Raw genomic sequence first — 144,179 nt, 5'->3', positions numbered from 1 at the left:
AATTAAATTTTATAAAAAATTTCATTACTTTCCAAAACTACCCCAATTTAAACGCCACTAAGTATATGATTTAATGCTTAGTTGATTGTGATTTATTGAAAATTATATAAGTACATTAAATTAAAGGGTAAATTTGAAAAACATTATTTAATGTTGTACAAAAATTCTAATGTGACAAGTAAAAAATAACAAAGAAGAGCTTCAAAACTTCACAAGTACAAAAAGGAACCGAGAGAGTATCAATTTAATTTTTATTATAATTCATATATTTAATATATACAATATTGATTTATTTAGTGTCCAAAACCACGTATATATTCATCGAAACTAATGCCAAAGAAAAGTATACATAAATGAAAGGGAAAAAAAAACAACATGATATGGATAAAATTATACATATCATCCCTCTTAATTATATATATATCGACCCTAAAGCCTCATTTTATTTCGATATTATCGTCTTTATTCAAGCACATGCACAAAGAAAAACAATAAGTTAATTAAGAACCATAATATATACTAATAAAAACCTCATAGTTTATTTAGCAAGGTTGCAATGGATAAGCACATACAACCTAAACACAAACATATATAATAATAGTCTATTAATTCATTAATGGCGAGGCTCCTTTTGAGTGTAAATATAATCTGTATGAGCAACTAGAGTCCTCCTCTCCAAACATTCCTCCTCTTCAACTCCTTCACATCCTTTTCCGTATGCCAAGCTCTTCTGCACATCCTCCTATACAAAAACATATATAAACACAAATCAACAAACAAAACCATATAATATATATACATATGCAAACCTTAAGTATTTCTTATTAATTAAAACACACACACATGCAGGCAAGCATATATATATATATATATATACACACACCTTAAGTGAAGGATCATGTCTTATGGCTTGGGAGAAGGAGAAGAAGAGAAGAAGAGCCATGAAAACAATGGTGGTGGTCTTTGACATCTTCAGTGTGGTGCTGTTGATCTTCTTCTTGGGATGAAGATGAAGTGGAAGGGTGGTGGGATTTATATAGAAGACTTGGTGGGTGTGAAAGGGAGTGCAAATTGGTTTGAAGAATTTATTAGTTGCAAGATATTTGAATATTTTGAATTATTTATTTTTATTGGATTGGAGTGAATCTTGAGATATTATATGTTTAGATGCTTCTATACCTTTGCATTAAAGTTTATTTATATTATTTCTTTTTTAAAAGATTGGTGTGAATCTTGGAGATATGTGTTCGGATATTTCTATATCCTTGCATGGTTGTTATTGGAAACACAACCATTTCTAGACGTTTAAATGGCTCATAAATGTGTTGAACTTTCATATTCTGCTTTATATATATTGTTATATTAAAATAAAATCCAAATTCAATACATTTTGGAATGATTCAAATTTGTAACATAATAATAATAATAATAATAATAATAATAATAATAATAATAATTTATTATTATTATTATCATATCCGGACTGGATCGATCAGTTTAGCTGGGTTCACCCAGACCTGGCTTTAAGACGGCTCCGGTCCACCCCAAAACTCGGAATTTAAAAAACCCGAGGTTGAATTGCTGACTCGGCCAATCAGACAGGTGAACTGGCCCTGTCACCAACCTGAATTTACCTTTTTTTTTTGTTTTTTTTAAATAAGTTTTCAAATTTCATATTTTAACTTTTAATATAATATGTCTATATAATTATGGACACCTTATGATTATGATATTTTTACTTTGTCTTATTTTATGAACATTTAATAATATATATGTTTGTCAATTGTGGATATTTTATTTATTTATTTTCTTTTTTTTGCAAGGTTATGGTTTGAACTTTTGATTAGTGAAAATTTGAACAAATTCATGCTTCTATTATTTGGTGTGTTTGAATATGTAGCAGGATTGCTTTAAGTTTTAAATATCTTGTTTTCATTTTTATTCTTCCATATTTGAATTTTAATTGTATATAATTGAAATATAATTTAATTTTTAATAAAATAAATGACCCCGGTTCAATCCTGATTGAACCCATTGAACCTTAACCCTTGATATTTTCAGGGTCAAAGCTCAATCTGGTTTTGAAAACCTTGATTATTATTACTTTTCTAGTATAGAATTTTACTTTTAACAAATGCGATAAGTGCAATTAGTCAGGGGTGTACGTACAGACCAAGAATTAATCATCCAGAGCATACGTCCTTACGCAATAGAGCCAAATTTTGGGCTGCTAGCAAGCCCTTATTCACACTAGGAACCTATCACCACCACATGCTAGCTTCCGATGAGACTGGACCTAAGGACATTTGAAAGTTCTACACTACACCTTTCATAGGGGCACAATACTACTGGACTAGGAACCCAGTATAGAAAATTTTGAAAATTTCCATTTTGGTAACTTAATTTAAGAGGTGTTTATCTCTTGGATAAAATAATGTTTATTTCTATATATTTTTTAAAGAATATAATGTTTCACTTTTTAATATTTCTTTTTTTATTTGATGTTCAATATAATTTATTATGTAATTAAGCTTAAAAAAATTATTTATATAAAATCATTTATTCATTTTTTTTTTTGGGAGATTTTAGATTTTAGATCTTTTACTTTTCTTAAAATAAATTGCTCGAAGTCAGCATAAGACGAGCCATGTCGACGTGGCCCAACGCGTTACATATCTATGTTACAAGATGTAATATTACATCATAGTGATGATACGAATATTTGCATTAAAAGCGCAAATGATGGAACAATGGGAATGAATTGTGGGCATTGACAAATTAGTTGATACCAAAACTAATTTGTGTTCACATTGCGTTTAAATAAATACTCTTTAATCTCTCATTTGACTTGAAATATTAAGTGCATTCCAATTTACATATGGTACAGCAAGTTGGAAGCTGTATAATTATGTTCAAAATGGCAATAAATATTTGAAAAATTAATTTAAGAAGCTCTTTAATGTAAATAAATAAAATTAGTTATTTGGTGATACATAGTTATTGGACTTGACATACCCTTGTAAAATCATAAATTTATTTAAATACCCTCATAAAAATGATATTTACTTGTATACCCCTACAAATCAATTATATTTGTTTATATACTTTTATGGTTAAGTTGATTTTTAATGGTATTAAATCAATGGATGGAATAAAGGTAAATTATCATAATTGGTTTGCTCATATACCCCTCTAGATTTTTTTTCCTTATTTAGTAGACATTACTCATTTCATTCAACAAATGGCCATAATGGGTTGGTTAATATACCCATCAATTTTTTTATTATATTTTATAAACTTTAAATTATTTAAATTATAGATAACTAATGTAATTTTTTTATATACGCTTTAATTATTTTTAAAATTTATTAAAAATCATGAATTTTTCAGTAAATTCATATTTTTAAGGTTTTACAAAAATCTCTAAAAAAATTTACATTATCACATGCTCTTTACAAACACAACCTAAAATTAGGTAAAAATTGCGATATGTAACAATATATAACAAATAATTTCATACACCTACTCAAAATATAATCACACATGAAATTTATAAGAAAGAAGTCCAATAATTTTTTTTGAACATTCATTTAATATCAAGTTTTTTACCATCAAGTTCTATAAAAGGATATCAAAATTTTTGAACAAACAAGTTCTCCATAAAATTCTTTAAAATTGGGAGGTTCTTTGAGTAAGCTCTGGCGATGATGTTGATCACGCTAAGACCTCTGACGGTGAAGGTAACGGCATATGCACAGATGCCACGGTGTCGGGCGTAGCCGGCTTTGAAATGGTCAAGTAGGGTTAGGTTGAAACCTCCGTGGACGGTGTAAATGTTTTTGACGCTAATTTGAAAGAGCCAGCGAGTGAGATAGCGTGATTTGAAGGGATTGGTGAGAAGGGAACTTCAAAAGATGGCGGCTGAATGGTTGAGAATAGTTTGGGAATTTTTCTATGTTGGCTTAGGTTGAATGATGTTAAGGGTAATTGGGTAATTTTGTTAAGTTGGGTTAAGTGGGAAATATGTTTAATTCTATAAACCCTAAATGTGGCTAACGGTAACTAACGGCGGAGATATATAAGTAGAAAAAGTTAGTTTTATGGGGTATGCAAGCAAATAGTATTTTATGGGGGTATTTAAGTAATTTCATTGTTTTACAGGGTATGCAAGTAATTTTCCCAATTTTATTTAAATTTTCAACCTACTGCAATCATCTTTACTATCTTTATCACTATTTCTCCATGTAACAAAAATATAGCTTTGAACAAACCACAATAGAGAATATTAATATTTTTTAATTTTATATAATCAAATAATCATCATTCATATGATCTATATTAATCTTCTAGAATTCAATAATATATATATATATATATATATATATATATATATATATATATATATATATATATATATATATATATATATATATATATATGTAATATAACAAAAGAAAATGATATATTTGACTACAAATGTGTATAGCTAGAAGTTCAAGATGTAGACCCATGTTATGTTTTCTAGTCTTTGAGATATATAATTAGAACAACATGGAAACACAAAGAATAAAGTTTGAGGTTGAGTTCTTTCATATAGCTGTGAGAATATAAGCAAATGATGATAAAATAACTAATTGTCGTTCTTCTAGAATTTAATCACTTTTGATTGACTTCATATCCTTATATTTAATAATGCGTGTCATGCCTTTTATATAATTAGAAAAAAAAAGGAAAGAGAAAAACAAAGTAAGAGCTTGAGATCTTCAAATTGTGTAAACTGTGACCATTTTTTGCATGTTCTTTAATGATATATAACATAAAGGTTTTTCATAAAATAATTAGTCAAAAGATATCACAAAGAGGCATGTGCTATCTAAAGAAAAAAATTCAAGGGCATGCTCTTTTGAGAGTTAATGAGAGCCTAGTGTTTAATTAATATAAGACCACAAATAGGAAAAGAAGAAAGACATGCATGAATCCAATGAATGGGTTCCAACTATAAAATATAGAAAGACATGCTTGTTCATATTCATCTCTATGAGTGTCAATGTTTCATTGGAGCTTGTTGAATGTGAATAGAATAAAGAGAATTAAGATGAATAGTTTGATTCAAGTGGAGATGTTCTCAAAAGAATCGAGTCGTTGAAAAGTTTGAGAATGATACTTTAGAGTGCTTTTATACCAAATATTGAGTAATGGATTGCATTTGAGGGAAAGAGTTCCACCAACCCTTCATCAATATCACTTTATATATATGTTTGTACAATAGTTAGAGTATTTTAAATTAAAAGATAATAAAAAATCAATTATTTTGGATTGGAACAACTATTATTATTAATGATCCAATAAAAAAAAATTATCTCACCAAAAAGATTTCAAGGTAGGTAGGTTTGATTTTTTTTTTTTCTTGTTGTCCATTTTTTACCATGCTATGTGTTTAGAATTGTATATAAATCATAAAAAAAAAAAATTAAAAATTTATTATTTAAAAATAAGCAAACATAACTCAACTCAGAAGGTACCGGCCGGTGACTACTTTAAAAATGCACATACTAAATTTTATTTGGTTTTTAATTAAAAAAAATTAAGGTTTTGCTTTCATCATCAAATTTTGATAAAAAAAAACTCAATGAGACAATTATCCACCTTAATTAGCCTTTAATTTAGGTGAATATTATAACCAAACTCCAGCCCACCTTTAGAAACAAATCATCATTTACTATTTAAGGCAATGACAAGCAAACATTTGTTTAAACAACCTAATTATCTCAATTCCATCCATTCACAAATCACAACTCATGCTTAACTCATACACCTTACAACTCACAACTCATAACCTTAACTATAAAACAAACCATCCCTTCCCTCTCCCTTGAAGTATCCTCCCTTAATTAACCATCCCTTAACCCTCCATTAAACATCTCTTAACCCTCCTTAAGCTAGCTTCTCCTCCTCTCCTCCTCCTTGGCCATACAACATTTGCTCTAATGGCCAATGGAGAAGGAGAGAGAGAGGATGGGCAACATAATAATAACCTTCCTGATAAGGGATCAGTGGAACAAATGTTTGAACGGATGGAAGTGCCCAAATGGACAGAACAACTCACACCAAGGTCATTTGTTGTTAGCCTAGGTTTAGGGTTTTTAGTTACCTACCTGTCCATGAAAATGACCTTGCAACTTGGTGAAAGCCTTTCCTTTAGTTTGTTTTTAGGACCTTTGGCCTTCGTTATGCTTAAGTTCTTGACCACAATCATGGACCATATGGCCATCTTGAAGGTTCCCTTCACACGCCAAGAAAACGCTGTTGTTCATGCATGTCTCCTTGCATGCACAAGTATTACCTTGAATGGTACGTCCAATATTATTCATATTTACTTTTTATCTCTCATTTTTAATCTTTGTTATATGCATATATATATATACACTAATTAGTGTACCTAAAATGCATTTCATCATGCATGTTCACAAAAAGGACATTTAATGGAATAGATAAATCAGAATCTTTGATTAATTAAGGATATGTGATGTATTTCCCATTTTGAAATGATTTAGTAATCCTCTAATAAGTCATTTCATTTCAGTTCCATCTATTGCTTTATTGTAAAAGACCATATTAGCTAGTTTTCACCATAAAAACCTCATATTATGCTCAATAGGAATTTAATACTCAATAGGACTGAGTCAATTATTCTAAAACATTTTTCCCATGCTCACGCATACATACATATAATAAACAATAAAAATTTATATGTATATAAGAATGCATTAATGTAGAAATCTTTTAGTCTGAAGACTTTTAAAATATGTATATGGTGTAACAGGGGGTTTTGGGACTTATTATCTAGCAATGAATCCATACATGGGAGTCAATTTTAATAATCCAGCTGACTCAAAGCAACTTGATCCAAAATGGCTCATTTTGTTCCACTTCATGACTAGCTTCATTGGCATCTTCACTGTTGTTCCTTTATCTAAAGTAAGTAATCATATGTAATTTCTTTTTTCTAAAGTTTTTTAAATTACAAAATAAAACAGAGTTTTGAAGATAAAAAATTTACTATACTTCTCGTAAAAAATAGTGTTTGTTGATCAATGTGTAAATGTTTAATAGGTGTTGTTGATTCGACACAAACTCAAATACCCAACAGGAATGACCATGGCTAATATCATCAACAGTTTCCATGCTAAAAATGTAACCCTAATGGGAAGGTATAACTACTACTACTACTACTATATATATATATATATATATATAACCTTATGCTTTTATTTTCTCAAATAAATGAATGAATGAATAAATAGATGTAATGTAATGTGATGCATTGGTTAATTTGATAGGAAACAGAAAATGGCGCTATTAAAAGCGTTTATAGCTGCCATATCTTGGCGTGAACTTAACTGGCTCTTCAGTGCCAGTGCAATGTGTGGCATCGCATCCATGCCTGTATTGGGTTTCAATGCACTTTTCCTTGGGTAAGTCTATACAGACATACATATATATATATATATATATATATATAATTGATGTTAAATTTAAATAGATATGGTTAAAAAAAATACTAGTAACAATTTTTTAAATACGACTGCCTTGACAATAAGATAGGCAGTTCATTTTTTTTTTTAAGTGGAAGGTTAAGAATTTAATTTTCAATGCAGTTGAGGGAATGTGACTTGCCCATTTTATCAAAACAAAAAAATTGCTTATATGTATACACACCTGTAAATGATATTGTTATTTGTATAATTGTGCAAAACCTCATCTTTTGCATATATAAAATTATGAGATTTATGAGGTATGTACACAAATACATTTCTACCCATGAGGTTGATCTAGGGAGTAGAAGTTTGGATCCTTTAATTAAGTGATTTTGAATATGAATATATATATTAAAAAAATTATTAAAAAATGTTTATCTTTAATAAGGCTATCAGTAATTTACTCTACTAGTTAGTTAGATTGTATGGCTCTAGCGGGTTAAAGACTAAAAGAAATACATCATACAAAAACACTTAATGCTTTTCTATAATTTTTATTTTTATTTTTAATACTTAAATTTAATAATAATGAGTTCAAATATAATTTTGTAAATTAGGTTTCATTTCAACTTTAACACAGCAGCAATGGCAGTGGGAATGTTGAACGAGTTATCAGTAACTATACCAATGTTGTTGGGGGCTATCTTTTCATGGGGATGGTTTTGGCCTTATATTGTTTCAAAGGAAGGGGATTGGTACAAAGCAGGGCAGCCCTTCATTTCCATGACTGGCCAAAGTGGCTATGTTGTCTCTGTAACCATTGCCATTGCATTGGGTGATGGCATTTTCCATATGGGCATTGTTGTTATCCAAGTTTGTTATGAGTTCTACATTCGTCATAAACAAAAGCACTTGATTCTCCCCTTCAGTTTATGGTCCGGTCCGGAGATCCCTAGCATGAGTTACGATGATCGCCGTCGTACTAATCTCTTTGTCCAAGATCGAATCCCCATTCAGGTCTGCATACATTGTTAGATTCAAATCAAACATATATATAGTAATTAACCGAGCTCAAACATATTATTTGGACTCAATTGAATAAAAAATCTTAAACTAATAGACCAATTAACCAAAGTTTATTCTTTGATATAGGTGGCATTGGGAGGTTATGTGCTGTTTGCAACCATCTCTGCCATTGTCATCCCTGTGTTATTCCCTTCATTACACAGCTTCCAAATTGCAGCGGCTTACATTCTAGCTCCACTCCTCTCCTTCTCCAATGCATTTTGCACCGGTCTCACTGATTGGACTTTGGCCTCGGCCTTCACTAAGTTCACAATCTTCTTTTTCGGTGCATGGACAAGCAGTGATAAACCCGGAAGCGTGATCGCCTCCCTCGCCGCTTCCGGCATAGTTACTGCAGTTGTCAACACTGCGTCCGACCTAATGACTGACTTCCAAACCGGTTATATGACAATGACATCACCTCGATCAATGTTTGTTGCCCAAATCATCGGCACGGCAATGGGATGCATAATGGCACCAATTTGCTACATGTTTTTTGCACCATATTCCCCCGGACTTCTTTCAGGTGAATCATTATACCCAGCCGGCTATGCATCGACGTACCGAGTAATGGCTGAATCAAGCATCAAAGGCTTTGACTTCCTCCCTAAAAACTCAGTGGCTTTAGCAACATGTTTCTTTTTTGGCACAATTGCAGTGAACTCATTAAGAGAAGTTGCCAAAGGTATGAAATGGGGCATCTATAGATTCATTCCAAGTTTAATGCCCATGGCAATAAGTTTCTATGGTGGTCCATCATTTTCATTTGACATGGTGTTGGGGAGCATTATTGCATGCATGTGGAAGAGATGTAGCAAAAGCCATGCAAAGTTGTTTGTGGGAGTTGTGGCATCTGGTTTTATTGCAGGAGATGCTTTCTCACAGCTGCTGGATTCAATTTTGTACAGGTTTCGTTTGACAGCTCCTTACTGCATGAGGTTCTTGACTAGAGCAGATGCTGCTTCGGTGGCTGCTTTCTTGGCTGCAGTGCCTTAATTTTTTTTCTTCTCCTTATATATATATATATATATATCACACATACGTGGAGTTATTTTAGTTTATTAATGACAATTTTTATAGTTCTAAACCTTAAGGTTTAATATTGTTGTTGAAGAATTGAGCAGTTTTTTAAAATTCAAGTTTAAACAAAGATGATTTTTATTTAGATGTACTCGAGTTAAATTTAGTCTAGCTAATCAAATTTTTTAACAATATGAGCCTTATTACCACTATTATATATAGTGGGATTTCAACTTGAGTCATTTGAAAGTCTCATATTGTATTTTTCACAGTGAGATGAATATAGTCGGCCATAAATCTTTTGAAGAGAGTGCTTTGTTTTATATATTTCTTGATAATTGATAGTCTATTGCAAGTAAATATGTTGAAATAAGGACATGATTACTTGACTGCAGTGCTTTGATTTTTATATCACACATGTACATGTAAGTTTAGTTTATTGATGACAATATTTTATAAAATATTAAAATTCGGATGCATTATTTGTGTCGAAGAAGTAAATAGTTTTTTAAGAATTCAAGTTTAGAATGGAGATAATCTTCATTTAAGAGGAACTCAAGTTTAAGTCTCACCCAATTGAACTTGGTTCTTTTATACCATATGCCTTTGAATTATTTCCCATGGATAATATAAATGTGAATTTATAGATGTTTCTAGTTATTTAAGAAAAAAAAAAAGGATTTTAGAGAAGTAACAACAGTATTTACTTTCAGCTTCACTTTTTATTTACATAACAAGTATTATAGTTGTAAAATTTCTATTATTGTATTAACCACGTTTCTTTATTTTGCCTCACTACTAGATATCAAAATAATATGTTATATTTGACCAGCAAAAATATTAGAATGCTTTTATATATATATATATATATATATATATATATATATATATATATTTTAAAAAAACATACAATAATAACCGAATCTCTATAATTCTATATGATAACCGGAAAATAATATAACATTTAGTAAACCACAAAATATTTATCAAGCACCAAGTCTTACAACAAACCTTAATTTGGGATAAAGTATATACAAAATATGACTTAAAAAAAAAAAGGGAAGAATTTCATGCTATGATATGAAAAATAAATGACTTATTTAATAATAAATATCAATCAATCATAAATTATAATTTTTGACCTAATGACAAGATAGGCATAAATATAAATATCCATAATTAAATTTTATTACAAAAACTCAAAAACAAATCAACACACTTGACTAGGGAAAGGACAATCCACCAATCTTTAATAAATATATAAAACAAAAATAAGGAAAAGTTAAATCAAGAGGAGGGAACAATCAAAGAACAAAGTGAGATGGCATTTGGCCAAGAACATCATGGAGGCCACCTTCCCACTTTGGGTCTCATCATCGTCCTTTATGTCATTTCTTTACTCTATTTCACATCATTAGGTGTCAAAAATGCCATTATTTCATCAATAAAAATAATATTATCATGTTTATCATATATTTGATAAGTTCACTCCATTTTCCAATAATATCATGCCCTTTTATTAGTTTTCCTATGAACAATTTAGAGGTAGAGTTTAGTGCACATAAAGATGGGGCGTCTTGTTATCATCTTCATGGGTGTTGATGAGATGGTCAAAAGCAATGGCTCTAAATTAAAATGACCAAAAAGCCTCTTATATAGATCTCATAAATTCAAGATATAAATCAAAGTCCGGTCCATGAATATGATTAAATTTGTATACTTTTTGATTTTTTATTCTATAAAAAACTCATAAATTTAATGAGTAATCATGGAAACATATGATAAAGGTTTATAAGAAAAAAGAAAATATATAAATTGAATTTTATTTTTTAATACTTATAGTATTAGGGTTTTATTTTTTATAGAAAAAAATTCATAATATAGGCATTATTTTAATAAAGTTTCTCTTTCATGCATGCCATTGAAAAATCAAGATTTTATAAACATATTTTTTAATTCTACTATTATAAAAAATAAGTGAAATATTATTATTCATGTACCTTTAACGTATATGTTTAAACATTTAATATTTTATATACAACTAATTTTTCACATAAATTTTTTTAACATTTTGAATTATGTCCAATACGTATAACTAATTCATCTCTACCCTACTTAAAATATGTGAGTAAATAAATATAACTACCATGGGCAATTATGGAAAAAGGCATATATTTTTAACTGTAACTACCTGTCCCGCCATAATCATTTATTTTTAATTAAAAAAAAAATAACAAAAGCAAACATCACTCTTTAATACTCCCTTAACACACACATTCCAACATTCCATGTTCCACTCATGCCTACTATTATTCCTATGCCTTCAAAGTGCTTCTCAATCTTCAACATCAAAGGTGGCTCGCCGGAGCACCACCGTGCAAGGAGGCGCAGCTCACCGGCCACCGGCTGTGGCCTTGATAGAGTGGCTTCTTGGGTTGGGAACGGTGTGGCAGCTGCCTTTTTTGCTTCTTTGGAAAGATGTTCTTGTGTGACTATTTCAACTAATGATGATTTTGATGAGGCTAAGGATTTTCCTTTGATATATGATGACGGAAATGCTCGGTCACTTGCCGGAGTTGAAGGTGGCTTGAGGAGGAGGAGGAGAGGGAAGGGCAAGATGAATGGTGACTATTTTTGAGGGTTTTTACATTAAGGATAAGTTTAGATTTTATTTTTCATTATTTTCTTTTGTTTTATGTATGAATTTGCATGAGTTGTGTGAGTGTGTGTGTGTGTGTGTGTGTATGTTTTTGGTTATAAGTTATGTGATTACTTTATATGATGTTGAGAAGAAAAAAGGATTAAGTGCTTAATTTTTTATTTAATTAAAGTTTTCGGTATATTGTTGGTGATTGCTAATTAGTAATGTGTTAGTAATTATAAACTTGATTATGAACTATATTTCATATAAATGCTAAGTTATATGTGAATTTGTATATTAAAAAAAAAAGAACATAGAAAAAAAGGAAAAGTCTATCAAGGGCTTGTTAAGGTTTCTGTTTTGGGGGGAAAAGAAATTTATTTGTATGAAGAGATATATATATATATATATATATATATATATATATATATATATATATATATGTCTTTTCTAAAAATAATTTGAAAAAAAAAAAATTTAAGAGATGACTTGATAACTAATATATAAAACAAAAAGCTTTGAGATTAAAACAATGATTAAATAAACAAATATAGACATACGTACATATATATTATTATAGCATGGCATAATATTGGTGTTCATTTAGAAAAAATTCACAAAAATTGATTGGGCCAAATAGAAAAGATGAGTCTCGCATATATATATATATATATATATATATATATATATATAAAAGAAATTTTTAGGGTCTAATGGACAATGTAAAGGTGATAGGATAGGATAAACTATCTAATATCTTTTGTTTGGTGAGTTTAACATGATGATAGCATGACATAATATTGGTGTTCATTTAGAAAAAATTCACAAAAATTGATTGGGCCAAATAGAAAAGATGAGTTACACACACACACACACACACACACACACACACACACATATATATATATATATATATATATATAATATTTTAAAAGAAATTTTTAGGGTCTAATGGACAATGTAAAATTGATAGGATAGGATAAACTATCTAATATCTTTTGTTTGGTGAGTTTATATGATAGCTTTATTTTATTGATCAATTTTATCCTACCATGATAACGAATCCTATCAGATTATACATCTGGGTTTCAAACCGTTGATTTAAACACTTGATATCCAATTCAATCAAACTCAATTTTTATTTTATTTTATTTTTCAATGTATGAAAATGTGTGAGTTTTTTTTTTGTTATAAATTGCTTGATTAATGTGATTACTTTGTGGTCTGGTGCTGTACAAGAAAAAAAAATAATTAAGTGATTGATTTTTATTAAATTTTATTTTTAATTTAAGTTTTTTGGTATATTCATAATGATTGTAAATTAGTAATGTGTTAGTGATTAAAGTTGATTATGAGCTAAAATTTCATATAAATACTTCTATGTGATTTATATATTAAGAAACAAAGGGGAAAAAGGAAAATTAGTTCATCTAGGGCTTGTTAAGGTTGCTTTGTTTGTTTGTTTTTTATATTATTTTATTTTATTTGCATAAATATTTATTTGCTTTCAAAAATAAACTTTTGAAAATTAAAAACATTACTTGATTTATAAAAGAAAAGCTTTTGAGGTCTAATTAAATAATATATATATCCATTCATATATATATATATATATAATGGTATAATATTGATGTGGATTATTAATATAAATAAAGCATAGTTGTAAGTTTTAGCAATGATTCAATAAAATTTTAAATTTGTATATTAGTTAACTGGAAATTTGTTTCGATAATTAAATTATTAGTTATTTTTATTTATTAGGAAATTTTTAATGTTGTATTCAATAAAAAAACTATACAAAATTTATTCGACCCATAAAACTTTTACATTAACAGTATTTTCTATTAATGATTTGTGTGATTTAGCTAAATTTCTACTTTATATTATTTATCACCATACTACTATAACAATGAGAATGGTACAATATATAGTAAAAATACATAGATTACAAGCTTCTCTGTTGTAGGATTTATCGGCATCACAATTCTCTCATTCAACTATTTGCATTGGTGCTAACCTTAATGGTTGAATTGCAAATTTATAATAGATGAAAAAAACAAGATCTATTTCAGTAATTTGTTATATCTACTAATGTTACCTATAGTAATTTTTTGATAATTATAAAAAATTGAATATATTTATTTATATTTAAAATATAAATCTTGTCAAACCTTGCATTTCCTCTAATATTTCGTTAAATCATTATAAATAGTTGCTATTTTTTAATTTAATTTATAATTGAATATATATAAACTAACATAATTTTTTTTAGTTAGAACCAAAACAAATAAATTTTAAGTGAGAAAAAAAAACATACAATGAGATGAAGCACTAAGTAAGAGAAACTATGAATTAGTGCATGCAATCCTCATTTATATGTCATGAAATTTTGTGTGATCATATATATGAGTAAGTTAAATGAAGTAATAATAATAATAATAATAATAATAATAATAATAATAATAATAATAATAATAATAGATGCAAAGATAAACATTTCATATTATTCAAGTTATCATTGATTAAAAAAATAAATTTAACCACCGGCCTAATGGCACCGGGTCCCCAAGAGTTTCATGGAGGTCGCGTGTTCGAACCTTGCTCCACGCAATGCTTTGTGCTTGGGTAAAGGTGCTGTGGAGTGATGTTCTGGCGCATGTCCTTGACTTCCCTCAGTGGGCGGACCGTGACGTTTATCGTCCCGTGTCAAAAAATAAAATAAAATAAATAAATAAATAAATTTACCAAGCAAACTTTATATTAAAATAATTGAAGTACATAAATGGAGGCATTTTAAACTGGAATCAATAAATTAGTAAATAAGAAGGTAAAAATTAAATAGTTGTTTATATATATATATATATATAATTGTATGTATAGAATTCTAATTTAATGCAGATGGTTTCTCGAAGAAAAACATTTTTATGAATATTAAATCAATTTAAGCTTTTCACGGTCACTATTTAGTCAATTTAATATAAACATTAATAGAAATAATCTTCACCAAAAAATAAAATAAAATTATGGCTCATAATCAAGCTCAATCTCTAACACATGACTGTTGGTATTGAAAACTTTCATACAAAATAAATAAACAAATAATAATAAATAAGCAATTAATTACATCAATAAACAACTTTTAACCAAAAAAAGTCATAATACTCTCATATATAAACTCACTTTGAAATTAATTTTATATAATTTAGAGTTACAAATTTATATATAAAAAAAGGACAATATATATATATATATATATATATATATATATATATATATATATATATATATATATATATATATATATATTAAACGTTGTCAATAAAAAACTTATACAAATTTATATGTACCTTCCTCACATTATATATATATATATATATATATATATATATATATATATATATATATAGGGAAAACATCATCTAGGGACGTCCCTAGATTTCAAATCTAGGGATGTTTTTTAAATCTAAGCCCGTTGGATTATCATCCGATGGTTGATTGATTATATAAACATGTCTGACACCTTTTTACTGGTTCATGATCATCACTGCAACACTGTAGAACGCGGTTTCTACTGTTCATAATGATAAGAGCCGTCAGATTTTCATTCGATAGCCACTATAGACATCCCTAGATTTGAAATCTAGGGACGTCCCTAGATGATGGGTTCTCATATATATATATATATATATATATGTCGCAAGTGAAAAACTTTTCAAATAAAACAAGTAATAATTATATTAGTATTTTGTACAATATTAATGTGTATTAATATAAAAAAAATTTAATAGTAAGTTTATACAATAATTTAAAGTTTTTGACTCCTTAAAATAATCATGTGATAAAAATTTTTGTTTTAACAATCAGATTTATAAAAACATTTTATTTATAAAAAAAGGTTGTTAATTTAAAAAACATTTGAAAAGTTTCTCAGTGATAAATTTCTTTCCATAAAGTTTTTAAAAATATTATTTTCTAATTTAAAATAAAAATAATAAATCTTAATTGTAATTATATTTTTCACAGTCTAAAAATTACAATTATACACTCCCATTCAGCAATTTGAATTTAATAGAAAAATTAAGTCAAAAAATATTAAAATCCTTTGCCACCATTTCAACCAATATGGATATGAAAATTTTCACTAAAGTTTATTTTCAGCGGATATTTTTGCCAGGTTACTAAATTCTTGATCTCCTAATCATATTCAATATTCAATTTCCTCCAATGTTTCAAAAAATCATTAGAAATTATTATTAGATTTGAATTCATTTTCAAGTTCAATATGTATAAATTATCATAGTTTATATAAACTTAAATTAAAATATCTAAAATTAAATATCACTCAGTCTTACTTACCTGTCCCATCTTTTTTGAAAAAATATTTTTATTTTATAATACATATAGCATGAATTAGAGCATGCAATTCTAATTTTCATGTCATGAAATTGCTTGTAAATAGAGATAAGAAAAATTACATCTTATTATTTATATAATTATTGACTAAAAAATCTACATAACATATTTTATACTTAAAATAACTTAAATGTAAAAATAAAAGATAGAAATTTTCAGCTAGACATGATAAATTTGTACATAACAAATAAAAAAGTGTTATTATATAAAAATTTGGTAAAAATTGTTATATTATTTAAAAAATAACACATATAAACATTAAAATTTATTTTTATTATTTATATTTTGTTCTTCTGTTGACTTTAATGGAAAATATCAGCAAAAATAAAATATATATAAAAAACAAACCATATTTCTTCCAATTTAAATGAGATAAAAATGTAAACTGTAAAAATATGGAATTTTTTTTACCAAGGTTATTTTAACAAGCACATCATGTAAAGCAAATATCTCAAGAATCCAGTTTTGGAAAAAAAGTGGATAAGGCAATACGATTAAAATAAAAGTAGACAACAACAACTAGCATCCACTAGATATGGACACCAAACCGACACGACAAACAACATAGACCGAGGAACAAGGGCCTCCCCAAGCCCAACAAAGCTAAAACACTAACTACCCGATGATCTGATCTTGAGTCTCCTCGCCAGCGGAAGCACCGCTAGCCTCCTCCGAGCGAGATCCAAAGAGCTCCAAGCAATGACAATACGCCAAAGAAGAGACTGCTAGATTCACACGCGAACTCTCAAAAGATAGCTCACTCCTCCCAGAAAAAAGATCCAAGCCCACATCATTAACTGAGGGGCCCACAAAGATAACTCGGCCCAATTGATAGCCCAACTGTAGGCCCGTTTCACAGCTCACTTGAGTCAAAAGACAGCCCACTTCGTTGCTCAAAAGTTGGCCCACATTGCAGAGAATGAAAATAACATCTTGGGCCAAACAAACTCCAAATCCTCTCCTTGGGCCGAAAATCAATCCAAACCTTTCAGAAATCAGATCCACCTCTAAAATCCAATCAAGGTCCTGCCCACTCAAAAGCCTGCCCAAGACCTCGGATGTCACATCACAAATCTCCTCTCCTTGCGCGCCAGCAGCCCCATCCCTGTGACTTTCCTCGGTCGACGCGTGAGCCACCTCGTGCTTGACATGCCGGCCTCTCGAGCCTCCCGCCCATAGCCACTGTTGTTCAACGGTCTGAGAAGACTCCCGTCCACCGGTTCTTCCCCGTGATTCCGTCCAACCAGTGGTCACATGTGATGCCCTCGGTGGATGCTCCACCTCTGCCATCCTCTTGCAGGTGTTAGAGCGCAGCTCAACAAACAGCACAAGAGTCTCTCTAACTGGGGGTGTAAATAATACACCAATACTCGCAAGCTACTCGAGCTCGACTCGATCATAGTCGAGTCGAGCTCGAATAGTCGAGCGAGTCGAGTTCGAGTATCTTAATACTTGACTCGAGTTCTCGTGAGCCTAATCGAGTAGTTATATATATATATATATATATATATTATTTTATACTAAAATTACAATTTCATCCTCCACTAATATTTAAAATTTTTAAATACCTTTTTTCATTAAGATTAAATAACTGTAATTTAAATTTTAAATAAAAAATCCTAACTATAATTTAAAAAAATAAAAATAAAAAAAGTAACCCTAATCTCTCTTTCTCATCCTCCTGGACCGCCACCACGCCTCTGTAGTCCTCCCTGAGTCCTCGGACCCCGACTCCGCCTGCATCTTCGCAAGAATCCCATTCCCAGAGGTCATCACCGATTCACCATCCTTCACGAATCACTAGCCCAACTTCCCACCAAGGTAGACCTCTCTCTCTCTCTCGATCTCTCTCCACTTGGCCACCGCACCACCATCCTTCACCACAGGTCCACAGCCCAACTTCCCACCAAGGCCACCATAAATCCCAGATTCTCTTCTCATCTCATTCTTTTTTTTTTATTATTTTTTTATAATTTCTTAACAAGTAACTTGATTTTTGCCAAGTGATTCATCGATGAAGCTAAAACCTTTCTTTATTTGCTTGATTTTCTTTTAGTCATTTGATTGTCAAAGTTCTGTTTCAGGTTTTTCAAGGAATCTAGTGAGGAAGAGGGGGAGCATACAGAGAAGTTGATGAATTACTAGGTATTTTGTTAGCTATGTTTTTCTAATTTTCTTGCTTCCCGTTCTCATGACTTCATGTGCTCTATGTTAGTCTCTTGTTTGCTTTTTTTTCCCCTTTATAAATTTTCTTATATTTTTTGAATATTTGTCAAAACAAATGTGGGGGGAGAGTGAAGGTGCATTCAATTGTAAGGCCTCCCTTTGAATTTGACCACCCTGAGAAAGGAGAGGCGCTGCATGGTAAGCTTTTAACCATGAATGCTGTATATTTTTGAGAATAATTTCATTACAAGTTATGGTTGTGAAATTCCATTTTAGCAAATTATATTGCTTTGATTGATGTTTATTGTGGTGTAGGTCATTTTTGTACCATTTTAGTCTCAATTAGATATGCTTAATATGGCATAACCATGGGTCCATGACAGAGATTTTTTATAGATGTATAAATAGTAATGTTCAGGGATGTATAAATAAATTTGATGTCTACAGACTTACAGTGATTGATTATAATTTAAAAAATTATATTTCTCTAACTGCTGAAGAATAGGAGACTTCCAAATCCAAAAATAACAATCCGGTTTTTCCTTCTAAGAAAGGTACTTTCTTTTACTTGTAGTCCATATGTTGTTTAATGCTTGATTCAAATATTTAATTAACTAATAAAAGTTAAGGCTGATTTGTTTTTTTTTTTTAAGACAACATGTCATCAAATACACCAAATGTCTCCTCTACACCATTTCAGTCAACATGATTTAGTGGATTCTAGATCACATTTGTTTCGTATTTCTCTCCCTTATTTTTAATGTAAATACAAATTAGATGTGTTTTATGTTATTGTATTTGCTCATTCTTGTATGTCACTATTTGTATTTGACTATAATGATTTTTTAATAAAAACCTTTAGCATAAGTTGGAAAAGCAAGTGTTCTATTGGAGTTTCACTGATGTTAGAATGGCATATAAGTAAATAATTTTGATGTTATCAGTATGTGGGGTAAAAAAGCAATATGTGAAATTATAAGAATTCCTCCTATTCTGGCAGTTCTTAAGTTGTTATGATTGTGAATTCATTTCTATTTCATATGTTCTGTTTATCAGGTTTCTAAAATTCTGGAACCAGAAGCTGGTTATCCCAAAGAGGTTGACAAGTCAAGAAACTTGGTGATGAGCAACAGAGCTGTTCTGTCACTATGAATTGTAAAACCATATAATTTTATTGCTATATTGTTCTAACTTCTAAGTGTTCAATGATGTTATCTTTGTTATCCTCACAAAATATTAAATTTAGGTGTGTTGATGTAATATTATAATAATTTTTTGTATTTATTATTGTTATGGCCCATGGGTTTATGATATATGAATATCATGTTTTGAGTATGATATATGAAAAAAAAAAACTTTGAACCGAGCTCAATCGAGCGAGCTCGAGTAGCTCGACTTATGTCTCAAGTCGAGCTCGAGTTTTAAAAAAGAAACTCGATCGAGTTCGAGCCGAGTTTCGAGTACCGAATTTTCAATCGAGCTCAAGCTCGAGCACCATATTGCTCGGCTCGAACTCGATCGATTACACCCCCTATCTCTAACCATCCAGCCATTCTCGTGTCGTCCAAACCAGCAAACGTCGGTGAGGAAGCGAAGCTCCACCCCTGATGTCCGCTTACCTGCGTGGGAGCTCAGCTCAACCAATATCACATGTAACTCTATCTCCTCTTAACTAATCGCCTGTTGCCCAAACCTAAAAACTCTGGCGAGGGAGCCAGGCTCCACCACATCCGTCCTCTAGCCGATGTGGGAGCGCAACTCAACTATCACCACCCGAGTCACGCAATCCTTTCGTCCTATCTCTCGTCGATCAAACCTAGAGCCATCGGCGAGGGAGCTAAGCTTCACCCTTGCCATCTTCTCACCGGCGTAGGAGCTCAGCTCCACCAACACCGCACGAGTCGCTTTCTCCTCTGGACCATTCACTAGCAAGGGAGCTAAGCTCCACCTCTTTTTCTCCTTCTTCATCCGCATCACAGGTGACCTTATGTTATCTAACACCTCCGCCCGGTGTACATCATATCCACTGGGGTGGGAACAAAGCTCAACCTCCCCATGTACACCAAAGCCACTAGGATGGGAGCCAAGCTCCACTGCCCCATGTTCACCCATGCAACTAAGGCGGCAGCCAAGCTCCCCCATGGGCGATATCTCCACTGTGTCTCCAAGCCTCGGGTCAAAGAGCGCCGACAGCATCCCCTCATCTTCCACCTCGATATCAAGGGGCCAAAGAAACTCCCCCTCCTCCTCCACATCCGCCAGAGGATGGAGGTATGAAACTTGCACGTACACCGGCCAGCCTTCTGGATCAAACGTGAGACGAACGTCTCCGTTCATCTCTGATGGAAGATAATTTGTTACTCGCCAAGAATCCAATCTTCATCTGTGAGGAATTGCTAGTCATTTTAACTACTAATTTTTACAAAATTCAATTTCCTACTGTAATTTCTATTATATTGTATATGTGTATATATATAATAATAATAATCTCTAAAATTGTAAAATTTCCGATGTTGAATGAAAAAATTTATGTAAGTATATTATTAGCCATTTCCTTTCATAAATTTTTACCAAAAGAATATTTTATTATATTTAGAGGAATTGCTCAAAAGGTCCAAGAAACACTACTACATGGCCAAAAAATCCCTTGATTTTGCCAAATCCCTTAAAAGTCCTTCCTTTTTCATTTAATTTCTATAAAGCCCAACGGATGGATAACACCGTTATCTTTCAAGGGAAATTACCTGATTGCCCATTCAGTTTTAACTGATTTGAAAGCTTTGAAAAATGAGAAACTAACTTCTCATAAAATATAATAACTGTCACATCATTCCCCACCTTTTCTTCTTCTTCTTCTCCCGAGACAACCAAAAGCTTTTCATCTTCCATTTGAGTTACAAGGGCATCCTCGCCGGAGTTGCACCGATTGCCGCCGGAGATCGGAGAAAAGAAGAAAGCCACTTGACTGGACCATCTCGCTGCTCCCGTGCCATCGTTACAAGCAGGTATGAAAGCCCTATGATTTCCATGGCCAAAATCGTTTGTGTTCTTGGGTAATGTTAGGTTAGTTAATTTTATTGTGCATTCTATGATGAATGAAGCATGGAATCATTTGGTGAATGATCTATATTTCTTCGAGAACATGTGATCTTGTAATTTCCATCTAATGATTGGTTAGTGTGATTACTTTGTGCCCTAATTTGCGATGAAATGAACAAAATTGTATATAGTTGTGTAAGAGAGTTGATTCTCGTCCAAAAATCCTTGCGATTGTTTGTTATAAATCACCCGAATTCCAATCTTATTATGATGTGTGTACTGCAATTTTGTCAAGATTACGTGTTTGTAGAATTTTTGTCGAGTATGTTACGCATGTAGATTGTTAGTTATAAATCAACGATATCAAAAACCGATTGTATATTTGTGGTCCAGTATCTCATAATGATGAGTTATTGGAATTGTTTTTATGTATGACGATGATTTTTTTAGCATTTAGTGTTTATTTTTTTGTTCTTTGTTGTTCATTCAAATATAATACTTAATATATGGAATGGATATGGTTGTTTTTATGTATCCGAGTTTTGTACAAACATGTTTAGTGTCATTCAAAAATAATCACCCGAATGTGTATGTATTGTTTGTGCAATCGTAAACGCTTATGGCTAGCCGATTGGGAAATTTGGTGAATGGAGCGTTGTTACTTAGCACCACTCATAGACAAGTATCGCCAGTTGAAAGAGAAGATGACACGAAGACACCGGAGTTACTCCGAGGGACGCCATTTAGTCATCTGATGGATATTGAGCCAATAGCACAAGAGCGTACTGTATTGGATGCATTGATGCAGGTTTTCGATACACGGACCAAAACCTTCAATTCGGGAGACAGTCACTTGCAATTCCGTCCTGAAGATGTTTCAATGATACTTGGACTAAAATGTGACGGTATCGCAATAGATTTCTCAAGGAAGAAGGAACGTTGTACACTCGAGGAAGATTTCTTAACGAAAGGAGTAGACCGAACAAGGGAGTGTTTGTTGAGGACTTTAATGAGTCTGGTTGGCAAGAAAAAGACAAGAAGAAAGAAGAAAGTTTTGTAAAAACTTTTGCTAGTATACATCATGGGATCCTTCCTTTTTCCCCACCACTTCGTGTACATCTCCGAGCATGGTTAGCCTACTATGTGGAAGACACATCAGCTGGATCAATATGCATGGGCCCAAGCAACCTACAAGTGGATTATGGATGATTTGCCCAATGCAGCTGCTCGTGTGAAGGACAGATGTTCCGGGAAGCAACCGTGCATAGGGTATTTGAGAGGATGTACAGTTGCACTGACAATTTGGTTTTATGAAGTAACTGGGACTGGGAAGAAGATCCATTTTAGAAGAACACCACACATTCTCTGTTATGGTGAAGCCAGTATCAAGAAACAAGTAGGTGTGAGTGCCTTGATCGAGTTATTAGATGGAAAAGAGGTATGCAAATTAGAATCCATTGAGTATTTCCTTTTACTATTCTCCTTTTGTGTCATTTTTATTGCTTTTACTCATAGGTCGTTAGTATCCATATTTACCAATATGTATCACATTTAACTGTTACATATTCACGGTTCTTGTTTTTATATCGATTCCAGTTTAGTATCTTACACATGTATTCAGTTTTTTTTATTAGATGTTCCTTTTTGAGAATAATGTGTATACGTCCATATTAATGTTTATTGTTGTATTTGCTAGTTTTCCCCGCTTATGCCAGAGAGACAATCTGAAGTTGGCCTCATTGGTTCGGGAAGGATTGAGCTCAGCTTTGCAAGGACAAGTTTGGTTCTATCCGGTGCAACGAAAGCACCAAAATTCATCGAGGCATTGAAACAAAAAGGTAAGAGAAACAAGTTGGAGAGGCATCCCGGACAACAGATCATGAAAGTGAGAAGTCAGTAAGCCCACCAAGAGAGTCCAAAAAATCATCAGGTTCGAGTCCAGCGAGGAAACAGATGGAAGATAACAAATACGAAACATTGATGGCTGAAGTGATAGCTCTTCGTGCGAAGCTTGCTATTCTTGAAGAAAGGAAGAACACAAGCAACGAGAAAGAAGATGTTGTACCACCTCCATTAACAGATGACATTGGCCCAACTCCACCATCGAGGAGATCCAAGAGAGTGGCATCGAAGCCAAGAGCAACCAAACCTCCAACATCGCAAGAAGCCTCAGGCTCAGGGATTGCTCAGCCAGAGAAACGTGTCACTCGTGCCTCAAAAACTGCACAACCAACAAAAGTTGCCCAAGTAAAAGGTGCACCAGCACCCAGAGGTAGGAAACGAGCTGCACCAACTCCATCCCAATTAAGTGAAGTGGACAAGCAAACAATAGAGGACATCGACAATGCGATAGAATCGCTAGCACAGCTAAAATCCGGGGACTCTATATGCATACCCAAGGAAGGAGATACAGAAGGTGAAGCAGAGAAATTGATAGAACAACCTGCCCCATGAACCGATTTCAATCCAACCAATAAAAGGCCTACCGGATTTGGCCGGCTGCAAAAGATACGCCAATTGTCACTAAGTGTTTTCCTTAATCGACAAATTGACGAGTAAGCACATCGTTCAAATGTTCTATATTAGAATTTTAAATATGCAATTCAGAGTTGTAATCCACTTTTCTGCTAGAGTAATCAATATTTGTATTTACTGTTGTTTATTGATACATAATATTTACTTTAAGCATTAAGCGCATAGTATTCTGAATAAATGCTCATTATTTGGAATACGACATTAGTTTTCAATCATATATGTGCACTATCATGAACATGCATCACATTGTCAGCTACCTAATTAATTGATTGTTGTATATTACATTAGCACAATGGTCTGGACCAGTGAGAAGGGTCACACATCCCGTTCTCATATGTATGCATTGATTAATGGCAAACAGATGGTGCCAGACGATGTAGTTGACGTCTTTGTTCTCATGTTACTTGATACTTTGAAGAAATCTCCTAATGTGTATAAGATGACCGCTACAATCACCCGCCCAATGGCCCTTGCTTTATCTAGGCAAGAACATTCGCCCGCTGGAATGGAAAGAATGATGAGCCCTGCGGTAGAAGATTTCCCCGCCATAGAATTAATCCTCATGCCAATCGTGTGGAACAAACATTATAACTTACTTGTTCATTACAAAGTTAAGAAGGAGTACTTGCACTATGACTCAATCGGTGGACATGTTCATGATCGAGATGCAGTAGCCATGGTAATAACAAGATTTGATCAATTTGGTTTTTAATTTCATTTTTAAATGTGTGTGTAATATCTTTCCTTCTTCCAGCATGCAATGTTTGAAGAGCATTTGCAGAAGCAGCTTGGTATTAGTGAAACTGTGGCATACACACTAACTCATGTGTAAGGATGTCCAAAACAAAGGATGGATAGTGTGGATTGCTCAGTTTATTTAATGCGGTTTATGGAGCAAGTGTTGAATGATGAAGAGCTGCATCTCCCCCAATCAGATGTCCCGTACGTGCGCCTAGAGTATGCTGCACGTATCGTGGAGGATGGTATTATGCGAAACCCTCAAAAGATGGAGGTAATAGCCGAAGAGGTGCCTGAAATTGACTCAGAAGTTGTGCTTGCAAATGAGCCAATACACAAAGATGGTAGTGCAGATATTTCAAAGATTATGATTGGAACTGCGCCAACAACTAAAGATGCTAGCAATGACCCAGCAGAACCCCTGCTCAAAGATACAGTTACTGCTCCACATATGCAAATAGATCCACATAGCCAGCCGAGTGAAGAGGCACCTGCACCTATTGATTTAGCCCCAGCTTCAGACAATGGTTAATATAGGACATTTTGATTTACCTTGAACATTGTATGGAACTTCTTCAGATTTGACTTTTTTATTTACTGTTTTGTGCTAATTGACAGCGGATATACTATTTCAGTATTTAGTGGACTTACTTTATCTTTTAATACAGCTAAATGTATCCAGTTTTTAGTTGTGGTAGCTGATTTTGATACTTTACATTTACTATTCATAGATCGCCTTCAGTACACAATTTTAATCTTCAGGTTTGATACTTTGAATTTACTATTCTTAGGAAACCTTCAATGGCCCTTGCGTTACCCGTTCAGTTTTTGTACTTTGAATTCACTATTCATAGATCACATTCAGTTTTTAATTTTGTTTTTTGGTTTTTCAAGTATCCGCTTATTATTTGAGGAACCTGATCAAATTCATGTACTGTCAAACAAACTTCGAGAATTTTATATGCAATATATATAAGTATCAATCATTCAACATACGATGACAGTGGTCAAAAAACAAAAGAGACGGGTATAAAGGATACAGTTAGTTTGCGATTACTTCATTACATGTGGCCCTGTTATGCCCAACTTCGTGGCATTGACTAAAATGTAAATCACGAACACCAAATGCTTGTGATTCAATCCTCCTTTTTCTTGGTCGTCCGGGTCTCTTCTTTGAGATAGGTGGACGAATACGGAGATGTCGACCCGCATCCATCGGTTTGTCGTGATCTGGTACAGGGAATATTGGACTCTCATATGCTTCTTTGTACACTGCGACTGTGTAGTAGCCTTCCACGTAACGATGAATGTTTACATCAGTTTGTAAGATTGCGCAGCAGGCATGGTTACAAGGAAGACCGTACACCTCCCACCGATGACAAGAACAAGTTCTATTACGTAAATCGACATGGTTGCCCTGCTTGTCAACGACTTCAAAAATATCACCATCAGATCGGCCTATGACTAAGCATCTCTTTCTTCAATAGTCTTTTCAATCTTCTTGTGAATCTCCGGGCAAAGATGGGTTTCCCATTTCATGCTATTCTCGCGCCGCTTGTACATTAGGTTCATCATCTTGAACCTACATTGGTGGGAAGTACACATGAGAGAAAAAAACACTACTACTGCGAATATAATAAAAAACCATGGCAAAGCCACAATATTAAACACCACGCATAAATAAGGAACACTAAATACATATTGTATGCAAGAAATACAAAAAAGGAACAACAACCATAAAAACTATACACCAAAAACAAAAACGAAATAACAAAAGCGTAAAGTACTTATTACGGTTTAAAACCACATGGTAAAGCCAAAACTCAAACATTTAATATAGATACTACATTAGAATGTTTGAAAGTAAATACATTCAGCTGAAATAGAATGACAACTACGCACAGTAATCTAATTAAATTATTTATACGCATACCTTATCGCGTCAACCATGTTACAGACAGGTAGATGTCGTGCCTCCTTAATCCATGAATTGAAAAACTCTGCCACATTCGAATACATCTCGCCCCAACGTTGTCCTCTAAACAAGTAATTGCGCCAATGCATCATGTCCGACTTTTGAAATAACCAATTATGGGCCTGTGTTGATGCCGTTAACAACGCACCCACAGTTGCATCATACTCTGAAGATGTGCATGCATATGCAATCTTAACAACCAACCTCCAACACTCATCTTTTAATCCTTTCCCTAGGTGACCATTAGCCTTCAAAAAGTTTGCTTGGAGACGTCGCAAACAGTAGCCATGTGGGGCAGAGGGGAAGACTTTGGCAATAGCATTAACAAGTCCCTTAGAACGGTCTGAAATGAATGTAATGATTTTGTGGTAGTCATCTTCACCATATACTGCATCACCCAGAGTGGAAATGAACCACGTCTAGTTATCGTCAGTTTCATTATCAACAATAGCAAAAGCTAGATGAAATAGACCTTCATTACCATCCTTTGCAGTTGCGCCTAGTAGGATGCCACCATATTTACCTAGCAAATGGGTGCCATCGAGGAATAGCATGGGTCTACAACCACGCTTAAAACCTTGAAGACATGCATGAAAGCAAAAAAAAACCACGCTTAAAGCGTTCTCCATCCTTCTCAATGATAACGATGCTACCTGGGTTGGTTTCGGAAACCTTACTTGCATACCATATCAACAGATCATAACTTGCAACGTCGTTTCCATGGAGAATTCCTTTTGCCACCTCTTTACCTATCCATGCTTGTTTGTATGGTAGCCGGACACCATGGTCACACAATATATCATGTTGTATGTCTACAACCCGGTATAGAAGACGATCTTGCAATTTCCTCATTACTTGCTTGCTAACCCATTTTTTAGAAGCCCTCGGATGAGATGTTGTGCCGATACCCCCACCACATGTATGACTATTTTGGGTTGTTTTGATTCTAAATGTTGGGAGGTTGCTATCTCTTGAGGCGTGGACACGCCATTGACATAACTCAGCAGCACATGTGACAGTAACTCTATCTTTATCATTTTTTATGAACCTGAAGTTGAAATTGCGGTTGATGGCTAAGTCGCACAATGAATCCTTGAATTCTTGTGCATTTTTGAAGCGTTAGCCAACTATGAAAATTTCAGCTTCTGTATCTTGTAAAGAATTGCTTATAGTTATGCCTCCTCCATGTGTCACTACCAGTGTATTTTGCAATGTTGGTACCCTTGTTATATACATTCGGTAAACAGTTAGTAAAATAAATAAACAACAACACTTTAAAACTGAATAGTTATGACAAATAAGCTTCAGAAATAACAAAAACTAATGGCTAAAAAATAAAACTAATACCAAACAAACGATACTATACCCAAACACATATTAATGACCACATATGCGAAACATAATGCAAATCCTTGCCACATTATACAAAAATGAGTGCAAAACCAAATAGAATAAGATATTTACAGTGACATTGGTGAAGTACGGATGACCTCCGTTGTTTCGTTCACAGTATCTATGATCATGTTCACCACGGTCTTTTTGAATATACGATGAACATTACACATGTTCTGAAAGTCATCCTCTGAGCTAATGGAGCATATTGTCTTGTGCTCGTCTGACATTATATACTTTACTCGCACTGTAGGAGGTTCGAGAGCCCAATATGTGCATATCTCCTCAAATAATGTTAGCCATCCAGTCAAGACAGTGAAATCTAACACATAACCATCCCCTTTTTACTTCGCAACACCGTAAAACATGTCCATGAAGACCCTGCATTAAGAAAAACCACTATAGATGAAGGACCGATGAACATGATACCATGAACCCTACATTAAGACCAAGATATGCATCTTGATGGGGATCAAAGAAATACCTTCACACATTCTTTGGGATAGAGCTTTGTGAAGTTAGCTCGCCGCCGAAGAATAGAGATGGTGAGTAGAGATGGGTGATAAAAGAGGAGAATCACTCCAAAACCAAGGCCAAGGAAGAAGAAAAGAAAATGAAATGAAAAAAGATGCAAGCTTCTCCAGCAAGACAAAAGGTAAGGATGAAGACTTTTGAGTGATGTCAAAGTATAAGCACCATGCTGCCTTGACATGACATGGCGCCAGATTTCTCTCCCAAAAGCAAAGGGTAAAGTGGGGTTTTTCAAAATAATAAACAGGCAAAGATGAAGGTAGGGACGAAATAGAAATGATTCTAAAAAGGAGGGACTGCAGGGTATACTATTTGGTCAGAGGGACTTATTGGTATAAATGAAAAGTTTCAGGGACTTATAAGTAATTTTTCTTTATATTTAAGCCTTTGTTTACATTGAATGTGGGTATGCTTATAATTTGCATTGTAATGACTTATTAATCTACCATTAAATCTAGAAGTATGCTAATAGTTTGCATCCTAAGGAATTATATATTTCAGCATAGACATTAGAGTTTGTGGACCTAATACTTTGATTGATCATGATATAAAGTATCTCAAATTTTATAAAAAATAAAGAGGGTTATATACATAAAAGTACACATTTTTGCTTGAGTCATGTCAGCAAAAACAAGAGAGCTAAATTTTTTTTTTATTCTCTCTACTATTCATATAATGTTTTTTTAATTGGTCAATTTACAAATTATAATTGAAACTGGCCTAGATGTACCAAGGTGGCTTACAGAGATAACAATTGAAGTTTGTTTTCTTTTTTTTTTATTGTATTTTGAATCCTGCAGTGGTAACTACTGTATAATCTTAAGTTGTAAAAAAAACTGTAAATTATAATTAAAAGCGAGCTTTTATATTAGTTTTTGTTAGAACAATGAAAAATTGAAGAGATCCAGAATTGAATGGGTTTTTAAAAAAATGTAGTTAAGCTTAATTATGAGCTATAATTTTCTATAAATTCTAGGTTACAAATTTATGTATAAAAAGGACAAAAATAAATAAATTTTAATAAAATTATTTTCAATTAAAAATATATATTTTCATATTTTTCTGCAATTAAATTATATAAATTTTCAAGTCAAAATAGCAATTAAATATAATATATATATATATATATATATATATATATATATATATATATATATATATATATATATATATGAGGATGCATCCTCTGTCAACGTTCACAGAAACGTAATCTGTGAACGTTGATATGGGCCGTTGGATTTCAATCCAGCGGTCCGCATATCGCTCGTGAGCGATAGCGTTGTCACTATTCATAAACACAATAAAAAGTGGGATGCACAGTGTTTTGATCTGAACCATCCAATCAATCTCGAAAGACAAGAATCGAATCAATCACAGCCATCCAACCCTATGAAAAGTATTGTACATCATCTGCGGACGACTCTACGAACGTCCGCAAATGATGTTTAGCCTATATATATATATATATATATATATATATATATATATATATATATATATATATATTAGTATTGTAGAAGATTGGTGTGTATTATTTATAAAATCTGAAAAGTAGGTTTTTGCAATAATTCAATGAAAATTTTGATTTGTTTAAGAATTAGATAATAATTTTTTTTTTTTTTAACTATCAGATTTATAAAATATTTTATTTATGATAAAAGATTGTTAATTTTTCAAAAGGAATGAAAATTTTGTCAAACTATCCCAAAAGTTTTTGAAGAAACATTTTTTTAAAATATTATTTTTTATTTCAAATAAAATGTATATATATACAATAAAAATAATAAATCTTAATTTTTTATTTTTGTCCCTGTCTAACCTAAACTTACAATTTTACATTACCGATTAGCCTTGATGAAAAATATTAAAAAACATTTGTCTTAATTTTTGATTTCATAGAAATTAAACAACACAAATATCTAAATTGTTTGTCCAACTTTAATTTTAACAAATATATTAGGAAAAATTATTTATAAATTCCTACAAAGTTTTATTTTTCCTTTGCAGTCCCTCTGACATTTTCACTTCCTATATAGTCTTTTTTTTTACACAATGTCCTTTCAATCCTTGTTGTAACATCCGTTACAAGGTTTTTCTTTGTAAGGCAGAAATGCCTATCTTTTCCTCCAGCCCAGTCACATCAACTTTTTGGTAGCGTATCTTAAGAAGCTTCACTTGCCACCTCTTTTACTGTACTTCATCTTCATCCTTTATTTCCTCTTCTTCATCTCCTTCTCCTTGTCATTATTGTTCTTCTTTGCACAAAGAATATTTTACACTAGAAGAAACGTATGTTACACAGAAAACCCAAAAGGCTAAATAATACACAGGAAAGCCTGAAACCCATTATCATTCTAAACGCCGCCGAAAGTCAAATTCTACACAGGAAATCTAATAAAATACACACGAAAAGTACACAATAACAATCTGCAGAAACTCGGGTGGCTTCTTCTTACATTTTCGCTTGGTTTTTGGCTTGCAAGAAGGCTTACGAGTTTGTGAAAACTTCGGTCGAAAGCCGAGAGTGTGAAGAGAACTACTGTTGACAACGTCTCTCGAAGAAAGTCATCAGCAAAAGAAGAAGGAGAACAAGAATGATTTCCACTGCCATGAGGCCTATAAGAAAAAGACCAAGAGCCGCCTAAGCAGTTTTGAGCGGTGCGGTTTCCAACCTTTGGGCGGTTTCTAATGCCATTTGAGGGTATTTTCGCCATTTCCTAGCCTTCGAATTTTGGAAGTTGAACAAAGGGCAGAGAGGTCATTTCCACGGCCACTTAATTGTACAACAACCTTCATTACTGGCATTTGGACTTGATGGGGATTTTATTGAAAAGGAGGGACCTCTGAGGGATAAGAAAACTTCAAGGGTTTTTTAGGGCATGTGCAAACTATAGAGGGACTTATAAGTAATTACCTGATATATCTATGGAGTAATAAGTTCCTTATGTATAAACTATCATAGTTTTTTTAAAGTAAAATTAAATTATTTAAAACTAACAGCTTGTTTGGTTGAGGGTTTTTGGAGGGGTGAAGAGTTAGGAAGGGGTGAAGTGTATTTGGTTGGGGAGTTAGAAATAGAAGTTTGGAGAGGTGCGCACCTCTCGGGACCCCTCATATCTCATTTCTCCAAATTTCAGTTTTTTTGGAAAAGTGAAATTATTTTATTAAAATGCCATGAGGTTTTGACTAAATTATCCCACTCCTCCAAATTTTTTTAATGAAAATGTTTTTGGTGGAATTAATTGTTAATTTACTTTGCAACAAAAATTCATTTCTAAATTTAAAAAAATTAGCGACAGAATTAAATCTATTTTTAAATTCAAAGCCAAATAAACCCATTTTTGAAAATAAAAATAAATTAGAATTTTATACAAATTAATTTGTTCTTAATCTAATTTTAAACCCTAAGCACAAAATAAAATGAAAGAAAATAGATAACAATGCTTTTATTTTATTCACCCATATTATAAATAACACTTATTTTACAAATAAACAAAAACCCCTACTACAGTTTGTGAAGACTAACCACGTAAATCACTATACACAGACATGTTTTTGAACAATAATGAACATTGGAGTTTGATCAAGAGACCCTACATGAAGGGAATTTTCCAAAAAACAACATAACAATTAAGTCTCAGAATGATGGCCAGAGGACTACCAAACTCATTCATGCTCTTCCAAGTTATGGCTCTGACAACATAATATGCTCCAGTCCCTGCCACAAGTGATGCTGCTGAAGTAACTCCATTTGCAAAGATTCTGGCCATCCTTTTCACTTGGGTTTCATCCAGCTCTTTCTCATCAGAACCAATGTCAATGCTGAAAATTATCATTCATATTAAAACATTTTACTGATTGTCAAACTTCAGAAACTAAGATTCAAATAAGCTTATTACCGCCACAATAATTGCCAAATACATCATTGTGTCCCCTCGCAATACAGTGGCATTGGCATTTCAGAGCTAGAAGCCATCTACAATCAACACAATTCCTTTTTTCTTCTTCCTTTTTCCCATCTAATTAAACATCAACAAGGAGTAAAGGAAAGGTTTAAGGTCTTTTGGTATTTTAATCCAATCACCTTTAATACTTCATCCAAACAAACCTCTCACGAACAATAACATAATATTAATAACTCCAAATATGCAAATAAGCGATACTGAATAAAGGAAGAAAAAAATGTAAAATTAATGACAAGAAGAAACAAACCAGGTCAAAGAATTCGATCACTTACAGTGATAAAACACAAACGTAATGCCATATAATCCGACTTAGAGCCCTTGAATTGATGGATGAAACAAAGCTGAACAAAACATAGTGCCCTGTGTAAAATTTAAAAAAAAATTACAAACTCGGATTAAATAATTCACGCTGTTCGCTATATATCCTCGCAGTGGTTCTCACCTCTCATGAATTCATTAAGAAAAGACATACAAGATAGTTACAAGAGTTTACTCATCAAACTAAAAGAACACATTCACACAGACTTCTCACCTGAATCGAAAATCTACAATTTAAATAACTTGCTCATCATTTTAAGCATTAGGAAAACCCTTAATAGATATGACATGTGAAAGCGATTAATTCATCAAAACACTTAAATTTCAAAAACCATCATCATACAATCATGTAATTCCAATCAAAGGCCTCTCAATTGCAAGAATTCAATTTCAAATATTTGTTGGAACCCTGATCTATCAACAAACAACTTTGCAAAAGAAATCACACTTTGAAATCTCATGTATTAGAAGAAAAAATTACAAAAGTTGGAGAAAAACACAAAATGCTTTCATTCTAACTTAATTACCAAAAAACACAAAATGCAACCGATGAGTCACACCCAAAAGTGTCAATCTTTGGTGTCTTGAACTGCTTAATCCAAACTTGCCTTGAGCATACACTAACTTAGCTGATCCTCTAATTAATCTCCATCGTCCATTATTCTCCTTCATCTAGCCTTGCCTCGAACTTGATCCACACTTACAGATGATCATCACCTCCACCGTTCATTTATTCTTCTCTAGACCAGCAATGAACTTAACTAACTTTCAAACACTTGAAGTTACATCTTTACCCTCTATTTACAAAACACTTCAACATTAATAGAATACTTCACAACTTCTTAGAACCTTCTTTGATCTTCATTCAGCTTCTACTCTCTTCTCTTCAATCATAAACCAACAATCTCCACCTTAATTGAAGCTTACAAACTCCCGAGCGTTCTCTGAATTGCAAATGTTTTTGAACACTCAAACACTTAGTGAAAACATCAGCTACTTGTGTATCTGTACTATAGTAATTCATATTGACTTCTCTACTTGCCACCAAATCCTAGATATAATGCAACTTAACGTCCAAATGCTTGGTTCTGCCATGGAGAGTTGGATCCTTAGCTATTGCTATGCATGATTTATTATCACACCACATCTGAATTGGCTCTTCATAATTCAAACCACAATCAACCAAAATTTTCCTCATCCAAACTCTATGACAACAAGCTGTACACAAAGCACCATATTCAGCTTCAGCAGTTGATAATGGTATTGTAGGGTTAGTCATAAACCTTAAAAGCAAATTAACCGCGAACACAATATCTGGCCTGGTGTGGGTTAAATACAACAACTTTCAAATTAGACTTCTATAAACTATTGCATTTGTGGCTTCAAAAACCTCATTTACTTGTAATTTGGTGCCTTGACTCATAGGAATTGATACTGATTTATATCCCTGCATGTTAAACTGCTTCAAAACATCTTCTACATTTTTTTCTGTGACAAGTGAATCCCCAATTCACTTTGCTTTATTTCAAAACCCAGGAAATGGGACATAAACCCAAATCATTTATTTCAAGCTCATGTTTCATATCTTCTCTGAATTTATTCACTACTTGCAATGATGATCCCATATAAATTTGATCATCCACATAAACACAAACCAGTAAGATGTCTTCATTCTTCTCAAGATTCTTCTACAATGTATATTTAGTAATACTCCTCTGAAAGCCTTGTACTAAGAACCATATATATCTAATCTCCCATACCAAGCTCTTGGAGCTTGTTGAAGTCCACATAATGCTTTCCTTAGCATGTACACCATTTCTTCCTGTCCTAGCACTTCAAAACCTCTTGGAGTAAGGTTGTCTCATGTTTGTTTAGGCTTTCCTTTTGTGCTTTGCTTGCTTGCATATGTAAAACAGTTTCCAATACATGCTGATCATGAGCTACTTATCAAGTGATCTTGATTGGGTTCTTTCAAAGCTAAAGAAAGATGGGGAGATTCAAATAAAGAACTGGTTTTAATTAAACATACTTTCTAATAAACCTCTGTATATATATATATAATAACTAAAATAAAATATAACATAAATTGTCACTAACTCAAGGCTAAACCAATCTACTTGATTACTCCATGAGCTTACAAGATCAAATTAAAGTTTTTAATATATCCAAGTAACATTTATACAGCTATCTTCTGTTTCTAATTATATATGCCAGCTCATATGTGATCATGAAAATCTTCCCACTCTTCAAAATCCATCATCTGCTGTTCTGGGGTCTGAAAGATTTAAAAAAAAAAACTCAATATGTGGGTCATCTCTACACTTGGCATTTTTAGCAAGGAAAATATGTTGAGGCCTGTCAAATGATTCAAATGAATTAATACAATTGCATGATGCAAAATATGCCTTTTCTCCCTCTATGCCGACAATTTGCTTTTTCTACAACTGAAGAGTTGTGGGAGCTTAGGATTGAACAAAAACTCAATCACTATCAGAAGAACCTTCAAGCACGCACAACATTTCTATTATACCGAATTCCAAAATCTGATGTACCATCTAAATACCTCAATACTTACTTAGCAACTCAAAAATGAATTTTGTTGGGTTTTGCCATAAACCTGGACAACAAATTCACAGTATACACCACATTAGGCCTTGTAGTTAAATATAACAACTTACCGATCAAACTCCTATAAATTGTTGCATTAGCATTTTCTGCCTTTTCATTTAACTACAACTTTGTACTCTGAGTCATTGGAACAGCTACTGACTTATATCCTTGCATATTGTATTACCTTAACACATCTTTTGTATACTTCTTTTGAGATACATGTACAATCATTTATCTTGGTTCACTTCAAGGCCTAAAAAATCTTTCATCAACCCCAACTCATATCATGTCAAATTCTTTTTTCATAGCCTCTTTAAATTTATCAACAATCTTCAATGATGATCCCATATAGATTAGATCATCCACATACACACAAGCCACCAACAATTCAGTTTGATCTTCAATTTTCTTGTACAATATATATTCTATCAAGCTTCTTTGAAATTCTTGCAAACCAAACCAAGCATCTAATTTTCCATACCAAGCTCTTGGAGCTTGTTTAAGACCATACGAAGCCTTGATTAATTTATATACCATTGCTTTTTTTCCTTGTACGTCAAATCCCTTTGGTTGACATACATACACCTCTTCTTCAAGATTTTCATTCAAAAATGTAGATTTGACATCCAATTGAAAAATTGGCCAATTCTTTTGAGCTCCAAGTGCTAAGATCATCCTCATAGTATCCATCCTTGTTACTGGAACAAACACTTCATCATAATCAATTTCATACTCTTGAGAATACCCTTTTGCTACAAGCCTTGCTTTATACTTTTCAACTTCTCCATTTGGTTTCAACTTAGTTTTATATATCCACTTTACACCTATTTCCTTCTTTGTTGATTGCAATTCACATAATACCCATGTCCCATTTTTCTGAATTGAACTGATTTCATCTACCATTGCTTGTCTCCTATGATTTGATTTTTATTCTTCTTCTTCAAAGGTTTTAGGATTTGACACATTTAATGCAAATGCACAACTCTTATATATTTCCCTCAAGGACCTTACTCTCTGAGTTGGAGACTCATCCACAGATAAACTTCCTCCTTGAACAGCTTGCGACATAGGTGAAGTATCATCACCAGAACTCTCTTTCTTTTATTGTATCACTAATTGTTCTACTCTCTAAATTCCCTTAATTTCTTGAATTTCTTGATTTTGTTAACTGGATCACAACATTCTGCCTTGAAGAATATGTAGAAGCCTAATTCCAACATTTCCCTTCATCAAAATGCACATCTCTACTTATAAATATCTTCTCTGTCACAGGATTATAAATCCTATAGGCTTTTGCATCTGAACAGTAGTCAATAAAAATCCCTTTCATTGCCTTATTGTCTAATTTCTATAAATTTTGTGCAGGAATTAAAAGATAAGCCAAACACCCAAAAACTCTCAAGTGAACTACCCTTGTTTTAACTCCAAACCTGCATGCTTCATGTGGAGTCTTATTCCAAACAGCTTTAGTGTGGGAAATATAAGGTAGATACACTGCTACTAAAATAGCTTCATCCCAAAATTTAATGGGTAATTTCATAGCATTCAACATACTTCTTGCTCTTTCTACCAAAGTTCTATTTTCCTTTCAACAATCCCATTCTAATGAGGGGAATAAGGTTCTGTTAGCTCATGTTTCATACCCAATTGCTTACAAAATAGTTGAAAGCTTCTTGACATAAACTCTCATCCTCTATCTGTTCTGATTATTTTCAACTTGCAATTAGACTGTCTTTCAACGAATGCAACAAACCTCTCGAAATTCTGCAACACTTCATGCTTTTGTTTAATAAAATACAGCCAGCACATTGTAGTACACTCATCAACAAACAGTAAAAAATATTTATTATCTCTAAGAGACTCCACCTACATTGGTCAACATACATCAACATGAACCAAATGCAGTTTTGTTCTAGCTCTCCAAGATCTTCTTTAAGAAAATGATGTTCTTGACAATTTACTATACACACAAGCTTCACACCCATCAAACTGTTTTACTCTTGGCAATCCTTTAACTAATTTCTTCTAATTCAATAGATTCAAACTTTGACAATTCAAATGCCCAAACCTCTTGTACCACAACAAAGACTCTTCATCACTACTCATCACAACTTTGTTTACTGAATTTGACTGTAATCCTTCAACAAACTCAATAGGAAACAAATTATTGTTGTTTTTGCATACCTTCACCAACACATCTCCTGATTTAGCATCTTGAATTAAGCAACTCTTCTCATAATACTTGATAGACATTCTCAATCAACTGTTGTACACTTAACAAATTATGTGCTAAGTTAGAGACATACTTTACACCATGAATCAATTTCCTTTGATCACCTTGAACTTGAACTGCCACAGATCCTTTGCCAAGAACCTCCAATTCTTTATTGTCTCCTAATCTCACTTTGTGAACAACTAAATCACCCAAGTGCTGAAACAACTTCTTCCTCCCAATCATATGACTTGAACTTCTACTGTCAGTCAACCAAATAGATGATTTTTATTCATCCAAACTATCAGAAACCATAAATAAACTTCCAGAGTCACTCCCATCTTTCCCTGAATGAGAAGTTGAACCTTTCTCATACTATGAACCATCTTTACTATCTTTAGACCAACAATGGGACTTCATATACCCATATCTGCCATAATTGAAACATTGAATGTGCTAGAAACCTCCTCTATTATATCTCTGACCTTCATATGGTCTCTGACCTCTCACAAACCTTTCAAACTGTCTTAGACTTCCTCTTCCTTGATGCCATGAACTACCATCACCATTGTATTGCTGCCTTTGAGGAAATTGTCTATGATCAACAGCACCATAACCAACATCTCTCGGGTTGTTACCTCTTCCTCTCATAAATTTCCTGCCACCACTTGATTCTTCTCTCACAACAATGACTTTATCTTCATGCTTCTCATTAAATTGGTTAAACCTATCCTTATTTTTGCAAGAAACTACTCAAATCATCCAAAGATAACTTAGAAATATCTCCGGCTTCTTCAATTGAAGTCACGACATGGTCAAACCTTGAAGATAAACTTCTCATCACCTTTGAGACTACCTCTTTATTAGCTAAATCAGTCCCCATACCTCTGATTTGATTGACAATAGCAAGCACTCGAGTAATATAACCCTGAATTGTTTCTTCTTCTTTCATTTGCAACAAATCAAATTTCTGTCTCAAAGTTTGTTGTCTAACAAAAAACATCTTTGATATACCTCGATTCTCATTTTTAATATGCTCCCATGCTTCTTTAGCTGTGTCAAACCTCACAATCCTGTATAAGATTGTTTCATCAACAGCTTGTTGAAGCAAGAACAAAGCTTTTGCATCATCTTTCTCATTCTCCAACTTCTTTGCTTCTTTACCTTCCTTGCTTACACCCTCTTTTATGATTTTCCATAAATTCTGAGAACGAAAGAAGGTCATCATCTTATAACTCCAATGCTCATAACCTTTCTCTCTTGAACACAGGTAAGGTTGTATGAGAAATCTCAGGTGTTGAAGAGGAACTAGAAGCCATCTATCACAATTTTAAATTCACCTTGCACTTTCATTTCACTTCTGCAATTTACTGAATAATAATTAACACTTCTACCACACCACCAAACCATTTCAACTACACCACAACACCTTGTTTGCACAACAGCAACTATCACTTATCAGCAAACAACATAGAGCTTCAAAAACCTCACAACCTCACACCAAAACCTGTCAAACTCACTACAAATTACCTTCTCTTGCAGCTTTGATAATACAGTTGGAAACCTGATCACATAACAAACGACATTACAGAAGAAATCATCCACTAAAACACATATATTCGACCGGAAAAATCACTAAAGCTAGATGGGAAGCTGGAAAAACATTTAGGAAAAACTTAACTTAAGGGTTGTTTGGTTGTCTATAAGTGAAATCACATGTTAGTGAAATTACAGTATAAGTGAAAATGTTGTATTTCATCTTATATCATTGTTGTTTGATTTGTTGTAATGGAAAATACTGCATTTACTTTTTTTCTGTTTGGTTTGATGCAAGTTTAAACCTATAGTTACCAGGTAAGGGGATGGCGAGAATACCCCAATTATCTATTATTATTGTTAATTATTTAATAGTCTTCCTAAAAATTAGTTTAAAAAAATAATTAATTAAATTAATAAAATATTTATTAAATTTAAAATACTTAATATTTCTTTAATTTTATTACTTGAAAAAATATAAATAAATTTTACAAAACTGACTCTATTAATTATTTTCATAATATTTTCAATTATAAAATATTTTATGATAAAATTAATTAATTATATAAATATTTACATTATAAAAATATAATATTTATTTAATTTTATTACTTTAAAGAGATTTATAATTACTATTTAAAAACAATAAAATATTTTCAATTAAAAAATATTTTTGCCGTAAAAATATTTAATTACATAAATATTACTTTATAAAAATATTTAATATTTTAAATTTTATTACATAAAAATATTTTTATAATTAAATTTAGAAACGATTTACTTTATTATATATTTTTATAATTAATTATGAGATAAATATGACAGTGAGTAGATACCACTTATATTGTTGTACTTTAACTTACTACAAATTTTACTGTATTTTGAAATGCTACAAAAGTATACTAAAGTGTAAAACATTTAACATGTAGAACTCATTTTATAGCAACCCAAACAACATTTTATATAAAACCAATTACATTACAGTTATTTACAAGTAACCAAATAGTCCCTTAACTGCAAAATAATATGAAAGCAAAAGCGTAATGCTATATAGAGTGAAGAAACCACACGAACTTGCCACACGACTGATGTGGCTGGTGATGTGGAAAATATTTTTTATTTAATTAAAAAAAATTGATAAAGTAAAACTAGGGCACATGTCGGCCATAGTTTGTCTCTCTCTCTCTCTCTCTCTCTCTCGTGTGGCCGCCACTTCCCTCCCCTTCGACCGGCCGCCGTCTCTCTCTCGGTTGACTTTGAAGAGAAACTAGGGCACAGGTCGATGGTGGACAAGAGAGAGAGTGCGGCAGGATCGGTGGTGCACGAGAAGCCAGGGCACGAGATTGGTAGTGTACGAGAAGCTTTCATTAAGATACGTGATACGAGAAGCGGCGGCCGGGATGAGGGCCGGGAGCGGGGGAAAGAAGCGGCGGCTGGGAGCGGGGGAGGGAAGCAAAGGCCGGGAGTGGGGGAGGAAGCGGCACGAGAGAGAGAGAGAGAGAGAGAGAGAGAGAGAGAGAGAGCCACACGAGAGAGAGACAGACAGACAGACAGACAGATTCACGTGGTTACTTTATCAAAATTTCTTTTTAATTAAATAAAAAAAATATTTTCCATGTCACCAGCCACATCAGTCGTGTGTGGCCACTTCGTGTGGTTTCTTCGCTCTATATAGCATTACTCGAAAACAAAAACGTAATCAACTCATCAGTTGAGTCACTCCATCTTTGGTTCATCAAACTGCTTAACTCCACTTTGCCTCGAACTTATAACACTCCAGCCAATCCTTTAATCTCCACCATTTCTTACTAAGACAACCCTTGCCTTGCCTTGAACTTGATCCAATTTCATCGATGCTCTTCATCTCAAACCTTCATTCATTCCTCTCTTACACTTCAACGACTTTACCAGACGTTTAAATACTTGCAATTACCATCTTACCCTTCAAAATCAGCATAACAATATAACACATAACTCTGCCCAGCTTCTCATTCAATCACTCCTTTCTTCAATCAGAACCAACACGCAAAAACAAGAAAGATCTTTACCATTGCCAAAGAACTAAAAGGCAACAAGTAGAGCTAAGATATAATCGTTAAGTGAGAAGAAGACGAGGGTTTTACTTAATACCCGTAAACCAACTGTTAAGTCTGATGACGTGGATTGGCATTATATGACAAGCTAAGGTGTGACATGACAAGATGTGGCATGTGATGACTCATCAAAGGAAAATGTGACTATGATGATGATGATGTAGCGAAATATTAATGAAGCTTCAAGGATTATGAAGATCAAGGTGGAGAATTTATTTAGTAGATATTTCTCTCAATGGAATCATGTGATGTTCAACTATTTTAGGAAAGTGCATCAAGACTAAAGGATCTCTTCAAGAAAGGTAAGTTTTATTTTAGGTATGATTGTCTATCCTTGGTAAAATCCGGGATGACAATTCATATCTTTGATAGAACTCCTTTTTAGAAAGATCTATTTGAAATGAGAGGAATATTCTATCATTGGCAAGTATTCAAGATCATGAAGATTGTATGAAGCTATTAGACACAAGTTAAACTTGATATGAAGCTATTAAAAGACACAAGATTTAGTTTGGTGTGAAGCTATTTGAAGACACAAACTAAATAAGGTAAGAAGACATGCCAAGGAGATTATCAAGACCATATTTAGCAAACTCAATTTCAAGGAAGATCCAAGAGCTATCTATGGGCAGAACTATTCATGGAGACTAGTCATGTGAGAAGATTGATCGAAGATTGCATGAGATATGATTAGAGATTTGGAGATCCAAGCATAGATTATTGAAGATCATGCTTGAAGATATTAAAGACTAAACTTGGATGAAGATGAGATCAAGTTTAGTAACAATATTTCCATGAGTCAAACGAAGATCATTTGGGAAGACCAAACTTGGGCCAAGTTTGAAAAGAAGATCGGGAGATCTTCAGTGGCTATCTTTGGTGAGATGGTCACGTGTGCCTTGGTGGGCACGTCCCTCGAGAGAGGGAGATCTGCTGAAGTGACGTGAGAAAAGAAGCAGCTACAGGCAGGAGGAGCTCGGGTCGAGTCAACTGCTACGAGGCGGACTGAAGGAACCGGGAGGTTGAAGGTCGCATATTCGGGTGCATCTGGCTAGAACTCAGTCATGTTTAGTAAGGTGGGCCATGTTGCAACTGGGTATTGCAACATCTAACTTTGGAAGTTGAGGAGAATTCTAAAAGAGGTAACTTTATTAGACGTCGGTGCGTCTATATAAGAGATCATGCTTGAAAATTAAGGATGAGCCAACCAGTCAGAGACTCTTCCATGAGAGTTGAGTGTGTGGCCGTCGGGCAATCTTGAGAGGATATTCTTTGTATTGAGAAAGTGAGAGAGTGTTGTCCTCTTGTTCTTATACCTCTTTTAGTGGATTGTTTCTCCGGGTCTGACCCCCTATATGTAGGCAAGATTGTGCCGAACTGCGTTACCAATTTGCTTGTCTCCTTTCTCTTGTTTTGATTGTGTGTGTGGGTTTAATCTTTGAGTGAGTTTTTGAGTGAACTTAGCACATCACACCCCCACCAGAACCATCAACAACAACCAAGGAAATTGACCTGGGAGACGGCAATGAGGGCATGAAATCAAGCAAGAGATATAAATAGAAATGAAAAGGGATTGAGATGATACCATGGCCGCTGATGCTAAACAACCACAACAACGATCTTAATGCAGAATGCGCTATACGAGAGCTTTGAAGGAGATGAGGAGAAGAGTGGCGACTGTAATGGTGGCAATGAAAGAGAAAGTTACGTTATATATATACAAATTATTTTTTATGAATATAAATAGATAAATAAAATACGAGAAACGGATTTAAAAAAATTTTGTTTCTAAATTAAAAAATAGATTTTTTTAATTCATTTCTAATTATTTTTTCAAATAATTATTTTTTATAATATAAGTAACTTTGAAACGGATTATAATTAAAAACGGATTTAGTCAATTTTTTATAATATAAATGAATATATTTAGAATCGGATGTAGTATTCCTTTGCAATTATTTGTTATATATAAATATATTATTTTTTTATGAAACGGATTATAATTAAAAACGGATTTAGTCATTTTTTTTATAATATAAATGAATATATTTAGAATCGGATTTAGTATTCCTTTGCAGTTATTTGTTATATATAAATATATTATTTTTTTATGAAAAAATAATCAAAGCATAAAATAAATTAACAAATGAAACACGATTTGGTTTCTGATTATCAATTATGAAAACTAATTAAAAATGATTTATAACAAATTTATATATTTATAAAATCTTATATAATGCCAATATCATAAATATTTAGAATATATTTATAAGATATATTTAGAAATATGACAATAAATAAAAATATTTTTGTATTTTCATATTAATTTTATTATAAATATTATTGATTTTACATTATTTATAATGTTCTAAACAACTAACAATAAAAAGTTGTTGTTTTGAAAAAAATTTAAATAAATTATTTATTTTTATTGATTGAAAAATTAGGAATGGAATCAAATTCATAGAAACAGATTAACATTCCATTTATCATTTGGAAATGGTAATTTTGAAATGGATTAAAATTTCGTTTTTAATTTAGAAACATTAATTTCAGAAAAGAATCAGAAATCGATTAAAATTCCATTTTAAGTTTTGCAACAGAATTGAATTTTCTTATTAATTAAAAAAATATTTCAATTAATTTTCCAATCCATATCTAAATAAAAAACGTAATAATTCCTAATCTAACTAGTGGTCAGATAATTTTAATTTATGTAAATTAGGAGAAAGTTTATGTACTTATTTAAGTTTTAAAATTTTAATTTTTTCATACCTTCAATTTCCTCCAATGTTTCATTAAATCATTATAAACAGTTGCTATATTTGAATTCAATTCCTATTTAGATATGTAAAACTATCATAATTGTTCTTAGTTAGAACCAAAAATATATAAAATTAAAGTGGGAAAGGAAAAAGATATAATACCCAAATTAGTCCCTCTACTTTTCTCTCTCTTTCTTTTTAGTCCTTTTATTGAGAAATGCGCCCCACTAATCTCTTTACTTTTGAAAATGACTCAATTTAGTCTCACTACTCTTAATCTCTTCCCATCTAGTCCCTCCACTCTTAAAAAATACGTCAATAATTGGCCTATTTTAGAGTAGAAGGAACTAAGTAGAACCATTTTCAAGAGTAGATGGACTACTTGGGAGCATTTCTGAGTATAGGGACCAAAAGAGAAGAGAGAAAAATAGAATGACCAATTCTGGTATTATACCAAGGAAAAACATACAATGGAATAAAGCTCTTAGATAATATCATGTAATTTAATTTAAATTGTTTATGTTAGTTTCATTTTTTTATTTTAGGACAAAAAAAGGAAAACCATGACTTGGGGCATGCAACCCTCATTTTCATATCATTAGATTTTGTGTGTACATATATGAGATATTTAAATGAAATAAAAATAATGTTAGATATAAAAATAAACATATCATATTATTCAAGTAATTATTTATTACAAAATGAATCTAATAAACGTACTTTATATTAAAAATTAATGTAAATACATAAACAAAGGTATTGTAAACTGCATGGGTAAATTTGTAAATAATAAATAAATAAATTCATTAATAAAAAAAGGTAAAAATTTAGTTTTGTAGTTATGTTCTTTGTAAAATTATTATGAGTAGAGCGTTTTAATTTAAAGTAAAACATTTGTATGAATATTACATCAATTTAAACGTTTTTTGGAAATCATTTTAAATATTCTGCATCATAAATATGCCCGAATACTTCTGAAAACACCTTTAATTATTTATTCAACTTTCGAAATATAGTGATAATTAATGTCTCAAAAAATTCAAAATTTTATTCCTAGTTTTTAAGTCCCCCCAGTAGACAATTTAATATAAAATTAACAAACGTAATTACATTTTCTCATTAAAATGAGAAAAAAAATAATGTGAATTTAAGTTCCAAAACTTTTTATTAAAAATATAAACGCATATTGATATTACCTTGAAAAAACATACACAGACGGTGTTTCAGTAATTTTAATATTTTTATTAATTTTGCATTAAAATAATAAACTCAATTGGATAGAAAATCACATTTTTTTTAGATTGACTAAATATAAAAACAACTTAGTCTTTTTTTTAAAAAAATTGTTGATTAATGTCAGACATTGATAATTTTTTATTTTTTATTTTTGTTTTAAAGTTTTTTATATTAATAGAAGTATGTTAGATATTAAGCTTGATTATGAGCTATAATTTTATCTAAATTTTGGGTTACAAATTTATGTAAAAAAAGGATAAATAGAAAAATTAATTTTCACAGAAAAACACTTTCAATAATAAAAAAATTTATATCATGTTTGTTCCCAATTTAAAAGTTATACAAATTTTAAAGTCTATATATATATATATATATATATATATATATATCAGCATTGTACAATATTGATGTATTATTTATAAAAAATGAATAATAGGTTTATAGAATAATTCAATGAAATTTTAATTTGTTAAAGAATTAAACAATAAAATTTTTTGTTTTAACAATCAGATTTATGAAGGATTTTTATTGAATATAGAAGGTTGTTAAATTCCTTTTCAAAGAAATGAAAATTTTCTCAAATTGTTGTGAATTTTTTTAAGACAAGTACATTATTTTCTTATTTCAAATAAACTGTAATGTGTAAATATATAATAATAATAATAATAATAATAATAATAATAATAATAATAAATTTTAATTTTCTTTTTATTCTTGTCTGACTTGAATTTACAATCATACACTATCAGTTAGCAGGTCGAATTTAGTAAAAAAAAATTTATTAAAATATATTAAAAATCATGTAAGATAATTTTTAAGTTCATAAAAATCTAGATAACAAAAATATCTGTATTGTTTAACAACATTTCTTTTCACTAAATATATTTACGGAATAATTAAATTTTTGGACTACAATTTATTTCCAATTTTCAATTTTCTCCAATATTTCAAAAATATATTATAAAACATTGTTAGGTTTGAATTCCATTTCAAGTTCAGTATTTATAAACAATTGTACTTTTCATAAGCAAAAATTGAATGTTATGCTGTGTTATTAAAGTGTCCCTTTTTTTTAAAAAAAAATATTTTTATTTTATAATACATATAGCATGAATTAGTGAATGTAATTCTCTTGTAAAATTTTTCATATAATGGAATTGTCCGCATATAGAGGTAAAAATAAAGTTATATATATAAATAATCAAATCTTATTATTCAAATAATCATTGATTAAAAACTCTACATAACATATATTTAAAATAATTTAACTACATATACAAAAAAAAATATAAAATTTAAACTAGAAATAGTAGAAAGTTTGAATATGTAAACAACAAATAAAAAAAGTTTCATTATATAAAAATTTGGTAAAAATTTAGATTGATTTCACTTTGACCAACTTAATATAAAAAATAGAAATAATTATATTTTATTAAAAAATGAAAAAAAAAAACATTATAACTCCCCTAAACTATTGTCAAAAACTTAAAAACTACATTGATTTTAATTATAATATTTTTTTATTAAATACTTATAAAAAAAAAATGTGAGTGCATAAAACTTTGTTTTTAACCATTAAAAAAAAACAACAACAAACACAAACATAACTCTTTTATACTCAATAAATACACATACTTTCCAAAGGTGACTCATCAGAGCATCAACATCCATGCCGGCACACCTCACCTCAAAATAATATACAGTCATTTTCACATATAGATTTATAATGATATCTATTTATATATATATCACTCTTTTATATTCAACAAATACACACACTTTCCAAAGGTGACTCATCAGAGCATCAACGTCCATGGCGGCACACCTCACCTCAAAATAATATATGGTCATTTTTGCATATAGATTTATATATATGGCCATTTTTCTCATGTAGGAAAGTAAGATTCTGAGTAGGATTAATTACTCAATCCTACTTACAATCTATATAGAGATAGAGATTGTACTTGAGATGCTCATTATTTGTTAATAAAAATCAATGAAATTGAAGTTATAAGATTGTAAGTAGTTTACAATCTATATATATATTATACTTGAGATGCTCATTATTTGTTAATAAAAATCAATGAAATTGAAGTTAGGAAACTTCAATTTGCTAACCATGGTAGTTTGTACCCAGTGAACTTGAAATTGAATTCTAACCAACCAACCAACATTTTATAATAAATTTTTGAAATATTGGAGAAAATTGAATATTGAAAATAATTAGTAGTTTAAAAATTTAATTATTACGCAAATATATTTGTTGAAAATAAACTTACTTAAACAATTTAGACATTTTATTGTTTAAATTTTTATAAAATTAAAAATTTAGCCACATGATTTTTAATATTTTTCAATTAATCTTTCTACTGGATTGGTAACATTGTAGCATACAATTGTAAATTCAGTATAGATTCCCAACCGTCACTGCACCATAAAAATGTTTTTGAGGCGGTTTTAAAGCCATATAGAGGCGGTTATAACCGTCTCTATAGGTATAGTGTTGGTTTTTTTACCCGCCTTTAAACCGCCTCGTATCAAGCCGGCTCTACATTTTAGAGCCAGTTTGTACAAACCGTGGGGGTAAGTTTTATTTACGGAAGCGGTTTTTAAGAAAACGAAAAAGTAATAAAACGAAAAAGAAGGGCTTACTAGGGATAAAAAAAACTTTTTTTTTAAATTAACCAAAATATATTGTATATATATATTGTTGAAAAAATTTTCTTTTAACATTTTTTTTTTCTTTGTCCTTTTTCTTATACATGAATTTGTAACCCATAATTAATTATAAATATGGCTCATAATCAAGCTTAATCTCTAACATGCTACGATTAATATCAAAAGCTTTATAATAAAAAAAATAAACAAATTAAGCCATCAATCACATTAATCAACAACTTATAACAACTTAAAAAAAATCCTGATCATAATACTCACATTAATAATGCATTAAAAAAAAAATCAACACTTATCCTTCATAAAATCATCAACAATATCATAATTATTTTTATATTTAGCCAATCTAAAAAAATTGTGATTCTATACTCAATTTTGTTTATACTCAATATTCTAATTATATAGTTTACATTTTTAATAATAGTTTAGAAACTTAATGTCACTTTTTTCACTTTAATTATAAAATGTAATTATTTAATAAAAGCCACAAACATTTAAATTTTTATCAATTTTTTTTACAAGGGAAAACTTATATTTATTATTTACAAACTATCACATGGCAGGTTAAAATGCCTTTATTTATGTCCTTATTATTATTTTTTTAATATAAATTATGTTATATAGATATACTTTTTAAAAAATAATTACTTGAATAATATGATATGTTTATCTTTATATATAACATTATTTTTATTACATTTAACTATCTCATATATGTGTACAAACGAAATGTCATGACATAAAATTAAATGAGGATTGCATGCACTAATTCATGGTTTTTTGGTTGTAAAATAAAAAAAATTAAAACTAACATAAAAAATTTAAATTAAATCACATGACATTATCTATGAGCTTCAACCCATTGTATGTTTTTTTCTCACTTTAATTTTATATATTTTGGCTCTAACTTAAGTAAAATTACGATGCTCTTACGTGGTTTTTATAATTATTTGCTAAAATAGGTATTTTTATAATTATTTACTAAAATAAGTATTTTTATTTTTTTAATATTAAATTTTAGTTTTTTTTAATAGTTGTGAGTTCCACTAGTTTTTTAATATTAAAATTTAATTTTTGAAAATTGTTATAGTTCTTATTAGTTTTTTAAATTAAAAATAATTTTACACTAAAATTTTTATTTCTCGCCAACGGCCTTTGGGTCAATTGGCATGGGGTCCCTTGCGTAAGGTGTTCGTTTCGGAGAGGACCCGGGATCGAACCTCATAGCCTACGCAAGGTGAGGGCACGTGGGTTGGCGTTGAGCTTTGTTCCCCACACGTGCACGTCCCTGGGTTCTGGTGCTTGTCGTCTTTCTCAAAAAACTAGTTCTATTCTCACTTCTACTCTAAATTTTTATAATAATTTTACACTAAAGCTTTTATAATTTTATAAGAGAGTTTCAACTAAAGTCAAATAAGAGATACTGGAATCTTTATAATAGTTCACGTTTATGTGCTGATCTTATCATAAGAAGACCATCTTTAAAGTGCCAAAATTCACCAAAATTTATAATAAACTTGTAGATTAGATGGCTACAAAAAGCTCTTTACATTATGATGCGTGCCGAGGGGAAATCAGTGATGCAGCAAGAGAAGATATAGAGAAGGGAGAGAAAAAGAAGAAAAGAGAAGAAGAGGGAGAGAAAAGAAGATAGAGATTTGAGAACATTCACGATGCTCTCCCCTTGATTTTCATTGAATATATATTATTGGCTCATACATCTAGGCCACTAGGGTTCTGCGACTATGGCCTATTTGTAATTTTTTCTGCATGCCATACAACCGCTTTTTATAGTTAACTTACTACATGCTAAATACGTAAGCCATGCTACCATTATAATAATCATTGCTTAAAAACTCTACATAGCATATATTTAAAATAATTTAAGTACGAAAACAAAATATATAATTTTAAATTAGAAAGGGTAAATATGAAAATAGTAAATAAACAAATTTTATTATATAAAATTTTGGTAACAATTTAGATTGATTTCACTTTGACAAACTTAATATGAAACCATATTATGGTTTCATATTAAGTTTGTCAAAGTGAAATCAATCAAATGGTAGCTATTTTGCATTCTAGTAAAAGTTTATCGCTAATTTTATGTCATTTTCAATTTCTTTCACTTGTCCTCACTTGCCCACTCTCACTTTTAGAGGTAAATTTCAACCCTTTTGTTTTTAATTTTATTTTACTACTCATTCCTTGATATATAAAAGAGGTTAGATTAGGAGTGACCAAAATCTGGGTCTAGATAAAATCGGGTGTGGAAAATTACTCTTATAAGTAACTAAATTAGATGCTAGGACCCAGTTCGATTTTAAATCTGAACAAGTGTGATTTGTCTAGACCCAGTTTCTTTCAAAACCGGGTTGTCTAAATATCCGAATTTTATTTGAATTATGTAATATACATGTAAAATACATTCAAACTAAACTATATAAAAATAATTTAATTCATTTCAAATGAAAAAAATAATGTCCAACAATTCAAATTAATTTATACAATAATCCAATTTTCAATAAGTATTAAATGAAAATACATGTTTTTGATGATAAAAAAAAAATGCCAAAATGCCAATTGTGAAGAAAGAAATTCACAGAGCTCATGAGCAATCAGAAAAATGAAGCTGTCGTGACCCGTAAGTATGAGCTTCAGGCTTCAGAAAATCAATGCCAAATTGCCAATTGTGAAGAAAAAAGGGCACACTGAACACACGTGACACACAGACACACTAACGCACTAATCAATGTAAGATTGAATTTTTATATCACAATTCAATCATTTAACGAATTCCCATCCTATTTTATATAATTATACTAATATTTAATTAGTAATAATAAAAATTTGGGCTTGGACAATTGGGTTTTAACATTATGTATACCAAAATTTTATAAGGATAAAGGCCCAGTTGTTGGCATTTTCTGTGTCGGACAAAACTTTGTTATTAAAACTTCTGTCCAAACCCGGATAGGTTATTGCCACCCCTAGGTTGGATTATGCACGTATGGCATGAGCCTTTTTGCCTAGGCTGACAATTGACAGAGCTTTGATCAGATCCTTTGTTAGACAGGCATCACATGCCAACCATAAAAAGGTGGTCTAACATGAGCCGGGCCTTGTAGGGCTTGTGCCATGTTGTAGCAGCACTTGTGCTTGACCCTGTTTGTTAATATAAATATATAAATCTCCAAAATTTTAAAAAAACCTTAAATATTAGTTAACAAATTATTCAAGCGCAGAAAACCAAATATAAGTTAACGAAAAGGCTGATAACTTAGTAGTAATTGATTTTATTACGCAAAACAAAAATAAGAGGCCTTGAGTTTAAGACTCGTTGGAAGTAATAATGGTAATGGATCACCCGTTGTGGATGTAGATTAACAGCCTAATCTTTTCTTTTCTGACTGATGGTATATGGGTTGAACGATTAATTCTCAATTGGTGTGTATGATTCTGTTTTATGTAACACTTGTTGCATTCAGAAATATATATATATATATATATATTATTTGAGCGCCACCCAAGAGATTGCCGTGCAAGACCACTGGTTCTTCCTCTGGTTACAGTTTAACTTAAAAAAAAAAATTCATTGAATTTTAACGTTATGTAAATATTATTTACAAATATTGAGCTATGAAACGAACCAAAAGAGAGGTTGTTGGTTGGAGAGAGTCCGTCCTTATTTGGAACTTCATGGTCAAGTTTTTACGGAACTGAATAAAACATTGAAGCTTCTGATCTTGCTGCTATATTTAAAATAGAGTTATCGATGAAAACCATTAATTAGTTAAATAAAAGGGGGCTAATAAAAGCCTTTTGGTTCCTATTCAATCTCTCGTAACAGAGGCTACAGTGACCCAATTAATTATCAAGAAGAATCCAATACAAGACTGCCTGACTCCACTTCTTAATTATACATACATATATATCATGCAATAAGCATGGACACTAGATGATCTCACATCCGAATTCATGGGCAGAAGACAACCTTATAATTAGTCCCAGCAGGGCAAGTAAAGGTACTAGTATCCGTAGGGTAGCTATAAGCATCTGGGCATAGATTCTTGAAAAACTTGGAATAATCAGTTGCTTGGCAGCTGCTACCTGAGGTACAACAATACTCATTTGTTTTGAACACGGTACAAGGGTTGTTACATCCACCGGTAGCCTTTAGCACTGTCGGACACTGCCCATTGATGTCTGCCGAGCATTGGATCCCACGAGCACATCCACCGGTCGGACTGAAGTCCATTGGCACGTTAAACCCATCAACTAAAGAGATATCGATGTAATCCAAGTTGCCATACTGGTTTAGAGCAAACTCAGCAATAGTGTTTGGTGGGTTGCCATAAGCTTGGCATTCCAAGAGGCCATTGCAGTCACCTGTTTCACAACTGCCATGGCCGGAGTTGTCAAAGTTGCAGCCTGTGCGCGCCCAAACACGGCCACCGGTGGTGCCTTTCCGGAATGCTAAAGTCCAACTTTGACCATTGTCAAGTTTCTGGCCACCACCGGGCACAGCTGCAGCCCAAACAGTGTATGAGCAGTTGTTGACGATGTCAAAGGTGGCGGAGCCAGCAGAACTAGGTGGAGGATTAGATTTAGTCTCATTGTTATTAGGGCAGAAAACAACCTTATAATCAGTCCCTCCAATACAAGTAAAAGTGTTACTCTCGTCATCCATAACGTAGCTATAAGCATTCGGACAGAGTCCTTTGAAAATATTAGAGTAGTTTGTGGGCTTGCAATTTCCAGATGTACAGCAATACTCGTCAGTCTTAAACACTGTGCACGGATTGTTGCAACCCCCGGAGGTCTTCAATTCATCTGGACACTGTCCGGTGATGTTCGTGGAGTACTGAATGACATGGTTGCAACCAGCAATTGGACTGAATTCCATGGGGACGTTGAAGCCCTCAACGAGAGAGACATCGATGAAGTCGAGGTTGTTGAATCCGTTGAGAGTAAACTCGGCGAGGGTGTTGGGCGATGATCCATAAGTTTGGCATTCCAAGAGGCCGTCACAATCCCCTGTCTCACACTGGCAATAACCTGAGGAGTTGAAGGTGCAGCCAGTCCTGGCCCAGATACGAGCGTCGTCCATCCCAGGGTTGACGAAGATGGTCCAGTTTTGTCCAGGTTCGAGTTTGCTGCCACCGCCAGGGATGGCAGCTGGCCAGATGGTGTAAGAGCATTGGTTTACTATGTCAAAGATGGCTGCATGGCAAAGGGGGAAAACGAGGAAGGAGAAGATGAGAATGAACATGATGTAGATGATGATGATGATGTTGCATTGGTTGTGTTGGGATGCCGGCCTTTGTTTCTTTGATGTTTTCATTGAAAGTTTCAGAAGGTGGGTTTGACTAGTGAACAGCGGGGCAGGTGATGACCTTGACTCAAGACTTGCAAGTCGTTATGTGTGATGAATGAAAACAAAATATTTATATTTTATAAAAAATATATATTTTCATGTGTATATTTTAAAATATAATATTTGTGTAATCCTATCTTCTAACAAAATGGGTACGGTTAGAATTATTATTTTTTTTTTTTTGTGAGCAAGTCTAATTGTGGGTGTTTATTTGCTATTAAATTTTATTTTAAAAAATAATAATAATATATAATAATATATTTTTATTATAATAATTATTATACACTTTTACTATTTGAAGGATATGTGCTTGATATAATGTTATATATATATATATATATATAGATAATTCAGCCCAATTATTCTAAGCTAAAAATTTAGTTAAATTTCAAATAAAAAATTTAAAATAAAAAATTCAAAATCAAAATTTGACTCAACAGCCAAAAGGTTCATAGTCTAGTAATCTTATTGCTATTGTGAAAGACATTAATGTGGCACATTCAAAAAGTCTCAAATTCAAGTTATAGTATGGTAATGTATTCCCAATTATGAGTTCAGACTTGCAACACAAATCTCGTATCATTGGGTGAAAATATATTAGCGGGACGTCAATTATGATTTGCCCTGATAACCTGGTGACATTTATAAAAAGGAAAAATAAGAAATTTTTTGGGAGTATGCTTAGCCATGTGAAAAGAATTATAAGTTGAGTTTTTTATTCGTTTTCATAGCTCAATTATTTTCAACAACTAGTGCACCAATTAATTCACCTCATCTTCTTTAAGGGAAAAAATATTAAAATTATTATTAGAATGAAGATTTATAATGATATATATGGTCATTTTTCACATGCAGGAAAGTAAGATTGTAAGTTGGATTCATTACTCAATGATAAGATGGACAAGGCAATCACATGAAGAGTTGATTCTTTAATTTCTCATTTCGTAAGTGGTAGAATTACTAATTTTCTAACGTGGAGATGATAAGTTTCTTTCTCATCGATATGTAATATAGAATCTATTAGATTATTAAAAAGGATTACTAATCCTTAACTTTAAAAAAAAGACCTTCATTAATGTTGTAAAATGTAGGATCGAATAGAGCAGTACAGCAGTAAAATAAATAAAAGGAATGCTGGAAAAATAAAGAACACAAAGATGTTACGTGGAAAACCCCTAAACAATTAGGGTAAAAACCACGGGCAAAGATAGAAGAATTTACTAAGTGGGAAAATTGCAGGAGTTACAAACTCTCTAATAACAAGGAGAAAACCAGAACTCTCTCTTATATTAGGAGATTGGACTAACTCTCAAAATATTTTTTCCACACTTTTCTTCTCTCTCTAATTTCTTCTCACTCTCACTTCTTCACTTGATTCTTCACTCAAGGTTATGTTTTAGAATGAGAATAGGCTCACATATATATAGGCCAACTAAAACCACCATTTTCCTTAAACACATGGGCACTAATCCATGGATTAAGTTCATGGTTTAGGTTAATGGTTTAAGCCAGCCATTGTTTGGGTGATCCATGGATTAAGAGGAGTTGGATTTGGGCTAATGGATTATAATCCATTGGTTTGTTCCATTGGTTTTAGGCCAATGGGTTTATGCCAACAATTAATTATTGTAAATGACTGGTTTTTTAATTATTTCAACCTTAGTCCATAGGAGCAATTAAAAATTTGAGAAATTGATTTGATTTTTATAATAAAAAAATCATAAGTTTCAGTTAAACATATGAGATTTATATGAACCAAATTCAAATTTTATTTTATTTTTTTAATGTATGAATTTGTGCGAGTGTTATAAGTTGTTTGATTAATGTGGCTGCTTTGTTATATTGAAAAAAAAAAAGATCAAGTGATTGATTTTTTTTAATTTTTATCTTTAATTTAAGTTTTTGGTACATTAATAGTGACAGGGAACTAGTAATGTGCTAGCAACTTGATTATGAGCTTTAATTTCATATAGATAATAAGTTATACGTGAATTTATATATTGAATAAAGGAAAAGAAAGAAAGAAAGGAAAAGTCCATCAAGGCCTTGTTAAAGTTGCTTTTATTCTATTTGTATGAATATATATTTGTTTCTAAAAAAATAAAAATTTGAAAATTAAAGAAATAACTTGCTTAATATAACAAAATATTTTAAAGTTTAATTAAATAAATAATATATAGTAGGTCATCCCCATAGTGACAAAGGGGGTGTCAGATCAACATCTACGGATGTCTATAAAAAATGTGAGATCAATAATATATATATATATATATATATAATATTGATGTGTATTATTAATATAAATAAAGATTCAAAAATACAATAAAACTTATTAATAATATATATACTTGACAATGATTCCATATTTTTAATGTGCGGATTAGTTAATGGGAATTTTTTTTTCAATAACAAAATTATTAAATATTTTAATTTATTATGAAATTTTTTTAATGTTATGCAAAAATTTATTGAGTATCATAAATTTTTTTTATTAACAATATTTTTTGTAAATTATCATAATGGCCCAACAAAATTTCACCATGGTATTATATATTTATTTATTTGACAAAGTGGACAATTCAAGTGTCAAAAGCATGCACAACACCGGAAATTGATCATTCGACTTATGAGCACTCATTCAGTGAATACAGGGATTAGACTGCAAGCCCGTGATTTTTTATAGCACCACTATATTAGACATGTCTTAAAATATGGAGAATAAAAGTTTACATAAAACATCTTTTATAGTGGGGTCAGTATCATTTGACCAATCTAAGCAAAGGAGTTTTTATTTTTAACAATCTTCTTTTTCTGCAAATATAATTTAAATGATCACAAACAACCAATAATAGCATTGTTATATTGTAAAAACACCAACATATATATATATATATATATATATATATATATATATATATATATCCAGTCTAGTTTACCAAGCTTTCTAATGCCAACAAAAATTAGGTGGATATCCCAAAAACTTATATATTATTGTATAAGCAACTAATAACTCATCTTTTTATATAAACATATATACATTTTCATAGATATATTATAAGTATAAAGAGAATAAAAAGCCAGAATATTTACCAAACACCTTTGAAGATTTATTTCTTCTTTTGGGGGGTATTTATAGGCATTCAGGGGTTGAATGGATGACTAGGATTGATTCAATCTAACAACCCAAAATACACTGGTAGGTGAAATAGTAACAGTAATGACAGCTGCTATAGTACCACATGGTCAAGTGCTACAGTAACATCTAGAAGGTTGTTACAATAATGTCAAATGCTGCGATATCATTGTTACTGTAGCCATCCATTTATAATATATATATATATTATGATGTCTTTATGAAATCAAATATTTATAAATTATTCATAAAAAGTCAGGGTCATTAGTAAGCGGAAGGATTTACTGCCACTCAAAATAGCAATTGCAATTGCAATGTCTTCTGGAAATTTTATTTATTTATTTATAAAAAAATTCATTTGTTATGTTTAGTATGACAAAAATTGGATAAATGCTGATGTGTAAGCTTCGGGATTTTCCACCTTTTTTTCTATAAATACCAATGGAAATCTTATAAAGAAAATATTTATTTAAAAATTTGTTCTTTCATCCAAATTATCTAAAATAGTAACATTATTATACTATAACAATATCCATGTACTAATAACCAAATTTGGTTAGATCGGTATTATTAATTGGAAATTAGGTGAATACTTGGCAAAATTTTATATATGCATAATTAATATTATACCACAATAAAACCGAATTATTTATAAATTATCCATAAAAGACCACCGTCATGTAAGCTTCTGCATATATATGTCTATTAACTGATACAAGAATGGCTTTGAAATAACAACACCAGTGCATTTAAAAACATCCATAGATTGAGAACCACATTTAAGTACATTCAACATTAATCAAAATTAAAATTAAATTAAAAAAATAAAGAATATTAAAATAACTATTAATAATAGAATAATGATAACTTTTTTCTTTAACAATTAAGATATCGAGAGACCAATTCTATGTTACAATTAGAGTTATAAAACGGGCGTGTCGGCTCGAGCCCGCAGACGGCCTAGCACGGTTTGGGCGTGCACGGCACCTGCACGACGACTACGATGCTGCAGGCAGTCGGCGACCAATATCTCGGGTCGTGCCGGCCACGAGTTGGTGGCTCGTGGGCGGCACGCGCTCGCGGCCCGCCTGGCCGGGTGGCCCAAGCACGCGAGCCCGAAAGACGCCTGCCACTAGTCTGATTGGGCGGCCCGACACGACCCACCATTTTTTTTTATTATTTGTTTCTCCAACTATTTAAATACAAGAAAATGACATTTATAGCCCCTCTAACAACTATAAAACGGCTAGTTTTTAAGGCTATTTTAGACTTTGAAATATAATTACTTTTTTTACTCTTTTTAACAACAATAAACGGCTAGTTTACAAGGGTATTTTGGAAATTAGAAAAATTTAAAAAACCTATAAATAAACTCAAACACTTACATATTTCTCCACACCAAATTACTCATTCTTGTTCTAATCTCTCAAGCATTGAAGACTCCAAGCTCTCTTAGTTCTCAATCTCTTCAAGTTCAAGATTTGAAGTTTGTCAAATCTGGCTCAAGTGTTTCATCAATCCGGCAATTCCCCCACCTTTTCATCAATTCATCAATTCGGACTTTTCAAGAAAACCACAAATTAAATTTACATCATCAAGGTTGAGGTAATCCTAAACTTTTTTTTATTTTTTATAATGGCCGGCTCTCCCAATTTCCCTTTCGATACACTATTTTTTTTTTAATGAAAACAACTCCGAAAATTTTGATGATTCACAACCTGAGCATGAGCCTGTTACTGAATCTCCTAATATGGGAGCATCCAGTAGCAAGCCTCCAACAAGCACAAGAAAAAGAACTTCGGGTGTATGGCAATTTTATAATATTATTGAAATTCCAAACAAAGGGACTCATGCCGTTTGTAAAAAATGCAAAAAAGATTTTTCTTGTCAAACTTCGGGTGGAACGGGTCATTTGAAAAGGCATGCCGACAAACATAATACTAGTCAAAATGATCTTTCCCAAACACAAATTAGTTTTGCAAATTCAAGTATTGGAACTTTTGTTTTTTCCAATGAAAATGCAAGAAAATGAGTTGCAAAATTTATTATTCAAAATGAACAACCTTTTTATCTTGTTGAAAATCTCGCGTTTATAAAAATGTAAGTTAAGGGTTTTAATCCGAATTTTAAATCCGTTTCAAGGACTACTATGAGAAAGTATTGTCTTATTATTTATGAAGAATATAAAGAAAAATTAATTTCTGAAATATCTAAAGGTTTATTTAAAATTTCTCTTACTTCCGATATTTGGTCTACTCCAAATAATTTCGATTATCTTTGTGTTACCGCTCATTATATTGATAATAATTGGACATTGCAAAAACATATTTTGAGTTTATTGAGTTAGAATACCAACATACCGCATGTAATATTGCCGGTTACATCATGGGTACTATTAATGAGTACAAAATTGAGAAATTTGTATTTTCAATCACTCTTGACAATGCTTCGGCAAATAATTGTGCCGTTGATATGTTACAATTGCATTTAGAGCCTATGTTTTCTGGAAATTTTTTTCATGTTCGTTGTATATGCCATATATTAAATTAATGTGTTAGAGATGGTCTAAAAATTATTAATCCTCATATTCGTAAAGTTAGAGGAGCTATTTTATATGCAACAAAAGCTTCTTCATGAAAGCATGAATTCAAAAGATTTTGTAGGCAAATGGGGGAAAAAATATAAAAAATTTATTTCCGATGTTCCTCGTAAGTGGAATTCAACTTATAATATATTGAATTGTGCTTATGATTACAAAGATATTCTTACAATGTCTTAAATTATTATTTTGTTTTAAATAAATAACATGCTTTTAGCTATGTCTTATTTTTAATATATAATTAAATAAATATTTGACCAAATAAATTGAGAATTGAACACTGCGGCTCACAACGCACCCAAACCAAGGCAAGATAAATTATAGTATGCCACGTCAGATGACTTATGTAATTCCAGATGTTGCTTTGTGATTGCGTGTCACCTTCATTAAAAAGTCATCATCTGATGATAAATCCCGCTGAGATTTGATGATACTGCATGTGTTAATTGCAAAATATACATAAATAAATAAGTAAATAAATTATATTATATTATTGGTTTGTAAACAAAAAAATAGATGGGCTATAATTAAGTATAAATTGTATAATGGACCAACTGCCAAGTAAGGATGGCAATAATATCCAAATCTGACCTGACCCGACCGAATTTGACGGGTAAAACCCGATTTGACCGGGTTTCGGGTTGAGTTCGGATAAAACCCGACTTGTATGAAATGGATTCAGGTGCGAGTATGAGAATTTTAATACCCGACCCATACCCGAACCTATATCCACTCGAAATTAAAATTACTAAAATATTTATATAATATATATATATACTAATATGTTCTACAACTTAAGAATTTAGGGTTTTTTATTTTTCCTCTTTGTTTAGTCTTGTAATTTTACAATAATTTTATTTTATTTTATAAAAAAATTATAATTACTTTTTAAGTTATTTTTTTCTATAAAAATTTTTAATTAATTTTTTTAATATGGAGGCGGGCGGGGCGGGTATACCCATGGAGTACCCTATTACCCGTCGAGTGCGGGTGTGGGTTGGGTTTTTAAAACCCGTCGGGTTTGGGTTCGGGTTCGGGTTCTGGTTCGGGTTCGGGTATACTTGCGGGGTAGCGGGTATGGGTACGGGTATGGTAAAATCCTCACCCGATCAGACCTGTTGTCATCCCTATTGCCAAGGCTTCGCACGCCCTTGCTTAGCAATAATAATAATAATAATAATAATAATAATAATAATAATAATATACGGAGAAGGAGATCTTTATTACACAACTGATCCACCACTAGAGCAAGCAGAAGATAATTTGGAGTGATAAGAATGCATGTGATCCTCATAACCAATTAGTAGAGATATCTTTGGTGATAGGATTGACTTGAGTATAGCTCAATCACAATCAAAGAGATATATAGTTCTAGCTTGATTTGAAGGATTATAGTCACATTACAATGTTTATCTCGTTTAGTTTTGTTTTAGTATAAATATGATGTACAAGCTCTTTTTAATTTGTTGCTGACATTCAATAAAAAGATAAGTGTAGTTTTTACATGAGATTTCTTCTGACCTTTACATGAAATTTTATAAGATAGAATTACTATCCACCATCTAGCTAGAACATTTTTCTTAGCAAAGAAAGTTGGATTCCATGTGATTATTTTTCTTAATACAATGGAATCACTTTCCATAAGGTAGGGCCAGAAATCTACTTTACCGGAAAGGAAAAATTATAAAATAGATTTGTTTAAAATATCATCACTTTTTTTTCTTCTATTTCGCTTTTTTTTTTAAAAAAAAAAAATTTATTGGTGATCAACTGCAGCGACTCACTATTGGTAGTCTAATGCAGGGTGCATCATCATTCCATTCTTAATTGACCACAAGATGTAAGCCTCCACTAATTTTTTAATCTCATTATTCAAATAAATCAAACATCAATCAATAATTTAAAATATTAAATTTACTTGATTGTTTAGAATTCAAATTGAGTACATTCAGAAGGTCATGCAATCTAATCCGCATTATACACATTTGACTAGCTACTCCACAGGGATTAAAACTAATGCAACACAATATTAAATCTTCAAAATCAAAAGTTAATGAGAAATACCAAATATGATTATACAGATGTCTCACTTTTGGGAATTGAGAGGGAGCTAAATATCACTTTATATAGCATGATTAAATATTAACTAATTAATTAGTTGAAGGGTAAATTAAAAATAAAAATAAAATATTTCCAATAGTGTTTACTTAATAAACACTAGAATGTCGCTACTCATGGATTTTAATCAACAATTTTGAATACATACCAAACATTGTAATTTTACTTTATGAGGGTTTTAACTCTAAAGAATTATCTTCCCACCAATCATTCGCTTTGTAATACTTTTATGGAAAAGTACCAAAATGTAATTTAGAGTTAACAAGAAATTTCTAATTTTATTTTTTTACTAGCTTATATAAAAATGATTTATACCAACAAAGTAAAGAAACTTTAAGTTTAAACCACCCCTTCAAATGATAGTTCAAACTTTAAGATTAAAAACAAGTTGTTATTTATGCCTGCATATAATTTAACAATATCTTTCTCTTATTTATTTATTTCTTTTTAAATCACCTGGTACCAAAAGTTAATTACATACATAAATAAATATATATATATATATATGTAGTGATATATATATTGTATAAAATATAGACAGATTAAGAGAGAATAATGTATCAATATCTTTTAATGAAAAAACTGGGTTCAATTTGATTCTTCCCAAACTCACCCATATAACGTCTATAATTTTATATTGTAAAATTAATAAATTTAGTGAATATAATTGATTCAACTAGCATTCCATATATATACACATATATGATAAAGTGAACAAACCATTCATCTTCACTAATATGTAAAAGGTAGTTAATCCTTTACTCTCTCATTTGGTAAAAGAAAAAGTTACTATCCTTCTAATATAAAATGGTAACATTAAAAACTCATTGATAATAAACGTGTTATTTTAATGGTTTTAAAAATAATTAATTTTAGTAAGTTCAATAAGGTGAAAAGCTCATCTAAATTAACCAAGTCAAAACTAGGTGTTGTGATATATATTTTTTTTAAAATACAATTCATTTAAGTATGTACTCCATGTTTGTGTATGACAATGACTTTCATTAAATGGGAGCATTTTTTATTTATTTGTTAATATATATATAGTAATCATTAAAAAAAATCACCTATCACTTTTACATTTTAAAAAAATAATAATAAAATAATAAAATTAATTGTCACTCTCCTAAACCAATGAGCACAAAAGTAGATTATTTTTAATTTTATTAAGATAATTAAATTCGCCCATTGATTTTGATAGAATACTCTCTCAATCTCATAAAAATATAATTGAATAGTTTGATATTTCTAAATGAAAAAATAAGTCATTTTGATTCCCCAAGACTTCACTTAACGACACCGGTTATTATTGTATTCTGGGGGAAAAAATAATTTTAGTCTGTTTGATAAAGTGATAACCATTATTCAACGCTAGCTGGTAGAACACGTGCCAATTCTATATTTTGAAAGTTATAAATTTTGTCAGTTTAGTGGACCGATAAGTACTATCCAAAAGTCGCTCATATATCACCTTCCATTTTCATATTTTAAAAATAATAAAATTTAGTCAATGAGTGCTCCTTGAATTCACTGGCATATAAACAAAACATTTTATATATATATATAAAATAATTAAATTCTATAAATTCAATCAAGTGAAACACACTCTTAATCTCACGGAAAGGAAATTATTTATTTTAATATTTCTAAATAATAAAATTTAGTCATTTTTTTTATTAGATAAACTCATTGATACAAAACCAGTCACTCGTTTTTTTCTAAAATAATAAATTTTTATCAATTTGATATAACTCCACTTGCTCTCTAAAACTTATTCATACAAAAAATTAATCATTTTGATTTTCAAACACTAAAACACCATCAATTTTATATTTTTACAAAACCACACCCTAACAAATCATCAATCTATAAAGTCCAAAGCTCTCCCCAAGTGTCACTCCCAAGAGCTCCCCAAAAGCACAAAAATACTTCTCCTCTCTTCACAAACATTAATTATGCTCATCCCTTCAACCCGTTATTCCTCATCATTATGCTCCTCAAATTCTACAAAAACAAAGTTGACTACTGTCGTCTGCACAACATTGATCTCTTCTAAAACACCATCCTCCTCCACCCTCTCATGATGATCACTTACTAGGCTAAGATCCCCCTCATTCATGCTACCATGATTGCCCACTCTGAAGCTGAGTGGTTCTGGTGGGTCGACTCTGACGCCGCCATCACTGACATGGACTTCTCTCTCCCTCTCCACAAGTACCAAAACCACAACCTCATCGTTCATGGCTGGCCTTATCTTGTCTACGAGAAACGTAGCTAGACCAGCCTTAACGCAACTGCCAGTGGTCTCTTGACTTCATGGACGTCTGGGCTTCCATTGTAATGTCTGTTTTTTTTTATCTATCTTTGACTGGTTTGACTAGGTGTTTAGTGAGTGGGCCCACTATTTGTTTCATTGCCTTAATTTCCGGATCTTGCCTGATGGTGGATTATTGGTTTTTCCTGTTTTTGATTAGTGGAGGCTTTTTAATTGAGTTTATGGGTTGCTTTTTATAGGTTTAGCTGTGCAACCAATCTTCTTGCTCTCAAACTCTTTTTATCCTTGAAACAACTCAACCTTGGCCGAATTTTTGGTGTCATTTTTCTTTTTCTCTTTATGCTTGGTTTTTTTGAGTGGAACTTGTCACCAACAAGCTTAGAGGTAAGCTTGTTATTTTCTTTAGAATTCTGAGAAGTTATTTGAGCATGTTTTTTTCATGTCATTGAGTGTTTTTTTGGTCATTTTGAATAATTATGAGTAGCATGCTTTTTGTAATTTTTAAGCTTTAAATTCTATGTGTGCATGTTGCAACATAGAGAGGTTTGGAATCTGCAGCCTTATTTTTGTTAAGATTTTTATTTATCTCTCTTGATTTTTGCAAGCTTGTATCTACCAAGGGATGCCTATAATTTAATTATAATATTTGAGTATGCATCTTGTAAGTCTGGTCATGTAAATTAGCATTCATGTTTTGAATTATTTGAATATAGGTTTCCATGTTTGTAAGCTTGACATTGTGAGTATGCAGCCATGTTAAGTTAGTTGATTATATTTTTTTATAAAATTAAACATATGGTCATGCATGTTGGTTTGTCAGCATGTTTCCTTAGTGAAAATCGGCATGATGCATTTGTTTTCTTATTAATTAATTTGGTGAGATGAGCATGCAACTAGAGTGTGTTCTTTTGATACATGTAAACATGATGTCTGCAAGCATGTCTCTTAAACATTGTCCTTTTAATTAAGTTCTTAATCCTGTTGATCATGAGATCTTAAGTTTTAGTTTGGTTTTTAATTGATGTCTTATATATATATATGTGTGTAGTTCAGGTTTTAGAAATTCTTTTTCGTTGAGAATTCATCCATTTCTTGGCTTTTCATGCTAATGTTTAGTTTATTTTAGTTTTACTTTTAAATAAGAAGCTTATTTATAAATGCTTGTGAGTGCATGTTAGAAATATAGATTTATATAATATGAAACATGTGTTAATGATGATTATTAGTTTTGAAAATTTTGATGTGCTGGTGCTTATTTCATAGCCTTCCTGGAGTATATGTATATGTATAGTTGATTTTTTTTTGTTGGCTTAACTCCTTATTTCTCCTGTAAACTTTTAGTTGCTAGTATGTGCATGATTGTTCTGTTGTCTTGCTAGCTTTGAACTCTTTTATTTGTTGAATTAGCTTGAGCTATAGTTGTAATTTAGGCCCGGCCCAAGATTTGTCACCTAAATTAGATTATTCTGTCTGGGTAGATCCATACCGGGCTGTAGTTCGCGGGACTTGGTGAACCCAACTCTGTAGTTCTGAGCCAGGTAGGCTCTTGCACTGTATAATTCCTTATTTCTGGCAATAATTATTATTTAATTATTGCATTGTTTGATAATTTTATTTATTTGCGTGGTATTTATGTTTATTTATTTATTTTCTTATTTGCATTATTTATTCAGTAATTCCTCTGTCTGTATTCCGTATTTTCTGCGGTTTTTAGTACATCTCCATTTCGGCTCGCCCTGACTAGGAGGAGTAAGTCCCTAGCCATGTGCACATGTTTTTTCAGTAGTAGCGCTACCCCCGATCGCGGTCGAAGATCCGGCTACTACTGCTGATATTCTCGCTCGTTCGTTCCCGACTTCATAGTCGAAGATCCGACTCGTCTCTGTTGATTTGCTATTAGCCGGGGAGATGTATTTTGCGTGTTTTTTTCGTGTTTTTTTGGATTATTCCCAAAGATTCTGCGTATTTTTCCAGTATTCGTATGAAGCATGAGCTATTATTCCGCAATATCTCGCTATACCGTTGTTTATCTCGCGATCCCATCTGGGCCCTTGTGGCTCATGCACTCTGTGTATTCTGTTTTCGCAGGAGAAGATCAAGTTTAGGTCTGGGGGGTGTCAGAGAGTCGTATTGTCTGCGTTATCAGTATCTTGTTATTACCCGCTCAGTGAGTGTAAGACTTGTATTCGATTAGTATTTGTAATTTCTGAATCGTTAGGGTTGTATTTGTATTCTGTAGGGCTGCTAAAGTCCGTACTTGTAGTATTTCAGTTTCCAGTATCCTATTTGTGCTTTTGTGTTCTATTCATATCTGCTTGTTAGGGTTGACTCTGACCAGGTTTTTAGCTGAGGCCTTGCACCCAGTGGGGCCCAGTCCCATTGGATGCGGCCGATCTGTCCGCGGGCCCGGCTGTGGGGCTGGGACGTGACATCCATGGGTCCTCAAACCCCAAACTATGAATCATGGGGCAAAACCCTCAAAGCCGAGTTCTCCGACAAGCTCTTCAATGACTCCGATGATCAGTCTGCCCTTGTTTACCTTCTCTTACATGAGAAAAACAAATGGGTTGATAAATGATCAGGGTTACTGGCTAAAGATCATTGGCAAGTTGAACAAGATTGAGGACAAGTATTTGGAGATTGAGAAGAGGTCACCAGAGTTAAGGAAGAGGAAGACAGTGGCGTCGAATGCCAATGCTACTGTAAGGGATAGGTATCTAAGAGAGATGAAGATGAGGTTTGGGAAGGATGGTTGGAGAAGGCCTTTCATAACTCATTTCACAGGGTGTCAACCATGCGCGCAGTGGAGACCATAACAAGAGATGTATTCTGGGGAGAATTGTTGGGAAGGGATGCTCAGAGCCCTTCACTTCTCTGATGATCAGGTCCTCAGAAACTATGAATTTAAGCATGACAAAGTTGTTCGGAATGAGTCTGCCACCGTCCGGCCACTACCTTTTGGGTTCCCGGCCGCTTGATAGAGTAGTTTTGTGCTGCACCATTTTGTGGTAGTTTAAAAATAGTTTGAATTTAAAGTGAGAAATAAAAGTTCAATGAGACAAACGGACTGTGGTTTTGTGTTTGTTTCTTTGCTTTTTCTCTAATATCTTTGCTTTTGGATTTTTTTTTTTTTTTCTTAATTTTGTTATTAATATTAAATAAATGTGGCAAATGAATTTTTTTTAATTAAAGATGATAATTAATGTTTTTAAGTAAAGTTCCCAATAAAAGTGACATTGGAAAGGAAGGTGTGCGTTTATAAAGAAATTAATGGTGAGTTAAAGGGTTAATATTGTGGGATAAATGAGTGAAGAATATGCATGCATGGATGATACATCATTAGCATTTATTATATAATTCCAACAAAGATAATCTTATCATTATATTAATTAATAAAATTATTTAGATATTTTTGTGTTGGAAGTTGGAACTTAACTCAAATTAAATCTTTATGTATCTCGCTATTACAATATGAATTTTTTTAAGTGGTATTTTTAAATGAAAATGTACTGCAAATTTTTAAAAATCAACAGAGGAGAGAATTATGAATATCCACACATATATCATATATCATTTGTATATATTATAATTCCAATTAGGATAATCTTATTGTTATATTAATTAATAAAAATTAATTATATTTTTTGTTGTTTGAACATAACTTAGATTGAATCTTTACGTACATCACTTTTATAATATGATTTTTTAAAGTGATATTCTGAATTGAAAAAAAAATACTTGAAAGACTTATCCATTACGGCATTTGAATATATTATGTTTATTTATAATAAAAACCAATATATAACTCTCTCTAATCCCCTTTATAGTCTTCACTCTTTGTCCCGTGTATCATAATGATTCTTTAAAAATCTATTTTATTATCCATAGACATTCTTTATTCTTCTAATTTAGAGTGTGTTTTAAGAAGTTGGTTTTTTTTTTTTTTTTACAAATAAGTGACAACACTTGCCATTAAGGGATTTAGTACATGTGCCAATAAATTAAGAGACTTTTGGTGTATAAATTTTAATAATAGCTCATTGATAAAGAATTCTAGTACAAATTTCAATTTAATAAGAGTAAAATAAAAATATTATTTGTTTGAAAAAGGACTTAGTAAATAATTTTATTTTTAAGAAAGTTATGAACCTATTTAAAACAGTTAATAATACTTTTAGTTCTTAACAAATTAATTATCACCGGGAACTTATCCTAAATTAAATTTTATTTTAGAAATGATTTGATAGATATTTTATATTAAAAGGGAAAATAATTTATAATTTATAATTTTACAAAGATTCTATGTAAATTCTATTGGATTTCAAAATTGTATTTATATAGTTTAGTGAGATCTTGAATTTATTTAGAAAACCTAACACCGAATTCTGCATCATTCAAATTATTTTATATGAATTATCATTGAATGTTCCTTAAACTTGAAGGCCATGTGCAATTACAAATCGATATTCAAAGAATTTCAACATTGGTTCTCAAGAACATCATCATTTGGAGCTTCTAGAAGGCACTTGAATTATCACCGACATAAGGAAGCTTCATCACCGACTTTATACAACATTATCTTGAAGTCTCCACCAACTAAGGTTCTGTTTGGTTTCAAAATAAAAAAATATGGTATAATTTTATTACGTAGGAAGTGTGATTATTATAAAAATTGTGGTATATTTTATTCTTACTGAATAAGTGTTTGATTAACAAAAAAAAAAAAAATTCAGAGACCTGTCGGTCAGCGACAAGACCGCCGGTGGACCAGCGGCTTTGTCACCGAAGGCCGGCTGGACCACAGGTGGACCGCCGACTTATCACCGGAGGCCGCCCGGACCTCCGACGAGACGCCGAAAGCCGGCAGGGCCGCCAGGACCAGTGGCTAGTGGCTGGATCTAAAAAGAGACTTTTTACCATGACAAAATATTCCTCTTAGTCGAATATTTTTTTTATGTCATAATACTTATATTATGCCATAATTTTATACTCTAAAATAAATATCCAAACAACTAATATGGTATAATTATTAAAAAAAATATTAAATTATGGCATATTATTATACAGATTATGACATAAGTTTGGTCTATCCAAACAGGTCCTAAGCCTTGGTGCTTCTAGATTTCACTAAACTACCGTCTTAGCATTCTAGAAATAAGGGTTTTCTATTGCTAATGTAACCAGACAAGCCAGAGAAAGCTCAGTGAGTGCATAGAGTGAGAGTGAGTACATGGTATTAGTGAGTGCTAGTGAGAGAAAGTGAGAGAGTGGTAGTATAATAGAGTGTAAATTTTTGATGTATTAATAAAATAAGTTCTAAATATTCTCTCTCCATTCAATAATTTTGGTATTAGAATGAGGCTGTCAGGTTAGTTTTGCCAAAATCGATAATGAGTGTCTAAATATATTATCAGGATTTCACTAGTATTGGAAGAACCTCTCCAGTCGGAGTAAGTGGAGTACCGATATTCTGCCAAGGAGGCTTGCAGGACATCAGGCGACCCAAATACAGCTATGGAGCTTGTAGGTACGACTGGTGGTTTAAAGAAGTTAAACAAACACAATTACATAAATTGGAAGGCCTGCATATAGTCTTATCTATAAGGACATGACATATGGGAGGTTGTAGGTGGGTTCGAAATGACTCCACTAGATGTCGTTGTTGAAGAAGCAATGCCATCAGTTGATGCTGGTGACACTAAATTAAAGGAGAAAAAGGCTTTAGCGGTGGAAAAATCAAAAGATGAGGTTCTGCAAAAGTGGCGCATCAAGGTCGGTAAGACAATGTTTGTTCTTAGAATAACTGTTGAAGATGAGCTTTTGGAATATATTAGAAAAGCTACCACACCAAAGATTGCATTGGATACTGTTAGTTCCTCCGGTGTGGTTTGTGGGTATTAAGTAGCACTTAAGCACTCATAGAAGTCTCACACAAATCAATAAAGATAAAGCACACAAACAAACACAAGGAGACACACAACGTTGGTAACCCAGTTCGGCGTCCACTCGCCTACGTCTGGGGGGCCAAGCCCGGAGATAAACAATCCACTAAAAGAGGTAAAAATAGATGAGTACAAACACTTGTCACTCACACTCTCAACAATAAAGATCACTACCTCTCTAGATTGTCTGGTGCTCACACACTCTCCTCAAAGAGTCACTCAAGAGTCACACCTTACAATCTACGAGCAAGGTAACTTATATAGACGCCTCAACGTCCCCAAATATAAGCACATACCTCTTTTTAGAATCTCATGCTACTAATTTAAAAAACTCGCTAAAAATTAGTCAGTTGCAACTCCCTGTTGTAACATAAGTTGCAACATGGCCCCTCGATCACGACTTGACTCGAGTTCGGTTACGCTGCGGACGACCTCAAGACCCATCAACCTCCCGGTCATGCTTAGTCCGAGTCGATGCAGCCCAAATCTCCCGATCCCGATGCACGCAACTAGCCTACCTCCTCGCCTCCTCATCACGCAGTCCCCTCGCAAGGGCGCACGTCCCTGTCGCCTTCCATGAAACTTGCCAAACTTCTCCTAAATTTGGTCTTCAAATATTCTCCAAACTTGATCTTCAATTCACCCAAGTTTGGTCCTCAAATCTTGCTAGTTAATAGACTTCAATGATTCTCATCAAGGATTCTTCAAATCATATCTCCTTCATTCACACCATGAATAGATCTTTCTTTAATTAAGCTCCACCATATTTAATCTTCAATCAAATCACCTAAATATGGTCTTGATATGATCTTGTCTTCAAGTTGTAAGGCATTGCCAAAAATAACTCCACCAAGATCTTTAAGATAGCTTCACCATGATCTTCAAGATATTTGGCTCCATGTTAGAGACTTACTAAAAATAGCTCCATCAAGATCTTCAAGATGTCTGCCTTGCACTCCAAGTCTCCTTGCCATGTCACCATGCTTGCCACATCATCAATTATGCTTTGTCACCTTGGTTGCCACGTCACTTGGTCTAGGTGTCAAATCATGCCAATAACTAGTGCGGTTGCACTAACAGATACTTTTCTCCAAGAAGAATGATGCGCGCCTCTAGTTACTTAAAAGTGAGCTCATGACAATCTTGCAAGGAAGTATGACGATTAGTCAGTACTTCACTAAGGTAAAATTACTATACAGCGAGATTGCTCAGGTAGCCCCTAAAGAGAAGATCAGTGATCATCGAATGAGTAGGATAATTATTAATAACCTTAAACTTGAATACAACGGCTTTATGGCTACTATCCAAGGCTGGCCAACTCAACCAACATTGTTGGAGTTGGAGAGTATGCTCACCAATCAGGAAGTATTAGTCAAGCAAATGGTTGGTGTTTTCCTAAAGCAAGAGAAGAAGGCACTGTTCAACCGTAGAAGGAAGGATCAATTCAACCCAAACCAAAAACCTGCAACAAAAGACAGGACAGCACACCAAAGAAAGTCAAAGGAAAAGACTAACTTTTCAGGAGGGCTTGTAGTCAAAGGAGTAGCAACACCCGTCCATCTAAAGAAGATAGTAGTCGAGATGATCGTTGCTACAATTGCGAGAAGAAAAGGCACTATGAAAGAGGTTGTTGGTACAAGAAGAAAGGCCAAGGGAATACACAACATCAAGAAGCTTCCAAGGAGCCAGTCATCAAAGGTATGACAGTGAAGATGAGTGGGACGTTAAAGCAGCATTTGCAGTTGTAAACAATGAAATGAAGGAACAAGAAGTGGCTTTAACAGCAGTATCAAGGAGTGGGAGAATAAACTATAAGAATGACTTGATCATTGACTCTAGTTGCTCCAACCACATGACTAGTGACATCAAGAAATCGGAGGACCTTGAGAAGTACAAAGGAAGCAGGTGATTGTAACAACTAATAACTCCAAGTTATCCATCACACATATTGGTAAGACATTAATCTCTCTATGCTTCAATCTAGATCAAATTAAGTTTCAGGGAGTCTATCATGTTCTATGTATGAAGAAAAACATGTTGCCAGTTTCACAACTAACAGCACAAGGAAATTATGTGCTATTCGTTCCATAGGGAGTTAAGGTGTACCGCAATGTAAAGGTGTCAGGCACACCAGTAATAAAAGGCTACAAATTGGACTTTATCTATATGATGTCGACGTAATCAACCTATGTGGATAAGACCCAGAAGAACGAGACATCTAGTCTCTGGCACGCACGATTGGGGCATGTGAGCTATCACAAGCTAAAGATAATGATCGAGAGGTCAATGGTCAAAGGCTTGTCCAACATAGAAGTACAGACTAACACGGTTTGCATGGGGTGCCAATTCGGTAAGTCTCACCAACTTCCTTTAAAAAATCTAAATATAGAGCGAAGGAGCCTTTGGAGCTGGTACACTCTGACGTATTTGTCCTAGTCAAACAAGCATCAATAAGTGGTACCAAATACATAATAATCTTTATCGACGACTTCTAAAGATACTCATGGGTATTTTTCATGAAGAAAAATTTGAAGCATTATCCAAATTTAAAAACTTCAAGGAAAAGGCAGAAAGTGAGCTCGAATCCAGAGACAACTAACTTGCCCTAACACTCCACAACAAAATGGCGTAGATGAAAGAAAGAATCGCCATATTGCAGAAGTATTCCGAAGCATGTTGTATACCAAGAATGTGCCAGGAAGGTTTTAGGCCGAATGCATGAGAACAACAACTCACATTTTCAACCAGTTTTCTCAGGAGAAGATGGGTTTCGTCTCTCCATTCCAAAGACTATGGAAGATTAAACCTACATTAAGCCACTTCAAGATCTTTGGATGTGTGTGCCATGTCTTTGTACCTGATTACCTCAAAACCAAGTTCGATAAGAAGGCGGTACAGTGTTTCTTTGTTGTCTATGACGATGAGCGTAAAGGATGAAGGTATTGTGATCCAGTGACCGGGCGCATCCATACATCAAGGAATATAGTCTTTGATGAAGCCTCACCTTGGTGGCCTTCAATAGACTCAGTCTAACCAAATATCAAGGAGACTGAGACAATGGTAGAAGAAGAGTTATAAGACCAAGCTCAAGAGGTTCCAATAAATAAATAAGAAGAAAGTCCAAGATCATCAGTGACCAAGAGTCCATGGAAGACAGGAGTTTATGGTGAAGCTGAAGAAGACTCCGCATTTTTTCCAGAAGAAATGCCTCCACCCTTAAGGAGATCATCCAGAGTAAGGCATCTCAATCCTAAGTATACAAATGTTGCACTAATCATGGAAGTTGAAGAACCAACAACTTATCAAGAGGCAGTCAAAAGTGATAAATGGAGGAAGGCAATGGAGGAAGAGATAACAGCTCTCAAGCAAAATCAGATGTGGGAGTTGGTGCCAAAGCCAGAAGAAGCAAAACCAAGAGCAGATGAAACAGTCGAAAGATACAAAGCTTGACTCGTGGCATGAGGATTCTCACAACAGTATGGAATAGACTATGATGAGACATTTAGTCCAGTAGAAAAGCTCACAATAGTACGAGTACTACTAGCTCTAGCAGTAAGCAAAATTTGGAAGTTTTGGAAGATGGATGTGAAGAATGTCTTCCTACATGGAGAGTTTAATTGAGACATCAACATGGAGCAACCACAAGGATTTGAGAGCAAGGCTCATCCAGAGTATGTATGCAAGCTCAAAAAGGCATTATATGGCTTGAAGCATGCTCCAAGAGCATGGATAGGAAAATTGCATAGTTTCTTGTACAAATAGCTATAGGTTGACATCATCAAATTCAAGCCTATTCGTCAAACACACAGGAGGCAAGATGGCCATAGTCCTAGTGTACGTTGATAACCTCATCTTAACCGGAGATCTCACTGAAAAAATCCAACACACGAAGGACAATCTTTCAATCCGGTCCCAAATGAAGGAGCTTGAAGAATTGAAGCATTTCCTAAGGCTTGAAGTTGAGAAGACAAAGGAAGATATGTTCCTTTGTCAACAAAAGTATGCAAAGAATCTATTAGAGACATGGAATGCTGGAATGCAAGCTACTGTCTACACCAATGACACCAAACATCAAGCTTCGTACTGGAGAATGGAAACAACTGGAAGATTCACGGATGTATCAACAACTGGTAGGTAGCCTTATCTATCTAACTATTACTCGACCTGACTTGGCATATGCAATTGGAGTAGCAAGTTGCTACATGCAAATTCCCAAGAAGCCACACTTGGAAGTAGTTCGACGGATACTTCGATACCTAAAAGGAACTGTAGATTACGGTATTCTATATCGTAAAGGTGAAGGATGCCAAGTAACTAGATATTGTGACGCAGATTACACTGGAGATTGTGACACAAGACGGTTAACGGCATGTTACTTCTTCAACTTAGGATCAGGAGCAGTGTCATGGTGTAGCAAGAGGCAACCTATTGTATCTCTCTCCACAACAGAAACAAAATATAAAGCGGCAGCTATGACAGCATAAGAAAGCATGTGGTTGATGCAATTGCTGAGAGATCTTCACCAACTAATTGAACAAGCACCACTTCATTGTGGTAATAGGTCAGCAGTGTGTCTAGCTGAAAATCTAATGTTTCATGCTAGAACCAAGCATATTGAGGTATGCTACCACTTCGTAAGAGAAAAAAGTGCTGCAAGGTGAGATTCACATGAAGTTGACACCCACATAAGAGCAAATTGTTGATATCTTCACTAAAAGTCTCAGCACAAAGAAATTTAAAGATTTACATGCACAACTAGGAATACTGAGAAAAGCATCAATTCAAGGGAAATCGGTGTTGAGGGGAGGAATGAAGAACATCATCATTCGGAGCTTCTAGAAGGCACTTGAATCATCGCCAATATAAGGAAGCTTTATCACCGACTTTATACAGCATTATCTTGAAGTCAGCACCAACCAAGCCTTGATGCTTCCAGATTCCACTAAACGACCGACTTAGCACCCTATAAATAAGGTTCTCCCGTTGCTAACATAACCATACAAGCCAAAGCAAGCCAAGTGAGTGCATAGAGTGAGAGTGAGTGCATAGTGTGAGTGAGTGCTAGTGAGAGAGTGGTAGTATAATAGAGTGTAAATTTTTGAAGTATTAATAAAATTAAGTTCTAGATATTCTCTCCACTCAACAGGTTCATTTATTTATTTTTAATAATATCCTCAAAGCATAATCATTGAACATAAACAAAAAATTGAAGATTGTACTTGGCGGATTGCTTATGTTTCAAACGTTGAGCAGTGTAATTTTTCTGATCAACTGTGTTCTCGTTTGTGAAATGTTGCTTTGCTTTGTGACAGCTTTTTCCCTAATTGAGCAAAGTTAATTGAGGAAGAACTTGGTGGGTTTTTTAGTAGTTGCGGACATGTAAGTTTCTCCAATTGCAAAAGCTACTTGTTTTTCAATGTTGAAAGCAGTACTAGTAAAGCATCTATAAGAAGCTAGTTTACAATACTTTTATTGTCATGAGATTGTATGTATTGCTTTTTGAGAATAATATGAATTCAGAGATCCTGTGTACATAAAAGTTGGGAGGCCGATGAGACGGACTATTAAGATTTATTCAGTATTATGTTTTCTTGTCTTAGCTTGTAGGATTCTCTTGATTATGAGTTCATAGAGTTGTTTATTTAGGCAATTGGTGTTAAGGGGTTGATCTAAATGGAGCTAATTAAGGTTGTCTCATGTTTGTTTAGAAGTTCCTTTTGTGCTTTGCTTGCTTGCATATGTAAAACAGTTTCCAATACATGCTGAACATGAGCTACTTGGCAAGTGGTCTTGGTTAGGTTCTTTCAAAGCTAATAGAAAGATGGGGAGATTCAAATAAAGAACTAGTTTTAATTAAACATACTTTCTAACAACCCACTGTATATATATATATATATATATATATATATATATATATATGTATATTTTTAACTAAAATAAAGTATAACATAAATCGTCACTAACTCAAGGCTAAACCAAACTGCTTGATTACTCCATGAGCTTACAAGATTAAATTAAAGTTTTTAATATATCCAAGCAACAATTAATTTGAACATGAACATCTTCCCACTCTTCAAAACCCATCATTTGCTGTTTTGGTGTCTGAAGAAAAAATCAATATGTGGGTCATCTCTACACTTGGCATTTTTAGCAGTGCTAATATGTTGAGGCCTATCAAATGATTCAAATGAAATAATTGATACAATCGCATCATACAAAATATGTCTGTTCTTCCTCTATGCATATACTTTGATTTCTGCAACTGAAAAGTTGTGGGAGCTTAGGATTGAACAAAAACTCAATGTTTTGTTCCTCTATGCATTTTTCATTTATTGCCTAGTGGTTATCAATCTTCTCTACAGTTTCATATAGTTTGCCAGTGAATCCAAGAGATGATTAGTGTTAGGAAGGCAAGAAGTATGTCTACCAAATCTTTGTTCAACTTCAGCAAGCAAAACTCAGTTGGTTGCAGTGTCTACTAGAATGCAAAGTGCTAGTGTATTGGTTTTCACCATGGCTGGTAAGAGGTGAATGCAGAGAAGGATAATGAGGTCTTTGAGGCACAAGCATGTTATCTTATAGAAGATGTATGCATACAATTTCTTATAAATATTCATGATGCAGTGAATAAATAGAGTGTGCTTGCTGAAGCTGAAGAAGATTTTGTTGCTATAATATTGCTTGGCTTTCTGACACTGCCTTTTGGGAACCATAATGTGTCTCATGGCCAAGCAATCATACCTTTTACCTATGAGAAACTATTGATTGAGTCATAAACAAGATTATAGATAGAATCACTTACAACTGTTTTGGTTCTTGTGATGAAATCGGCAAAATGAGTGGGTACAAACCTAGGAGCTATGCAGTTAACGCGAATGTCGGGACTCATCTCAGCTGCAAGGGCCTGCAAACACGCAAGTCACAACTTTGAGCATAAATGAAATGGCATAATAGCAGTGTCTTTCAGATGTATTTCACACAATGATCACAACTTTTCCCCACCAGTTCTTCATAATTATCCAATTAAGTGAGTAATAGTTGAAAAACTTTGGTAGTATAATATGCATCCCTTCGAATATTTTAAGGAAGTCATCACAAATAGTGGGCAAATAAAGTAGAAAAAAAGATGGAAAGATGAGAGTTGATTGGTAGTTGATATTGATCATAAGATATTGAGTCTCACTAGCTCTGTATAAGGTTACAATTTCATGATCAAGTAATTTATAAGGTTATTGAATAAGTAATAGGGTAATTAGTACTACAGTTTCCCTTCACCAAATTGTTGCACCACTTGAAACATGATAATCAAAAGGGTAATATTGCTCCCTCAGTTTTCTGTATTACTACTAGCAGAGTTGGTAGTTCAAATTTTGATCTCTGCATTGCCTTAGTGAACATATCAGCAACTTATTATTCTTCAGCGTTTCGTTGTTGAATCAAGAACAAGGCTTACTTGAAAAATTAGAATTAAGAAGTACTAATTAGAGAAGTTACTAATTCCAGGAAACGGCTGAAGTACAGCAACACTGAAGAATTAATTTTGATAATATTCACTAAGCCATTGCAAACATCAAAATTTGAAAAACTCCAAACTGCAGTCTCAGTAATATCAAGAAAAGGACTGAGCGCTAAAATTAAACCCCCTCTAAGTGTTAATCCTTGAAGAAGTTTTAAAAATTTTGCCATGAAGTTTTTGTATAACTTGTGAAGAAGAAAGTGCATTACTTAAGAAGGCTTTTAAAATACCTAAACATTAAATTTTAACCTCCATACATATCATTAATGAGGTTCAGTATTGTACCAATCAATATACAATCTGGAATTTTAGTTTTCGGAAGTCTGGCAAATATTAAAATGGGACAAAATTGGAAAAAACTGATAGCAAGGAGAGTGTTAGATTGATGGTTGATGATATTGATTGTTAGAATATTGCCTCAATAGCTCTATATATAGAGGTTATGACTTCATGGTTAAGTAATCTAAATGCTTGAAGCTATTTTACTATACTTTCTTCACTAAATTATTGAAACTTTTTCACTAAGTAGCTATTAGAAAGGCGTAATTTTAACAAATTTTCTATCTCCAGGCACAAACTTACTTGTACCCACTACATAATCGAAAACAACAATTTACAAGATAACAATATATATATATATATATATATATATATATATTATTGTTAGTTGTGATGGACACAACATGTGAAATCAAATCTGAATGACATAATCTGCAATCCAATTTTTGTTGCCATCCATGGAGGGCAAAAACTTCATTTGGCTGAATGAGGAAGAAACTAAAGTTTCCTTATTTTTTATCCATCCATCCTCAACAAAATTGGTTAGCCACCTTGTTGAAAAAAACATCAACAAGTCCTCGGAGAAAAGTTAACAAAGATCCTGCAGGAGAAGGATCTTCTCTTTAGGGGGAGGAAGGCAGAGGATGGCTCCTCTTTAGGGGGAGGAAGGCAGAGGATGGCTCCTATTCATCTTTATAAACTTACAATGCATTTGATCCCCTCAACCATATATCCTAACTTCAAGACACTATGGTTCATGTTTGGGTTTCATCCTGCTCATGAGGACCCCAGGATGGTGAGGACAAAGGCCATGATTTCAAGTCAGAGAATACAAAGTCCATGATAGGTCTGAAGAAACAATATCTTTTGAGGGTGCCATGGACAGAAACTCACAAAGCATTTCCATATACTCTTGTGCTACAACTAACAGTTCAGGATGGCAAATAAACTGCTAGATAAAGTACCTCCGTAAGCCCAAGAAGAGCTGTCTTTGTGACACCATACATGGCCATTTTTGCAGGTGGAAAATAACCTCCAATTGAAGATATTAGAATAACAGATGATCCCTTTTTCAAGGGGGGAGCAGCAACCTAAATAAAACAAGCTAGAGTTGAAAAAAAGCTCTAACAATAAGATGTAACTACAAATCCCAGCAATTAAATGGCTGCAATTAGACATTAATCAATACCTGCAGAAGAAGAATAACTGCTTTAACATTAACTTCCCAGAGTTTATCAAGAACCTGCTCTTGGGAATCCAAAATGTTATCCACTATTGGATTAACTGCCACGTTTGACACAAAAATATCTATGTGACCATATGCCTGCAGTGGAGCCACAATATAATTAGTAATATATCTTATGCAAATACAAATCAACAAAGCTAGAATGATTGACATAGGATTACATCATCCTTCACAAAAGATTACTGCAGAGTAGCATTGCTTAGGATTAACTTTCTTTCCGCATAACTTTTAGTCAGATGCATGGTTTTTAAGATCATAGCCTTGCAAATAAGTCTTTCCTTCTCTATCAACCTCTTCAAGGAACAGATTCAATTACCAGATGATGGACTGGCACTTACTTAAGCGGCCTAAGCATCTAGACCAGTTGCAAGAAAAAGGACAAAAAAAACATCATCGAAAATTTCACCACATGTTCAACATAAATCCATCCATAATGCATGCTAACAAATTGTTGAACAGATGTATTTTACTAAATGGCAACCAGGAACTGATTAAACCATTTGCAGATTCACACAGGGTTGCAAAAGACATATCTGCCTGCAAACTTGCACATGAGCACACAAACAGAAGCACATCAACATTACTCTATTCAAGACAGAGGAAGAAAGTTCATAGTAATTTGATTCTTTTAAACAAAAACAAATTTCTCAAACTTGAATACAATGACAAAATTACTGAACAAATGAAAAAGCAGTGCTAGATTGATACCTGTCTTCTTGAACTTCAACTCATCACCTTCTCATGAACACACGGATGCATGCCAGGCCGGCCCTGATCCTACACCTATCATTGTGTTTCCATTCATTAGCTTCTAAAGGTAAACCATATATAGAAGAAAAACATCAACCTTAATAACAACTCTTGAAGGTAAACCATACATAAGAAAGAAACATCAGAAAACTTGGCAGTGACACCATGGAATATATTTCCTCTGAATTCATATGTTACATTGTTAACATAGTTTTAACTTTTCACAAATAGATAGTCTAGGTTCAAAAAGGAAGAAAATAAAGCAAAGTAAAATAAAATAAATCAGGCTTTCTGGCAATCTATCAAGGTTAATAGCTCGATTGCAAGGCCACCGATTTCATCATGACTTAAAAAAGGGACCTGAACAACAAAACTGATCCTGCTCAACCAAATGATCCTTGTACACATTCGAGAAATTCCATGCCTTCGTCAACATAGCCAAGGTGATTTTCTTCCTGAATCACCACATGAGCTGAACTTAAAAGATTTCTTCATCTAATAACAACAGTTTTCAATTTCTCTGATCAAGTATAGTTTGTCGGCAATCAGCATCCTCAAGTGACTAATAAACAAAATTTAAAACATTATGAGCACATTGAGTAGAGAAAAAAAAATGTAACAAGCAAACAGAAGTAAATGATCAGGCAGGAGGCCACCTTCTAATGGCATGTGCACATTGTGTAGAATCAGCCAGAAATTAATCTATATTGGAGTAGTAATGCCAAAGAACGGCAAAAATAGCAACAAATATGACTTTGAATAACCACTTGGCCCCCGGTTTAGATGATGCAGTGGAGCCTGACGAGGATTGGTGTGATTCTAGAGTCCGTCCTTTCAACTTAGACAATAATCTGGGTATAAGCCCAACCTGCTTGGAGTCTGTAACAAGCATTAAGATAATAAGAATCACAAACAACATAATACAGCTATTCACAAAACTAAGAAATTGAATATTCAAGATGACACCATCGCTTCTTGCCAATGTCTACTGTATGGCACAAATTGGAAATCATAGCATTTCCACCAGCAAACTAAAAAAGTATTAGGAACAAGGTTATCATTATGGTACTAAGATCCAATTGTCAACAAACTGAACCAAGGTAACGAGAGTAGCTCTTGGCAACAACAAATTAATCCCACAAAAATCTCAATAAATAGTGTTCATGACTGCCTTGAAAGGAATGCCATCATAATGAAATAAAGTAGGTCACATTTTTTTTTTTAAATTGTTTTATATTGCTCAGCAAGCTTAGTCATGGTTTATATCACCAGTAGATCATATGCATTTATCAACAAATTACACCTTTCTAAAAATCAACATCAAGGTTGGCAATTGAAAGCACTTTATGCCTACCTAGTGTCATATAATATATACACCTTATATTAGAAATACAAATCCATATTGTATTTACTCAAGAATGCAAACTATTGAAGCAAAATAGCTGCATGTGTAATATCAACTACTAAAACTCACCAAGTGCTCATGTATCCATAGCAATGACATGTCCAATTAGCACAAAGTTGGGTGTTTTTCTTTGCGACATCAAACATCACTCTAATAGAAATATCTTCCAATTTTCATTTATGATATTTATGACTTACATAGAAGTGTATTAAGCACCTCAAACAAATAGAGGTAGCAACAAGAGAACGATAGAGACTAAGTAAATCGACATAATCAGTTGTCTCTCACATTATATTCACTTTTGAAATTTCCTTAGCATCCAGCCCAAAAATAATGACAATAGTTTTGTGTTTATGTCTTAAAGCTTTACAGTTTTACTAGTTTGGCGAGGTATTTAAATGATATCACAAGTCATCAATACAGTATCATTGGTATGAAGAACCATCTTTCACTTTTGAAGATGAACCACAAGGTTACAAGTAAAAAACCAAAACTTTAAACCAAAAATTTTCAGTTATGATCTTTTCTCTTGAAATCATTACATAAGACAAATGTCTGATTTGAAGGAGGCCGCAAGATTCACTTTCATAAATGTACATGGTACTAATAAGGGAGGTTAATCAACAAAAGAGCACAAAATCCAATAGATCATCAGGATGCAGAATTACCTTTGCTTTTTAGCAATCGCTCTTCCTCACCAATCCTTCTCCTCAAGGCATTGAGCAATGATCCAAAATATAATGCCAATACAGTGCATGTGAAGGTGATCACATTATAAGGCATGCTAAAATCAGGAGTGGTCAAAGGCACAAGCAGAACTTCAGTGTAGGACTGTAAGACAGTTCTCTTCTGCAGATAAGAAATTCAAAATTATAAAGAATTGACATTAACGGGGTATGAAATTAATAAAAAATTATTAGTTTATGCAGGCTCTCAAAAAGATAACAAAATCAATATTTTTTTCTCTTGAGCAGCAAAAATGTCAGTGAGATACCTGAAGTTTAAGAAGCAGAGGGGGGTGTTTTAAGCAGTTGCCTTCAAGATAGCTTCTGCTTGAATAGAAATCAGGAAAACTAACTACAGCTGATGGAATGTCAAATCCTTGATTAGCATCTGGTGGATACTCATCAATGTGTAAGAATCCCTGTGACAAAAGCCAGTTCAGAAAAGTTGCATTATCAATCTTGCATTACAAGTGTAAGAGGCTGTGAGTCAACAAAAAGTAAAAAAACTGAAATGAGTGCAAATCACTACAGGATTAGCCAAACAATGACCATTTATCCAATGCGTTTGTGGGCATGAAAGGGATGGGACATACAATATAATCAAATAATCATACCTTGTCAAAGTCCATTGCCAATGCAGTTGAGTTCATATCACAAGGGAATCTAAGCATCATTTGCAATGACCCAGGAGAAACCTTGTCTTCAGAAGGGGATACACTTATCTTCTCAACCACATCTACAACGGGCACAGACCTCCCATCTATAAAAATTTGAAGTGTATGATAGTAAACTTTAACATACCAGGGGACGACCTGAAAAATAACAGCACGAACTGTACATTTGTGGGAATCACTTAAGAACTGGTCACGAGATTGAGTTGGCTGCAATGAGAAAGCAATGGAGCCCCTCTCATTTCCACTTCCCATTAGAAACCTCCTTGCATGGAATGGTGCCTCGGGGCATGACCAGACTAAAGGAAGCTTCCACTTGATCCCCACATCAAGAGGTTCATACTTGCTGTATTTCACAACTTTGAACTCATACAGTATTGAACTGCTTTTACCCTCCATAGAATTGTGCTCTTTAATCACCCTGTCTGGTGCAACAGACAGGTCAAAAGCTAAATTATTCCATGATTCTCCAGCTCCCAGTTTCTCAAGTTCAGTAGCCAAACCATCTTCCAGTTCAATGAATATTGAACTTGCTTTAGCAAGCGCACATTGTCCAGTAACCTTCTTTTTAAACATTGACATAATAGACCAATTTGGTTGAAGGAATCTATCATAAGAATTAGGCATACCATTCCTTTGCACATTGGGTTGGAGAACTACAGTGAGTGTTTGATCAAGAATTATACCACTTGCGTCAGATGAAAATAACTGCAATCTTTGAGAGTGGTAATAACTTTTATAAATAGAAGGCCTGTCTAACAAAGAAGCTAAACCAGCTTTGTCTCGACAAGGAAGTAGTTTTAACCAAGGAGTCAAATTCTCCGTACAAACTGCTTCACGAGGCAATGCCCCATACCTCATGGAACTTGAATTTGTACGCAGCCCCCAATGTGGTGCAGAATATGCTGTTGAAGACTCGAGAAAATTGACAGAAGAGCAGAAGATGCCTGATAGAGCATGGGTAAGACCTTTCCAGCTCTCATTAATATCATTTACTGGAAGATCAAAGACAGCCCACATCTCAACTCCAGGGGGCTTGGCATTGATGTTTGACATTGGATCAGATCCACCCCAACTTTCGTAGTTCCAACGACCCTGGGTGAAAGACAACTCAAGTTCTCTGATATGGAACTTCTTTACCTGTTTCAGCATCAAATATGTTGCATATCAAACATTGTTTGTTTTGAAACAGATAAGGAGTAAACAGAAGAACATGCATGAGTACCAAACAATAAACTTCACTGTAAAAGCTAATAACTACTAATTATCATCAGCATCATCACAAAAAAAAAGTCTCAGATGCCAGGAAGTATGGGGGCAGATTTCAATACCCAGAATAACATACACCAAAAAAAGATAGCATATGCACTCAATCCATGCATCACTAGGGAATCGTTAATCAAAGCATGTCAAAGCGCACTCTATTAGCTTAGGATAAGCACACCAACAACTTTCTGTGCCTATTCTTTTTTATGGTTTCCCATAAGTAATTTGTACACATCCCCACATAATACATATACAAACTATGCATGCCTCAATCTATTTTCAAGAATTCTCGAATTGGTAAATATTTTTTCCAAGTAGTTCAGACTTTAAATAAGGGCATCAATACTTGCACCATAGTGACCCAAAGAACTTGAAACATAGTATGTATTCATTTATTTTGGTTTAAGGTACCAACCATGAGGAATTACTGGTTGTCAAAGTGAATGTTTTGCAAGTGAAATTTTGTATGCATAAAAATCCTCTAATGAAGTTCAGTTTACTCATCCAACACTAAAAGGATTGCTTAATCATATTCAGGTGGCAAAAAAATTTTAACTGTTAATGGCGTGCCAGTTTTGTGCAAGTACAGTAGAGATTATTGAAACATTGACTACCATCTAAACTGAAATCCGATAACCAAGAGAACTGACTTGCAAATCTATTGGAGGAAGTTCTACTGAATTTTGGAGTTCATTTCCACAGTACTGCACCGCTGTGAATCCTTCACTCCTATTGTGCTTTGAGATAAAGTTCTGTAGGACAAAGAGGTTTTCGAAGAAAGAAGCTTTTGCCATGTTCATAATTTTAAAGGCTACTTCCTGTGGCAGGCCAGAGAACCACTTTTTCCTGAAACTTCCTTTATTCCTATGAGTAGAGAATCTCTCACAATTATACAGAGAAGGAGAAAAAGGTAATTTCCAATTACCTTATGGTCTAGATTTAGATGACCAACAGAAAACAATTATTAATGCATTATGGCGAGCTTCTACATCTCTAGCAAAAACTAGAGCCATGAATGCATTATGCTACCATCTGAAAGAACAAGTTACAAAAAGAGATTATGAATATTTTGTCTTATATGATGGTGCTAAGAGAGGAGTCTATCATACTTGGGGAGCTCTTCTTAAAGCAGTAGGTCGCAGGAATACTCCACAAGGATGGAGATGTTTCTATTCCAAAACAGCAGCAGAATCATCACTGGCAATCTATCTCGGTACCAGTAAACAAACAGAAAGACAACAGGTCCCTGACCTTATTGATCTTTCACCAGAACCTCAACAAAAGAAGAATAAAGGTAAAGAACCAATGGTTTCTATTAATGATTTAAGAAGATCTTTTGAAATTTCTAACAATTTTAAAGTACTCTCTATAGAAAAAGAGATGAAGGATTGCCCTTCAACAAAGAGAACTCTCTGTGAAATCAGAGACGAGGGACTGCCCCTCAACAGAAAAACAAAAGCCGATGGTTTGAAGCTTCAAACCAAGGTTTCACACAGTAATAATTATGAGAGATTCTCTACTCTCATGGGAATGAAGAGAAATTTCTAGAAAAAGTGGTTCTCTGGACTGCCACAGGAAGTAGCCTTTAGAACTTCACTACGACAGATGTCCCCTTAGAGGAATAACGGAGGAACTCTTTCATAATGGTATGCTACTCTTACTAAAATTGAAGCAGAACGTACCAACATTCTTCAGGCCAAGGATAACAGAACTACTAAAAACTTACGTATCACTCACTGAAACAACATATGTACATATTATAAGTGAGTTACCTAAGTTTATTGCTAATGAGTATAGATATGCTACACATAATATCTATCTTAGCAGGCATGAACCTCATTGGCTCCACTATTCGACGCCATATGCACAATGCAAGACTGATACTGATTATTTCACTTTTTACCATGTAAATATTCATGGTATGAACTCACAATGGGAGCTACTAGGAGACTCTTAGTACCAAAGTATGGGTCTTCAATGGAGTTGTCAGACGTCTACTTCGCCTCTTCCCGACATTACCAGGAGCTATCTACGAGAATGAAGTCATTCCCATGCAATATGTAGTTTTACATAACATGCTCCTCTGGGAATTTGTTAAGCTGGGCAGTAACAAGTATGTGCAGACTCTAATCAATTAAAAAGAACAAATTTTCACAAAAGAAAGAGGGAAGAGAGTATATACTAAAATTTCAAGGTAAGCACAAATTAATTCCTCTCAAATTCTAAAAAAGAAAATAAACCATCAATGGAAATCCACACCAAGAAATCAGAACAAAAGCCATAGAATTAACTATCAAAAATCTGAAACTCGCCTCAAATTACTACTAATTTCTAACCTAAATATCAACGTAAATCCAATAAAACCACAGAAAATTGAATCAATTAAACCATAAAAGAAAATTTAAGAAAAGAAAATAGGGTAGTGTACCAGCTGTGCGATGGCCTTGGGGAAGAGATGATGGTGGTGGCCAATGGAGTCAGATGGGGGGACTGTGCTCTGGAAGTGGAAATGGGCCAGGATCTTCTTGTCCGGCAATGGCTTCAGCAGCAGCTCCTCAGTGAACTCTTCTTCACTTGCCTCTCCGGAAGAGGCTATGATCCGGTCGAGGAGATCGCAAGACAAGAAGATTACAAGGAGGAGGAGAAGGAAAGAGGTGTGGATCGTCGCGCGCGCCCGCGTCGGCGCCATTGTTGGCCGAGCTCTCGAGACCTCGAACTCGGCCAACAATAATATATTAAAATTTTTATTTTTATTTTTATTTTTCATGTAATTTTAAAATATTATATTAAATTTATTTTTCATGTATTTTTATAATATTTATCAGTTTTTTTTTAACCCCGATGCCGGTGTTTTTTTAATTTCTAATTTTCTATGTAGTTATTAAATTATTTACAAAATTTTTAAAAATTAAAAAAATGTAATATAATTAATATAAGTTTACAATTTTAGTTAATTTTTATACTAATGTTCATTTAATTATTAATAATTTGTTTTTATATTAATTGTCAACATTATTTTTCCTTTCATTTTTTTAAAGAGTTTCACACTTTAAAAAAAATTAAGATAAATCCAAAATCTTTAAATAAAAAACAAATTCCATTATCTCCAACAACAAACCCAAAACACTCATATATATTATCATCAACATATTTTTTTTTTGTTATTAAAATTTTAATTTAATAAATTTATATTAAAATTTTTAATTTTTTTTAATTTTTATTAAATTTTATTAATTTAAAAGTTCTTCAAGTTGTATTTATTTATTTTTATTTTATATTATTTTAGTTTTTTAAAAAATATCAAATTGTAGTAACAATAATCAACAAATATTAACTCAATTTCTAAACCGACTCCAACAACCGGTTAGTCTATTGATATCAAGTCCTTTGCCCTTAGAAGTGGTTGGTTTATATATCAACATGTCATATTATTCACGTAATTATTGATAAAAAGTAAAATCCATATCACATAGTTTATATTAAAAAATATTTTTAAGTACCTAAACAAATGTATTTTAAACAGGCATCAGTAAATTTGTAAATAATAAATTAAAACTTTTTATGTATAAAAAATTGGTGAAAATTTACATAGTTAAAAAAAAAATTAAAAGAAGAAAAGAAGAAATTAGGAAGATAGTTCTAATTTAAAGTCAAACTTTATTTGACAATTAAATCATTTTAAAAAAAATTTAAAAAACCCCATTTTAAATATTTTGCATCTTAAATTTATGCATATACTTCTAAAATCACTCTTAATAATTTTTCGGTTTTTAAAAAATTGTGATCATTGGCATGCCTATAAAAATTCAAATTTTTGTTTCTAGTTTTTATGTCCCTCCAATTTGCCAATTTAATGTGAAATCAACAAAATTAAGTAAAATAAGAAAAGAAAATATATGAATTTAAGTTTCTAAACGAAACTATTATTAAAAATTCAAACCTATATTGATTTTACTTTGAATGTATATGTATATATACATATACAGAGAGAGAGAGGGGGTTTACATTAAGTTTATTATTTTTTATTAAATTGTATTAAAATAATGACCTCAAATTGTATAGAAGCACACTGTATGAATTATGAAGGATAACTAAGTGTTAATGTTTTTTATGCATTTATTATTGTGAGTATTATGAGTTTTTTTTTTTTAATACTTTGTTGCTATGAGCTATTGATTAATGTGATTAATTGCTAATTTTTCATTTTACTTTTTTAAAGTTTTCGATATTAATAGTAGTATGTAGAGATTAAGCTTGACTATAAGCTAATTTTATATAAATTCTGGTTTGCAGATTTATGTATAAAAAATAGAATAATGATAAAAAATTAATTTTTATAAAAAACACATTTAAAAAATTATATTTTTCGGTATGCTCCCCCAATTAAAAAATTTTACAAATTTTTTAAGTCAAACCGGTACTCAAATAATGGATGTATATATATGTGTGTGTGTATATATAATATTAGTAGAATATATGAGTAGTTTGTTTATACAATCATTCAAGGAAATTTTTAATTTGTTAAAGAATTATCTAATAAGTCTTAATTTTTATTTATATTTTGTTCTTGTTTAATTTGTTAAAGAAAAGTAATTGCAATGAAGTTTTTATTGTAAAGCACCAAATACCTCATAATGGAATTGCTTGCATTTAAAGATAAAAATATAGTTATAGACAAAAATAGTATATCTTATTATTTAAATAATCATTGATTAAAAGTCTACTTAAGATATATTTAAAATAATTTATGTGCATAAACAAAAGATATAAATTTTTAAACTAGAAATGGTAAATTTGTGAAAGTATCATTATATAAAAATTTTGTAAAAAAATAGATTGATTTCACTTTCACCAACTTAATATAAGAAATAAATAAATAATTGTATTTATTATAAAAATGAGGAGAATAACTTTTATAAATTATTATTAAAAACTTGAATGTATATTTCTTTTTAAATTTATTGGTAAGAATTTATACATATTATTAAAAAGTAGATGTATAATATGTTCTTAAAATGTTTCAAAAATTAAATTAAAATAATTTTTAATATATTTTAAAAAAAATTATTTTAAATATAATATTAGTAAGTGAAAACATTTAATTATACTTATTTGTTTGCTCGATAAATGTCTATCAAACCTTTTAAAACCAAGATAAGCAAATAGTTTTCATTGTGCCTGGTTATTTAATCATAATATTAGAGTTTAATTATTGTTTCAAAACCATTAAAATTATAAAAGCTAGAGAATTTGCCTAATTGCATGTCCTTGATTACAGGGTTGGTGTTTTCAACCAGAGGACAAAAGGTTTTCTAAGTCAATAATTAAATAAATGAAATATGATATTTATTGGTCTTCTGTAATCTTAATATATATTATTCATAATAAAAAATTAATCATATATTTTAACAATAATTCAATTGTTAAGAATATATGTTATAAATGTAAAGATAGTAATAAGAATAGAGAGCCAAAGTATTTACCAAAAACTCAAAAAACCCTGAAGAATTAACTTCTTCTTCTTCTTTTTATTTCTCTCTTTTCCTTCTCTTCTCTATATCACAAATCATACAAATGAGGGGGTATTTATAGGGTTATAAGAGTTGAATGAACGGCCAGGATCGATTTGATCCGACGGTCCAAAATACCCTGGTTGGTGAATAGTAACAGTACCGTCGGCTGTACCACCTGGCGGCTGCTACAGTGTTGCGATTGCTACAATGTTTTCTAGATGATTCTACAGTAACATCGTCTGCTACAGTGATATTGCTACAGTGACATCCATTAAAAAATATTTGTTTATAACACTCCCCCTTGGATGCCTACGACCAAAGGATATGCCTCGTTAAAACCTTGCTAGGAAAAACCCAATGGGATAAAAAAAAAACCTAATTAAGGAAAAAGAGTACACTATCCTTGGTACATTTGAGGGTTACTGCCTCATTAAAAACCTTGCCTCGGAAAAACCTATTGGGACAAAAACCTTGGCGAAAGAAAAAAGAGTACAGTCTCCCCCTCAAATAAATAAATTTTAACTTATATCAGAAGTACTTACATCCTTAAGTCTTCGCATCCCGATTTTGTGTATAAGTCTTTGGTGAATGCATTTAGGAAGTGATTTTGTGAATAGATCAGCTTGATTCTCACTGGATTGAATCTTTTGAACTTCTATAACGCCTTCTTTCTGGAGATCATGAGTGTAGAAGAATTTTGGTGATATATGTTTCGTTCTATCACCTTTAATATAACCTCCTTGTATTTGAGAAATACAAGCACTCGTTGTCTTCATAAATTATCGTATCATTTGTTGTTACTCGATGGTAATTTGCGGGATGATCAGATATGCCCAATCATAGATCGTAACCATTGGCATTCACGACTTGCTTCATGGAGAGCTAGAATTTCAAAGATGATTTGATGAAGTAGTTGTAAGAGTTTGTTTTGTGGAACGTCATGAGATAGCTGTACCATTGTAAAAAAACATGTATCCAGTCTGAGATCGCCCTTTGTGAGGATCGATGATACCCAAAGATCAAGAAAACCCCGTGAGGTTGGATGAAGATTCTTGTCGATAGAATAAACCCAGATCTGTAGTTCCTCGTAAATAACGTAGCACATCTTTTACTCATTTTCAGTGTCTTCGTGTCGGTGTAGAACTCGTATCTTGCTAGAAGATTTCATCGCAAAAAGCTATATCCGGTCCGGTATTATTTGCAAGGTACATTAATGCACCGATTGCACTTAAATATGGAGTTTCTGGGCCAAGAATGATCTCTCCTTCTTCCAGTTGGCGAAATGGATCTTTCTGAACATCAAGAGTTTGGACGACCATTGGCGTACTCAGTGGATAAGCCTTCTCCATATTGAATCTCTTCAAAGACCTTTTTTTGTATAGGTTGATTGATACACAAATATTCCTGAGGATAAGTGCTCGATTTGTATACCCTAGACGTAATTTGGTCTTTTCCCAAATCTTTCATTTCAAATTCTTTTTCTCGGATATGATCGTCAGATTGCAATTTCGTAAGGAGTGCCTACAAGATTTAAATCATCCACATATATCGCTATCACAACAAAAACCGTTAGTATAACTTTTTAATAAAGACACATGGACATATACTATCATTTTGGTACCCTTCTTTTTATAAGATATTCACCGAGACTGTTATACCACATCCGTCCCGGATTGTTTTTAACCCATAAAGAGATCTCTGTAATTTAATAGAGTATAAATGATGATTATTTGTAATGTTTGTTTTTTTCTATATCCTTCGTGGATTTTTCATATATATGTCATTTTCAAGTAATCCATACGGATATGTCGTGACAACATCCATCAACTCGCATATCTAATTTATTACTCATCGTCATGGCAATTAAAAAAATCGAAAAAGTAATTCCATCCATTACAGGAGAGTATGTCTCTTCATAATCAATACCGTGCATTTGAGAAAAAAACCTTGAGCAACCAGTCTTGCTTTTGTATCTCATAATTTGATTATTTTCATTTTTTTCTCACAAACACCCATTTATAACCGATCGGTTTTTATCCCTTCCAGTGTTGGCACTATCGTCCCCAAACACCTCACGCTTTTGATAGGGAATTTAGCTCACTGGATAGCTTCTTTCCATTTTTGGCCAACATTTCTTTGTCGACATTCTTCAATGGATCGTGGCTCGGATCATTATCGGATTTATTTCTATATCTCAGTAGCCACATTGTAAATGAATATATCATTTATTTTCGGTCTCATGCCGATTCAATCTTTGACCATCATCTACATAGCAAATTGAATTTTCAACATTTTCAGAAATATCATCCCCCATTGATTCTTCATTAACTTGTTCTGAGGGTTTTATAATTTCCTCTTCCTTTTCACATGGGAGATCATTATCTTTATTTTTCTGCTTCCTTTTTCTAGGAGCTGAATCTTTGGCACCAATTGGTCTTCCACGTTTTTGTCGTGGTTTATTTTCTACTTGATTTTCTTTCAATGGATTCTTAGGAATCTCAATTCTTGCAGGAGCATTGGCAGCTGGTATATATGATTTGGTTATCATTTTAGTATCAATGAATGCATCAGGTATTTCATTTGCAATATTTTGCAATTTAATAATCCTTTGAACTTCAAGTTCACATTCATTGGTACGAGGATCATATGTATGTAATCGTGATGCATTCCAATCAATTTCTTTTGGCTCATTTGCGTAATCATTTCTCCCCCTAATGCAGGGAAGACAGATTCATCAAAATGACAATATGCAAATCTTGCAGTAAATACATCCCCTATTAATGGTTCTAAATATCGTATAATTGATGGGGAATCATAACCAACATATATACCAAGTCTGCGTTGTGGACCCATTTTTGTACGATTTGGTGGTAGTATTGGCACATATACTGCACAACCAAATATTCTTATATATGAAATATCAGGCTCTTTACCCATAACAAGTTGGTGTGGTGAATATGAATTACATGCAGTGGGTCGGATCCGTATTAAAACTGCAGCATGCAAAATAGCATGACCCCACGCACATGTAGGCAGTTTCGTCCTTAATAACATTGGACGGGCAATAATCTGGAGTCTTTTAATTAATGACTCCGCCAACCCATTTTGGGTATGTACATGAGCTACTGGATGCTCAACATGTATTCCAACTGCCATACAATAATCATAAAATGATTTTGATGAAAATTCACCAGCATTATCAAGACGAATTGTCTTTATGGGGTAATCTGGAAATTGTGCTTTAAGCCTGATAATTTGTGCCAACAACCTTGCAAATTCTACATTCCTTGTAGACAGAAGTGAAACATGGGACCATCTAGTCAATGCATCGATTACAACCATAAAATACCTAAATGGTCCACATGATGGTTGTATTGGTCCACATATGTCTCCTTGTATTTTTTCTAAAAATTTAGGAGATTCACCAGTCACCTTAGTTATAGAAGGTCTGGTATTAGCTTTCCCATTGAGCATGCTGAATATGCATATTCATTATGTGTTAGGATTTTATAATCCTTCAATGTGTCCATGAGAACTAGTAATAATCCGACGCAACATAATAGCACCCGGATGTCCAAGTCTTTCATGCCATATTTTAAATATCTTTGGGTCATTAACCTTCCGGGTTAATACCGTATGTGATTCCATCACTTTAATACGTATAAAATATAATCCTGAGGATATACAGGGAAAGCTTTCAAGTACACGTTTTTGGCATGAAATAACTTGTGTAATATAAAGATATTCTTTCCCTTCCTTATCAACCGTCTCTAAATGATATCCATTGAGACGCATATCTTTAAAGCTTAAAAGGTTCCTCCTATACTTAGGGGAATAGAGAGCATTTTTCATCTGCAAGGATGTTCCATTTGGCAACATCAATACTGCTTCTCCAGAACCTTAAACCAGGTCTGATGACCCTGCTATTGTGGCTATACATGCCTTTCTCATTGATAAGGATATAAAATATATTTTTCTTGTCAAAATAGTATGCGTTGTCCCACAATCAATAAAGCATTCATCATCAACCATGCTCTAATAAAACAAAAGAAAAACATAATTTAATAAAACATAAAGACATATTACAAACTAGTCTATAAAGAAACCTGACATATCTAAATATGTATTTTCAGTTATATTTAAATTATTTATAGAATTATTATCTATTGGATCAACTATGGGGTTGTCAGCAAAATTTATCTCAATATCTTTACATTTCTTATTTTTAAGTGATTCTTGGTAAAGATGGACAAAATGTTTAGGGGTCCTGCAAATTCTGGACCAATAACCTTCCAGGCCACAACGATAGCATGTATCCTTCTTTGTCTTTGATCCCATCTTGTGGCTTTGTTGTTTTTGTTGATGTACATCAATTCTGTTATCGCGTGGTCCGATATTATTTCGGCCCCCACCACGACCGCGTAGTCCTCGACCACCATAATTTCCTCGTCCACCGCGGTTTTTAAAACTAGCACCGCGACCACGCCATCTTCTTTGCCCAAAATTAATTTCTGGCAGTGGTGCTGATCCAGATGGTCGAGATTGATGATTCTGAATCAACAATTCATTGTTTTGCTCCGCCACAAGGAGACAAGAAATTAATTCATAGAATTTTGTAAAATTCTTTTCTCTATATTGTTGTTGTAATATAACATTTCGTGCGTGAAATGTTGTAAATGTTTTCTCGAGCATCATTCCTTCTGTCACTGTTTCTCCACAGAGACGTAGTACTGAAACAATTTTAAATAGCTCTGAATTATATTCTTGCACGCTTTTAAAATCTTGAAACCTGAGGCTTGACCAATCATTACGTGCTTTGGGTAAGTAAACCATTCTGAGATGCTCAAATTTTTCTTTCAGAGATAACCACAATTCTTGTGGATCCTCAATGGTCAAGTATTCATTCTTCAGGTCATCATCAATATGATGCCTTATAAATATTAAGGCCTTTGCCTTATTATCACTAGGCTCATTGTTATTAGCCTCAATAGTTTTACTCAGGTTTCTTGCTTTCAGATGGAGCTTGATATCGAGGCTCCAGGATATATAATTGCTCCCCGAGATTTGAAAGGCCTCGAATTCTCTTTTTGCAATATTTGTCATTTTCTTCAAAATAATAATATAGCATGTAATTAGAATAGATAATACAGAATAAAACATAAAACATCTATACTGTTCATATATATATACGGTATTGTTCATGTATGACACTATTCATATCTACGGTAACACTGTCTGCTACAGTGATATTGCTACAGTAGACATCCATTAAAAAATATTTGTTTATAACATCGATAAAGTTTTTAATTCATCAAAGAATTAGTTAATGAAAAAAAATTGACAAATAGATTTATAACCTATTAATATTGCATCTATTACGAAGGCCATTAGTGTGGGAATTTAAGTCCCCTGAATTTGAATATTGCAGGACATAGTGATGGTAGCGAGACCCTAGTTAATAGTGCAAGTCTATAGTCCAAACTCCATATTGTTGGGAAGCGCATGATTAGATTCTCAACCAGTGTTCATGCCCATTGTTATTTATGCGCTTGTTGGATTATTATATTTATAGTATATATAAACATGTTTTTGATTAGGCCAATAAAATTCAAACAACCAAACCTCCCATATTATTAGAAAAAATCATAAATTTCAAACATATTATAAATAAAAATATTAAAATTTGTTTTGTAATTTATGTTTTGGTCCTGCATTAAATAAAATAGAAAAATTCAGAAAAAAAAAAATCAAAACCATTTTTTTTAATTTTAATGTTATAAAAATTCAAAGATCGGAAATAACAAAAAAAATTTCCAAGGTTTATTCTAGCCCACCTATGTAAAACAAATCTCCAAGAACCTCGGAGACGATGCAATGCCTGCATATTTTCTAAGTTTAATTGTTAACTTTTACAACATTCAATTTCCTCCAATATTTCAAAAATTTATTAAAAAATATTTTTAGATTTACCACTTTCATATGATAAAGTTATAAAGATATATAATATGATAACTCTTTTAATAATAAAATTAATTTTAATATATATAAAAAATATCATAATTTTGCTTAATTAAAACCAAAGAAAAAAAATTGAAGATGGAACAAATAAAAATGCCATGTGATCTTACCAATGTTGTCAAAACCGGACCGGCCCGGTCAGTCCGATCAGAAAAACCGGGAACTGGCCATGAGGCCGGTCCGGCTACCCCCTTTGACTCGGTGTTGAGATAATCCGGCCAAAAACCGGTGACCCGGCCGGTTAACCCGGAAACCGGTTGACCCAGCCGGATCTACCGGGTTAAAAGAATTAAAATTTTCAAAAAAAATGAAAATTTTCTATGGCGAGTGGCTTCAACCAACGGCGGCGAGCGTGAGAGAAACGAGGGAGAAGCGGAGAAGAACAAGAAAGAAATGAGAGAGAGATATGCCGGTGGAGATTGCTAGACCAGAAGAAATGAGAGAGAGAGACGCGAAAGAGAGAAAGAGAGACTGAGAGAGTACTTAAGAAATTTTTAATTTTTTCCCCCTCGTTGATAAGTCCCAAGAGTTGGAAGGATTTTTTTTTTTCTTCTTTGTGAGTTCCAAGAGAGAAGTGTGGCAGACGATTAAAGCTTTTAAATATTTTATTTTATTTCAATATTTTATATAAAAGTAAAACTTTAAATATTAAATTTAATTATATTTTAAATATTTTTAAAATCAATGAATATATATAAAATAAAATTTTAAAATAACATATTAATTAATTGTGCTTTTTTAATTATTAAAAATATAAGTTATATTATTTTTTTATCATTATTAATTATTATAATATATTTTTTAATATTTTATTATTGACCCCGGTTCAACCCCGGTTTAACCCGGTCAAACCCATCGACCCCTGACCCCTAGACTTGGCCGGGCCAGGTCTCACTACCTTGGATCTTACTAAATAGTTTTTGAATTTTTTTTTTTAAAAAAAACCAAAGTTTTACCACTCAAATTCCATGAATTGGTGCACGCGACCCTCATTTTCACAGGGAACTTGGTTATATTATATACAAATAAAAATAATGTTATATAGAAAAAAAAACATATATTATTATTTAAATTATTATTGAAAAAATAAATAAATTCATAATAACATATTTTATATTCAAAATAGTTTAAAATACATTAACAAAGTTTGGTAATTTAATTTTTAAACTAAAGTAAGAAAGCATGTAAATAATAAATAAAATAATAATTTATATAGATATATTTATTTTATAAAATTATAAATAAATACTCCATCCAAACATACTTTAAATAAGTTTTACATAGTGTTTGAATTCAAAAGTATGAGAAAAAAAAAATTTAACCATTATTTAAATAGACAAATTTTATTAAGAGAAAGAAAAAAAGGATTTTCTGATAAACATTGTTTGATTAAGAGAAAGAAAAGATAACCACATATAATAATATGATTTACTAATTATACTTTTATTATTAAATAAAAAATTACTTATTTCCATTTTAAACACATGCAGTTTTAAGCAAATTTTTTTTAAAAAAAATAAATTATTATAATTATTATTATTTTGAATTTGATTTTTATACTTTAATTTTGTTTTTTCTCAAATACGATCATTTGTTTTTTCTTTGGAAATATATCATACATTATTTGAAAACCTAATTCCTCCTACATCTCTATTGGATCATCACAAAATCATCTTATCATATTGTTAGTAAATCTATTCTAATATTTTAATTCATAGTATAATAATCATGTTAAATTAGATAATTTTTTTTTCTCACTCAAAGAAAATTTTAATTTTATTTGTACTTAGAATAAAATTTGGATAGCACAAAATTCTATTGAGACAATTTTTTTTAAGAATGAATTGACAAATAAAAAACACAACACAAATAAACAAATAAGCAAACAAGAAAGAAATATGTAAAAACAAAGATCTGCTATGAGTGTCATGTGAATACTTGATTAAAATAAAATTAGATTGAAAAAAGTGAAAGAAGAAACTTATAAAGTGGGGTTATGTAAATTAATTTTTTTAAAAAAATAAGAGTATTAAGATCTTTTAAAAAAAATTTAAAAATTTTAGAAGGTTCTCCCTCCCCCGGCACCCCAAATTGGGGGGCCAAAAAAAAGTGGGATTTTGTAGGATTTTGGATAGTCAGAATTAACTCATCTTTTCCGTGATACCCTCTAAAACTCTCGCTTTACTTTACTTTTCCTCGGCGGCCCTTAATCCAAACATAGCATTAACGTCACGTCACGTTAATTCCATTTAATCAAATTTAAATTTTTGAAGGATTGTCATAATAGTAATGTTATACCGTTTAAATCGTTTTAAATAATAATTTTTTCAATAAAGCGTTTTAAATAATAAAATGAAAAGTCCAGTGAAAAACTGAAGAAAACCATACATTAGTCATTGCTCAAGAAAAAAAATATAATCAAGATCATAATATAATATATACATACATATATATATACATATACAATATCATTATTTCAATATACCCTAAATGAAAAAAAGTATCATATAATATTAGAGTGTACTAGTCATAAAAATATATTTCAAATTTAGTAATAAATTAATTATTACTTAATCAATGATTCAATAAGATATTTTAATTTGTTAAATATTTAAACAAATAGCAATAAAAACTTAATTCTACATTAATGGCTTTGTTTTAATAAAGTTATTTATTCCAAAAAAAAATTGTAATAACATTCTCAAGAGAAAATTTTTAAGAAATAAAAATTTTCTAAATGCCTTCTTGAACCATGGTCCGGTATGAAATAAAAAAAAACATGTGGTACCTGTTCTGACTTCAGCTTCTTGTTTCTTCTTGAGATTCTTCAACCTTAAAAGAGATAATACTTTTCCATTAATTCCAAGTCCTAAACATTAATTTCAAGCTACTAGCAAAGAATTCAACAAATTAGTAATTCTAATATGGTATTTTCTTGTATTGAAATCAGAATCAAAGAACTGAAAAGAATTAATCTAGAAAAGTTTGACAGTATCACCAACACCATGATTCAGTCAGTAATTTGCATGCATCCAAACCACTGAAATAATCAATTATTGAATACAAATTGAAAAAATGGACTCTCAGTCTCAGAATTAATAGCAAAACTAAAAGAAGCTGCAGTATTAAGTATGGTAATGAATAAGTAAAAGGATAAATGAATAGCTTGTCTGCATGTGCATCATATCTACAACAGTACTGGAGCTCTTTCAGTGCTGACAGAGAAGTAAATGCTGCAGAGAAAAAGAGAAGGTGTTTTTGCTGCAAAATAAGAAAAATATAAACAGTTCTGTTCCAGTAAAATGAAGACATACATCAAATGAAAAAAGCAAGAAACATAAGCTTTCCTAGTACTAAAACAAGTAGCAATCCATTTGATAATGAAGACAATGATGTATTGCCTAAGCAACAGAAACATCAGCACTGATGAGCAGTAGCACTCAACTCATAAAACTTATCAGAATACACAAAGATAGTCAATCAATATCAATTAACCAATGATAACCTTAATGATAGATACACTCATATGGATCTTCTACAAGCATTTTAGTATCTTTTACAGAAGGGAAATCAGATATTTATAATCCTTAGCAGAAGAGTTACCATAAACACTAATGTCCATATACTATGGCATAAGAAAAAAAAACTAGAAAATAACACAGGCATTCCATAATAATACAACCATGAGTTATTGTTTTGTTTGCTTACAAAAACCCATGCAAGTTCAGAAACCTTCCAACAAAATAGTATTTGCTGATCGGAAAAAACAAATCGATTCCAGAAGGTGTTTCAATCTGTTAAGTGTAAATACACAGTGGTTTTCTGAACTAATGGCTATTACAACAATGAGTTGAATACTGACACTCAAACTACAAGGTGGTGCTGTCAATATCATGATGACAAACCAGACAACAACATAAAAAAGAAAGAAAGAAAGAAAGAACTAAAACAAGAAAACACTACTTTTAATCTATCTAATTCATCAAAGAATGTGAGCAAAATACCAAAAACATGTCTCTCTAATCCAAGTTTACAATGGCAATTGCTTCCAAAGCTTAGCATGGAAAATGATATAGAGAAGAATTTTGTCTTCCATCTATAGTGGCACTCCTAGTCATCCTCTTAGAGGAAAATTACAGTTACAATATGGCATGGAGAGACCTCAATGGTAGAAGACAACTGGTGGAACCTTAAAACCAGAGTCTTTAAGGAACGGTATTACCTGTGGCCTCTCAACAAGATCCTGATACAACACATACTCAGCTTTGTAATCATGCAAATCCAGTTCTGCTTTCTGATTGGTATGGTAATGATGCTTCGCATCTGTTGCCTTCCCAAATCCAAAAACACTAACCTGGTCGCAAACCCCCACAGCAAGCATTATCGCTTGCATCCCCGATGAATAATGAAATAATTTCTGATCATGTGTTTTTGCCCATTCTTCTGGTGCCTTTCCTGTCTCCTCTACAAATAGTTTCAGTGAATAGTACTTCACAATCCTGCCACATAGTAAATCAAACCGGGGATCGGTGATAAGCAAAGGAGCCTTGTGAGAAGAGTTACAGACTGTGTAGTCGAGCAAATGTGCTGGCTGACAAATATACATGATAATTGGGACCGTATCACCGTAAGGGTGGCAGAAACAGCCTACCCTGCAAGAAAAGAGCCACTTACTGATATTAATGAAAACACCCTTTTGCTAATATTCCTATGAGCATTCAGACAATATTGTCCAAAAATTTAACTGCAAAATGCATATGTGGAAAGAATTTTCTTAAAATAGATTCAGCAAGATTATGCAAAGGTATACATTGTTAGGATGCATAATTCTCATCAGATAATAACAACATGATGGTTTACTAAGACTAAACATTGAAACACGTGAATGAAGTAACCATGAACCGCAAGCAATGAACAACTTGCCAATAACTACTAATCCAGTTTCAAAAATATTAACTACAAAATGAATATATGAAAAGAAATTTCTTTAAAAAAACAACATTTTTCAGCAAGATTGTGCAAAGCTGGCATGGATAGAACGCTAATTCTCATTAGCATAACAAGATTTCATTAATCTACAAATGAAGTAACCATGAAGAGCAATATCTGTTAGAGAGTTCTAAAATTGAACAAGAGAACCAACCTGCGAGCACAGAGGTGAAGGATGTTACTGTTGACAAAGGAGAGGCCGGTCTTCGAGCCGACGTTGCGTTGGTATCCTTCTATGCGAGCATTATTGAGCCGGATAACCAAGTCATGGCTATCAATCAGCGTCCCATGATCACTCTTCAACAAGATCCCGCTATTCCCCACAACCGCGCAGGAGCCATACCTCCGCCGCTCCCCCTCGACACGGCCAAGATGGCGATCAATAGAACCCTTCACCAAATCAGCAAGTTCCACCATAACCTCAGGCTGGAACCTCAAGCGGCGGATCCAGCCCTGGAGCAACCGTCTGAACTCCGGAAGCACCCGAAAGTCCTTCGTTGTTCGAAGCCGGACCATAGACCGAGGCCGAGCCTGAAGATGGTTCCCACTCCGGTAAAGCGAGATCGACCGTTGCCGTCCACGGCCAGGCAATGGTAACTCGCGATCAATAAGCTCATCCACCTCCTTCCTCAGCTCCTCCACTCCAACATCCGCAGATGCAAGACGGACAAGGGTGACATTCGGCACAGCAGACAAAGGGGAGAGAAAGGGGCTACCAGAGGGTTGAGAGGGGATGCTACGCCGAGCAGCACCAAGTAGAGTGACGGCCGTCGCAAGGGCGATGAGGAGGAGGAGGCTGAAGGGAACCCGAAGCGATCGTTTCATCCTTGATGTCAGATCGCCGGAAAACTCAGCGTAGACTCATGGCAACAGTGAACGGCGAGGAAACGGTGCGGCGGCGATGGCGGCGGACAATGGAGGAGCATGGAGGAGGATGGAAACCCTAGGAAGGAGAAGGAGGAGGAGGAGGATGGTGAGGATTCGGGAGCGAACGGAAGAGAAGACAAGACGATACCATCGAGCGTTGTAGCTCTTTTTGGGTGAAGACGAGGGGGCGGCTTCTGATTGCTTGGTACTTAAATATTAAATATTCTTTTTTTTTAAAAATAATAATAATAATTTTGTATGTATGTATTATTATATGAAATATTATTTATTTATTTATTTATTTATTCGGAAGAAAAAAAATTTAATGTTTGTTTTGGGGGATGTTGATTTTTGATATATCACGTGTTAGAATATGAGTTTTATTTTTTTGTGGCTTTTTTGTTTTTGTTTTATTATATAGAAATTAATAAATTAAAATATTATATTTATAAATATTAAAATAAATATTAAGGGGGTGTTTGAGATTTTTTTTTTTTGGTGGAACGAGAGTCACATGTTCTTAAAAATAATACAGTGAGGAACTATAAACCTATAAATGAGTATAGATTCGAATTTGAAATCAGTTGCTTAAATTTTATAATTATAGGAATTTTTGAGAAAATTGGAACTGTGTTGGTCCTTAGTCTGTGGAGACTCGACAAGTGAATAGAAAGCTAGATCTACATTAGATTCTCATTTGAATTACCCCATCAACTCTTTTGAAGAGATATTACTTGGACTAGCCTCTTTTGGTAAATTGAGATAATGGATACAATAATATGATATTTTTTTAATAAGAAAAAAATAGTTGTACAAAATAAATAATAATAATAATAATAATTATTATTATTATTATTATTATTATTATTATTATTATTGTTAGTTCCGGTGATGTGGTTTGTGGTTTAGTGAACACTCACAACACTCAAAGAAAAACTCACACAAACCAAACAAGAAGGAGACACACAAGTTTGGTAACCCAGTTCGGCTTCCTCTCGCCCTACGTGCGGGGCCAAGCCCGGGAGAAAAACAATCCACTAAAAGAGGTGAAAAATACATGAGTACAAAACACTCATCACTCACTCACTCAACAATAATGAACACTACCCTCTCTAGATTGTCTGGTGCTCACACACTCTCCTCCAAGAGTTACTCAAGAGTCACACTTACAATCTACGAGCAAGGTAGCTTATATAGACGCCTCAACGTCCCAAATATAAGCACATACCTCTTTTTAGAATCTCCGTGCTACTAATTTAAAAACCGCTAAAATTAGTCATTGCAGACTCCGTCTGTAACATAAGTTGCAATACGTACTCGATCACGACTTGATCGAGTTACGGTTACGTTGCGGGACGACCTCAAGACCCATCAACCTCCCGGTCATGCTTAGTCCGAGTCGATGCGACCCAAATCTCCCGATCCCGACTGCGCGAACTAGCCCTACCTCCTCGGGTTCCTCATCACGCGAGTCCCCTCGCAGGCGCGCGTCCCTGTGCGTCTTCCATGAAACTTGCCAAACTTCTCCTAAATTTGGTCTTCAAAAGATTCTCCAAACTTGATCTTCAATTCACCCAAGTTTGGTCCTCAAATCTTCTGATTAATAGACTTCAATGATTCTCATCGAGGATTCTTCAAATCATATCTCCTTCATTCACACCATGAATAGATCTTTCTTTAATTAAGCTCCACCATATTTTGTCTTCAATCAAATCACCTAAATATGGTCTTGATATGATCTTGTCTTCGAGTTGTAAGGCATTGCCAAAAAAATAACTCCACCAAGATCTTTAAGATAGCTTCACCATGATCTTCAAGATATTTGGCTCCATGTTGAGAGACTTACTAAAAAAATAGCTCCATCAAGATCTTCAAGATGTCTGCCTTGCACTCCAAGTCTCCTTGCCATGTCACCATGCTTGCCACATCATCAATTATGCTTTGTCACCTTGGTTGCCACGTCACTTGGTCTAGGTGTCAAATCATGCCAATAACTAGTGCGGTTGCACTAACAATTATTATTATTATCAGATTTGTCTATAATTTTATTAAAAAAATTTATTTGAGGATTTTATTAAATAAAAGATTAAAAAAAATCAAAGAAGTCATCAACTAATTGTGGTTTGATGAAAAATAAATAAAGAGTTAATTTAAATCGTAACAAATCTACAAGGTTATAATTCACTAGACAAAATCAAAACACCATTAGCTATTCGGAAATTAAGTAAATTATAAAGTTAAAAAAGATAATTTTCTTATATTTTAATGAACTCGTTATGTGATAAAAGTATATAAAGCATATAATAAGAGCTTGTATAGAAATATAGATGAGCGTAAGCTTTTGGAAGTTAAAAGAGCAATTAGCTTTTTTTCCAAGACATTAAAAAGAAAATTACTTTTAATATATATGGATTAAACTTTGTACTTATTTTTTAAAGACTATTTCAAAATATTTAAAGAATAATTACTTTTATTTTTACTTATTAATTAATTAATTAATTAATTAATTTTAAAAAAATGGGCAAGATACAGTAGGATTTAAACTCTCTATATTTAAAGTTGAGAGTTGAGAGAAATATCAACTACTCTCTAGTATCGGTGATATAATTACTTTTTATTTTTAAAAAAACTTTAAATTCATAAAAAATATAATTTTTAGGACCACTCTAGGCTTACCTATAAAATAAATAATTGATGTGTGCACAGGAGAAAAACTTTTGCAACTTGTGTCCTTAGATTTTTTTTTTTTTTTTGGACCATCAAATCCCTGGCTTGTAAAAAACTTATCAAAATTGTTGTCTTTTTTAAAAAAAAATTTATGAAAAAACAAACATCGACCATCTTATGGTGTCTCTTTCTCTAGCCAAATACAAACGTGATTAAAAAACTCTCTCTTGAAAGGATTGGTTGAAATAAATAGTTTGTTCTAAAATAATGGTTTTGCTAAATGAAGTTTAAAATATGCTTGGTTTGGTTTTTTAATCTTTAATTTATAAGTATATAAAACAAAATACTTGAATCGTGATGAGCAATTTAAAAATATTTAAATAATAATAATAATGTTGATGCAAATGATATATTTTTAAAATGTAAAATCATTTTTTTTGCTAAATAATACATAAAATTATTATTTGATAAATTATGAACATAAAATGGGCGCAGAGTTGAGCGATAACTCTTTAAAAATGTCAGTGTGACAATTTAATGTTCTTTTGGATTTAAAAAAAAAAAAAAAACAAAGATGTTGTAACAATATAGAAGGTTGAGATATTATTAATGAAATAATGACCAAAATAAATATAGAAATGAAAAAAAAATCAAATTTGTATTTCACATCCTTATCTTTGATTATTGGGGCGTATAACATCTATTCTTTTTGACGGAGTTAATTTTTATGTTAGGAATTTGTAGGGTTGATTCTATAAAACTTAAATTTTACTTAACAAATACAATATAAAATAAAATAAAAATAATAAATAAAAAAACAAAACACCATAATTTATACAGATTCACTATTAAATGGGCTACGCTCTGTTTTCTGTTATCAATGCAGCATCTACTATGAAGAATTGTTCAAGAGTACAAAATTACATCTCACACTCTCTCTTGTTATGTTATGCCTTCAAAAATACTCAAAAGATTTTATGATAATTTTACTCAAGAATTATCACTCACAACTTCTTGATTTTTCTCTTTCTAGTTCATAGAAACTCTTATGAACTTACACACATTGCAACATTTAAAAATCTCCTTTTTTTATAAGTAAAGAATTTAGATAAAAATAATATATGGGTGACTCTAATTACACACAAGGGTGGTTTTAAAATAAAAAATAATGGTTACTAACCATGACTTCAAAGTCAAAATTATTAACCATTAACACAAGTGAGTTTTTTTATTTTAAGGCATACATGGCTAACTAAATTTATCTCTATTTTTTTACTATTTTTTATGAATGATTTAAATTTTCCTCAAGTTTTTTCTCCTAAAAGACTGGAATTAGTGCTACTAACCATTCAAAACCCGTGTAAGATTTTGTTTTTATTTTTTTATTATTGGTTTTCACTTTTTCAATTTGTCTTTGGAATTGTTTGACTAAACAAATTCATGAACGTGTGATTGACGCCAGTCAATGATAAGATGTTCAAAGCAACTTTTTGATTTTGATCATTTCAGAGGACTAATTTCTTAGAAAATAATAGAGTATAATGCTCCTGTCAAGTGAATAATTAAACCTACTCAGCAAATTAAAAAAATAGTTTCCCTACTTTTAAGTAGAAGATGTAGTTTAAGGGGTTCAAATGAAAGTTTCAAAATCTCCCTTTAACCCTTATTTCTCACATCTCTAAATTGTGAAATTGAGGAGTTGTACATCAAAATATTCTTAGAACCCATTTGGTGCTTTGCAGTGAAAGACTTTCCACACTGTAAAGTCTTTCCCTGTAATTACTTTCCCTGTAAAGTAACAAAATAATATTTAGCATGTATAATAATAAATGTAATTGAAGTGCATGTAAAGTTAATTCCTTCATTTGGTATGGATAGGTTTCTATGTAAAGTTATATGCATTCTCAATTTTGCCCTTGATTGCTCTAGTTAATAAAATTAAATATATATATATATATAAAGTTAAAATCCCATCACCAAAAACCCTTGTAACATCAAATGAATTCATTAAAACTATACAAAAAGCTAAAATCTAGTTCCAAAAATATAAAAATATAACAAACAAAAAAATTTAAAAAGTAAAATAAAAATAATATTAAAAAAAAAAATCTAATGAGTGATCTCTCTCGCCCTAGAATTTTGGAAAGAAAAGAAAAACGAAGGAGTTTTGCTCTAAAGTTTTTAAAATAAAGAGAAAGATAAAGAAAAAAATTTATTTAAATAAGGGTAGTATCGGAATTTCACTCACTTAATATTTTCACAGCCACTGTGTAATCCTTTTCACACCATCCCCCCTATGAATCATTTTCCCTAATTAAAGAGAAAATAATTACATAAAGACTGTTACTTTGCATTGCTCATATTAAAACCAAACGTGTGAAGTCTTTCACAATTTTACTTTCCCTAATAAAGTTGTTACTTTACCACATACCAAACGGCCCCTTATAAGTTTATTATATTTACTATTTTATCTCACAATCCATAATCCACTGCCATTGACCACCCATCTATGGTACCCACCATCATCGATCATTGGTGATCTACTCACTAGTAGTTTATCAGTGATATGTCATCGGTGACCTACCGTCTAAGTCATTAACAACCCATTATCACTAACCTCTGGCAATCCATCTATAAGAAAATTCTTTTGTTTTGATTTGAGATTCTCAATGAATATTTTTATAATATTATATATAACTTTACTTCTCGTTGGCATTAGGGTGCGTTTGATTTGCGGAATGAGATAAAGGAGGAATTAAAATGAAGGGAATAAAAATAGTAATAAAACATTGTTTAGTTGGAGAGAATGGGAATGGAATAGAAAAAAAAGTATGAAAGAGAATTTTAGTAAAATTACTTGTATACCCCTTTACAATAAATAAATGATATTATATAAAATAATGGATGGTATTATATAAAATTACCTTTATGCTAATACAAATAAATATATTTTATAAATAAAATAATGAGTAATATTTAATGATATTTCTTATTTATAAAATATTTTAAATATTATTATTAAAAATAATTATTACGATTAAATATTTAAATTAAATATCTTTTTCATCATTATTAGCTTTAATTATTTTAGTTAACTATTCAAATTAATGAATTTTATTTAATTAAATATCTTGCAAGGGTAAAAGTGTCATTTCACTTTAATGGGTAATAATTAAATGCGTAAACTGATTATTTGTTTAATTAAATCTTCATTTAGGGCAAAAATGTCATTTCACTTTTCATTATAATAATCAAATATGTATATTAAATAATTCATATTAATTATTATAATTAAATATTTAAATTAGCCAATTAATTACTATTTACTTTAATTGTTATAATTAATTATTTGAATTAATGATTTTTTTAATTAAACCTTAACTAGAGACAAAAATATCATTTCATCATTAATACTATTCATTACTCCCCAATCTCCCAATTTTTTTAAAGTAATAGAAGTCCTTAACTGTAAATAATCTCATTATCTACAGTATTTATTTATTTTTTAATAGTTTTATAACCAATCATGGGGTAATAATAATATTACTGTATGTAATAAATCTCATTCTGCCAATGACCATTTGGTCTATTGGCATCGGGTCCCTTGTGTAGGGTGTTCGCCTCGAATATGGCTTTCGAGTTCGATCCCCATCTCACTCAAGGTGAGGGCAAGGTTCGGTAGTGGCGGACTCGCCGCGTATTCGTCGCGGGTTCGACGCTTTGTCGCTTTTCTCAAAAAAAAAAATCCCATTCTAATAATATTAACCATTCGTTCAATTCAAACGCCCTAAACCTTTTTTAACTTTATCTTTGCCGCAAAAACAAAGTATGTTTTAAAAATCTAGGGTTGGAAAAAAAAAAAAATTTCAATCAATCAATAAAAAAGGGCACGAATCTCAAAGTCACCTCAATCCCAAATTCAAATTCCCTAAACCCGCTCGAGAAGAAGAAAGAGGAAGAAAGGTACCTCCTCGATCTCCAATGGAGAAGATCTCCGTCGCCGTTCGCTTCCGGCCATCCACCTCTGATCCCTTGCCCTCTGATCGGCAATGGCATCTAGATGACAACCGCATTTCCCTCCACCGCCCCCTTGGCACCCCGAATCCCACCTCCTCTTCCCCCTCCTTCTCTTTCGACCACGTCTTCGACCATTCCACTACTAATTCCTCCGTTCACCAAGTCCTCACTAGCCCCATCATCCTCGCCGCCGTCGACGGCTTTAATGGTAGGGATTAGGGATCTGTTCGCCTGAGTATGGATTAATTGGGTTGTCTTGTTTTGATTTGATTTGATTTGCAGGGACGGTGTTTGCTTACGGGCAGACGAGCAGCGGTAAAACATATACCATGAATGGGTCTGGTAGTGATCCGGGGATCATTCAGCTTGCGGTTAGGGATGTTTTTGAGATGATCCAGATGGTATAATGAGGGAAAGTTGAGATTTTGTTGAATTTTGTAATGTTCTGTGGTTTTAGATGATGGATTCTTGGTGTTTTGGTGTTGGTTTCGTAGGTTACAGAGCGAGAGTTCTTGATTAGGGTTTCGTACATGGAGATTTATAATGAAGAGATCAATGATTTGCTGGTTTTGGGTAACCAGAAGCTCCCCATCCATGAGAGCTTGGAGGTGAGTTGATACTATGCGAAAGATTTTTAAATTAAATATTGTTCTTGTGTTCACAGTCTTATGATCTTCTTTTTGGGGGAATTTGTAGCGTGGAGTTTATGTGGCAGGTCTCCGAGAGGAAATTGTGAACAACACTGACCAAGTGCTGGAGTTAATCAAGCTCGGGGAAAGTAAGATTGTCTCAGAACTTTTATCCCTTATTTCCTCTACTAGTGAAAGCTATGGTAGTGGAGGTAACATACTGGCTTGTCGCAGCAAATCGACATTTTGGTGAAACAAACATGAATGCACGTAGTAGCAGGTCACACACAATATTTAGGATGGTATGATTTTGCTTTGATTTTCATTTCTTATTGATGAATTTCAGTTCTACTCTTGCCATCAAAATGTCCTTTTATTGGCCATCTCAATCTAGGTCATTGAAAGCAGTGTCAAGAATACCACATCCTCGGGTGATGTCTCAGATACAGATGCTATCCGTGTCTCTGTCTTGGTTTGTGCTACTCTTTTATACCTGTTCTGAGCATTGAACTTTGTATTGCATGTAGATAATCACTGATTAATGAATGTTATCTTTTGTTGTTCAGAACCTGGTGGATTTAGCTGGGTCAGAGCGTATTGCCAAGACAGGGGCAGGAGGAGTTCGATTGAAGGAAGGAAAACACATTAACAAGAGCTTAATGGTTCTTGGTAATGTGATAAATAAGTTAAGCGAAGGAAAGCAAAGGTCACACGCAACCAGTTCTATTTTGACAATTCATGCAATTTTTTTTAATCTTCAGCTGCTTTCTGCTACAATAATTGTGTTATATTGTTCATATGTTTTTATTGTTTTAATCTGTTTGTGTTTCTTGAGAAAGTGCATTATTTTTCTAGTTCAGTATTGATCTATTTTATTGTTCATTGGTCAGCTAATATCATGTTGTCTCTAAGTTCACTAATGCCAAGAATCTTTTGTGTTTGCTTAAGTTTCACTCAAGGCATTTCAGAATTCACCTCTTTGCTTGCTTGTTTTGTTGATCCCTTATTTGTTACCTGTTAACTATTTCTAGTTTCACATGAATACAAACGTTTGTAGATAATTCTACCTTATTCACAGTAGATGCCTTAATGGCTTCATTAATAAATGAGAATAGCTGATGCAGGGCGCACATTCCATATCGAGATAGTAAGCTGACTCGGATACTTCAACCTGCTCTTGGTGGCAATGCTAAAACCTCGATAATTTGTACTGTTGCTCCAGAGGAAGTATGTAGGTGTTGTTCAATGTTTCTTTTGTAGGTCAGATAGAGTTCTGATACTCCATTTACAACGACAGGTTCACGTTGAGGAAACTAAAGGAACACTGCAATTTGCTAGCAGAGCTAAGAGAATTACAAACTGCGCTCAAGTGAATGAGGTCCGTTTTGCTTTGCCTTTTACTTAAAGTAATGTGGACAATCTGTTTAAAGTTATATACAAAATAAGGACGCTGACAATATATGAACTTGTAACTGAAAGGGCAATCATAGCCTTTGATTATGCAAGTGGTTTTTCAATGGTTCTTGAGATTTATACTTTTATTGTCTTGTGTGTGTGCGTGTGCCAAATATATGCCAATTTATTCATAGTTTTTTTTTGTTATGTTGTTGGTGTTTGTTTCTTCATGGTCGTCCACATATTCTTCTGATACACAATCAAAACACAGAACTCTGATTTACTTCCTTATCACATTTTGTTCAGAATCTATACTTATTCCCTTAAATGTTTTAAAGAATATGGGTAATAATGTCTGTCATCAATGGCTGTGTGACAGGTATTAACTGATGCTGCCCTGTTGAGAAGGCAAAAGCTTGAAATAGAAGAGCTTCGCAAAAAACTTCAGGTGATCAATCCTTTTATACAATGTCATTGCTTAATAAGTTTTGATCCGGAAGTCATTCTTTTTTAAGTTACTAATGTATGCTCTGTGCCTCCTGTCTAGGGATCTCACTCTGAGGTACTTGAACAAGTGATCTTGAAACAGCGTAATGACATGCTCAAGGTAACAATGGGAGTTCAAAATTAGCCATATTTTGAGCCTTCTCTCTCATTATGTATTCTCACACATTCCATAAATCTTTATGAATGTCAGTCGGAAATGGAGCGTGACAAACTGGCTACGCAACTTGAAGAAGAAAGAAAAGCTCGTGAAACACTAGAAAATCATATAAAGGAGCAACAAAAGAAGATCGAGAATTTGAATGATCTTTCATTCTCCTCAGGTCAAACTCAAAATTCGTGTCAGGTAATTTACTGCACATTATGAGTAATGCATTTCCTTTATGTCTACAAAAGATAAAAGATTGTGTCTGTTATTTGTGAGATGCCATTTGCTATTGATCAACTCGTATAATGTGTTAACTCTGGTTATTCACTGGAAAAGGTTGATTCAGGGGAGATCTCCAAGCATGTTTTTAATGGAAACAATGGCGTGCAACTTGATGTCTTCAAAACTCCAAATTTCAAATCTATGCCCAATAATTTTGTCATGAAACGTTCAGTCTATTCAAGTGCCATTGAGTCAAGCCCTATCCCAGATAGTTTTGACAGCATTGCTGATGAAGATATGTGGCTGCGCTTAAACAAGGGTTTAACTACTGACCTTGACACACTTGATATGACCCCGTTCAGAAATAATCAGTTCTTGTCGCAAGATGCATCTCTTGTGAGTTCTATTCTGTCTGCTAATTTATTGTTAAGCTCTGCTTATGCCATTTATAATGGTTTCCAATTATTTGGTTCCTTTGTTCTTTTACCTTCTGGCACACATCATTTTTTTAGTCTTTTATGTTCTCTCCGAAGAATTCCTTCAAGTGAAATTACTCATACCATTGCATGGAAATCCAAAAGGTATTATTCTTACAATTCCATGATCTGCAGTCATGCACGGTTGTGTTGTGTAGATTTGCAGATCTTTTGATCTTTTGTAGCCACAGGAATTTAGTTGCTCTTACCAGTAGTTATAGGCAAGTCCAAGCCCAAATTCATTAAAATGTATAGAATGTGAAACCTAGTTTTTTCTGCTTAATTAATGTAGACAAGGAATTTCCTGGTGTTGTTATTATATTTTTAAAGATTAACCTAGCATGCTTCACCAAACAAAATGACAAACTTAGAAAAAAGCACGCAGCTTTTTGAAATATGAACAGTTTACCATTCAAATCATAAGGTACGGTGCCATGTTTGTTTTTATAAGGGAGCTGCACAGGGAACATGTTGAATTTGGGTTTTTTGTTTGAACATCATTTTCTGGCTCCTTTGTACTTAAACAATTCGGTGGTGAACAAAGTGCACCTTAATATATATTTTATTCTCTGATGTCCCCTTTGAGGTTGTTCATTGAAGGTTTTATGCTCTTCAACAACCATTCTGAGCTTAGCTTCCTGCATAAATAGGCCAAGGCACAACATTTGGTCCAACTCAATGTCCTTTTATATCAAGGAAATGTTTGAGGTTTCATCCATGAACAGAAATTATGTTAGATTGGAGTTTTACTTGTCTGAATCCATTTATTTGTGTTTTCATACTTGAAGACTGTGATACATACCACAATTAACATTTCAATGCTGTTGAATAATTAAGTTTTTAGATGCTTGGCACCTATCAAAATATTTGCTATTTGTGTAAGTTTAAAACTGTCAAATTCTGATGTTGCAAAGTTAGAACTGAAATGTCCTTGTTATATCTACTGTAACTTAATGTGTTATCATTAATTCAGCATATATATATATATATGTATTATGATGTTCTAGGCTTGCATCATCACTGCCATTCTTTGTGTTTGTTCTTTTTGCTAGTCAGCTTTTTTGCAGAAATCAGTCAGTGTAGAATCCCATTTGACAGCAATTGTGTTTGAACTTTGAACTTGACCATAGGTTTTTTTTTCATATCTTTTTGTTCCCTTCTACGATGTAAGAATGAGATGTTACACTAATGCTTTACACTTGTATAATATTTACGTTTCGATTATACATTGTTTGAAGGAGCATGCTTTAGAGGAAACCAGTACTGAAGAAACTAGTAGTCAAGAAGCTGACTGCAGCCTTCACAAACAAGAGCTTGAAGCTTCAAAGGAAATATGTGCCAAACTGGAAAATGAATGCAAACTTCTGAGAGAGCAAAATGCTTCTCTTGTGCAAACTCTCTCCATGTCCAAAGAAAATGTTGAACTTCTCACTGCTGAAAAGGAAGAGTTGCTGAAGAATCTAAACATTGAAAAGCAGAAGCTGAAGGACCTCAAAGATGAAATTCGACAATTCAGTCTTGCATTTGCACAAAGGGAAGGCCTGCTCACCTCCCTCTACAGCAAATCAAAAGCCATGGTGGAAAATCTCAAAAGCTGTAGAGCTCCTATACCTGAGATATTAGAGTGTTGAAGCTCTAGTTATTATTCACCGGAAGGCTTTCCCACCTGTATGTTGTTTAATCAACTCTTCAAAAACACTACTGAATTAATCAGCAATGTTGTGGTCATCACTGATGCAAACAAACATTCAAATTTTTAAATTAATTTCACTTTATGCTTTCATGTTGTCCATGCTTTGTGTTCTCTTGGCTCAGTAGGAGACAAGAACTATAGGGACCATTACAACTATGCTTATCTTTTTTCGTTGACAGGTCAGACATCTATAACTCACTTGGATCCACTCAATGTTTGTTGGGTTCTTTTCCTGATGATATGCTGTGATTATCTGCAGGTTTGATGTTCCATGGCTTTTTTGAGAGAAAGACGGCTTTTCGAGCTACTAGAAGAACAGCAGGAGCCATTTCTCTCCGAAAATGGTCACTCAGATAAGATCTTCCGTTCTCATTCTTTAACATTGTGCTTTCCTTGTTACAAATGTAGGAGACTTTTTAGAATTAGCACCATCAAATGTTTGTTCACAAAACTTTTTCATCGAAAGTTCATCCGAAAATCGTGTTCTTCGGGAACAAAATTAGACATTGTTTATGTGCTTGAGTGCTCACCAGTTGACAACCAGAGTAAGTTTTTCTGAAACAATACATTTGCATGAACATAGAAACTTATAATTGATTTTAAATGTTGTTTATTTTTTTTATTTTTTTTGCTGCATTGTGATGTTGATCAGTCAAAGATAAGAGTTTATTATCATCAATTCACAAATCGGTGTATAACGAAAACAAGATCGAATTGGAGAAGAACAGAGAGCTTATTATTGATAAGATTGTGATTGAGATTGAAGCTGCAATCTTTGATGAAATGCTAGCAGAAATAGTTCTCCAAATGCTTGAGTTGTTTCACTCATGTTAAATGTCTTCAAAATTTTAAGGTAATAAACATTCATTATTTATTTTTGGACTCATATAATGTATTTTTCCTTCATGTTAAATGTCACATTGATTACTTGGTATCATATCTATTGTACACCATATGAATAAATATGCACCATGAATGGCTTTGTTTTCTTGTGAATTTTGCATGTATAGCCCTATAAAAATGCATATTTGCATATATATATATATATATATCCCAAGAAACAATCTTAGGCCTTTTTTTAAAAAAAAAAATAATATCCAATTGATTTTGACCTAAAGATTTATGCAAGCATATCATTAAATTCTAAATTAGGGTTGGAAAGTAGAGTTTAGGTCAAATGGACCACCTCTTGGAAACTTCTTTAGTGACTTGTGATATTAATGGGGTGGTCAAACTTCACCAACTTAGGGCAAAAGAATTCCATTATCAAGATTTTGGAGGAAACATCCTAATTATCTTGAGATTTATCCTTTATTATTTATTTATTTATTACATATTCTCTTGCTATATTTATTATTATTATTATTTTATAAAAGGATAAGATATTCAAACAAGACACTAATCACTTTCAATGAAACAAGAAATCTACATTTTAATTAACAAGATATCTTTTAGTTGACTCTTCAATTATAGTTACTAGTTTTTCATATAAAAAAAATTTTATTTAAAAGTTTGAGTTTTTTTAATGGGATTGTGGACAAGTCATCAGGTTTTGAAAAAAAAGTCTAATTAACCATTTTTTTATGTTGAAATTAATTATGTTATCACTCATTTATTGTAACCATGGTGAGCTATGGTCTTTTGATAACTTATCAAGAAAAAATTTATAAATATATATATATAAATATAATTCCAAGTAGATAACCATTTTGGGTCTTGCATATTTTATTTATTTATTTATTGTTATTTAAAAGGTTCTAATAATCTTGTAAACAACTCAAAATAGGTTATGCATGACTTTGATAACTGATTTCCATTCATCTCATTTTTATGATTAACCTTATCATCCACTACTTATGACTATTATTTATTAATGTACTGGCTCAAAAATATTTCAAAAGACTAATAATTTTAAAAATTTTAGAAGGAAAAAAACAAATTGATTCTCTGTCCTCTCTTTCTCTACCTAAATATTTATAGTTAAATAAAAATTGGTATATGAGCCATCATTTTCTAAATTAGCTCAGAAGTTTTGTATTTTAGTGAGTTGGGAGTTGCACCAAGGAATCAAATCAATCTAAGATAACCCTAAAAAAACAAACCCCCTCATGAATGACAAAACTTAAAAGAAATCCTCTTGTGTGTGTTGCTTCTTGTCTCATTTACTTGAAGTCATTAATGAAGTATTTTATTTATTTTATTTTAGTCCTTCAACTAAACCCTAAACCCTATATATACATATACATTGAAATACTTGAAAGTTTTCCTTCTTTTTTCATTCACTTAAATGAAAAAAGATTGGAGTATTTGATGAATTTTTTTTAAGAAATTCCTTAAATGAAACTAAAAAGATTTTTAATCTTTCTTCTCTACTTTCTAAAATTCTATCTGTGTTTCATATTCTTCTTTTTCACCAATATATATATATATATATATATATATATAGAATTGAGAATAAAAAATATCAGGAAAAAAATTTAAAAATTACATTGCAAACACTTGACAATTTTCAATTCACTTAAATGAAAAAAAAGAAGAAAATTATTGAGCTTCTTCATCCATAAGATAAAAATTAGACAATTATTCTTCATGTATAATCCTTAAAAAAAAATTCAAAGAGTGAATGAACTAAACCTAGGGTTTATACCATTCTTTCATCTCTTTCACTGAAAGGTAACTACTCTTCCTACCAAGACAAGAAGGAACTTGTGAAACCTTCACCATGCTATCATTCCTAACACCACAACCATGCATGCATGAAAACCCTAACCCTAACCCTAAACCATCCTTCCACAAACCACCACTTCTCTTCCTCTCCTTCTCCGGCTTCCCGCTCTTCGTGCACTTCATATAAGCAGCAAGAAAAGGATCATCTTCTCGTCGAAGCTCACTGTACCTCATCGGAGTAGGTTGAAAGGGACACGGTGGAAGCGGAATATATATAGTAGGTTTCGTCGCCTTCGGGCTATCAAGTGGACATGGAGGAGGTCTTAGCTTGATCTTAGGAGCTGTTTTCGGCTTGTTATCGTTCTCTTGTATCGCCTTCGACACTCCTGGTTGGTTCTCCCATGAGAAGGGAATTGCCCCTAAGGAATTAAACCTTTGGCGCTGGCTCATGCTTGTTCTTACAAGCTTTGATGTTGCATGTGTAATCAATACTTTCTATTGAGGTTTGATAATAAAAGGTAGAGTGTAAGGAAAAAAATATTGTTTGGAATTTATGAGAAGAGATGGAGTAGAATTAGGACTCTATATATATATTGTTGATAGTTTGCTAGGTTTGTTTTGAATATTGATTTGATTTTGATGTATTTTTTAGAAAGGAGGAGTAGGTGAGCAAGTGTTCATATTTGAGTGGTATATGGGGTCATGTGTTTAGTGTTTTTTGTCTTGCATTTTGGTTTTTATCATTTTATGTGATGTTGTTGAGAGACTTTTCTTTTTTCTCTATCTTTCTTTCTTTCTTTATTTATTTTGGAAATCTTTGTGTGGACTAGAGAGAGATGGGTAATTAATACTCTTGTTTGGTGATTTGTTACTATTTAAGTAATTAACCATCTTGATTTTTTTTTTAAATATCATAATCAAACCATGTGTTGCCATATTTATTTATTCAAAGATTAGATTATATGGTCAAGGTCCACTTCATATTATGAAAATTTTAGTCTCTATTTATCTTTGAAGACCTTGACTCAATTTGTTTTTTTTTTTTTAAGGACAAAAATTAAAAACAAAAATAAATAAAAGTTATTAAACCTTTAGCACATTTATGAATGCAAACTTTGAAGCCTATTAAGCTTCTTTGACAAATTGAATTAATCATCAATTAATTACAAATAATTTACATGCCATGGATGGGTAATGAACTATTTTTATACTTTTGATCAAGCAGCTATATGTCAAGTAATCATTGTCTTAACATTTTAAATAAGAGCATATATAGTGTTATAAACAAATATTCTTTTAATGGATGCCTACTGTAGCAATATCACTGCAGCAGCCGGTGGTACTGTAGCATCATCTAGAGAACAATGTAGCAGCCGCCCATGTGGTACTGTAGCAGCCGTCGGTACTGTTACTATTCCACCAACCAGGGTATTTTGGACCGTCGGATCAAATCAATCCTGACCGTTCATTCAACTCTTGTAACCCTATAAAATACCCCCTCATTTGTATAATTTGAGATAGAGAAGAGAAGGAAAAGAGAGAAATAAAAGAAGAAGAAGAAGTTAATTCTTCAGGGTTTTTGGTAAATACTCTGGCTCTCTATTCTTATTACTATTTTTACATTTATAACATATATTTTTAACACGTTATCAACACGAATTTGCTCATATGATTTTAATTTTCTTTAGCTCATCTAATATATATGTTATATATGTGGAATCCATTTCTAACACTGAATGCAGGAAGGTTCTACAGGTAAATATAATACTAGCAAACCATACATTTTATTTAATATATAATTTCAGTCCACCATACATAAGATTTTCTTAGAAGCATACAGTACTAAAGCCACTAAGGCTAATATTACCAGTACTTTTAAAATAAACAAGAAAAACAATAATATTATTATTACAATGAGGTTTTTTAGAGGGGAGCACGGGCCATCTTTTGGCCTGGCCCGGCCGGTAACCAGTAACCGGCCCGTACTGTAGCGAGCCCGGTTACGGGTTGGGGCTGTCCCAACCCGGCGGGTTGACCCGCCGGGTCACCCGGGCCGACCCGGCGGGTCACCCGGGCCGACCCGGCGGGTTGAGTCCTTTTTTTATTTTAAAAAAAACTTAAATTCAAAGCACCAAAGATTTGAACCCATGACCTTTTTCATCCCTCAAACAACTTACCAACAACCCAAATTTTTTCCTTGTTTAATTAAAGAAAGGAAAAATATATAAACATACTTTAAAAAGAATAAAAAATTAGTTTTTCACTTTCTGTTTAATTATATATACCTTTTTAGATTCCATTATTTTTGCATTTTGTGTCAAATTATTTACTTTAATTGTTAATAGCAACCATTATAAAAAAAGGTATTACTCACCCTTTTTTTGTGTTACTCAACATTATAATCCATTGTTTTTATATGTATTACTTATCTCCATTATTAATATTATTTAAAATAAATATAAAAAAAAAAACATAATGTCATTGATGTGTAATAGTATAACCTTATTGTTAATTTAAAACTATAATCTTTCATACATATTTTTGTATATTTTTGGGTGAAAATTCTAAAATTTTATGTATTTCTAGATATATTATTAACTTAAAATTATAATATTCACCAAAATCCTGATGAATAAATAACTAATAAAATTTTGTTTATAATATATTTTAATGTAAGAAAACTAAATTATGTTAAAAAATATTTATCATAACATAATGTTAAATAAAGGTAAAAATAAACATTATTATTTTAATTTCTCAATTATATATTTAATTGTTTTTTATAGAAAATTAAATTTCGTATATAATAAGTTTTTTTTTCAATTTCCATCGTCTCATGTTCCCTTTTAATCAAATCTATGATTCTTGAAAATATTTAAATTTAATCCTATACTAACAAGTATCATCTTTTAAAACATTATCAAAATATTCAATAATAAGCATTTAAAAAAATAAATTAATACTAAAAGTTTTAAATTTTTGTGATTTATTTGAAATTATCCTAAATAGTTTTTAAAATTTTAAAGTTTAGATTTGATTTAAAACAAATAAAAAACAACAATTGTGGTTACCATGATTTGAACTCAAGATTTCATAAACAATTAAAACCAATCATATAGTACTCTAACCAATCTACCAATAAACAACAATTGTGGAAAAGATGATGCTTATAATTTGGATTTGATGGAAAACCTCATTATAATAATAATATTATTGTTTTTCTTGTTTATTTTAAAAATACTGGTAATATTAGCCTTAGTGGCTTTAGTACTGTATGTTTTTTTTTTATGTATGCTTCTAAGAAAATCTTATGTATGGATGACTGAAATTATGTATTAAATAAATGTATGGTTTGCTAGTATTATATTTACATGTCGAACCTTCCTGCATTCAGTGTTAGAAATGAATTCCACATATATAACATATATATTAGATGAGCCAAAGAAAATTAAAATCATATGAGCAAATTCGTGCTGATAACGTGTTAAAAATATATGTTATAAATGTAATGATAGTAATAAGAATAGAGAGCCAGAGTATTTACCAAAAACCCAAAAAACCCTGAAGAATTAACTTTTTCTTCTTCTTTTATTTCTCTCTTTTCCTTCTCCTCTATCTCAAATTATACAAATGAGGGGGTATTTATAGGGTTACAAGAGTTGAATGAACGGTCAGGATCGATTTAATCCGACGGTCCAAAATACCATGGTTGGTGGAAGTAACAGTACCGGCGGCTGCTACAGTACCACATGGCCGGCTACTGCAGTGTTCTCTAGATGATGCTACAGTACGCCGTCTGCTACAGTAATATTACTACAGTAGGCATCCATTAAAAGAATATTTGTTTATAACAGTCTTAACATTTTAAATAAGAGCATATATATATATAAATATATATATTAGTGACACTTGTGAGTTGATTGAGAATTATTCTAAAAAGATGGCTACATTTAAAGAGCTAAACAAATACTTGGTGTATTAAACAAAGAATGTATATAAGTTAATGAGGATGACTTCATTAGCGCTTAATCAAAGTCATTGGTGAAAAGGATGGAGTTAATTAGGAATTAAAAGTTAAGGAATTCCTTTACTTTGAATGCTAATTTATCTTGTTATATTTGTGGAGATGTTGAAGTCGGCCAAGAATATAAGTTGAAATATAATTATTAGAAGAGTACAAATGGATATATATATATATACACTAAGAAGGAGAGACTTGTACTCAATCAAAACGAAGTTTACTTTATTTTATTTTTTACATTTCTAAAATTATTTTGAACGTCCATGATTGGGAGAAATATAATTTGCATGCAAAAAATATGTGCAAAAGTTGAAGACTAATAAGCACAACTAATTTGAAGAGTACATATGTTTTTGGCTATGGAACATGAACAAATTGAGGGAAGAAAACATAGAAGAAAAATAATAATAATAACATATGTTTCATTAGGTTGCCAATCTAGTCAAAATAATCTTAAGTCATTTTCTTATATGATACATGAAATATAATGGATAACCACTAACTAACTACCTAACTAACTAACTATATGTTTGTGTATATATATATTTATATATTGATTAGGTATAATTAACTTAAGTGGAAATTGCCAAAAAAACCCTTTAAGTTTGTAAAATTGCCAAAAACACCCCGTTAGTTTTGCAATCCCCAAAAACCCCCTCCTTTTTAAAAGTCTATGTTTTTTCAAACCCCCAAACCCTCATAACGGATGTGAGCGGAGTGAGTTTCAAATTTTTGGACGAAAATGCCCTTGCATGGGGAGTCGTGGGCTGCAGACCCATCTCGGCGATTTGAGAGGAAGTGGGGGTTTTCCGTAGGGGTAACCCCGAGAGACGAATTTATTGGAGCCGTTTAATTGCTTTTTCTCAACTCACGTCTTCGACTTTTTCCATTTCGAGTCGTCTCCGAAGTTGTCTCTACCGGCGAAGCCTCTGTAATTGGCATTTCATCAGCTTTTCCCTTTCCACCGGTATCTCGAAGGAGAAGTCCCCCCGCGCAACTAGTTGGCATTTCATCAGTTTGCAATCTAAGGAAGAAGGGAAGAAGACCAACACAGGGTACATTAAGGGTTGCTCGGTCGCGCTTAACGTCCCGGTTTCTACGAGTGACGGAGCGGGAAGAAAGTCCGTTTCGGCAAGATCCCAAGGATGCTGTGCTACGGTGAAAGTACTTACCGGAAACAAGCGACGGTAGAAACGAGCTTGCCATCGCTCGATGGAAAAGAGGTAATAAATCATGGACAATGTCTAACATAAGTCTTTAATGTTTAAACATTTTATTTAGCGTTTAACTTTAGTATTTACCGTTTAACTATTATTCATAACCGTTTAAATATTTTTGTTCTCCGTTTAATTATATTCTATAACGTTTAAATATATAGTTTTTTTATAGTTTTAAAATGAATGATCTCATCTGAAATTGTTTGGTTTACATATGTTAGTTTCTCGAAAGTGGTTCCGTGAATCTTTAAGAAGAAATATTTGTTGGCGCCAACCGACGGATGGATGCCATTGCTCCGGAACCACTTGCTCGAAGGCGGGATGAGAGGCGGCCTCTATCGTGCTTGCTGGACGCCTGTTCTCCCTACTTCCGACCCCACCACGCGCACGCATTCCTCGGCCGGAGAAGCCCTCCCCTACCCCGCGGATTGCAGCAACCCCCTACCACGACAACGAGCGGTCCCCCGACCATGGCAGCCCCTCCGACCGTGGCAGCCCCACCGGTAACATTGGGCGAAGATGTCACCGCAACTCTTATGCAGGCATGCCAGATATTGATGACCGAGGTTTCCTCGACATGCCGCTCGTGTGGGCAGCTGGAAGGGACGTTTCAGCAACCGGTCGCGCCATCCCTCGAAAAGAACCGAAGCACCGGGACGAGCAGGCGTCGGAATTTGACGACGCAGCGACATCATCGGGAAGGTCGTTTCCAAAGGCGGCCACATTCGAAGAGACTTGCGAAAAAGAGGAGAACAATCTCGCCTCGTCTCCACCGCCGGTGACGATGAAACAATATGAACACCATCGGCGGTGATCGTCATTTGCTCGAAGTCTGTCGCCGTTGATGACATGGCCGTACGACGGTGGAGGACATCGTAGATGATGTGGCCGTTGCCGCGGTTGAGAAGGTCGTTGACTCTCTTCTCGATGAAATCGTCGACCCGGTGGAACCAGCTGCCGAGATTACGGTATCAAAGATGGACACAATCCACGAAGGTCGAGAACAAGTTAAGGGTGTGTCTCCCAATGATGCTTTCGTTGTCATGGCCACGGTTGAGAAGATCGTCGAATCCGTTCGCGTGGCCGTGGCCGACGATCATGACCCAAGCGAGGGACACAATCCCACCACAACAAGAACCATGTAAGGAAGTGTCTGCGGTTGATGCTGTCGCCGTCGTCCCCGCATCGAAGCCAGACACAATCCCACAACAAGAACAACAATGTAAGGATGTATCTGCGGTTGATCTTTGTCGCCATCGTCCCCGCGATCGAAGGAAGATCTTGATGAAGACCCCGACCGAGCAACGGAGAGATGATCAAGGCCAATCAAAAATTGGACCCGGGACTGGCTCGGAAAGCTTTTTATTCGAAGAAGAAGAAATGGGTTGGCTTTCGAGTCGTCTTAACAAATCTGAGCGAGGAGTTGATGAGGATCTTCCTCAAGCGCTCTATGGGACGGGTAAGTGTAACGTTTTTTATGATATTGTTTAAAGAGTTTCTTATAGTGTTTAACTATTACCTAATAGTGTTTAATACCATTATGTTATCATTTAAGTTTTAGCCTACTCGTTTAATTATATATAATATCATGTAACAATTGATAATATCATTTAAATATTTACAATATGGTCTTCTAATATTCATTATCGTTTAACCTCAAGACCTGTCTGTGTGGAAGAATGGCCATTTGTCAGACTCACACGTGACAGGTTATACTACGCCGCTTGAGGGGAAGGAGATGGTCAGCGATGATGTGATGGGACGCTTTCGTATGCATAATACAAAAAGTCGGCGAGCAAAGAGCCATATCCTTACAAGAAGCGCCTCCATCATCGACCAGCTACTGCTGTTTATGTCAAAGCGAGACGACGCTACATGACACAATTATGGCTATGATCGGGGATCGTTTGTCGTGAACTCGCATGAAGTTCAAATTGTCATCCTCCCGATAATCATGAATGGCCACTTCCATGTCGTCGTCACAGACAATGATAAACAAGAATACTGAGCGTTATTCTTCGTGTCCGGGAGTACGATAAGGACGCGTTGGACATGGTAAGTTCTTTAATTATGTCCGATTAATATCCGTTTGGTATTTAAATCGGTATTCTAATCTCGACTTGCATATCTCGACACTGGAATCTATTCGACCTTTGTGTCGATATGGAGTTAAGCGAGTCGGCGACAACAAAAGTACCCGCTCGTGCGCGACACGAAAACCCCACGCCCGAAAAACAAGGAAGCGTCGATTGCGCCGTCTCACGTCATGCGGTTTATCGAGCAATTCTCGTGGGGTGAGAGATTTACGGCTACTGCAGACAGACGTTCCTTACCTCGGATTACGGTATGTTACCCGCGTACTTAAGGAGGGAGGCGGTAGCGTCCCATGACAAAGGGGGTCAGTCAAGCGGGTTAAATTGCATTTTGAATAACATGTCTTGTATATCCGATCATCAATTTTGTTTTCAAATGTAAATCTGGACAAATTCAATTCATTGTTTTCGTGTTGAAGAACATGACTTGTATATCTTAATGTAAATTTTTGTTTGTTTTGAATTGTAAAGCGGGTTAAATTCCATTCGGTTTTTATTTCATTGTTTAATTTACGTTGTGATTGTGTACATTTCACTTTCATTGTTTAAATATAGTATATATCGTTTAAACATCGGGTTTTAAATATTTCAAATTACGGTGTACCCGTTTAAAAATAACACTTTCTCTGTTTAAATGAATGCACTTATTGTTTAACTAAATATGGAAAGTTGCCCATCAATACACAATTCAATTCATTGTTTTTTTTTGTTTTCGAAGAACATGACTTGTATATCTCAATGTAAATTTTGTTTGTTTTTCAATTGTAAGGCGAGGTTAAATTTCATTCAGTTTCATTTCATTGTTTAATTTACGTTGTAGTTGTGTACATTTCCGTTTCATTGTTTAAATATACCATATATCGTTTAAACATCAGTTGAAATATTTCAAATTACAGTGAAAACTTTCTTTTCATACCCAAGTCGAAATGCTCTCTTAATTGCTTTCCCGTCATCCACCGCTGGAGAATCCTCTGCATTCAGGCAATTATGAGAGGACTTCGGCTTGGGCAGGAAAAGATAGTTTAACTAGTTCGGTGATTACGGCTAATTGATTCTCAAGATAAGGAAGAAGGCTCACGAAACATCCTTTCAGATAGAGTGGTTGTCCATGGGAAGAGGAGGAAGAGGAGGAGGAGGAGGAGGAGGATGATGAGGACGACGAGGAGTGGTTGTCCATGGGGAGGGTTCTTCCTGGTTATTTATGGTGTGAAGTCCACAGCGGTCGACTCTTCGTATCCGAGAAAAAAAGTTAAACGCACGAGTGGCCGACATTGGATCGATGAGAACGAACGGGTGTTCGGGAAATTTATGTTACGCGTGCATAAGAATTAATGCCGTCATTAATTCTTACGCACGGGATACCATAACTCTTGCCACCGCCACGTGCCACATGCCAACAATTCGGATCAAAGCGAAAAAGATCACCGTTTTACTGCGAGACTTTGAGAATTTACACGTTTATGAATAGTTATACATGTAAAGATAATGTTAAAGCGGAGATGGGAAGTATTAAAGCGGATATGACAATTATTAAACATATTAGTAAAATATTTAAAGCGGATAATAGCAAATAGTTAAACATTATTTAAAAATATACAAATAGATAACCATAAAGCGAGAAGAACTTTACAACGAAATGAACTCGTCGTAATTCATCGTTCTTCTCGTCGTAATACAACTTTACTAAACCATAAAGCGAGAAGAGCGACAATGGCACATGCTCGCCTCGACAATAAAAATCGACTACGACTCATTTGAAGATGAAGTGCACTTGACCAATCCGATGGAAATCAATTTCATTTTCTGTTCGAGAAACCGATTTATATATTTCGGGTATGATAATGAGGAGAATAACAAGATGTAATGTAACTCCTTGGCATTGTCTATCGAAACCAGCGAAAAGCCCTTCAAAAGGTTGAACATGATGTGATTTGGCGCTTTCCTTTCCCACCATTTTTCGGGGCCAAAAATGGGATTTCACAACATGGACCCATTTGAAGTGAACGGTGAGGGGGTAAAAGGGAAGTTAAACACTAACGGAAGGGCTGTCCGTGGTGTGTAAAAGTAGGAGGGGGTTTTTGGGAAGTTTTGAAAATTACGAGGGGTGAACAGTAATTTTCCCTTAACTTAATTAACTTCTGAATTTATATAAAGAATTATTATTAGTGAATATTTATTTTGAAATGCTTACAAGCTAGAGAGATGGTAATAATGTAATTGTTTATTTGTATAAGTTTGCATTGTTTTATTTTCCTCAATTATTGCCTCTATCCAAAGACACAATCCACACCAAGTTTGTCCTACTAAACTTGGCACAAAATGAAGATGAAGATCATAAAAATACATGAAATGAATAAAGTTTATACATGCATGACAACCACTTGAAGTCAAAGAAAACAACAATGTATCAACTAATCAAGTGAAAACTTCAAAGCAATTCAGTAAGTATATCCATTAATAGATAAGCATATTCTCACCATCAACAAGGTTTACAAGGCCTATAAGAATGGCTACACATATCAAGCTTAATTAACTAATAAATTAGTTAGTTATTATTATGATTAGTGATTTGGCTAACAAGAAGGTGGTACTAATCACCGGTTGTGCCAAAGGTGGCATTGGCTATGAGTATTGCAAGGCTTTTGCCGGCCTTGGTTGTCAAGTCATCGGCACCGACATCCCCGGCAGGCTCAATGAACTCTCCGACCTTGAATTAGACGGTATTCAGGTCTTACCGCTAGATGTATTGTCAGACGATAGTGTAATGACTACGGTGACAAAAATTATATTAGAGTTTGGGCGTGTTGATGTGTTGATAAATAATGCCGGTATCGGTTGCATAGGACCGATATCGGAGTTACCTCTTGAAGAAGTACGACGAACTTGGGAAGTGAATAGTTTAGGTCAGCTTCGGCTTGTTCAAGCCGTGACACCTCACATGATCAAGTCCAAATTCGGTCGGATCGCTAATGTTGGGAGCATAGTAGGTCTAGTCCCTACACCATGGGCCGGGCCTTATTGTGCTTCTAAGGCTTGGGCCCATGCCATGTCAGATGTGTTAAGGATGGAGCTTAAACCTTTTGGAGTCCACGTCATCAAAGTTATGCCAGGAATGGTTCGGTCCAATTTCGGCCGGTCTAGTTCAGACCGGCTCAATTCAAGAGAGTGGAAGCTTTATAAAGAGTTCGAGGAGGTGATTCAAGAAAGAGCTAAGGCATCCCAAGGTGGCCGGGCGGCAAAAGCAGCGGAGGTGGCCAAGGTGGTTGCTAGCAAAGTGTTACAGCCTCGGCCACCACGTGAAATCATCGTCGGTGGCTTTACCGGTTTTCTTGGTCTATTGGCTTGGTCACCCGGTCCGGTTCGAGATTTTTATTTTGCTAATCGGTTCGGGTTGAATAAAAATATTCCATAAATATAAAATAAAATAAAATAAAATAAAATAAATAATAGAGTAAGAGAATCCTTTTCAAAAAGAGCAGAGAGAGGAATTGAGAAGTCCAAGAAAGGCACAGACTCAACTTTATTCTCATATTAATCACTGTTAATTGTAACAAATACTAAACATTTGGAGAATCTACAGTTTGATTCATGTCAAAAACTGTCATTTTGTTAATGATAATCATCAAATGTGGTAGTAGTAGTAGTAGTAGTGATGAAGAAAAAAGAAGATGAAATTAATGGAATGGTGAATCAGCAAGAATCAGTAGTGTGTGTTGATGATTTGCTAGTTTGGTTTTGTCAATGCAGACAAGCAGCCAAAGCAGAGAAGAGACATCAACCTGAGCTGGTGTTTCTGAGAAACTTTCCAGCTGGTTCTTGTTTCATCATTGTTTTTTTTCTACTTCAAAGTTCTTCACTCTTTTTGAGTTCTTTGAGATTGAGATCACTGTTTCTCTCTCTCTCTCTCTCTCTGAGTGTGTATTTTTGTTTGTGGATCCATGAGCAAGCAAATCCTCACAAGTGTTCATGGAGTACAATGTATTCTTTGGAATCATTGAACAGCAAAATGATTCTGTCCTATTCCTCATTCTTTCATTGCTTGCAAGCAAAGTTTATTTTGGGAGCTTTGATTTCCATAATTAAGTAAAAAAGAAGTGATTTTGACTCACTCTGTTGTTTTGTCACTTTTCTTTTGACCAGGTTTTGTTTTACAGTCACAAGCAACCAGATAGTACAAGACAAGAAGATTAAAAATGAGGGGAAAAAAAAGAGAGGAAAAAAAAAAGATGATCAGATTCCTCATGTTTAAGACTCAGAACATAAGAAAGATTAAAGCTTTGATTGAGAAGATGTGAGAAATTTCATTGCAAAAGCAGTGAAGAGCTGTGAGTTGGCTGGCAATGGCCAGAATGAGTGGAGAGACATGGAAATGATTGGCAGTGTCAGTAAAAAGAAGTACCACTGCACCCTCTCTTCTCTATCATTGAATCCAAAATATCATTAAAAACAACAATAAAAATCATTTCTTTAATCCACTTTTCTTTACTTTATTAACCTAAAGTGCTTCCCTTAATCTTAATTTAATCCTTTTTCCTTTGGTCTTTGTATTTCACAGAGCACAGGGAGTTGTTGGTAGTGGTTAATGCTGCTTCCTTTCCCTTGTCCATCTCCTTCAGGTAACACACACACACACACAGTCTCTTCGTTTTCTTGTTGAATTATTATGGCAGAATTGAATGGTTTAGGGTTCATGATTTAGGGTTCTAAGTGGTCCAATCTGAAACCCTAAATTTATCTTCAATGTTGTCTTCATTCCCAAACTATGATAAGACCCTTTTCATAATGAATTTTGTTTGTCTGGTAGGGGTTCATCTTCTTGGAAGATTGTGGTTAAATTTCAGAGAGACAAGGAATCAATCTCTCTCTATATTATTTTTTTGTTCTCTGTTTTTTTACTGCTGATACATGTCTAGCTGGTTACTGATTAGATTCTTTTCATCTTTGTCTCCTTTATGCTCTGGTGAAAGGTCCACTTTTCTTGCATGTCTGTGTGGCACTTTGTAGTAGAGAATGGATGTGATTTCTAGGGTTTATTAAAGTTATACAGCTGGTTGGCTTCATTGCTGAGTTGATATGCTTCAATCTTTGAACTTGATTTCATTGTTCTGTCTTTGATTCTGCTTCTGTCATCTGATAACAACCACTTTTGCTTTCAATCTCTGTAGATTAAAGCTGCCAAAATTAGTTGTTTCCTTGTTGAGTCTTGCGAGGAATTTACCGGTCAAACTCTATTAGTAGTATCTCTTTTGCTAAACAAGTTTTTTACCGAATGTCGTCGTCAATTCGGAGAGAAGTTTCCTCTGATTGGGATCCCCTCCTTGCCATGGATCACAACATGAATTTTATCGGTTCTTCGGGTTTTCCTCCTTTCATTGCCGGAGTTGTTAATAGTTCTAACGATGATGGCCGGAATGATCAAGTTCCAAGTTTGTCATGCTTTGGTTTGGTCGACTCCCCGGAGTTTCCTTCGGTTGCTGACAATGTCAAGGGGAAGAAAAGGAAGGGGTTCACTGACTTTGGTGCATCGCATTCCCGTTCTCCGGTGATTAAGACTCAGGTAACAATTGACATGTGCTTGCTATTTAATTTTTCGAACGATTTCCCATCGGTTTTTATGATAGAAAGCCGAGGCTGAGCAGCAGAAGATTGATGAGAAGAAACCAAAGAATGACAATGCTGATGCTAAGAAAGAAGATTACATTCATGTCAGGGCAAAGCGAGGACAGGCAACTAATAGTCACAGTCTCGCAGAACGAGTGCGTGAGCTCTTGTTGATTATTCTTCGGCTTCTTTTTAATTTCCCTCATTGTTTTTACTCGATTCAGCTTCATTTGATTATATAGGTGAGACGGGAAAAGATAAGCGAAAGAATGAGGTTACTTCAAGACCTTGTTCCTGGATGCAACAAGGTAATAAACCTTGCCTGATACTGTTCTAACCAATTCTGTCGATGATTTCGGGTTTATTTTTTCACTTTCAGCTTACCGGCAAAGCAATGATGCTCGACGAGATAATTAATTATGTTCAGTCACTTCAAAGGCAGGTTGAGGTATGAAAATCAAATTGTTGGGACGTTCACCAACTTAACGGTTTAGGAGGTTCATTACAATTTCATTTCTGCAGTTCTTGTCAATGAAGCTTGCCGCCGTTAACCCGGAAGTGAACTTTGATGTCGAACAAATCCTTTCAAAAGACGTAAGACAGCATCGTCTTTATGGTTGATTCTTTGTATCTAAAGTTAAAGGTGTACTTATCTTTGTCTTGAACTTTTAGATTCTTCAATCACAAGATGGAGGAAACTCAGCTGCTCTTGGATTTGGTCAAGCAATGACCATTCCTCACCAGCAATTCCATGGACTCATGCAAACTGAAATGGGGATATGTAATATGCCCAACTCCGGAGGAATTCTTAGACTCAACAACTCGGAAATTTCGCAAATGGCTCAAGTAACTTAATACTTTTCATTTTCTCTGAAATGTGTTCTGCTGCTTTTATGTAGTCATCTGATAGTTCGACTTTGATTAATTCTTATGCAGATACCAACGAATGTATGGGATCAGGATCTTCAGAATCTCGTTCCAATGGGTTTCATCGGTAACCCGCCTATTGAAAGTAAAGAAATGAACGGTAAAAACACTTGTTAATGAGCACTTGCTCATCACCAATCCTTCAATTCCTTGACTCTTTGTTTTCATATTTTAGGTAGCATGAAGGCAGAGCTTTGAAGGTGCATTTGAACTCCTAACGGAATTTATTCTGCTGCAAATGAAGCATATGCAGAAAAGAAACATTTCCTTGCCAATGGAGTGAATTATTATTCATTGTATAGTCCACAGGTCTAACCGATTGTCCTCAATTTTTAGATGACAAGATGCAAGCAGACCATGTATAGTGTGGGATTGTAGCTATTTGGTTTCAGTAATTTTTTTTTTTCGTACTATTGCATTTGTATTGGTTCTGTTGGAGTTATCATATGAAATACAAGCCCATATTTGACTTAATTTTTTCGGTGTCTTCTTGTCAAAATATAATTCCAATTGGAGGCATTCTGATTTAACCAGCCATTTGGTATTTTGCTGTCATGAAATCACATAGCTACCAGAATATTGTGCAGAGTTTTCCTGTCATGAATCACATTGCAATCAGAATATTGTGCAGAAAAAACAAGAACTCTATTGAATTGAAAGATCAAAAGAAAAAGGGTACATTTGATCTCAAAATTTTCTTACAAAAGAATTTGAGACCTGAAAGAATGAACCATCATCATCTAACAGGTTGACAATAAAACTTATCTACACCATTTGATACATCCCTCCCTTCGATATCGCTATAGATAATTCTTCGGACATTTTTCTACTGCATCGTTTTAATCACTCAATCTGCTCGCCGATCAAGTCGAGGCCAACCAACAAGAAAGAGATGCCCTGAAAGAGTAGGAAGTAGAAATGTATCCCTTGAGCCGAGAGCAAACTCCGGGCGGATGCAGTTAAAAGAAGGAAGGCGAGTGCCAATTCCTTTCGATAAATCCTATTGTGTTTCTTCTTCAATTCTTTCTTCGGCTTTGGTTCTTGCTTTACAAGTGCCTCGAGGTTTGGTGCAGAGCCAGAGCGCTCCTTCTTCGGCTCTTTTTCAATAAGAGACAGAAGGTCACCCTCTGAAGAGCGGCCGGACTTCTTTGTGACCACCCATTCATAAGCCGAACCGAGCTGGAATAGGCCGGAGATCATAGCATTGAATTTGGTCACTGACATTGTGTTCTCGAATAGAAGATATGGAACTATGAACGGAAATGATCTCAGCACAGGAAGGATGTTGAGGAATGACATTGTTGCTGGAATGTAGCAAACAACCCATGCTGGAAGCTCTGCTTCAGGTACAAACATTGTCATCGGTAGGATGACACAAAACAAAGTGAACGAATAGAACGGCAATATAAGCTTTCGGAGTAGGAAGAACAGAAATATCAAATTGAATTTCTTCCAGAATCCAATCTGTATCGCAAGTTGAAGCATTCCATTAAATTAACATTCCAAATGGGATAATCAAGTCCACAGTGAACAACTATATGATATACCTTTGCTCTAATAATGTCTGGTAAGCATAATCGGAACAATTGCATTGGTCCGGAGTGCCACCGATGTTGCTGCTTCCGATAAGCTTCGTAAGACTCCGGCAATTCACATTGACACTGTCAATAAAAGAAAAGGAAAAAAGATCAATAAAACACAAATTAAAACTGAATTCATAATCATTCATTCAGGTACTACCTCGACATCATTGAGGAAGACAAACTTCCAGCCCTTGAGATGAGCTCTGACAGCAATGTCCATGTCTTCAACCGTGGTCCTCTCAAGCCATCCTCCAGCATCCTCCAACGCCTTAATCCTCCAAACACCGGCAGTGCCATTAAACCCGAAGAAATTGAGGAACAATCCATTCACCTGCTGCTCCACCTCAAAGTGAAAGCAGAGATTAATGTACTGCAATCTTGTGAGCAAATTCTCATCTTTGTTCACAAAAGACCATCGAGCCTGCACCAGCCCAACATCCTCATTGCCCTGCATCGATCTAAATTCAGTGAACTTCCAATCTCTCTCAAAACAAACATTCAAAACAAGAACCAAACAAGACCTCAAAATGCGGCACAGTGCGTTTGAGAAAGTCCGGTGTCGGCTGGAAATCAGCATCAAAGATGACAACAAATTCATAATCCTTAACGTAGCTACAATTCATGGCAGACTTGAGGTTACCGGCTTTGTATCCATCTCTAATAACTCTATGCCGGTAGACAATACGAGCTCCATTCTGATGCCATTTCGCAACTTCATCCTTGATCAAGGACTGCGTTGTCGGGTCATCAGAGTCATCAAGAACCTGCACTAACATGTTCGATTTCGGCCAGTCAAGGTTACAAACAGCAGCAATGGATTGCTGGTACACCTGCAGAACAAGAACACAACAATACAAGTGAATTCAAGTTACCAACACATTCAAGTTAAATTGAGTTGTTCAAAGCTTCATATTGCTACAATTGCAGATGAAAGCCACAACAATGTCAATGAAAACAATAGCAATGAATTCAAAGTTAAATTTAGTCGTTACAAGGTTTTGAATTGGTATGAAGAACATAACAATGGCAGTGCATTCAAGTTAAAAAGAATAGTGAAAATGGTTTGCTTACTTCTCTCTCATTGCACATTGGAATTTGGACGAGGACCATGGGGAAGACCTCACGGCCGGCTTCGGGATCACGGCCGGCGTTGGTTAGCTGCGGCGACGGCTTGATGCGTTTGAATTTTATCCAGAAGCAGCCGAGGCAAAGGATCAAGCGGTCAGCGCTTTGGATGATGAAGAGAACGACGCAGACGTTGGCAAGGAACTGGAGCGGCGGAGCCAGGAAATCCACGCGGATTCGGAGCCAGTGAGAGTATAAGGAGTGGGCGAAGGAGGCCACGACGGCTGATGAGGAGAATGAGAGGCGGCGGAGATCGGCGGCGTCGGCGAGATGGTAGCCATTGAAGAAAGCGACGATTTCCACAGAGAGGAGAAGGATGGAGAGAAAGAGGAAAGCTTTGATGAAGGTATAAAAGCGAGTTCGGATTAGAGGGTTCTCGGAAGGGGGAGCGGTGTCGGAGGCGTCGGTATGGCCGGCGGCGACGCGGCGACGAACGGCACCGGCGAGGGCGAAGAACGCGGAGGCAAGGGAAGTCAGGCAACCGGCGGCGCGGTGAGCTTTGAGAAGGAGAACCCAAGTGATTTGCTTAGCGTTTTTATTCTTCCCCCCTTTGGATACGCCGGCGCCGGAGAAGGGATCGACGTCAGCGTCATCCGGCGACGAGATCTCCACCATGGACCAGTTAGGGTTTTCCATCTTCACCACCACCGGCGTCCCCCGGTGCTTCTCGTTCGCCCACCAACTGAACGGCGGCGCCATTGTCGAAAATGCGAGATAGCTCTGCAAATGGATCAAAATGCGAGCTTTTCTTCAACCATGGATCAATGTCCTACCTTTCTTCAAGGATTCCGCTAGGGCATCCGTTCTAAGTTCTCAACTCGCCATTCACGCCTGATCTTCTCCTTCTCTTCTCGCTCAGCCGATGCGGCGAAGAAACAAAAGACGAGAGTTTTATTGAAGAGAAGAAGAAGAAGAAGAAGAAGAAGAAGAAGAAGTGTTAATGCTTTTACTAATCACGCATTAATTACGTTATTAATCTCCATATTAATGAGAGTTAGGAGGCTTGGGATTCAATGAAAACGGAAACAGAGGGAAAATTTTTTCTTATTTTCCATAATTTCCATAATTTCTATAATTTTCATTATATATATATATATATTTATTTAATTTTATTTAATTTCTTAGTACGGAGAAGAGAAAGAAAGGGAAGACGATGGCTGTACAGCGTACACGTGTTTAAGATATGAGATTATTGTGTTAAAAAATTAAGATTAAAGATTTAATAATATTTTTTTAGTTTTTTTATTTATATTTTATTTGTAGCAAATGGGAATCGAAAGCCGCAGCCTTGGCCAATTCTGTTAGCGAGTTAAGACCGAGTCAGTTGAACTTTCTTCTCATTTAAAAACGGGAAACGGCTAACTCACACTTATCGGATCTAGATCCGAACCCGAATCCGCACTTCAATGTAGGAGAATTCGCCACTCTAGGATCCGACCCGAACCCGATAAGCGGGCACGTTGGAAACGGGAAACGGTCATGGTTTTAAAGAACAGAAAACGACAAAAGTTGCCAGCTGTCCGAGGCAATTAAGTAATTTTGTTTATCTCATCCGTCCATTTCGAATCCGACGGCTCCAAGAACCTGCCTAGCCTGGCATGACCTGGATCCATAACAAAAAAATCAAAAAGACTTTTTTACCCTCAGAACTACGCCACTGCTGCCACAGGATAGGGGTAAAATAGACATTTGAACCAAGTCCGGAAAGAACCACCGACAACCTTATCCCTTCAGCGTTAGACTCACACGAGAGGCACGTGACTGGATCAAGTGTGACGTCATCAAACGCGCATCTGAGAACCTTCATAAGCTCGCGTTACCGGGCTATCGGGTCCACATGTAACCACTAAAAATAATATATTTTTATATTACTTTTTAATGATAATTGTGGTTTTCGGATGCGGGTTTCTCGGAACCCGACCCGCATAGCTGTCGCCGACGGTGCGCACGTGAAAAACACGTGGTTATGAATAAGAACGGCGGATAGTGCGACAAGTGTCTAGTTCGCGGGCAAGTGTCTTCGGATGTTTGAGTGTTGTCGGGCCCACCAATTCAACCTTTTTTTTACTTTCTTTTGAGTTTTGACTGCTTTTTATTTTTTTAATTTTTTTTTGTATTATAATAAAGTATTATTTAAATTATTTCTAGGATATTGTGTCTCTTATAACAAGCAAAAACAAAGCTAATAAGAAATAATAATTAGGTTTATAAATTTGAAATTTTTTACTTAAATAATTAAATCATTGGTTTTTAATTTCGTTAATTAAAAGTTAATGAATTTTTTTTACTAAAGCAACTCTTAGTTGATCCTTCAGCCTGCGCATCATGAGACAAAGAGTTTAGATTACAAATCTGAGCCACAGCCAGTGACTCATTAAAATGATTTAAAAAAGTTTTAAATTCAAAATCTTTAAATGTTTTATTCATCAAAATTAATGAATTATGATAAAAAAAAAATCAACTAATTTAATCCTATTACTTTAATAAAAATTAGAAAAAAAATTTATGAGATATTTTTGCTTTTCTTTCCCTTTATTTGTTTATAGTTTTCTTGTCAAATATTCAGTATTTGACAATATTTTAAAAAATATATATTTGATTAAATTATGACCATGGACCAAATGAGTTGCATGGACAAGTAACGTAGGAGATTAGTTCTCTAACAACCCTTCAAACTTTGAAAAATAAAATTCAACAACCTTGGTCGCAATAATAAATATATTTAAATATAGTATATTTGGATTAGTTTATTAAAAATTTATGAAAAAAAAAACGTATAAATAATAACAAGGTTTTGACTAGATCATGGGATATTAAAACTATGGGTTGGGTTAGTAGTGTTTGTTGTTGCCATTGGAGAAAGGATTCAATGATTGATGGGAGTGCCAAATGTAGCAATTCATGTGCTTAATTGGCATTTTTAATTAATTTTAATTAATTATTATTAATTATTATGGGAGGTGGCAATTCTCTGTGATACATTATTTATTTTTTTATATAAAAATGTGATGTTAATGAAGATCTTAAGAGATCATAAATAGTTGTTGGAAACTTTTTCCAATTGTTTTTATTCAATAAAACAAATACACTAGGGATATATTAATTAAAGGAGGAAATAAAATCAAAATAATACACTATTACACAATATGATATAATAGATGTTGTTTAGAAATAATACTTTTTAAATATATATATCAACGAAATGTGACAAACACATGTCCAATCAGAAGCATGTTTCATCACTTGGATGGTATAGAAAATGAATTATAAATCTGCTCTCATAACCAATGACCTTTTGGCCACTAATGCATTAAAATCTATTAATTAAATTTGTATAATATAATAATGTTATTAATAATTATAATAAATTTAAATTTTATTTTTCATTGTAAAGATTAAAACAATGAGTAAAAAAAAGTGTAAAATCATTAGTAGACACAAGTGTCTAATTAAAAGCCGGAAAAAATGGAAATATTATCTTGAATGCTCAAGACAGAGGTGGGCACGGGCCGTCCGGAAAACCGGCCCGCCGGTTCAAACGGGCCGGTTACGGGTTAGGGTTTTCCAACCCGTGACCCGGCGGGTCAACCCGCCAGGTCAAAACCCGGTTAATGTTATTGTTTTGTTTTTTTTTTAATACTAAGTACTTGCTGGTTATGGGATTTGAACCCATGATCTTGAACTTGGATAGCAAAAATCCAACCACTTAAGCTACAATTTATTTCTAATATTTATTGGAAAGAATTATATATAGATAGATGTAGGATATGGATCAAAATATTTTATATATTTAATTTATAAAAAATTAAGAAACCATATAATAATTTAAAAAATTATACAAATCAATTAGTAAAATATCAAAGTATCAAAAAATAAATTTTCATAAATATTTTTTTTAAAATTAATTATTTTATTAATTGTCTTTTGGCTCATAAAGACTAAATCTCTACATATCGTACACTTTTTAAATTCTCTTAAATAAGCAGACTCTTATTTGTCACATATATATTAGATTATTTTTGTTTCAATTTATAAAATAAAAAAATAAAATTACAAAAAAAATTGTTTTTTTAAATTATGTAAATCAATTTATAAAAAAATATATTAATAAAAAGAATATCTTTTGAATAATGGTTCACACCATATTATTTTTGATTTAGTAACTTTTTTTCAATGACTATATAATAAAGCACAATAATAACCCTATTGTTAAAGACCAAAAGTAAAAATCTAGAGCCAACCCTAATTATAATAAATAAATAAGTTGATGATAACTTCAATTTAAAAATAAGAATACTACTTGATATATACATTTTTGTTGCACTTAAAAAGATGTCTTTAATAATTTAATTTGATAGATAAATAAATTAAAAAAATGTAGCTTTTTATCCTTTTTTTAAAATTATTTTGATATGTCTTAAAAATTTTTAAGTTATTATAAATTATTTTAAATTTTTTGTTGTTTGGGATTAAATTTAAAAAATATTTTGTAACTTCTTTATATTTATTTATGTTTTAAACTATAACAAGAAAAATTTATAGGCCAATTGGTTAGTGTTATTTTCCCATGTGAGAGGTCCTAAATTCAAACCCCATCCATGACACATTTTTTGGTTATTTACAAAAACCCGCCGGGTCAAACGGGCCTGGCCCGGACCCGGCGGGTTCTGTGATAAGCCGGGCCGGGTCCGGTTTATTCACAAAGTGAACCGGACCCAGCGGGCTTGCCGGGTCAACCCGGCCAGGCGGGTCTCCCCTGTAGCACGGGCCAGTTCCGGGTTCGGTTTCCGGTGAACCGGACCCAGCGGGCCCGGTTAACCGGCCCGTGCCCACCTCTAGCTCAAGATAGCTTCTAAAGAAATACTTGAAATTATGAAATAGGCCCTGGCCCTCCACTTGATGAGAAGCCCATTTTCGTTATTGGGCTTCCAAGTAAGGAAAAGGCCATTTAGATTCCACCATCATTTTGTTTAATTGAAACACCTAATTGATTAAAAATTATTAATTATAATGGGAGGTTGATATGCTCATATGTTTGTATATATATTATAAGAAATCATAAATAGCCGGAAACGTTTTCCATTTATTTTTTTCCCAATAATATAAATACACTTGTAATTTATTTAGGATATATATATATATATATTTCACATATGGGTAGAGATGCAAGTGGGCTAGCACGGGGAATGGGATCCCCATTCCTGTCTCCACTTCTCATGAGGACATCACACCTATAGCTACTACACCACCATCTACATCATGGTAATACTTCATTTACTATAGAAGAAAAAATATATCGATGACCAAACATACAAAACCGTGCTAAACAAATCTAAAACTAAGTGAGCGTTAACTTAATCTTATTCTCATATTATATTGATATGGTGGTATTTCCAATTTTTTATACTTTAATTGTACTTAGGTGTACTGGAAGTAAGGACATAATTTCGAAGTCGCCCAAGCAAGAGGATAGCAAGAGAGGAGCATTTGGAGCTACGCCACATGTGGGTCTCACACTCACGTGTGCACACAAGGAGGAAACTGCACTTATTTTTGTTGGACCCATGCAAAATTCAGGGAGATGTGGTTTCTTTTACGTCAAATTAGCCCAAAATATTTCTTTTCTACACCAATCCAATTTATGGAAAGAGATAAAATCAATCCCAATTAGTCAAGAAATCAAGAAAGTAATAAAAAGAAAGAAATCAAATCCCAATTAGGCAAGAAATCAAGTAATTGAAGTATTCCAAATTAAGGTCGGAGAGATTGCACCTACCATAACAATTGTCATTCATGTGCTACAGTACTACATGTTACTATTCCTATGTTTAGATTAATGTTCTAGCAAATTTTAATTTTCTAAGTTTAGATTAATTTCCTAGCAAATTTTAATAAGATAATTTTCTTGTATCTCAAGTTTAGAACCATCCAACTTTGATTATTATTCAAGAAATTAGAGTTGTCTTGCCTCCATTGTTCCTATGAGTGCTCACGGATTTGTGGGAGGGAAGTTTCAGCTTTTCCCTAATTCGTGCTCTACGCTTTCAGCCATTTGTGTGGATTAATTTTCGGTTTGTGGTTCTGCATTTGTTCGGATAGTGGGTCGGAGTACTTGAAGCTTCGGATGGTTTCTCCCCAATGCACGAATCGCATCTACCCCCGGCTGCTCACAAATAGTTATCCCTCTACCTTGATCCTATACCTTGAAGATCGGACCATGATCTAAACGTCTTACTTCTTCACCGAATTGGAGTCTATAATATCATAAGAAATCATAAATAGCTAGAAACTTTTTTTCATTTATTTTTTTAAATAATATAAACACACTTGTAATTTATTTAGGGTAAATATATATATATATATATATCCTTCACATATGGGTAGAGATGCAAGTGGGACAACCTGTTAAATATTGGCTTGCTATCCTTGGGATAAAGCCAAATCTTGATCTTTCTTAATCCAATGATCTATATTGCTCTATTAAATCAATGTAAAACCCTTGTTTTTGAGGTAAAGCTAGTTCTTAGAGCTTGATAACCCTCTTGTGGCTTTATGCCTATTTTTTGTACTCTTATACTCTTGTACTTTTGTTATTCCCATGATATAGTGAAGCATTGTTCTCCCGGGAATGTAGGCTTGTTCTTAGCTGAATCACGTTAAATTGGTGTCTTTTATTTTATTCTTGTGAGATTGGTTGTATGTTATCCGTGCATTGGCCATCCATTGTGTTATTGCTAGATATTGTGATATTGCACACCAAGTGTTCGATGAATTGTCTCACTAGTTTTGCACTTCCTCACACGCAACACAACCTAGGGAATGAGATTCCCATCTTTGTCCCCATTTTCCATTGGGAAGGGATTCTCCACCCTAAAATTCCCCGCAGGTAAAAATTCTCCCCACCCACCCTCTGCAGGGATTCGTACAGAATCCCTTCCTAGCATGATTTTTTTCCTACAAGATACAAATCATATATGAAATAAAAAAAATTTACAAAACATTTCTCATAACAAACCATAATATTATATGGGAAGAAATTAATACAAATAATATAAAGTTGGGAACTAAATTAATAAATAAAATTTAAATATATTATTTATTTTTGTTGTTGGAGAATCCCCACAAGGTGCGGGTATTCCCCACCAGGCCCTTCAAAAAGGGTATTTGTAAAACTCTGCTCCACTTGTATCCCTACACTTGGGCAAGCCCAGCACCCCTCGGAAAGAGTCTTGTAAATCTCTGTTCCACTTGCATCCCTACACTTAGGCAAGCCCCGCATCACTCATAAAGGATCCCGTAAATCTCTGCTTCACTTGCATCCTTACACATGGGCCAGATATAATAAAATAAAAATGCTACACTATTACACAATTAGAGAGGCTCATAAGTCATAACCTACTATGATTTTGAAAATATTGTTACTGATTTTGTTGATTTATGACATTTTTTTACACAAATAATTATCTTTTTATATCAAAATAATGTATATTGAAATTTTTATTTTTATCAAATAAAAATTACTAGATGTCACTACAACAAAAAAGACTTAGACCCTGTTTGGATACCAGCAAATTCCATAGGAATGGTGGCCATTCCTCTGGAATTTAGTACTATGTAGGAATTTATAGGAATGGGTGTTTGGACAAACTTTTTACATGTTAAAATTCCTATGGAATCATATGATTTCAAAGGAATATTTCAAAGAGGTGAAACCAAAATAAAATTTTCCTTTATTTTTCGTGTGGGTGCTGGGATAAAAAACCTAGGCTTTTTTTTTTTGGACTGGCCGCCACATCCTTCTCCCCACCTCCCACTCCCTCCGCCTTCATCTTCTCCCCGCCTCCCGCTCCATCCGCCTTCCTCCGCCTCCATCTTCTTCCCGCCTTCTACTCCCTCTGCCTCCATCTTCTTCCCTGTTGCGCCCGTTGGAGAAGGAGTCCAAGGACCCTACTGATTTTGGTAGCAAATCCATCACCGGTTTACTTAGCTTGTGAGCATTTGACTGGAGTTTTTTTTTACCTGTTGCTATAATATGGCAAGAAAGATTAAATCTTGTGAATTTTTTCTCTCTTTCTTTGTCCATGGATTCATTCACATGTTAAACTTCACATTTGTTCAAATAGTTAAGATGAAGATCTAGTGTTTGTGATGCTTAAAATTTGGACATCAATTGTAGTTGTATATGTTCTTGGTGAATTCTATGAAAATTCTTTGAATGTCTATAGAATATTGTATTGTTGTTACATGCTTCTCTTCATTCTCAGTCATTTCATTGATTTTTTTTCTTTGTGAAAGAGAAAAGAAAAGGTAAGAAGTAATGTCTTGAGTGTGCACAGTTCATGAAAAACAAAAAGGGGAAGATATGTAAGTTGTTCCTTCTGTGCATGTCTCTTTCTTAATTTGTTCTTTTGCTTATTTTTGATGTTAGATTCGGTTATATATATATATATATAATATGATGTAATGAAATATGTGATCTTATGAATTGGTATTTGTTGAACTATTGTATTTCCAAGTTTTCTGCTGATATGGAATGATATATTGCATGGTTCTAGTTAGATCAAAACAACATTTTCTTCCCTAACAGTCCTGTTATTTCATCTATATATTATTTAAACCATGCATCCAATTATCTGTTAACAAACTTGTATGCTTGTTATTAGCTAACTGTATTTGTTGTGGGTTTGTTTGAGTGTGAACATACCTTGAAGCTTTGTCTTCTGCCATGATTAATGATCATATATATATATATATATATATATAACTAATGAAAAATAAAGTTTTGATTGGATTTGGATTTCAAAACAATGAAACGATGAAGAATGGAAAACATTAGATGAGAGATCCAAAAAAAGTAGCTTGCAGTTTTCCCTAATTAAGTAATTTCAATTATTATTATTATTATTATTATTATTATTATTATTATTATTATTATTATTAAGATGTTAGATAAGAATTATAAATGCTTTTATATTTTATAGTTATGATTTCATAAACAAGTTGGTCGTAGATATGCTTCCAAACTTTGCATTTAAAGCCTTCCCATTAATTAAGTAATTTCAAATAACATTGGTATTAAGATGCTTCAAAAATTCCTGTGTGCATCCAAACACCATTCCGTAGGAATTTTTCCTGCAGTAAATTCCATAGGAATCATTTTTGAATTCTATGGAATAAAATTCCTACAGAAAATTTTACTATGCATCGTGATATTTTTAAAGTAAAATTTCTGGAAAATGTCACTAGAAACCATTAAAATAACTTTTAGACAATATTTGTAATAAATGTTGGTATGTTTTTATTTATTTCTACGTTTATAATGACATTTCTACTTATAGTCACAAAATGTTTCTTTTTTTTTTTGTGATATGTTTGAATATTTTAGGGGCATTAAAAGAAATGTCAGTACAATATTATTTGTTAAGACGCCTGTTATGACCTATATAACAAATGTTATAATTCAATATGACTTTAATTACATCAATTTATTATGACATATTTGAAAATGCTGAGTTAGGATATTTAAAAAATATGAAAGCCAATTTAAAATTGAAAAAAAAAGGTATTTAAGAAAAAATAAAAGCAACAATATTTTGATTTTCAAGAGCGCCCAAAATTAGTCGGTATTTTTTTTTTTAATGAGCTGTAAAACCTATATGGCTTACAGATTCATGATCTATATATAAGACAAGAAAGAAATCCTAATAGTGTAAAAGGGCAAAAGTAAAGTTATTGTTAGGAGATAAGGTAAGTATCTTAGTTTTTCTTTATTCCATAATATTTTTAGCATTGTTTTTCTTGTATAAAATATTTAAATAGTTATTTATCTTAGTAGATGATTGATAGTTGATTAATTTTTTAATTAGTTTTTGTTATAAATATAAGCATGTGAATTTAATTAATCTAATCCTAGGATTTAAGAATATTTTTTTAAAAAAAAAGAAGATTGAATTTAATTGGGACGAGATATCAAAAACATCTCTTATTTGTTGAAAATTAAAATATATTTTGGTTTTCTCCTTGCTGACAGTAATGATGAGATAGTCGTCATATGATGGGGTGGTCATTGTACGGATTTAAGGCTTCAATCTTTAAAATTGTCTTTTAGTTTTTAATGTAATCCTAGTTTTCTCAAAGTTTAAAATTTGTCTTTTTTTAAAATTTTTATTTTTTATAGGGTTATTGTTATACTTAATGAGATACACATAGCTTTGGTGAAGTTTTACAATTTACCCCTTATATAATTTTTTATTTTTTATAGTGTTCTTGTTACAATTATGACACACACATAGCTTTGTTGAAGTTTTATATATCCTCCCTTTTTTCTAAGTTAAATTATTTAAGGGCTTTTATTATACTTATGCCACACATATACATAAATTGTTCTTCTTCAATGTAAAAATAGTTTATTTATATTCTTTTTTATGCAAATTATATATCCTCCACATATATATTTTTTTTTTGTATTTCAAATTAATATTATTGATTCCAATATATCATATATGTTTATATTTAATTTAATTTAGCTTTTATTGTTATATTACCTTGATTTTATTAAATATAAAAATTGTTGTATAATGGAGATGTTAGAAGTAGTATTCATTTTCAATAAGCCACTAGTCCACAATTTCATCATAGTGTACGATTTTTATAAAATCATTACATTATATTTTTAAATGGTTAAAATTATAATTTGTATTATTTATTTATTGCTTTTTTTAATTAATTAATTTATATTGACACTAATATATTTGTATATTTTATTTTATAGATAAAAAATCACCATGATAAATTTAAAACCAATTCTACGGATTGAAGTTTTAAGTTTATTGTAATATTTGAAAGTTATTTTGTAAAGATATGCAAATCATGTCGACATTATTTAAATTATTTTTAAATTGTTAAAATTATAAAGTGTATTATTTATTTAGCTCTTTTTATTTATTAATTGATTTAGATAGACACTAATATATTTATATATTTTATTTGCAAATAAGAAATCACCATGATAAATTTAAAACCAATTCTACGGATTGAAGTTTTAAGTTTATTATAATGTTTGAAAGTTATTTTTTAAAGATTTGTAGATCACGTTGACATTATTTTATTTATTTTTAAATTGTTAAAATTAAAAATTTTATTATTTATTTAGTTTCTTTTCTTTATTAATTGATTTAGAATTTTAGAAAGACACATATGTATTTGTATATTTTATTTTGTAGATATCACCATGATAAATTAATAGCCAATTTTATGGATTGAAGCCTTAGCTTTATTATAATGTGAAGATCGTGTTGGCATTATGTTAATTATTTTTAAATTTTTAAAATTATAAATTATATTATTTATTTAGCTCTTTTATTTATTAATTGATTTAGATAGACATTGATATTTTATATATTTTATTTTACAGATAAAAGATCAACATGATAAATTTAAAATAAATTCTACATACTAAAGCCTTAGCTTTATAATAATTTTTTAAAGTTATTTTTAAAGATTTATAGATTATGTTGACATTATTTTAATCAAAGTTTTGGAGTTATGAGGGATTTTTTAAATTTTGATGAATAATTTTTATTACTATTTTGTTAAATTATACAAATTAATTTTATATAATTTAACTTATTTTTTAATTAAAGCATACATAAACATTGTTTAGATTAGTATTGTGAAAATTATACAATATTTTTCTAAAATTTGAGAATGTTACATTCTATTTTTTTTTTAACAAATACTATATAGTTAAAACAATATTTATCAAATGTGACCTTTAAGAGACACTTAACAAATGTTACCAAATAATTCTTATACCAACATTTATAAATAACATTTAGTTTTAAAATTAGATAAGATGAATAACTTTTATCAACATTTACAAATATCGACTTAAATTGGTATTCATAATTGTTATTTTGTTAAACCAATGTTTATAAAAGATCAATACAAGTCATTTAAGAGACCTTTAACAAATGTTGCTATATAATTTGTATAACAACAATTGTAAATATTGTAATATTTCAAAATTAATGTGATAAAAACTTGTGGCGACATCTGCAAATGTTGTACAAAATAAAATAAAAAAGTTGCTCGGGCCATGT

The 144,179-nt window shown here is 33.0% G+C and overlaps 15 protein-coding genes, 1 long non-coding RNA gene and 1 pseudogene across 22 annotated transcripts; 9 read left to right on the top strand and 8 right to left on the bottom strand.

The window, feature by feature from the left end:
• Positions 1 to 5,987: 5,987 nt before the first annotated feature.
• On the top strand, positions 5,988 to 9,539 carry LOC120277783 (probable metal-nicotianamine transporter YSL8). The gene is made up of 7 exons (XM_039284624.1): positions 5,988 to 6,132; positions 6,214 to 6,351; positions 6,824 to 6,978; positions 7,114 to 7,211; positions 7,341 to 7,475; positions 8,096 to 8,495; positions 8,631 to 9,539. Exons 1-7 carry the CDS (start codon positions 5,988 to 5,990, stop codon positions 9,537 to 9,539), a joined length of 1,980 nt encoding a protein of 659 aa, XP_039140558.1.
• A 2,313-nt stretch (positions 9,540 to 11,852) lies between these two features.
• LOC120278013 lies at positions 11,853 to 12,422 on the top strand. The gene has a single exon (XM_039284900.1). It carries the CDS (start codon positions 11,863 to 11,865, stop codon positions 12,199 to 12,201), a length of 339 nt encoding a protein of 112 aa, XP_039140834.1. The 5' UTR covers positions 11,853 to 11,862; the 3' UTR covers positions 12,202 to 12,422.
• A 14,137-nt stretch (positions 12,423 to 26,559) lies between these two features.
• Positions 26,560 to 27,922, bottom strand: LOC120277782. The gene is made up of 4 exons (XM_039284623.1): positions 27,724 to 27,922; positions 27,552 to 27,647; positions 27,029 to 27,458; positions 26,560 to 26,677 (listed from the first exon to the last, which is right to left on the bottom strand). Exons 1-4 carry the CDS (start codon positions 27,920 to 27,922, stop codon positions 26,560 to 26,562), a joined length of 843 nt encoding a protein of 280 aa, XP_039140557.1.
• Positions 27,923 to 37,738: 9,816 nt separating this feature from the next.
• On the bottom strand, positions 37,739 to 39,323 carry LOC120277781. The gene is made up of 5 exons (XM_039284622.1): positions 38,920 to 39,323; positions 38,613 to 38,825; positions 38,475 to 38,528; positions 38,224 to 38,360; positions 37,739 to 37,752 (listed from the first exon to the last, which is right to left on the bottom strand). The coding sequence occupies exons 1-5, from the start codon at positions 39,321 to 39,323 to the stop codon at positions 37,739 to 37,741; spliced, it is 822 nt and encodes a 273-aa protein (XP_039140556.1).
• A 12,865-nt stretch (positions 39,324 to 52,188) lies between these two features.
• LOC120277780 lies at positions 52,189 to 53,748 on the bottom strand. The gene has a single exon (XM_039284621.1). It carries the CDS (start codon positions 53,746 to 53,748, stop codon positions 52,381 to 52,383), a length of 1,368 nt encoding a protein of 455 aa, XP_039140555.1. The 3' UTR covers positions 52,189 to 52,380.
• Positions 53,749 to 64,236: 10,488 nt separating this feature from the next.
• Positions 64,237 to 66,071, top strand: LOC120277001. Its single transcript, XR_005541425.1, has 3 exons — positions 64,237 to 64,290; positions 65,385 to 65,444; positions 65,995 to 66,071. It is a non-coding gene; the product is annotated as an uncharacterized LOC120277001 (long non-coding RNA).
• Positions 66,072 to 66,129: 58 nt separating this feature from the next.
• LOC120277000 lies at positions 66,130 to 66,975 on the top strand (annotated as a pseudogene).
• Positions 66,976 to 73,665: 6,690 nt separating this feature from the next.
• LOC120277779 (uncharacterized mitochondrial protein AtMg00810-like) lies at positions 73,666 to 74,332 on the top strand. Its single transcript, XM_039284620.1, has 2 exons — positions 73,666 to 73,978; positions 74,040 to 74,332. The coding sequence occupies exons 1-2, from the start codon at positions 73,666 to 73,668 to the stop codon at positions 74,330 to 74,332; spliced, it is 606 nt and encodes a 201-aa protein (XP_039140554.1).
• A 252-nt stretch (positions 74,333 to 74,584) lies between these two features.
• Positions 74,585 to 79,648, bottom strand: LOC120277778 (tropinone reductase-like 3). Its single transcript, XM_039284618.1, has 5 exons — positions 79,625 to 79,648; positions 78,833 to 78,967; positions 78,609 to 78,734; positions 76,651 to 76,752; positions 74,585 to 74,834 (listed from the first exon to the last, which is right to left on the bottom strand). The coding sequence occupies exons 1-5, from the start codon at positions 79,646 to 79,648 to the stop codon at positions 74,700 to 74,702; spliced, it is 522 nt and encodes a 173-aa protein (XP_039140552.1). The 3' UTR covers positions 74,585 to 74,699.
• A 133-nt stretch (positions 79,649 to 79,781) lies between these two features.
• Positions 79,782 to 86,421, bottom strand: LOC120277472 (GPI transamidase component PIG-T-like). The gene is made up of 6 exons (XM_039284331.1): positions 86,135 to 86,421; positions 82,384 to 83,580; positions 82,039 to 82,188; positions 81,713 to 81,893; positions 80,296 to 80,518; positions 79,782 to 80,201 (listed from the first exon to the last, which is right to left on the bottom strand). Exons 1-5 carry the CDS (start codon positions 86,393 to 86,395, stop codon positions 80,337 to 80,339), a joined length of 1,971 nt encoding a protein of 656 aa, XP_039140265.1. The 5' UTR covers positions 86,396 to 86,421; the 3' UTR covers positions 79,782 to 80,201; positions 80,296 to 80,336.
• Positions 86,422 to 98,278: 11,857 nt separating this feature from the next.
• LOC120277899 (sialyltransferase-like protein 1) lies at positions 98,279 to 101,273 on the bottom strand. 2 transcript variants are annotated; one of them, XM_039284758.1, is made up of 2 exons: positions 100,381 to 101,273; positions 98,279 to 99,889 (listed from the first exon to the last, which is right to left on the bottom strand). In XM_039284758.1, exons 1-2 carry the CDS (start codon positions 101,049 to 101,051, stop codon positions 99,400 to 99,402), a joined length of 1,161 nt encoding a protein of 386 aa, XP_039140692.1. In that variant the 5' UTR covers positions 101,052 to 101,273; the 3' UTR covers positions 98,279 to 99,399. The 2 variants fall into 2 exon arrangements, with proteins under 2 accessions (XP_039140692.1, XP_039140693.1); XM_039284759.1 differs by having other exon boundaries at positions 98,279 to 99,736.
• A 6,421-nt stretch (positions 101,274 to 107,694) lies between these two features.
• On the top strand, positions 107,695 to 112,934 carry LOC120276952 (kinesin-like protein KIN-7L). Its single transcript, XM_039283693.1, has 14 exons — positions 107,695 to 107,985; positions 108,060 to 108,178; positions 108,272 to 108,385; positions 108,474 to 108,555; positions 108,641 to 108,708; positions 108,801 to 108,878; positions 108,973 to 109,112; positions 109,531 to 109,633; positions 109,704 to 109,784; positions 110,181 to 110,249; positions 110,349 to 110,408; positions 110,499 to 110,651; positions 110,790 to 111,071; positions 112,390 to 112,934. The coding sequence occupies exons 1-14, from the start codon at positions 107,742 to 107,744 to the stop codon at positions 112,780 to 112,782; spliced, it is 1,986 nt and encodes a 661-aa protein (XP_039139627.1). The 5' UTR covers positions 107,695 to 107,741; the 3' UTR covers positions 112,783 to 112,934.
• A 149-nt stretch (positions 112,935 to 113,083) lies between these two features.
• On the top strand, positions 113,084 to 113,767 carry LOC120278144. The gene is made up of 2 exons (XM_039285065.1): positions 113,084 to 113,389; positions 113,497 to 113,767. The coding sequence occupies exons 1-2, from the start codon at positions 113,116 to 113,118 to the stop codon at positions 113,676 to 113,678; spliced, it is 456 nt and encodes a 151-aa protein (XP_039140999.1). The 5' UTR covers positions 113,084 to 113,115; the 3' UTR covers positions 113,679 to 113,767.
• Positions 113,768 to 115,350: 1,583 nt separating this feature from the next.
• Positions 115,351 to 116,083, bottom strand: LOC120277989. The gene has a single exon (XM_039284865.1). The coding sequence runs from the start codon at positions 115,959 to 115,961 to the stop codon at positions 115,479 to 115,481; it is 483 nt and encodes a 160-aa protein (XP_039140799.1). The 5' UTR covers positions 115,962 to 116,083; the 3' UTR covers positions 115,351 to 115,478.
• Positions 116,084 to 125,399: 9,316 nt separating this feature from the next.
• On the top strand, positions 125,400 to 127,462 carry LOC120277777 (short-chain dehydrogenase ptmH-like). Its single transcript, XM_039284617.1, has 3 exons — positions 125,400 to 126,226; positions 126,590 to 126,654; positions 127,398 to 127,462. The coding sequence occupies exons 1-3, from the start codon at positions 125,400 to 125,402 to the stop codon at positions 127,460 to 127,462; spliced, it is 957 nt and encodes a 318-aa protein (XP_039140551.1).
• On the top strand, positions 126,261 to 129,844 carry LOC120276693 (transcription factor bHLH74-like). 6 transcript variants are annotated; one of them, XM_039283365.1, is made up of 10 exons: positions 126,261 to 127,237; positions 127,398 to 127,458; positions 128,008 to 128,399; positions 128,464 to 128,598; positions 128,686 to 128,751; positions 128,823 to 128,891; positions 128,966 to 129,037; positions 129,116 to 129,289; positions 129,380 to 129,470; positions 129,546 to 129,844. In XM_039283365.1, exons 3-10 carry the CDS (start codon positions 128,112 to 128,114, stop codon positions 129,566 to 129,568), a joined length of 918 nt encoding a protein of 305 aa, XP_039139299.1. In that variant the 5' UTR covers positions 126,261 to 127,237; positions 127,398 to 127,458; positions 128,008 to 128,111; the 3' UTR covers positions 129,569 to 129,844. The 6 variants fall into 6 exon arrangements, with proteins under 6 accessions (XP_039139299.1, XP_039139298.1, XP_039139302.1 ...); XM_039283364.1 differs by lacking the exon at positions 126,261 to 127,237 and having other exon boundaries at positions 127,383 to 127,458; XM_039283368.1 differs by lacking the exons at positions 126,261 to 127,237; positions 127,398 to 127,458 and having other exon boundaries at positions 127,497 to 128,399; positions 128,485 to 128,598.
• A 149-nt stretch (positions 129,845 to 129,993) lies between these two features.
• LOC120277421 (probable xyloglucan glycosyltransferase 9) lies at positions 129,994 to 133,125 on the bottom strand. Its single transcript, XM_039284267.1, has 5 exons — positions 132,025 to 133,125; positions 131,475 to 131,783; positions 131,111 to 131,401; positions 130,918 to 131,031; positions 129,994 to 130,834 (listed from the first exon to the last, which is right to left on the bottom strand). Exons 1-5 carry the CDS (start codon positions 132,775 to 132,777, stop codon positions 130,214 to 130,216), a joined length of 2,088 nt encoding a protein of 695 aa, XP_039140201.1. The 5' UTR covers positions 132,778 to 133,125; the 3' UTR covers positions 129,994 to 130,213.
• Positions 133,126 to 144,179: the final 11,054 nt, after the last annotated feature.

The sequence above is a fragment of the Dioscorea cayenensis genome, chromosome 15, assembly GCF_009730915.1.
Source record: "Dioscorea cayenensis subsp. rotundata cultivar TDr96_F1 chromosome 15, TDr96_F1_v2_PseudoChromosome.rev07_lg8_w22 25.fasta, whole genome shotgun sequence".
NCBI classification, from domain to species: domain Eukaryota; kingdom Viridiplantae; phylum Streptophyta; class Magnoliopsida; order Dioscoreales; family Dioscoreaceae; genus Dioscorea; species Dioscorea cayenensis.
This window is presented reverse-complemented; position numbering and strand designations above follow the sequence as displayed.

Excerpts from the sequence above, each read along its gene's own strand:
- LOC120277783 (XM_039284624.1), top strand. The coding sequence starts at position 5,988 with ATGGCCAATGGAGAAGGAGAGAGAGAGGATGGGCAACATAATAATAAC. Across the intron at positions 6,979-7,113 it reads CTGTTGTTCCTTTATCTAAA|GTGTTGTTGATTCGACACAA; the intron begins GTAAGTAATCAT and ends AATGTTTAATAG. Across the intron at positions 8,496-8,630 it reads AAGATCGAATCCCCATTCAG|GTGGCATTGGGAGGTTATGT; the intron begins GTCTGCATACAT and ends TCTTTGATATAG.
- LOC120278013 (XM_039284900.1), top strand. The coding sequence starts at position 11,863 with ATGCCTACTATTATTCCTATGCCTTCAAAGTGCTTCTCAATCTTCAAC.
- LOC120277782 (XM_039284623.1), bottom strand. The coding sequence starts at position 27,922 with ATGAGGAAATTGCAAGATCGTCTTCTATACCGGGTTGTAGACATACAA. Across the intron at positions 27,648-27,723 it reads GGTTTCCGAAACCAACCCAG|GTTTTAAGCGTGGTTGTAGA; the intron begins GTAGCATCGTTA and ends CATGTCTTCAAG. Across the intron at positions 26,678-27,028 it reads AACATGGTTGACGCGATAAG|GTTCAAGATGATGAACCTAA; the intron begins GTATGCGTATAA and ends CCACCAATGTAG.
- LOC120277781 (XM_039284622.1), bottom strand. The coding sequence starts at position 39,323 with ATGACCTTCTTTCGTTCTCAGAATTTATGGAAAATCATAAAAGAGGGT. Across the intron at positions 38,529-38,612 it reads AGTCTAAGACAGTTTGAAAG|ATATGGGTATATGAAGTCCC; the intron begins GTTTGTGAGAGG and ends CAATTATGGCAG. Across the intron at positions 38,361-38,474 it reads GATAGTAAAGATGGTTCATA|TAGAAGTTCAAGTCATATGA; the intron begins GTATGAGAAAGG and ends GTTGACTGACAG.
- LOC120277780 (XM_039284621.1), bottom strand. The coding sequence starts at position 53,748 with ATGAAAACATCAAAGAAACAAAGGCCGGCATCCCAACACAACCAATGC.
- LOC120277779 (XM_039284620.1), top strand. The coding sequence starts at position 73,666 with ATGGCCATAGTCCTAGTGTACGTTGATAACCTCATCTTAACCGGAGAT. Across the intron at positions 73,979-74,039 it reads CACGGATGTATCAACAACTG|CAAGTTGCTACATGCAAATT; the intron begins GTAGGTAGCCTT and ends CAATTGGAGTAG.
- LOC120277778 (XM_039284618.1), bottom strand. The coding sequence starts at position 79,648 with ATGCATCCGTGTGTTCATGAGAAG. Across the intron at positions 78,968-79,624 it reads ATCCGTGTGTTCATGAGAAG|GCATATGGTCACATAGATAT; the intron begins GTGATGAGTTGA and ends GCTCCACTGCAG. Across the intron at positions 74,835-76,650 it reads TCACAAGAACCAAAACAGTT|CAACGGGAGAACCTTATTTA; the intron begins GTAAGTGATTCT and ends TGGTTATGTTAG.
- LOC120277472 (XM_039284331.1), bottom strand. The coding sequence starts at position 86,395 with ATGGCGCCGACGCGGGCGCGCGCGACGATCCACACCTCTTTCCTTCTC. Across the intron at positions 82,189-82,383 it reads TGGCAATGGACTTTGACAAG|GGATTCTTACACATTGATGA; the intron begins GTATGATTATTT and ends CTTTTGTCACAG. Across the intron at positions 81,894-82,038 it reads CTCTGCTTCTTAAACTTCAG|AAGAGAACTGTCTTACAGTC; the intron begins GTATCTCACTGA and ends TCTTATCTGCAG.
- LOC120277899 (XM_039284758.1), bottom strand. The coding sequence starts at position 101,051 with ATGAAACGATCGCTTCGGGTTCCCTTCAGCCTCCTCCTCCTCATCGCC. Across the intron at positions 99,890-100,380 it reads CTTCACCTCTGTGCTCGCAG|GGTAGGCTGTTTCTGCCACC; the intron begins GTTGGTTCTCTT and ends CTTTTCTTGCAG.
- LOC120276952 (XM_039283693.1), top strand. The coding sequence starts at position 107,742 with ATGGAGAAGATCTCCGTCGCCGTTCGCTTCCGGCCATCCACCTCTGAT. Across the intron at positions 108,556-108,640 it reads GTTAATCAAGCTCGGGGAAA|CAAATCGACATTTTGGTGAA; the intron begins GTAAGATTGTCT and ends GGCTTGTCGCAG. Across the intron at positions 110,409-110,498 it reads AGCGTAATGACATGCTCAAG|TCGGAAATGGAGCGTGACAA; the intron begins GTAACAATGGGA and ends TATGAATGTCAG.
- LOC120278144 (XM_039285065.1), top strand. The coding sequence starts at position 113,116 with ATGGCTTTTTTGAGAGAAAGACGGCTTTTCGAGCTACTAGAAGAACAG. Across the intron at positions 113,390-113,496 it reads CTCACCAGTTGACAACCAGA|TCAAAGATAAGAGTTTATTA; the intron begins GTAAGTTTTTCT and ends GATGTTGATCAG.
- LOC120277989 (XM_039284865.1), bottom strand. The coding sequence starts at position 115,961 with ATGAGCCAGCGCCAAAGGTTTAATTCCTTAGGGGCAATTCCCTTCTCA.
- LOC120277777 (XM_039284617.1), top strand. The coding sequence starts at position 125,400 with ATGATTAGTGATTTGGCTAACAAGAAGGTGGTACTAATCACCGGTTGT. Across the intron at positions 126,227-126,589 it reads GATTTTTATTTTGCTAATCG|ACAAGCAGCCAAAGCAGAGA; the intron begins GTTCGGGTTGAA and ends TTGTCAATGCAG. Across the intron at positions 126,655-127,397 it reads TCTGAGAAACTTTCCAGCTG|AGCACAGGGAGTTGTTGGTA; the intron begins GTTCTTGTTTCA and ends TGTATTTCACAG.
- LOC120276693 (XM_039283365.1), top strand. The coding sequence starts at position 128,112 with ATGTCGTCGTCAATTCGGAGAGAAGTTTCCTCTGATTGGGATCCCCTC. Across the intron at positions 128,400-128,463 it reads CTCCGGTGATTAAGACTCAG|AAAGCCGAGGCTGAGCAGCA; the intron begins GTAACAATTGAC and ends TTTTTATGATAG. Across the intron at positions 129,038-129,115 it reads AACAAATCCTTTCAAAAGAC|ATTCTTCAATCACAAGATGG; the intron begins GTAAGACAGCAT and ends TTGAACTTTTAG.
- LOC120277421 (XM_039284267.1), bottom strand. The coding sequence starts at position 132,777 with ATGGCGCCGCCGTTCAGTTGGTGGGCGAACGAGAAGCACCGGGGGACG. Across the intron at positions 131,032-131,110 it reads TCTTCCTCAATGATGTCGAG|TGTCAATGTGAATTGCCGGA; the intron begins GTAGTACCTGAA and ends TTTTATTGACAG. Across the intron at positions 130,835-130,917 it reads CAGACATTATTAGAGCAAAG|ATTGGATTCTGGAAGAAATT; the intron begins GTATATCATATA and ends CTTGCGATACAG.